Raw genomic sequence first — 143,063 nt, 5'->3', positions numbered from 1 at the left:
TTGTTACAGATTGAATTGTGTTCCCAAAATATATGTGTTGTGAATCCCTATGCCTGTGGAGAGAAATCCCTGGGTGGAGCAAATGGTTAAATGCTCAACTACCAGCTGAAATGTTGGGGATTCACACCCACCCAGACATATCTTGGAAGACGGGCCTGGCGACCGGCTTCCGAAAGGTCACAGCCTAGAAAACCCTATGGAGCAGTTCTCCTCTGTACACATGGGGTTGCCATGAGTCGGAAGCGACTTGATGGCAACAAATAACAACAACAATACCGGTGGATGTAATCCCATTTGGGAGTAGGGTTTTCTTTGTTATGTTAATGAGGCAATTGTCAGTGTAGGATGTGTCTCAAGTCAAACACTATGAGATATAAAAGGCACAGAAGAAGCAAGCACAACGGGGAAAGATAGAGACCATGATTTATGAAGACCTTCAAGGACCCAAGGAACAGAAGCTAAAAAGAGGCAAGGACATCCCCCCAGAGCCAACGAAGAGAGAGCCTTCACCTAGAGCCTATAGCCTGAATTCGGATTTATAGTTTCCTAAACTGTGAGAAAATAAATTTCTTTTGTTTAAAGCTGCCCACTTGTGGTATTTCTGTGATAGCAGCCCTAGATAACTAAGACAGATGCGGAAAGACCACTTGACAGATGAGGAAATCCTCACAGGATTGTGACGGGACTAGTAACAGTGCATCAAATCACTAGCTAACCACTAATTCCTGTGGTGTGAACACTATTGGAGACAATGTGCAACAAGTGGGTGTGGCTGTGTTCTAAGAAACTCTATTTGTAGACAACTGAAATTGGAGTGTCATGCAGTTTCCACAGGTTACGAAATATTATCCTTTTTTATATATTTTTTGCCTCCTCAAATTAAAGAAAGTGAAAACCATTCTTAGCTCATGGGCTGTACAAAAACAGGGGGCTAGCTGGATTCGGCCTGCAGACTGGATGGAGTTTGCTGACACCTGGATTATATAATAGGGAGGGCATAGGGTGGAGAGGAGCCAGGAGCCTGGGTGGCAATGGGAGGGAGCCAGCCACAGGAGGAAAGACTGCACCAGGTGGTGAGCACAGCATGTGCAAAGGCCCTGTGGTGGGAATGAGCTTGGCACACTTACAGGCTTTACAAGAAGATCTGTGTGAGCAGGAGATGGAGGGAGACACTATGGGACATTGTAGGTTTGACGGGGAGTTTAGAGCATATTTACCGTGCTGCAGGAGAGCACCAAAGCAGCCCTGGTGATGCAGTGGTTAAGCCCTCGGCTGTTAACCAGAAGGTCAGTGGTTTGACCACACCAGCTGCTCTGTGGGAGAGAGATGTGGCAGTCTGCTTCTGTAAAGATTACAGCCTTGGAAACCTTCTGGGGCAAATCAACTTGACGGCAACGGGTTTGAGGACGGCACCATTGAATGATGGATTCTGACTAGTGTTTTTGAAATTCCCTTAAATGGCCACGTGGAGAAGGGACCACACAGGGCAGCTATGGTGGCAGGAAGAACAGGGAGGAGGTTTATGCAGGTGTCCAAGCAAGTGGTGATAGTTGCCTGGACTAGGGGGGTGGTGGCCAGGGCCATGAGAGGAAGGAGGTGGATATAGGATAGATTTCAGAGCTTGAGATAAAGGAATTTGCCGATGTGTGTGGGGGGCAGGGCTGAAAGAATGAGGGGTGTCAATTTGTGATCCAGGGGAGCACCCTAGGACCCCCACCCACCAAAGGAATTTCCTCCACTAAAGCCCCAACAAGACACCATGGTTGGTAAAGTAAGAGGGTCAGTGAAAATGAGGAACGCCCTTAATGAGATGAATTGACACAGTAGCTATGACACTTAACCATTGCAGTGGTCATGAAGATGGTTCAGGACTGGGCAACGTTTGGTTCTGTTATACATAAGATCACCATGACTCAGAGCCAACTCAATGGCAACGAACAACAGCAACAAAGCCCAAAGATTCCAGCTTTGGGTGTTCAGCTTATAACACCCCCAAAACGGGCCCCTTCCCCCAAATATCCCTGGCATGGTAACATTATCCTGGCAACTTTTCTCAACCTTTCTTTCTTTCCATGTGACACCCGATATGTCCTGGGGTCTAGCTCTGTCCACAAACTCCAGTTCCAGAACCTTCCATGCCCCGCCGTGCCACGTTCCCACCGTGGGCCTTTGATGTCTGTGCAGCCCACCTGGTGCCCCTTCCCCGCCTCCATCTAGCTGCGTGCTGCCCACAGTGACCTAGCTGGAGGCATGTGGAGTTTTGCGTCTCTCAGCACACGGGCTCCAGTCTCAGCCTCGAGGTTTGGAAAGCTCATGCCTTTGCCAGCTTTAAGTTCAAAGCCTTCATCTGTGGTGTGGGCGACGCCAGAAATGCATCCGAAGCCCTTAGCACAGTTCAAGCTCATGGCAAGAGCTGGATAAAGACCAACTCTCAATTCTGTTGTTTACCCCGTTGGATGAGTCTCCTAAGGCTGCTGTTAACAAAGTACCACCAGCTGGGTGGCTTGTGAGACCAGAGAGGCCTTGGTGGCTAAGTGGCAGAATTCTTGCCTTCCATACAGGAGACCTGGGTTTGATTCCCAGCCAACATACCTCATGCACGGCCACTGCCCATCTGTCCATGGAGCCTTGTGTGTTGCTAACCCTGATGGCTCAATGGTTAAGTGCTGGGCTGCTAACCAGAAGGTTGGTGATTCGAACCCACCCAGCTGCTCTATGAGAGAAAGACCTGGCAATCTGCTTCTGTAAAGATTACAGCCTAGAAGACTGTATGGGGCAGTTATATTATGTCATGTTGGGTTGCTGTGAGTACAAAAGGAACTCAACGGCAGTTAACACCACCACCATGATGCTGAACAGGTTTCGGCAGAGCTTCCAGACTAAGATGGACTAGGAGGAAAGGCCTGGCAATCTACTTTGAAAAATCAGCCAATGAAAACCCTATTACAGATCACAATGTTTGGCTCCACAACCAATCGTGGGGATGGCACAGAACCGGGCAGCGTTTTGTTCGCTGTGCGCGGAGTCACTGTGAGTCAGAGGCCTACTCAACAGCAGCTGATAACAACAGCAACATAAACGCAGAAAACAATCTGCAGCCTCTCTCGGCAATGAGATGTGAATGAAACCCATTACATATTGACAGAAAACAGTACAAGATGACTAAAACCAAAGGCAATTGCAGGTGACTCAGGGATTTCAGGGCGAAAACATGAAACCATGAAATTACAAAAATATGAGAACTACATAAAAATTATGGTATAGCGAAGACTTTTCAAGCATGTTAAAATAAATAAAAAGGCACAAAATAAAGCATTTATATGTCGTGTATGTAAATTGGTACTTTCTCCTTTTAAAAATACCTTCAAGTGAATAAAAAATAGAAAAATAAAAATACTTTCGGGTTAAGAAGGGGAGAGTGTTGACATGTCATGGGGTTGGCAACCAATGTCACAAAACAATACGTGTATTAATTGTTTAATGAGAAACTAATTTACTCTGTAAACCTTTGTCTAAAGTACAATGATATAATAATTAAAACCTTCAAGTTAAAAAAAAAAAAAAAAACCCACACACAAAAGACAAGCAGCAAGCTGGGGAGAAAAAAAAAGATTCGAAAGACTAATGATGTAAAAGAGGCTGATTTTCTTAACATATAAATAGAGTAACTTAGAGGTTAAGTCATTATGAGTAATGCCTATTGGAAAGATGGAAAAAAAAAGAATATGAATAGCTAGTTTATGAAAAGAAATACAAATGCTTATGGAAAGGAGCTATTTCATGACAAGAGAATTAGAAATTAAAACCACAATGAAAAATATTTTTCTTTTTCCCTGACGATTTGGCAGAGGGCAGTGGCGGCTAGGTAAAAGTCTTGCCTTCTTTGCTGGAGACCCGGGTTTGATTCCCGGCCAGTGCACCTCTTGTGCAGCTACCACCCAACCTGTCAGTAAAGGCTTATGTGTTGCTTTGATGTTGAACAGGTTTAAAGGGAGTTTTCAGACTAAGATGGACTAGGAAGAAAGGCCTAGAGATCTACTTCTGAAAACCAGCCAGTGAAAACCCTGTGGGTCACAAAGATCCTATCTGCAACCAATCATGGGGATGGTGCAGGACTGGGCACTTTTTCATTCTCCTGTATGGGGGGTCGCCATGAGTCAGGGGCAGACTTCGCAGCGGTTAACAACAACAATAGCAAAAGACAGAAGCATCTGATGATTCATCGAATGGCAAGTGTGTGTGTGTGTGTGTGTGTGTAAATCGTTCTCATACCTGGCTACCGGGCTTTGAAATGGATGCAACCATGGAAAGAAAAACATCAACAAGCCTACCAGCAATTTTACCTGCTGGGCACCCAGGCCTGGTGGAAAGGTCACAGACTTGAAAACCCTGTGGGGCCGTTCTCCTCTGCACACATGAGGTCGCCATGAGTCGGAATCAACTTGACAGTTAACAACAGCAACATGTCACAAATACCCACATACACGCACCTCAGTTCAGCGTGACATTACTTGTCTCAACAAAGATACAAAAAACACCTCAAGACCCATCCATGATTGAGGCCTTGGGTCATTGTTATTCTTATTTCCACTTTCGATATGAGCAGTTCAGAGAGAGAGAGAAGACCCACTTAGTCCACAAAGCCAGGGGCCTGGGGTGTGGGAGCCTGGGTTTGTATCTGGATTTGAATCACCTTCTTGACCAGGGGCTTCCCCGTCTCACCACCACACAATCGATCCCTCGTGTCCCAGCCTGCATCTCGTTTCTGAAGGTGGGGGCATCTTTTGTGATGTGGAGGGGTTTTCTGCAATCAAGGTTTCTTAGGCTGCAGGAAGGAGGTGTCAAGGCCATCCCTTAGAGCCAAAGTCCCACCTCCCCCTGCTAATTCTGGAAAGTCAGGGGAGCTGGGGACCCAGCACAGGGGTGGGAGTTGAGGCAAGAGGCCCAGGGCCAATTTGGGCACAAGAAGTAAACCCCTTTCCTCCTAAGGGAAACCTCATGCCCACCAAGTAGACTTTTATCTGCCTTCTGCTTTTCCCGTTAGGATTTACGACACACATTTTTGGGGACACAATTCAATCCATAACGACAGCTATAACAAACAGGTCCCTGAGACCGAAGCGCTGGGCTGAGGGCTGTGGGGACCACGGTCTCAGGCAACATCTAGCTCAATTGGGATAACACAGTTTATAAAGAATATGTTCTACATTGTACTTTGGTGAGTAGTGTCTGGGGTCTTAAAAGCCTGTGAGTGGCCATCTAGGATACTCCACTGGCCTCACCTCTTTGGGAGCAAGGAAGACTGAAGAAAACTAAAGATACAAGGGAAAGAGTAGTCCAAAGGACTAATGGACCACATCTACCACAGCCTCCACCAGACTGAGTCCAGTGCAGCTAGGTGGTGCCCGGCTACCACCACTGACTGCCCTGACAGGGATCACAATGGAGAGTCCTGGACAGAGCTGGAGAAAAAGGTAGGGCAAAATTCTAACTCTAAAAGAAAGACCAGACTTGCTAGCCTGACAAAAACTGGAGAAACCCTGAGAGTATGGCCCCTGGACAGTAATGAAGTGCTCCTGAGGTTTACCCTTCAGCCAAAGATTGACAGGCCCATAAAACAAAACGAGACTAAAGGGGCGCAGCAGCCCAGGGGCAAGGTCTAGAAGGCAAGAGGGGAAGGAAAGCTGGTAACAGGGAACCCAAGTTCGAGAAGGGGAGAGTGTTGACATGCCATGGAGTTGTTAACCAAGGTCATAGAACAATGTGTGCACTGACTGTTTAATGAGAAACTAGTTCGTTCTGTAAACCTTCATCTAAAGTACAATAAAAATAAAAAGAGCAGGTCCTGAGTGGCAGAAATGGTTAAGCGCTCTACTACTAGGCAAAAGATTGGTGTTCGAACCTATCTAGCAGTAGTGCAGAAGAAAGGCCTGGCAGTCTGCTTCCGAAAGGCCACAGCCTTGAAAACCCTATGGAGCACAGTTCTACTCTGCACACATGGGGTCACCATGAGTCAAAGTTGACGGCACCCAAAAACAACAAGCTTTTACCAGTGGACCCTTTTCCCACTGAACACTGGCAACTTCAGCATCCCTTTTTTATTCCCCTGGGAGTCCAGGGCAGGCTTCCTCTCTGTCTTGCCAGGGTTTGAGGTCACCAACAAAAAGCACAAACCACACACTGCGATCGTGCAGGGAACAACACTTACGGAGAGAAGACACAGAATGAGAACAGCTTCCCTTATGGGCCCCGGTATCCCCAGGCCAGCAGGTTCCCCCCTTTGTGGCCGCTGTGGGGCACATGTCTCACTTAGCTTGTGCCCTGGCGAAAGGAAAGACCCTGTTCCCTCCTGCCTGGAACAGATACAGAAGTGGGGGTGGCCACGTGCCATATGGTTTCTACGCATGAGCAGCAGACAGGCAGTGACCCTGTGCCTGGAAAGGACAGGGAGGCTTCTCTGATGAGGAGAAGGGGCCGGGAGAGAGAGAGACCCAATTTGCAGCCTCCTTAACAGGGAATGTTCTGGGCCCTTTTTGGGTGGCCCAGATGGGAGCCATTGAGTCAGACCGTCCCCCCAACACTCTGTTCAACTTGACCGCCCTCCACTTTCCCTTTCCTGTGGTTGTCCTGAGCTGCTGAAAGGCTAGGCCCTGGGTGTTGTCTCTGCCAGAGTCCTGGACAGGAAGGGGACCAACACCCCACAGCCACGAGACTTTCCCTAGCTTCCTATCCTGCCTCCCACCTCTAGGATCTCAACCTCCATTTCCCCCAACTCCATCCCTGGTCCTCTTCTCCATCCCACTAGCCACTAGGATTGGGAGAGTTGGGATTTTTTCCCCTTTCCTCCATAGCAAGGTCTTGTAGGATCCAGAGGCTAAAAACTCAGATTCTAAAGCCAGCCTGGGTGAGGCACGTGAGGCGCTTGCCTCAGGTGCAAAATTCATGGAGTCACCAAAAACTCATGTATCAAGGTAAGTAATAGTCTTAGGCAACATTTATTAATTTATTTTTTATTGTAGTGAATATATGTATATATACGGAAACCCCGGTGGTGTAGTGGCTAAGTGCTACGGCTGCTAACCAAGAAGAGGTTGGCAGTTTGAATCCACCAGGTGCTCCTTGGAAACCCTATGGGGAAGTTTTACTCTGTCCTATATAGGGTCGCTATGAGACAGAATCTACTCAACAACAGGTTTACATACGTATGTATGTATATATATATACTGTTGGGGCAATGGTTAAGGGCTTGGCTGGTAAGCTAAAGGTCAGTAGTTTGGTGGTTTGAACCCACCAGCCTGTCCAAGGGAAAAGATGTGCCAGTCTACTTCCTAAAAGATTTACAGCCTTGGAAACCCTATGGGGCAGTTCTACTCTATCCTGTAGGGTCGCTATGAGTCGGAATCAACTCAATGGCAACAGGTTTGGTTTTTGGTTTTGGTATATATATATATATATAAATCAAGTCGATTTAGACTCATGGCAACCCCATGTATAGTAGACTGCCCCATAGGGTATTCTAGGCTGTAATCTTTATGAGAGCCGATTGCCGGGTTTTTCTACCATGGGAGTGCTGAGTGGGTTCCAACTGCCAACCTTTTTTTCAACAGTAAATATCATGAAATCAAAATATAGATCAAGTGTTTCTCATGAAATGTTAGTGTCCGAATTAAGATGTGCTGTAAACATGAAATTCACAGCAAGTTCAGAGACTGGGTAAGAAAGAAAGTAGAATATCTCATCACGATTTTGTGCATTGATTAGATATTGAAATGATACTATTTGGGATATATTGGGTTAAAAAGAAATAGTATTAAAATTAATCTCAGCTGTTTCTTTTTACATTTTTTAAATGCATTTACTAGAAAATTTAAAATTCCATGTGTGGTTTCCATTATATTTCTCTGGTTACTTAACAGTCTGATTAAGACAAACGTCTCACGCTGCCCCACAGCGCCCCCTAATGGGAGCAAGTTGAGCCACAGCCATTCACAAAAACCAGTCGCCTTTGAGTCCATTCCGACTCATGGCCGCCCCCTGGTGTCAGAGTAGAACTGTGCTCAGCAGGGTTTTGAATGGCTGATTTTTTGGAAGTAAATCGCCGTGTCTTTCTTTGAAGTACCTCTGGGTAGACCACAAAGTGACACAAACTGGGTGGCTTAAAACAACAAAAATGTAATATCTCCCATTTCTGGAGGCCAAAAGTCCAAGGTTGTCAGCAAGGCCATGCTCTCTTCGAAGGCTCCAGGGGAGGCTCCTTCCTTGCCTCGTCCAGCTTCTGGTGGTCTCAGGCATTCCTTGGCTTGTGGCCACATCACTCCAATCTCTGCCTCCATCTTCACATGGCTGTCTGCCCTCTGTCTCTGTGTCTCTTCTCTTTTTATAAGGATGCCACTCAGATCAGGACCCACACTACTCCAATATGGGGGGCATTGGTGGGTCAGTGTGTTAAAACAAAAATACCACTAAGTCAATAGTAGAAATGAAGTTTATTTAACATAAACCCGTTGCCGTCGACTCCGACTCATAGGGACCCTCTAGGACAGAGTAGAACTGCCCTATTGAGTTTCCAAGGAGCAGGGGTGGATTCGAACTGCCAACCTTTTTGTTAACAGCTATAGCTCTTAACCACTACACCACCAGGGTTTCCTTATTTAATATATGATTTGCAAATTGGGGTAACATTTCCACTAGGGAGTCCCAAAAAAAGTTCCAAAGAGGAAAGAACTTGCAGAGATTCTTATTTCCCACCTTATCACGTTTGCCATGGAAACTGGGCGAGAGCAGTGTTTACATAATGACAATTTACCCTAGCACACAGCTTCTGGTCTGACCTGGACTCTCTGTTTCTCGAAACTGACTGCACATGCAGAATTCTTCAAAAGAGCCTGTCTTACAGAGACTGGAGAAACCCTGAGAGTATGACCCCTGGAAACCCTTTCGGCTCAGTAATGAGTCACTCCTGAGGTTCACCTTTCAGCTAAAGATCAGACAGGCCCATAAAACAAAATGAGACTAAAGGCACACACCAGCCCTGGGGAAAGGACTAGAAGGCAGGAGGGGACAGGAAAGCTGGTAATAGGAAACCCAAGGTTGAGAAGGGGAGAGTGTTGACATGCCGTGGGGTTGTTAACCAATGTCATAAAACAATACGTGTACTAACTGTTTAATGAGAAACTAGCTTGTTCTTTAAACCTTCATCTAAAGTACAATAAATAAATAAAAATGCCTGTCTTAGTCATCTAGCGCTGCTATACCAGAAATGCTACAAGTGGATGGCTTTAACAAACAGAAATTTATTCTCTCCAAGTCTAGGAGGCTAGAAGTCCGAATTCATGGCTCCAGCTCCAGGGGAAGGCTTTTTCTCTCTGTCAGCTCTGGGGGAAGGTCGTCATCATCAATCTTGCCCTGAGTCTGGGAGCTTCTCAGCACAGGGACCCCAAAATCAAAGGACGTGCTCCGCGCCCAGCTCTTCTTGCTTGGTGGTAATGAGGTCCCTCTCCTCTGTTCACATCTCTCTTTTATATCTCAAAAGAGATTGACTCAAGATACAATCCATTCCTGTAGATTGTGTCCTGCCTCATTAACATAACTGCCTCTAATCCTTAACATCATAGAGGTTAGGATTTACAACACATAAGATAATCACATCAGATCACAGAATGATGGACAACCACACAATACTGGGAATCAAGGCCTAACCAAGTTGGTACACATTTTGGGGGGCATGATTCAATCCATAATAGAGCCCAAGACCTAAATCACAAGTCTGTACTAAAGGTATTTACTAGGCTATTTTTTGCTTAACAGTGAGTTTAGGAAACCAGTAGTCTAAAGACTCAAGGTCCAAAGATCATTTCAGAGCAATAGCTTCAGGGGGTCACCTCAGCCTCCATAAACCAAAACCCACTTTCAGCCTCCCTAGAACCCAGAAGTCTGGATTCCACAAGAATTAGAACTCCGTTTCTCAAGAGGTAGAATTCTTGCTTCCCATATGGAAGACCCAGGTTCAATTCCACACAGTGCCCCTCATGCGCAGCCACCACCCATCTGTCAGGGGAGGCTTGTGTGTTGCCGAACAGGTTTCAGCAGAACTTCCAGGCTAAGAGAGACTAGGAAGAAAGGCCTGGCGGTTGACGTCCAAAAGTCAGCCAGTGAAAACCCTGATGATCACAACCAATCATGGGGATGGTGCAGGACAGGGCAGCATTTAGTTCCATTGTGCATGTGGGCACCATGAGTCGGGGCTGACTAACAACAACTTATCATCATTACAACTAGTGCAGTTGTGATGAAGCTAAGAATCTAACATTCTCAGCTTCATTTCTGTCAAGTGGGCTTTTGTTATTGAAACTGTTCAGATTCTCTTTCTGTTTTGTTTCTTAAACCTCTTTCCTTCTCATCCCTGCCCCCCGCACCACCACCACGTCCATTTCTTTTCTCTTTTTTCCTCTTTCCTTCTTCTTCTCATTTGCAGTCTGTATAAAACATGACACGGCCATTCTATTCCACTCCTCCCTGGTTGCCTAGAAATGGTTAATAATACATTTGGCTGAAAAAATGAGTTTAACAAAAAATGGGTTTAGCCTGTGTTCAGCCCACCCCTTGGAAGGCTGTTCGGGATCACAACAGTTTGCTATGGAAATGGTTTGGCATTGCAGAGAAATGTAGCCGGGAATGGCACAAGGAAGCCAGGAGAAAAATCAAGCTCTTCATGGCACACAGGTGTTTTCCACACAAAATTCACTCTTCGGAAGCGCCGTCATTATGGAAACAGTCCTTTTATCCTGCCTTTGAAAAGATCAGATGTTCACACTCAGGTTTGGGCCAAATGAAAAGTTCTTAAAGTCACTCATCACTGCATAAATGTTCTTGAAGGTTCTAATACCCACCCCCCAAAAAAAAAAATTTTTTTTAAATCTGTTCCCATCGAGTCATAGCAACCATACAGGACAGGGTAGAACTGCTCCACAGGGTTTCCAAGGAACGGCTGGTAGATTCAAACTGCTGACCTTTTGGTTAGCAGCTGAGCCCTTAACCACTGAGCCACCAGGGCACTGGTTAATTAGCAGCCATTAGTCAAATAAAAACAGTCAGTTAAGAAGAGGTTGCCTGGAAGAAAAATCTTTTAACAACCACTGAAGGAAATCCTCAAATAAATTTGGAAGGATTGCAGGGGTGACGTGTTTGTACCCTTCTTGTAGTCAAACTGCTTTTCAACGTTTTGTGTTTAACGAGCCCTGGTGGTGCAGTGGTTAAAGTACTCGGCTGCTAACCAAAAGGTTGGCAGTTTGAACCAGGGCTTCGAGCTGATTCATTCTGGTTTGAACCCTAACTTAGAGTTTGCATTTCCACCCCCAGATGTACTGAACCAATTTGAATGAACTGGTTTGAAAGAACCAGTTTGGAGCCCTGGTTTGAACCCACCAGCTGCTCCATGGGAGAAAGATGGCGGCAGTCTACTTCTGTAAAGACTTCCAGCCATGGAAACCCTGTGGGGCAGTTCCACTCTGTCCTAAAGGGTCGCTATGAGTTGGAATGAACTCAACAGCAATGGTTTTTTTTTTTTTTTTTTTGCTGGTTTTATTAGGAGTCCCTGGGTGGTGCAAACAGTTTGCACTCATTTATTAACCTAAAGGTTGGAAGTTTGTACCCACCTAGCAGCACTGCCAAAGAAAGGCCTGGTGATCTCCTTCTATTAAGACTAGGGCCAAGAAAACCTTATGGAGCTTGGTTCTACTCTGACACAGACACACATGGGGTAACCATGATTTGGAATCAACTCCATGACAACTGAGTGGTTTTTTAAAAAATTTTATTGTGCTGTAAGTGGAAGTTTACAAATCAAGTCAGTCTCTCATATAAAAGTTTATACATGCCTTGCTATATACTCCTAATTGCTCTCCCCCTAATGAAGCAGCACACTCCTTCCCTCCACTCTTTTCTTGTCCATTCAGCCAGCTTCTGACCCCCTCTGCCCTCCCATCTGCCCTCCAGACAGGAGATGCCAGCATAGTCTCATGTGTCTACTTAATCCAAGAAGCTCACACTTCACCAGTATCGTTTTCTATCCCATAGTCCAGTCCAATCCCTGTCTGAAGAGTCAGCTTTGGGAATGGTTCCTGTCTTGGGCTAACAGAAGGTCTGGGGACCATAACCGCCAGGGTCCTTCTAGTCTCAGTCACACCATTAAGTCTGGTCTTTTTATGAGAATTTGGGGTTTGCATCCCACTGCTCTTCTGCTCCCTCAGGGGTTCTCTGTTTTGTTCCCTGTCAGAGCAGTCATCGGTTGTAGCCGGGCACCATCTAGTTCTTCCGGTTTCACAGCTGAATGGTTTTATTGGCTAATCCTTTTCTTGTAAACAGGTGGTTTAACACTTTTTGTTGGATTTTTAGTTTGTATTTTAGCATAAAATAGCCATTGCTTTTATTATGCCTGTGGGATTTTTTCCGGACCCCCCCCCAAAAAGAAATTGATTGAAAAAGTAATGCTTGCATTTGTAGTAACACACACGCAGACATACAGACAGACCAACAGTTCGAAAAGATCTACAATGAAAAGTTAAGCCTCTTGCTTGTGGTTGTTGTTTGGCGCCATAGGGTCAGTTCTGACTCCTAGCGACCCTGTGTACAACAGAACGAAACACTGCCCGGTCCTGCGCCATCCTCACATTCATTGTTGTGCTTGAGCCCCTTGTTGCAGCCATTGCGTCAATCCATCTCATTGAGGGTCTTCCTCTTTTTTGCTGACCCTCTACTTTAGCAAGGATCATGCCCTTTTCCAAGGACTGTTCCCTCCTGATTACATGTCCAAAGTATGTGAGATGAAGTCTTGCCGTCCTCACTTCTAAGGAGTATTCTGGTTGTTCTTCTTCCAAGCCTCCTGCCTACTGTTATGTATATGCTTAGTTTATATTTATTATTTTTGCTGGAATGTTCTCAGAACATACAAACCTGTTGTAAAAGAGCATGGCGGAGACATAGTGTGGGATAGAGGTTACAGCCAGATTGTGGTTGCTGTTGGATGCTGTCTAGTCAATTCCAAATCATAGTGACCCCATGTAACAATGTAGAACTGCCCCATAGGGTTTCTTAGGCTGTAATCTTTACAGAAGCAGAACAGCAGGTCTTTCTCCTGGGGAGCCACTGGGTGGGTTTGAACCTCCAACCTTTCAGTTGAAATCCCAGCTCTTCCGTTTATTCTCTAGCTCTGCGAGGTTAGGCATATTATTGAGCCCTCCTGTACCCCAGTGTAGTGAGGAGGCTCTAAGACGACTCCCAAAGACTCACTGTTCCATATTCATGCCCTGTGTAATTCCCTCCCCTTGAGTGGGGGCTACAGGTCCCCGGGTGGCACAAATGATTTGCACTTGACTACTAACCTAAAGGCTGACAGTTCGAACCCACCCAGCAGTGCCTTAGAAGAAAGGCCTGGACATAATATTGTTTATATAAAGGAAATGTTCTACAGTCTACTTTGGTGAGTAGCATATGGGGCCTTAAAAGCTTGTGAGCGGCTATCTAAGATACTCCACAGTCCTACCCCACCTGGAGCAAAGGGAGAATGAAGAAAACCAAATACAAAAGGGAAAGATTAGTCCAAAGGACTAATGGACAACATCTACCACGGCCTCCACCAGACTGAGTCCAGCACAAGTAGATGGTGCCTGGCTACCACCACTGACTGCTCTGACAGGGATCACAATAGAGGGTCCCAGATGGAGCTGGAGAAAAATGCAGGACAAAATTCTAACTCACAAAAAAAGACCAGACTTACTGGCCTGACAGAGCCTGGAGAAACTCTAAGAGTATGGCCCCCAGACACCCTTTTAGCTCAGTACTGAAGTCACTCCTGAGGTTCACCCTTCAGCCAAAGATTAGACAGGCCCATAAAACAAAATGAGGCTAAAGGGACACACTAACCCAGGAGCAAGGACTAGAAGGCGAAAGGGGACAGGAAAGCTCATGATAGGGGACCCAAGGTCCAGAAGGGAGAGTGTTGACATGTCATGGGTTTGGCAACAAATGTCACAAAACAATATGTGTACTAATTGTTTAATGAGAAGCTAGTTGGTTCTGTAAAACTTCATCTTAAGTACAATAATAAAAAAAAGAAAGTGCAATCAAAGAATGAAATTAAAAATGGGGAAAAAAGAGGATGAAGAAAGAAAGGCCTGGTGATCTACTTCCATAAAGAGTAAAAAAAAAAAAAACAAAAAAAAACCCATAAGGAGTACAATCAATAAAAACCTATGGGCAGTTCTACTCCATAACACATGGTTTGCTATGGGTTGGAATTGGCTTGACGGCAATGAGTTTGGTTTTTTTGAGTGTGGGCTGGACTCATTGACTTGCTTCCAACAATAATAGGATGTTCCTATGAGGTTAGGTTAAAAAAAAAAAAATCTGCATAAGACCAAAGGGTCAACAGCTATTTTAAGCATAGATGAGAAGTTTGGGGGCCAGGGAGTTTAAGTTAGTGGGCGTGAAATGTCTAGAACAGAAATACCAAGAATGTGGACAAAATGTGAAGAATGTAACCAGTATCACTGATCAGCATGTCTAGAAACTGCGGAATAGGAGCAGGGGTTGCTATGCATATTTTTGCCAAAAATAAAATAAAATATTAATTAAAGATAAGATTAGGTAATAAAAAGACTGGCTTGTCTGTAGCGTACAGGGAAAGCCGGCTGCCATGTCCCTGTGGCCGTGTTGTGAGGACACTCCGGCAGCCCGTGGAAAGGCCTATGAAGAGATGGACTGAAGTCTCCAGGCAGCACGCACGTGAACGAGCTTAGACGTGGATCCTGCAGCCCTAGCTGATCACGTGATCATCACCTCATGGGAGGCTGTGAGCTGCACCTGGATCCCTGACCCACAGAAACCATGAGACAATGACTCTCTGTTGCTTTAAGCTGATAAGTTTAAGGAACCTTTGTCACTCAGCAATAGACAGCCTTTGCTGTTGTCAGTTGTCGCCTGTCAGTTCTGACTCATGGCGACCCCATGTGTGCAGAGTTTTCGACGGCTGGTTTTTTAGATCACCAGACCTTTCTTCCAAGGCACCTCTAAACCAAAAAACCTGTTGCCATTGAGTCGATTGCGGCTCATAGTGATGCTATAGGACAGAGTAGAACTGCCTCAGGGTTTCCAAGGAGCAGCTGGTGGGTCCCAAATGCCAACCTTTTGGTTGGCAGCCAAGCTCTTAACCACTGCACGCCCAGGGCCAAGGCACCTCTGGGTGGACTTAAACCTCCAACCTTTTGGTTAGCAGCTGAGCACATTCACTATTTGCAACACCAGGGACTACGTACATATATACGGTCCCTAGTGTTGCATGATCCCCCAAAGCCCACTGGGTGGCATTTATAGAAACAAAAATCCTCACAACTGGGCCACTAAGCAACATCATGATAAATGGAGAAAATATTGAAGTTGTCACAAGATTTCATTTTACTTGGATCACAATCAATTCCCATGGAAGCAGCAGTCAAGAAATCAAACCACGTATTGCACTGGGCAAATCTGCTGCAAAGGATCTCTTTAAAGTGTTGAAAAGCAAAGATGTCACTTTGAAGACTAAAGTGCACCTGGCCCAAGACATGGTATTTTCAGTCGCCTCATATGCATGTGAAAGCTGGACAATGAATAAGGAAGATGGAGAATTGCTGTTGTCAGGTGCCGTCAAGTCGGTTCCGACTCACAACCACGCCACGCACCACAAAATGAAAACTGCCAGGTAGTGTCCGCGTGTGTGTATATATATATACACACACATACACGCAGTGTCTATATATATATATAGTGTCTGTACATATTTATACATATATTGTCTGTGTATATATAGTATATGTGTGTATACAAACCAAATCGAACCTTTTGCTACTGAGTCAATTCTGACCTTTTGGTAAGCAGTCATAGCTTTTAACCACTGAGCCACCAGGGCATGTATATATATATATATATATATATATATATATATACCAAAAAGAAAGCCAAACCCATTGCCATCGAGTCCGTTCCGTCTCATAGAGACCCTATAGGATAGAGTAGAACTGCCCCATAGGGTTTCCAAGGAGCAGCTGATGGATTCAAACTCCTGACCCTTTGGTTAGCAACCTAGCTCTTTACCACAGCACCACCAGGGCTCCATGTATACACAGTGTCTGTATATACGTATATAAACGTAACCCGTTTTAAAACAAGTACAGCCCTCTAATAACACAAATGGGAGCACACTATAAACCCTGCTCTGCCCTGACGTTTTGGTTTTCACTTCATGAGCAGATCGCAGCAATTCTCATCCGTCTGCACAGACGGCCACCTGGGCACCCTCCCACTTCTGTAGCCCCGTGGCCGCCTCCACCGCCCACTTCAGCTCTTCCATGGCCCTCACGATGTGCTGAACACGGTCCCCCAAAGCCTGCCGCGTGGTTTCAGCGGCTTCGTTATGAGGGCAAAACTTTCTCTGCCCAACAGCCGGGAGCCGAGTCCACTAGGGGGAAATGTTAGCCTTCCCTAGATCCCTTCTCGAGGGATCCTCCCTGCCCTGGTGTCCTATGACAGTGAGGAAGCGACGCTTCGGTAATAAGGGGTTACTTGGGCCAGTGTTGGGATCCTGGGGAACTGACAAAGACTGGAGGGAGGGTAAGTGGTCTGGGAGTCAGAAGGGGGTGGGAGTTGCTGGAGGGCACCCACCCGTGTCTCCTCCTGGCCTAAGCAGTGCACCATCACTGCTCGATGGGAGGATTGGGGAGTGAAATGAAGGCAAAGACGAAATTCAGGGCGACTCTTCTGTAGCTTCCCTGGGTTATACTCAGAGGCTAAAATCCTTCCTGTAAACAGAGTGCATTCTTTCCTTCTACATATCCCTGACTGCGGAGTTTCTTCTGAGTTTCTGCCTACTTACTCCTAACAGTGTGAGGCATCGGTTTTTCAGTGATAACATTCTCACCTTCCATGCAAGAGGCTCCGGGTTCGATTTCTGGCCGATGCACCTCACACACACCAGCCACCCATCTGTCTGTGGAGGCTTTCATGGTGCTAGGATGCTAAACAAGTTTCACTGGAGCTCCCAGACTAAGACAGACTAGGAATAAAGGCCTGGCAATCTACTTCTGAAAATCAGTCGATGAAAACATTATGGAGCACCACAGTCCAATTAGCAACTCATCATGGGGGTGGAGCAGGGCCGGGTGGTGCTCCGTTCCATGGAGCATGGGGTCACCGTGAGTCAGGGGCTGTATCAACAGCAATGGCCTCAAGAGATTTGGGCAAGAAGTTTGCACTTGCTGGCCTGCTGTTCCACCATTCATTTACTTGACAGTTATTTACTGAGAGACAGGTCTATGCAGAGCCTGACTCTAGAGTGGGATTTTTCAGCCTCACCACTGTCAGCATTTGGGGTCAAGTCATTCTGTGTTGTAAGGGACTGTCCTGTGCATTGTAGGATGTTTAGCAACATCCCTGGACCCTTCCCATGAGAGGCCTGCAGTACCTGCCCCAAGTCATGACAACCAAAAATATCTCCAGACATTACTAAGTATCCCCTGGCAGGCAAAATTGCCCCTGGTTGAGAACTACTACCTAGATGATAAAAGTACAGGGGAGTGAGACAGAAACGGTCCCTGCTGTTGTGGAATTTACGCTGAGTGGAGTAGGGGGAGTCCCTGGGTGCTGCAAACTGTTAACACGCTTGGCTGCCAACCCAAAGGTTGGAGGTTCAAGTCCACCCAGAGGCACCTCAGAAGAAAGGCCTGGCAATCTGCTTCTGAAAAAATCAGCTACGGAAAACCCCATGGAGCACAGTTCTACTCTGACACCCAGGGGTGCCAGGAGGTGGACCCGACTCAATGGCAACTGGTGGAGGAGGAGGAGGTGGTGAGAGAAAACACAAGTAACGGCGTGTGCTGAAGTTTCAGCTCGCACCCCAAGACACAAGGGTGACGGAATTGAGTTCCACAGTCAGGTGCAGATTTATAGAGGAAATAACTTGGAAAGAGCTTCCCACCTCTAAAGTCTACTCATCCACTGTGAGGGTATAAAAGGGTGAGGGGTGGAAACGGGGAGAAGGCTTTTAAAAGAATTTCTGTGCCGCTGGGAATGGAAGACAGTTTGGGGGTTCCTCAAAAAGTCAAACATATAATATGCTCTGTCGACTTTCACCTAAATCACACACACACACACACACACCCCAAGTTAAACATAGGGTTATGATGTCGTGAGGTGCCATCGAGTCGATTCCAACTCATAGTGACCATATAGGACTGAGTAGAACTTCCCCATAGGGTTTTCTAGGCTGGAGCCTTTATGGGATCAGATTACCTTGTCTTTTCTCCCATGGATCCATTTGATGGTTCGAACGGACGACCTTTGCGTTAGCAGCCGAGCACTCAACCATTGTGCCATACAGCCCAGCAATTCTGCTCCTAGGTAGGTACCCAAAAGACTTGAAAGCAGGAACTCAAACAGATATTTTTACAACGATGTTCTCTGCAGCACTATTCACAATAGCCGAAAGATAGAAATAGCCCAAATGTCCGTCAGCAGATGAATGAATAAACGCACTGTGGTCTATACACACAATGGAATATTATTCAGTCATGAAGAGAAATGAAGTCCTGATGCATGCTACAACCTGGATGAGCCTTGAAGACATTAGGTTCAGTGAAGACAGCCAATCAGAAAAGGACAAATATTGTGTGATCCCACTGGTATGAAATATCTAGAATAGGCAAATGTATAGAGACCAAAGTTTACTCATGGTTACCAGGGGCGGTAGGAGGGGGAAACAGGAAGTCACCGTTCAGGAAGTATTGAGTATCTGTTAATGGTAATGGAAAAGCTGACAGTGGATACTGGTGATAGTTATGCAACAGGATCCATGTAACTGGTTTCACTGAATTGTACGTATAAAAACTACTGAAAGGGCAAATATTGTGTCATACGCATATTTTAAAAAATCAGTTGCCGTCAAATTGACGCTGGTGACCCCAAGTGTGTCAGAGTAGAACTGTGCTCAAAAAGGTTTTCCATGGCTGATTTTTCCGAAGTAGATCCCCAGGCCTTTCTTCCAAGGCACCTCCTCTATGTGGACTCGAACCGCCAACCTTTCAGAGAGCAGCCGAGCGTGTTCACCATTTGTGCCACCCAAAACCAAACCAAACCAGTTGCCGCGGAGCCAGCTCTGACTCTCGGGGACCCCGCGTGTGTCAGAGCAGAACTGCGTTCCATAGGGTTTTCCATGGCTGAGTTTCAGAAGTAGATTGCCAGGCCTTTTTTCTGAGGAGCTCTGGGTGCACTCAAACCCCCAACCTTTTGGTTAGCAGCCAAGCACGTTCATCGTTTGCACTACCCAAGGACTACTATATACATATTTTTATCCCAATTAAAAAATTAATAAAATTTCTGGGCAGAGACCTTCTGGTGTGTTGAGGGATGGGTGTGGAGAGGGGCCTGGTTGCCTCTCAACTGATCTAGGTGAGGGGATCTCCAGGGCCCACCTTCGCTCTAATGGGACCCTGAGTGCAGGATCTGTGATGCTGCCATTGTGGCCTGGCAAGAGGACTGGTGTCTGCCCCTTGCCAAAACATGTAGGATGGGAAAGGAGCTGGCTGGCACTTTTGGCAGCTGAGTAAAGGCGACTTGCTGCTAAATCAGGACCGGCTTTAAAGTGCTGAGTTTGTTTGGGCAGACGTGTTGGTTTCTCAGGAACTAGATGTCCACAGGAACAAGAGGGAGCTGGCGTGGGGGGCATCTTAGATCTTGCCCACTATGGCCTCCCAGAGGAGCAAACAGCCTGGGCAGAAACCAAGCTCCTGAATTCCTAGGGACTAAGGCTATGGCTGCTAACCAAAAGGTTGGCAGTTCAAATCCACCAGGCGCTCCTTGGAAACTATGGGGCAGTTCTACTCTGCCCTATTGGGTCACTATGAGTCAGAATTGACTCCACGGCAATGGGTTTGTTTTTTTTATAAGGAGGGAGGGTAGAGCAGTGGTGGTTCAGTGGTAGGATTCTTGCTTTCTGTGCAGGAGACCTGGGTTTGAGTCCCAGCCCGTGCACTTCATGCCTGGTGGTACAACAGTTATGTCTGGGCTGCTAAGAGAAAGGTTGCCAGTTTGAACCCGCCCAGTGGCTCCAGGGGTGAAAGACCTGGCAATTTGCTTCCACAAAGTTTACATCCTAGCAAGCCCTGTGGGACAGTTCTACTCTGTCACACAGGGTCACTACGAGTTGGAATCCACCCTAGGGGAGAACGACGGGTGCAGCTTTGCTTCAGGGTAGGTTTGAAGGATTGCCCTCACAGTCCCCTCTGAATAAATGTTTTTGGCTGAATTAACAAACGAATGGCAGGGACGAATTGCTGCAGTGCTAAGGCTGAGTTAACAAACGAATGGCAGGGACGAATTGCTGCAGTGCTAAATTGAAGACTCTCTCATGTGAAAATCTGCCAAAAGCAACCGATTAGAAGATCATGGAATCAATTTATGCAGTCACCATCAGCATCTGAATTAAGATGAAATAGTAGCAAATATGGAAGTGTGTTACACAAAGTATCGTCTCATGAATAAATGTTTTTAGTTACACTGTATACATGTTTGTGTGTACTGGGCCTCTGGGTTAACTGTATTTCCTGTTGTGTGTTGTTGTTAAAACAAGTTTGAAAGCCACCCAGCTACTAACTGTTGACGCTGGGCAAATTCACTCATTCTTTCTGGGCCTCAGTTTCCTGATCTGTAAAGTGGGGATAATTGGTAGCACCTTCTCAGGCACCTTCTCAGGATACGACTGTGAAATTTGACTGAGTTGTTGTTGTTGGGTAACATCGAGTCCCTTCTGACTCATAGTAACCCTATGTACAACAGGACGAAACACTCCCCAGTCCTGTGTCATCCTCACAATCTTTGTTATACTTGAGCCCATTGTTGCAGCCACTGTGTCAATCCATCTCGTTGAGGGTCTTCCTCTCTTTCACTGACTCTCTACTTTACCAAGCATGTTGTCCTTCTCCAGGCACTGGTCCCTCCTGATAACATGTCCAAAGTACATGAGAACAAGTCTTGCCAACCTTTCTGGCTTGACTGAGTTAGCACGTGAATGTTAAGGACACTGCCTGGAACATAAGAACAAGTTAATCAATGCTCACTGTTATGATTACTTGTTGAATGAATGAGCTGATGCCTAATCTTTTCTTTAATTGCCCTCCCTGCTTCTTTTCAGAACTAGCTTTTTCTCCTAGAGTTTCTTTCTCCTGATTTTAATTTGTACTGTTAAAGCAAAAATCATATTAAGCCAACAACAGAAATTGATTGAACTTGATTGGATATATGGAGCCCTGGTGGCACTGTGGGTAAGCATTCAGCTGCTAACCAAAAGGTCAGTGGTTTGAACCCACCAGCCGCTCCCTGGAAACCCTTTGGGGCAGTTTTACTCTGCCCTTTGGGGTCTCTATGAGGCAGAATCGACTTGACAGCAAGGAGTTTTTTGTTTTGTTTTGTTTTGATTCACTATAAGATTTGCGCTATGAGTCGGAATTGACTCGAGGGCAATGGGTTTTATATGATTTGCAAATCAGGGTTAACATTTTCATTAGGAAGTAAAAAATGTTCCCAAGAGGAAAGAATTTCCAAAGAGTCTTATACCCCATCTTTTCAACATTGCCATGGAAACGGGGCCAGAACAGTGTTTACATAATGACAATTTATCCTAGCACACAGCTTCTGGTTTGACCTGTACTCTGCTTCTCAAAGCTGACTGTACACAGAGAATTCTTCAAAAGAGCGCAGTACCTAAGTCAAAACGGTCTTTACTAAGGTTTACTAGGCTATATTGTTTGACTTTAAAGGTGACTTTAGGAGACCAGGGAGCCCTGTGGCACAGTGCTTAAGCATTTGGCTGCTAACCAAAATCTACCAGCCACTGCTTGGGAACCTTATAGGGCAGTTCTACTCTGCCCTATATGGTCACTCAGAGTCAGAATCGACTGGATGGCAACAGGTTTGGTTTTTTGGTTTAGAAAACCAGGGCAATGGCCTGGGTGAGTCACCCCAACTCCATGAAACCTCAAAACTGTATTTCACAAATGAAGTAAAACTGTTTCTCAGTACTCACACCCATTCTAACCTCTTTTCCCAAGCAACTATACATATTTTTACTTATTTATTCTGTTTGTTTTCCATGTCCCCCCACTAAAATATAAGCTCTATGAGAGTGGATGAGATGGTCGTCTGTCCTGTTCACAGCTAAGCCCCACCACCTACACACCAGGAGTGGCAAACATTTTCTCTAAAGGGACAGACAGTCTTCTAGGCTTTCCTTATGCATTTATGCTTATAACACATGGTTTTCTCGAAACTACTCAACTGGCAACTACTCAACTCTGTTCATGCTGCCTGAAACCAGCCTTCCTCATTGCTTAACAGAATGAGCATTGGTGTGTTTCAATAAAACTTTATTTACAAAAACAGGCAGGCTGAATTTGGCCCACAGGCCGTAGTTCCTCAACCCTTAAACTACTTGAAAATACTGGCTGCAATAATTTGAACCTGAGTTTCATATAGTTTTTACATGTCACAAGAGACTCTTCTCCTTTTGATTTTTTAACCATTTAAAAATGTTTATTTCAATTCTTAGCCCACGGCAATGTCATGGAATTGTACGTGTAGGAATTGTTGAATTGCTCTATCTTTTGCTGTGTATATTCTCAAAAAAAAAAAAAAAAAAGTACCAAACCAGAAACTATTTTTTTAATTCCTAGCTTGTGGGCCACACACAGATTTGGCCTAAGAGCCCTAGTTTGCTAACCCCTAACCCAGACTGTGCTTGTTGTTTGCCGTGAAGTGACCAAGTAGAACTGCCCCATAGGATTTTCTAGGCTATAAACTTTATAAAAGGAGCCCTAGTGGCACTGTGTTTAAGTGCTGGGCTGCTACCCAAAAGGTTGGTGGTTCAAACCCACCTCTCTGCAGGAGAAAGATGTGGCAGTCTGCTTCCAGAAAGATTACAGTCTTGGAAACCCTATGGGGCAGTTCTCCTTTGTCCTATATGGTCGCTACAAGTCAGAACCCACTCCACAACAACGGGTTAATCTTCATGAGAGCAAATGTTGTTGTTGTTAGGTGCTGTCGAGTCTGTTGCGACTCACAGTGACCCCGCGTACAACAGAATGAGACACTGCCTGGTCCTGCGCATTTCGCACGATCCTTGCTGTGTTTGAGCCCACTGTTGCAGCCACTGTGTCAATCCATCTCCTTGAGGGTTTTCCTCTTTTTCACTGACCCTCTGCTTTACCAAGCATGATGTCCTTCTCCAGGGACTGATCCTTCATGATAACATGTCCAAAGTATGTGAAACATAGTCTCGCCATCCTTGCTTCTAAGGAACACTCTGGCTGCACTTCTTCTAAGACAGATTTGAGAGCAAATAGCCAGGTCTTTCTTCCGCACTTCCACTGCGTGGGTTCAAATCATTTACCTTCCATTAGCAGCAGAGCACATAACCATGGCACCACCAGGGCTCCTCAGATTGTGCCTAGGCGTCCGATGATCGCTTGTGGAACAAATATAGGTGCCTGTGTCCCTGCAACTCTTCCTTTTCCAAGGCAGCCACCGTCCCTGCCCCGCGCGCGCCTCCCTGTCGCCAACCTCCGGTCCGCGCGCGCCGCCGCCAGGCCCCACCCTCCCTCGAGGCAATTGGCTAGCCATCGGTCTCGGCCTGGGGGGGGGGGCGCCCTCTTTGACAGGCATGACGGGCATCCAATAGGCGACCGCAGAGACTCGCGCCCCGCCCCCCGCGCCCGTTGGGGGCGGGCCTGGGCGGGCCGTTGAGGGGTGGGGCGTGGGCCTGGTAACCGTTGCCGGTAACAACGCCCCGCCTCGTCCTGGCGGGAGGGCGGCGCGAGGCGGGCTGGCGGGCGGGCTGCGGGAGCGGGAGGAGGAGCGGCCGCCGCCGCCACCGCCGCCGCCATAGAGACTGTAGCCGTGGAGACTGTTACTTACCAACGGGGACCAACACGCAGCAGCCGCCGCCGCCGCCGCGGGAGCCGCTGCCCGAACTCCCGGCCCGAACTCCAGGTGACCGATGCGACCGCCCCGGGCCCGGCCCGGCCGGGGGCGCGGGGGGCGGCGGGGACCCCGCGGGGGTTGGGGGCGCACCCCCGGTCACCCCAACGTCCGCACGACCCGCCCATGCACCCCGGTCCGGAGTGTGGGGCCCCCTGGCGACGCCCCCTCGCTCCTGCTCCGCAGACTCGGGGGAAGTGGGGACCCATCTTCTCACTTTTCACGAGACTTCCTGGATCAGGGACGCCCGGGGACCCCTCTCTCACCTTTACCTTCAGGCTCCCTGAAATGGGGCACCCCGGAAACTCCTCTCTCACTTTTCTTTAAACTTCCTGAATTTGGGGCGCCGTGGGGACCCTTCTCTCACTCTTACTCTCAGGCTCCCTGAGTTGGGGATGCCTGGGTACCCTCTTTCTACTTTCACCCCCAAATCCCGGAGATTGGGACACCCCTAGGGCCACGCTCTCACTCTTACCCTCAGACTCGTTGAATTGGGGGCTTCCAGGAACCCTCTTTTCACTTTTACCCCCAAGTTCCTGAAATTGGGGCACCCGCAGGACCCCTCTCTCACTCTTGCCCTCAAACTCCCTGAATTGGAGGTGCCCTGAAGACCTCCCGCTCACTTTCACCCCAAAATCCTGGACTTGGGGCATCCTGGGACCCCTTCTCATTTTGATCCCCAAATTCCCTGAATTTGGGGGCTCCGCCTGAGCCGCCTTCTCACTCTTTAACCAAAACTCGGTACGTTTGTCCTAGGGTGAACCCCCTTCTGACTTTTTCTCCGCAAACTCTCCAAAAATCGGGAGTCCGGGGGAACAGTTCCTCCCCTTTTGACCAAAAATCCTCATGTTTCGGGTTCCTGGGACATCTACCCCCTCTCCCTTTTAGCCCTCACATCCCTCAGTTTGGGGGACCCTGGGTCCGCCCTTCCTTCCCCGCCCCTCTAGAAAGCTCCTTCGCACGCCCGCAGCTCCTCTATTTGGATGGCGAGGAAAGTTTCACCCAAGGTTTCGTTTTGTCGTAATTTATTAATTTATTATGTGGTTACAGAGCCGAGCCTGTGGCCCAAACTGCGCGGTGGCATTTTCTGCTGGTGTTGTGCCAGTGCATATGTGTGTGTTTGTGTGCTTAAACCCCACCCCTTGTCCCCCAGCACACACGCGCCCCCCAAATGCGCTTGATTCCTTTCTCTTTCTCTCTTGGAGCAGCCTTCCCGGTCCCCTGCTCTGTCCCGGGTTGGGCTTTGTCGCGGCTACGGTCTCGGAAAGTTGGGTTTCCAGGTCCCAGTGGCTATTTCCAGGGCTCCCAGGCTGGAACTGCCCCTGCTATTCTGGCGGCCGGCAGGGCAGTTCATCTTCTTATTTTAACCTCCCGGTGGCCCCCAGGAATGGGGGCGGGGGACACAGAAGGACAGATGTAGCGCCATTGCAGGGCTGCAGACCTCATTTGTGCCACAAGCACAAAATTCTTTTCTTGCTTTGTGCAATAAACTGTCAGTGCCGGCTTTGGCAAGTCTTTAAATTTTTTTTTTCTCCCCCCCCAGTCAGCGTTATTATCTGCAGATCCAAAATGTCAAACCTGTACGAGTTCATTCTCACTTTCAACTAAGACTTCTCCGCCACACACACACACACACACACACACACGCGCACACACACACACACACACACACATCAACGGCAATAACTTGTTTTTTGCCTGAACATATTGTCAACATGTTTTTATCCTTTCATGCTCTGAAACATTGTTGTTATGTAAACACTTTTACTCTCTGTCCCTCTGGGGGTTACTTGGGGAAGGGGGTTCCTGGTCTTTTTCCCTCTCTGAGTTTAAACACTTGAACTAACTGGAAAATAACCTTACAAATGGCTTCTCACCTCCTCTGACCAGAGAAGTAACAGTTTATGGGAAGCCCTCCTAGGGAAGGAATTTTGTTTCCTTAATTGTCAGGGCTCCTCCACAGGGGAAGACAGACTGCCAAAGCACTGGAGTGTCGGACTGGTCGTTTTTTAGGCTTCTGCTAAAGGCTTCTCATGGTATAGGGTGAGAAAGATAACTGGTTTCTGATTAGGTGATATTTCAACTGCTTTGAATCGGGAATGAGTTCAGAAGTACAGTTGTTTGCAGTCCTGAATTATTTAGCCCTTTGGGTACATTCCTACCTCATCCCAGATGAACCTCCTAGTAAGGTCAAAAAGGGAAGGAGGGGGGGGGACAGATTTCTTAATTACCCCAAGTAATAGGCAAGTCCTTCGAAATTCAGTTGTTATTTGCTTTCTGGGTGAAGGGCACATATTACCTGAAAGTGGTTTGTTGTGGTACTATTCATCTTTTAGCAATATCTATCATGGAAGCACTGCTAGGACCAATCGATTCACCAGAAAGGCAGATGCCAGGAAATTGCTTATCTGGGCCTTATTTCGTAGGTCTAATTTGTAGTGTACGTCAGGGTTGTATCCTTTCTCCATACCTATTCAATCTGTATGCTGAGCAAATAATCCGAGAAACTGGACTGTATGAAGAAGAATGGGGCATCAGGATCAGAAGAAGACTCATTAACAACCTGTGTCATGCAGATGACACAACTGTGCTTTCTGAAAGCAAAGAGGACTTGAAGCACTTACTGATGAAAATCGAAGACCACAGCTTTCAGTATGGATTACACCTCAACATAAAGAAAACAAAAATCCTCACGATGGGACCAATAAACACCATCATGATATATGGAGAAAAGATTGAAATTGTCAAGGATTTTATTTTACTTGGATCCACAGTCAACACCTGTGGAAACAGTAGTCAAGAAATTAAACGGCGTATTGCATTGGGCAAATCTGTTGCAAAGGACCTTTTTAAAGTATTAAAAAGCAAAGATGTCACTTTGAGGACTGAGGTGCACCTGACTCAAGCCGTGGTATTTCAATCATGTGAAAGCTGAACAGTGAATAAGGAAGACCGAAGAAGAATTGATGCCTTTGAACTGTGGTGTTGGTGAAGAATATTGAATATACCAGAAGAATGAACAAAGCTCTCAAGAAAGAAGTACAACCAGAATGCTCCCTACAGGCGAACATGGCAAGACTTTGTCTCACATACTTTGGACATGTTGTCAGGAGGGCCCAGTCCCTGGAGAAGGACATTATGCCTGGTAAAGTAGAGGGTCAGTGAAAAAGAGGAAGACCCTCAACGAGATGGATTGACACAGTGGCTACAACGGTGGGCTCAAGCATAACAACGATTGTGAGGATGGCGCAGGACTGGGTAATAGGGTCGCTATGAGTCGGAACCAACTCGACAGCACCTAACGACAACAACTTTTAGTTTCAGGTTAGAGTTATAACTAATTCATATTAATCAACAGTTAATTTATCTTTAATTAAATTTCTTTAACACTGTAATTGAATCCAAATTTGGAATGTACTTGTGAGATTTTTATAGTAACAAGTGGTTGTTTAGGTCCCTGGGTAGCACAGAGAATTTGCGAACCTCCTGCCGTTGAGTCGGTTCCGACTCATGGTGACCCCACATGTTACAGAGTAGCAGTGCTCCATAGGGTTTTCTTGGCTGTAATTTTTATGGAAACAGATTGCCAGGCTTTTGTTCTGTGGTCCTACTGGGGGGATGCAAACCACCAACTTTTTGGTTAATGGTTGAGTGTGAACCGTTTGGACCACCCCGGCATCTAGATAAGGACCATAGATATGACCTCATGTCAGTTCAGGTCCAGCATTGTCACAAGTGAGTCTGTGCCAAACTTAAGAAAATCTTCCAGTTTTCAGAGGTTTTTGGATTTCAGCATTGTCATAAGGGATCATGGACCTTTGTAGAAAAACAGACTTTTGACTCTCTTTCTATAATTAATGGCCATTAACTCCTTCTCTGCCGGCCGTGTTCTCCTGGGTATGTGTCTGGCGTGTACCATTTGCATCGAGTCAGCTCTGAATCATGGCAGCCCATGTGTGTCAGAGCAGAAGTGGGTCCACAGGGTTTTCAGTGGCTGATTTCCCAGAAGGAGATCACCAGGCCTTTCTTCCAACATGCCTCTGGGTGGACTTGAACCTCCAGCCTTTCAGTTAGCAGCTGAGCACTTGACTGTTTGCACCACCCAGGGACTCTGTTTGGCAACAGTATATACTTAGTTTGTTGAATGAAAGAGTGTATGGGAATTAGAGAACTGAAAACCACCTGTATACCTCTTGGAAATCTCAAGATCAGCAAAAGAATTCTTATAGAAAAAAAAGAGAGTGAGAGAGAACTTTATGAGAGGAAGCCCTAGAATGAGTTGGAATCAACTCCACAGCAGTGGTTTTTGTTTTTGGCAGGAAAGGGGACCCCTGTGTGCAGCAAACAGTTAACACGCTCAACTTCTAACCGAAAGGTTGGAGGCTCAAGTCCACCCGAAGGAGCCTCAGAAGAAAGACCTGGCGATCTGGTTCTGAAAACCCAGTCATTGAAAACCCTGGGGGGCACAATTCTGCCCTGACGCGCACAGGGTCGCCACGAGTCTGCCAGCTCGGCGGCAGCTGGCCTGGCATTCTGGGTTGTGGGGTGAGGAGTGGGTGAAGGACAGTGGGAGGAAGAGCAGGGATTGCCCATGCCAAGTCTGGGGAGAGTTGGTGCCAGGGAAGCGCCATCTGACCGGCAAGGATGGCTCTATTACAATACTAAATGTAATTAAAGTTAAATTAGCTAAATATGGATTAATATTAATGACCAATAAGGCTGATATGAAGCTAAAAATTAGATCCACGAAATAAGAACCAGATACACAGTGCAGGGGACTGGGTTCTAAGATCTTCCCAACAGAAAGAAGCTACCCAGCTGCCTGCAGGACACCCCCAGGTGGCTTCTTAGCAATGGCCTGTCGGGACCGTGAACTTGTATCTCCCTCTCACCAGCTCAGCAGCCAGTCGGAGCCTGGTAACATGGCAGCCACATTAAGTCCCACTGGGTTCTCCTCTCTGCTCACAACCTCCCATAGCTCCCATCTCACTTTGCGCAAAAGCCACAGTCTCTCCTGGCTCCCCCCACCCCATAGCTTTGTGACGCCGATCCCTTGTGCTCACTCAGCTTGGGCCCTCTGGCCTCTCGGAAGTTCCTCAAACCCTCTCTCTGGAAGGCTTCTTACCCAGGTATTGGTGGGGCTGGCTCCTACAAAGACCTCGCTTCCTTCAGCCCTTTTTGAAAATGTCACCACCTCCAGGAGGCCCTCCCAGGCCACCTACTCAAAATGACAGCGCTCTGACCCTTCTTGGCCTCATCTCCTGCTTGCTTTTTCTCCTTCGCACTGATCACCATGAACACACACTGTAAATTAAAACCAGTTGCCGTCGAGTCGATTCTGACTCATGGCCACCCCACGTGTGTCAGGGTAGGACTGTGCTCCAATAAGGTTTTCAATGGCAGTAGATTTTTTGGAAGTAGATCACCAGCCCTTTCTTCCGAGGCAATTCAGGTGGACTCAAACTGCCAGCCTTTCGGTTAGCAGCTGAGTGCTTAATCATTTGCGGCACTCAGGGACTCCCACAGTGTGTCATACATGTTATTCTGTTATCACTATCCCCTCATTAGAATGTCAGCTTGGGCAGGGCAGGGAATTCTGTCTTGTTTTATTAACTTCTTTATCCCTGGGGCCAAGAATAATGCCTAGCACCAAGGAGAGCGTATGATAAATATTTGTTAAATGAATGGGTAAATGGATTTCGTTGACACCTAGGGGGAACGCACGTGCAGAAATTAAGAGTTGCTCGTTACGGGCCATATGTTGCTGCCTATGAGACTGGTGGGCCTCCAAAGGGAAGAGTGAGGGAAAAATTATGGGCTACAACACTGGATGCTGCAGACATGGGCTTTGGGGCCCAGCAGATAAGGGGTTAAATTGCGGTGTCACCATTTATTAGCTCATGGACTGGGTAAGGTTCAGCATCTGGGAACTAGGTAATAACACTTGTATGGTTGCCATGTTAGGAATAATATCTGTGAACTATTTTAGCACAGCTCCAGGCACGTAGTAGGTGTTCAACAGAGAGTTGCTATTATTATAGTTATTGTTATTATTAGAATGACGCAAACAAGCAGTAAGTGGCCTGGGATTATCTATTTTTTCTTTTGGTTTTCTGACCAGTGCCAAATGCTGAGGAGGCATGCGGTAAATCTTCCTCACTTGGTTGAGTGGTTGAGCCTTGCTGTTAATTGCCGGAGAAGGGCTCTGACTCATGACTCCCGTATGCAGAACAGAACGAGAGGTTGCCCAGTCCTGTGTGGCCTTCATGATCGTTGGTGTGCTCGAGTCCATCGTTGCAGCTGTTGAGTCAGTCCATCTCATGGAGGGTTTCCCTTGTTTTCTCTGACGCTCCACCTTACCAAACACAATGTCCCTTTCTAGTGATTGGTCTTTCCTGATGACGTATCCAAAGTAACAGAGCTGAAGACTCTCCTTGCCCGTGTCTAAGGAGCATTCTGGTTGTATTCTTTCCTAAAACTCATTTGTTTGTTCTTCTGGCAGTTCACGGTATAGTCAACATTCTTTGCCAACACCATAATTCAAACACGTCAGCTCATCTTCTGTCTTCCTTTTCCATTGTCCCATTTTCTCCCCACGTTTTACTTGGATCTGCAATTAACGCCCATGGAAGCAGCAGCCAAGAAATCACACGACATGTTGCATCCGGCACATCTGCTGCAAAAGACCTCTTCAAAGTTTTGAAAAGCAAAGAGGTCACTTTGGGGACTAAGGCATGCCTAACCTACGCCATGGTCTTTTCAATCGCCTTATGCGCGCAAAGCTGAACAATGAAAAAGGAACACAGAAGAAAGAACTGATGCATTTGAACTGTGGTTAAGCCTTACACTGTCTGTTTTAGGGTGGGAAAACGCCTTACGTTAGGTTAGAAAGTCACTGATACAAATATGATACTCTACCATGTAAGCGTTCAACATAAACAAAAACAACAACAAAAAAAAGTCGCTTGGAGTCCTACATCTTGGTTGTGCTATATAAGTCCATCTTAAATTAGCCCCCAGACATCACACTTGCTGAGGAGGTTGTGAAATGGCCAGACTCTTCAGGCAGAACTTCTAGATGAGAACATTGTAAAATGAGTTTCCCTCCCCTGTTATCTCTGGCTCTTCGATGCCAACGCGGTCGAAGTTTGGAAAGGAGCCATCTGGAGCCCAGACCCTGCCTGCTCTTCATGCCAGGACTTGAACTGGGTCTGTAGGAGCGTTCCACGTGGCCTCGCTCCTCACTGCTCCTCCGCGCTTTCCTCCTGAAATCACATTCCTGGTGTGTGACACACAGCCCTTCCTCGCAGGCTTTAAAACTCTGTTTTACGCCCTAGCAATTTCTCTCTCTTTTCCAAATTTTATTGCGGCGAACATATACCTAACCAAACATCCGCCACTGCAACAGTTTCTTTGTGTTTAATTTAGTAACGTTGACTGCATTCTTCAGGTTGTACAGCCATCCTTGTTACTCTTTTCCACATCATTCCACCACCATTAACATAGGTTCACAGCCCCCTAAGCAGAAATACCCCCTTTCTCCCTCCCTCCCACCCCCGCTAACCACTTAATAAGCTTTGGTTTCTATGTATCGTTTATTTCTCTTAAGTGAGATCACACACTATTTGCCCTTTGGTGACTGACTGATTTCGCTCAGTGTGATGTTTTCAGGGTCCATCCAGGCTGTGGCATGTGTCGGGACTGCATTCCTCTTCACGGCTCAGTAGTATTCCATTGTGTGTAGAGACCACATTGTGTTTCTCCATCATGTGTTGGTAGACCTCGGGGTTGTTCCCACCTTTTGGCTCTTGTGAAAAGTGCCCCAGTGAATGTTGCTGTACAAGTTTCTGTTTGCGTTTCAGCCTTCAGTTCTTCTGGGTAGGTACCTAGAAGGGGGATTGCTAACCCTGGCAATTTCTTATTCTTATTTTTGTTTGTGAATCCTATGAATTTCCTAAAATTATAGTTGACATCTCATGACCATAGATGATACTACGGTGCTAGGATAGCACCTGCCGTGGTTCATGTTTAAAAATGAATTAAGAATATGTACAGCTTATGTAATGGAGCCCTGGCTGCACAGCGGTTAAGCATTCAGCTGCTAACCAAAAGGTCGGCAGTTTGAATCCACCAGCCGCTCCTTGGAAACCCTGTGGGGCAGTTCTACTCTGTCCTATAGGGTCTCTATGAGTCAGAATCGACTTGACAGCAGTGGGTTTTTTTGTTTTACATGAATGGCCTGGTAGAGTGATTATTTGTTGTTTACTATGTAATGAAGCCTCGATGTGCTACATACAGTAAGCCTTTTTAAGTTATTTTGAGCATGTATGTATGTGAGTGTGTGTGTGTATGAGTGAGAACAGGGGCAGGGCATAATTCACAACAAGAGATTCCCCATATGTGAACTTTAGCCACAAACTGAATGATAGAGGCAATAAAGGAGCCCTGGTGGCACAACGGTTAAGCGCTTGGCTGCAAACCAAAAGGTTGGTAGTTCGAACCCACCAAGCGACTCCACAGGAAAAAGACCTGGGGCAATCTGCTCCTGTAAAGATCACAGCGTAGAAAACCCTGTGGGGCAGAGTAGATAGGAACCTTAGGGGCAGTAAATTTATGCTAATGAGGGAGGAACAATTTGGAAAAGCATGGTGAGAATGGTTGCCCAACTCGAAGGGTGTACTCAGTGTCTCTGAATTGTACATGGAGAAATGGTCGAATTGGTGTATGTCCTCTGTGTATATTCTCAACAACAACAAAAAATAAATTATATATATATTTTTAAAAAACCCTATGGGGCAGTTCTGCTCTATCACGTTGGGTGGCGGAAGTTGAAAATTGACTCCACAGCACCCAACAACAACATCAGAGGCAATAAAACAGGGCGGGGTGGTGCTGACTGGGAGCCTCCCGTGTCCAGGGAAGCTCCTAAAGAGGTAACAGGTGAGCTGAGACCGAAATGGTGAGAAGGAGCCACCTTACGAAGTTCAAGGGAAGAGCCTCGCTGGTAAGCGTGGCAGGGGCAAAGGTCCTGTGGTGGGTGGAGTCTGCTGGGCCTGGTCAGGGCAGAGAAAGGCAGCCAGTGTCGCTGGAGCCCAGTGTGGGAAGGGCGGTGAGACAGCCCGGGAGTGTGTCTAGGCCACAGGGAAGAGTTTGGATGCCGTTGTGAATATGAGCAAGGTTATCCATAGGTTTCACCCCAGCGTGTAGCTGTCAATCTGTGGTGTTGAGCCGGGCACTGGAGGCCCTGCTGTCTTGACCCCTGACATTTGTTCATCATTCATTCATTCACTTATTGCCGTCTTTGAGTCAAACACCATTCTGTGAGGTTACAAAGATTAAAGATCAACAAGGAGGAGGAGACGGTCTCGAAAAGGGGATGTACCGCTGGCAGCTGGGCCATGGTGGGACAGTGGTGGAATCCTCACCTTCTGTGCAGACCTGGGTTCCGTTCCCAGCCGGGACACCCCATGGGCAGCTACCACCTGCCCGTCAGTGGAGGCTCATGTGTTGCTACGATGCTGAACAGATTTCAGTGGCGCTTCCAGACTAAGATGGACTAGGAAGAAAGACCTGGCAATTAACTTCTGAAAATCAACTGATGAAAACCCCATGGATCACGGAATATTGTCGAAGACTTCGACTCTCTTACTTTGAGTGTGTCATCAGGAGGGACCAATGGGCAGATAAGGACGTCATGTTTGGTAAAGTGGAGGGCCGGTGAAGGCACAGGACACCCTCCGTGAGATGGATTGATACAATAGCCATAACAGTGGACTCGGACATACCAGTGTCCGTGAAGATGATGCAGGACCAGGCGGCATTTTGTCCTGTTGTGCTTGGGGTGCCCTGAGTCAGAGCTGACTCGATGGCAACTAACAACAACGACAGCATGGGACCTGGTGACTCGCTGTGGGGTGCAGAGGGCGATACCCAGATGTCTGATTGTAGGGAAAGGGCAGAAGATGATGCGTCAGTGAACTAAGGGCCGTGGGAGAAGCTGGTCTGGGGAGAAGTGATGAGTTCACCGTGCGCTTGTGCAGTTGAAGATGTTTGTGGGCAGTTCTCCATCACCCGTTCCCGTGGAGACCGTTCTCCATCACCCATTCCCGTGGAGACCGTTCTCCATCACCCGTTCCCGTGGAGACCGTTCTCCATCACCCGTTCCCGTGGAGACCGTTCTCCATCACCCGTTCCCGTGGAGACCGTTTTCCATTACCTGTTGCCATCGAGTTGATTTCGACTAATAGCCATCCTGTAGGACAGAGTAGAGCTGCCCCATAGGATTTCCAAGGCTGACATCTTTACGGAAGCAGGCTGCCACGTCTTTCTCCTGCGGACTGGCTGGTGGGCTTGAACTGCTGACCTTTCTATTAGCAGCTGAGTGCTTCATCACAGCACTACTAGGGCTACTTAGTTTTCCATCAGGCAGTTGGATTTCCAGGCCTGGAGCTGCGGGGCAGTCAAGATTTCGGAACTGTCAGCATAGAAGTTGACATGAGAAGTCCCGAGAATGGATGGCATCACCCAAAAAGAGGGTGGAGAACGCGAAGAGGCGCATAAAGACAGCGCCATCAGAACTTACGTCCACCACTGACTGTCGAGGCAGCTCCAACTCGCGGTGAGCCCACGTGTGTCAGAGCAGAACTGTGCTCCACAGGGTGTGTCAGAACAGAACTGTGCTCCACAGGGTGTGTCAGAGCAGAACTGTGCTCCACAGAGTGTGTCAGAGCAGAACTGTGCTCCACAGGGTGTGTCAGAGCAGAACTGTGCTCCACAGGGTGTGTCAGAACAGAACTGTGCTCCACAGGGTGTGCAGTGGCTGATTATTAGGAAGCAGATTGCCAGGACTTTCTTTCCAGGCACCTCTGGGTAGACTCCAGCCTCCAACTTTTTGGTTAGCAGCCGAGCACATTAACCATTTGCACCATCCAGGGACTCCCATCAAAACTTAGGAGGCAGGAAAGCAGTGAGGAGACAGCTGAGGAGGTTTTGGAGGGACCTAGTTGGAAGGAGAAGCTGGAATGAGAGGCTCAGAAGGCAAAGGCAGAGAGAACTTTAAGGACGGAGTGTCCATATCACCATGAAGAGGTCAGGCCCAACAGAGACTGGAAAGGTTAGACTCGGACAGTCGCCCCAAGAAAGGATCCTGACCTACCGAAGCACAGAAGGCCTGGCTCGGGAGCACCTCTCTCCCTGGAAAATTGTTGAATTCATGCCAGTGATATAGAAGTCTGTTCCTAACGTCATACCAGCACTCAATTATGCTGCTTATTTTTTTTTTAATGCAAACTGTTTATCTTTTAGAAACAGCGCCACGTTTCCAAGGATACATTTCTGTCCAAAAGGTGATCTGTGGGGTAAGGCCTTGGAAGCTGCTTCCCCCCAAAATTACCAGCCCACAAAAATGTGTGCCTGCTCCACCCCGGCCAGCGTGAACCCAAAGAAAACACCACTCAGTGCTTTTTCCATGTCTCCCATTCTTCTGAGAATACGTATAAACTGATGAGGCCTGCTTTGAGAAAGAATACACTTGAAGATGCAGGCCTGCAGAACACGTGAAAGTATGCACTTCTAACCTGAAGAAGAATTCTTCATTTTCTAAAAGAATTCGTTGTAGTAGGGACTTCTTTTTATGAAGAACTCTCTGGGGTCTGTATTTATCCAGCAAGTATTTGTGGGTCCAATATATTTAACATCTGAGGAACTTGTAATTAGTCAAGTGTTTAAATGTGTTAATATATCACCATGTGGAAAGTTAAGGAAGGAGATGCTAGAGAAATTTAAAAATGGTTAGCAACTGTTGGCAACTGACATTCAGACGTGAAGTTAAAACATAAACTCGGTACATTTCAGGAGCAAAGCAGCGGTGTAAATCACGGCACGGTTATACCACAGGTTCTTTAAAATGACAGACAGGAATGAGTAGAAAGTATTTCTGGAAGCGCTGCAAGACTCAGTTAATTGCTAGCTTAGCTCCTTAGAAGCGAGGATGACGAGACTTCGGTTCGCTTACTTTGGACATGTCATCAGGAAAGACCAGTCACTACAAAAGGACATCATGGTTGGTAAAGTAGAAGGTTAGTAAACATGAGAGAAACTCTCAACGAGATGGACTGACACAATGGATCAGCTCAAACATACCAACGACCATGAAGATGGCGCCGGGTCAAGCAGTGTTTTGTTCTGCTATATGTAAGGTCACCATGAGTTGGAGCCGACCCGAGGGCAACTAACGACTGTTCACAACTAAGCATGTACTTAGTGGTTACTCAGCTCACCAGGGACACTTGGCACACAGAAGAAAAGGTGCATCAACTGGCAGTTAGTGAATTTAACAAACGTCAGGACGGGGGGAGTTAGCAGCAGCGGCAAAGCATCCAGCATGGCGCCTCCGACTGGGCTTCTGGCTGTGGAAGCTTCTACCTGCCGTCCCGTGTGTGAGCCTGCTTCTCTCCCCATTCTAGCTCCGAAGGTGACTGGAGCCCTTTGTCCTTCTGGGTGCTGAAAGTAGCCCAGCCCTCCTGTCTTGTTCTGGAAGAACACTTCCCCAGCCTTGAACTCACCACCAGTATGGGTTCCATCATTGCTTCCATATCTTCTCCTGTCTCTGTGGCTCCTTGCGGGGACCTGGGGGTCCTTTATCTCATGAGTCCTACTCGTCCCTTGTTCTCCCACCTTCCTTGCCCGTGGCAACTTCTGGGACATGGCAAGAGGAACAAATGGGCACATCCTTTCTGTGTTAGTCATCCAAACTGATGAGCTGGCCCCACCCCTTTGTTGTGACCACATCCTGTTTAGCTCGGCATTCGAGGCTTGGCTCAGTCCAACCCTGTCTCCCTGTTAATTGCCTTTTGCTACTGCTCCGAATGGACTTGCCATACCTTAAACAAGTCTGATGCTTTCCCGTCCCCTACCTCTGGAGTGTCATTTCTACTTAGGAAAATCTTATTCTTCTCTCAAAACCCTTCTCAAATGTTCTCTGACTGTGGAACCTTGACCTTTTAATTGGTGAGCTAAGTGAAAAAGGAAAAAAAAAAAAAAAGCCTAAGACTAAGGCAGAGTTTCTCCTGCTAGGCCCTGTTGACATTTGAAGCGGGATAATTCATGGCTGTGGGGGCCGTCCTGTGCACTGTAGGGTGTTGAGCAGCATCCCTGGTCTCCACCCACCAGATGCCAGTAGCGCCCCTGGCCCCGGTTGTGACAGCCCAAAGTGACTCCACATATTGCCAAGTGTCCTCTGTGGGGCAGAGTTTCAGGGGAAACCGCAGACTTATCATCTGGCCCTGACGACCACTCTGGGATTGCCACAGTACTTAGATTTAGCCCGGCAGGCCACTTGAGCCACAGTAGTGAGCTATGTGTGTGTCTCACTTCCTATTCTCAGCTGTAGGCTCCTGGAAGACAGAGGCAGCTGTTCCTACTGCTTGTCAGGGCAGTAGGGCTTCCTTGAGCCTAGCCTGTTCTTCGAGAGGCCGAGGCCCACATCAAGTAACGGGAACCTTTCGTTTTAACCAAAACCAAGACCGGAAACCCTTGTCTGAGATCTGAGAGCCTTACAAACTCCATGTTTTTTGGTTCAGGCTAAATTAACAATCCTCTTTTGCAATACAGGTAGGCCCTGACTTACGATGGGTTGGTTCCGATGTAAGTCAAATACCTCCTTTGTTTTTTTTTTAGTTTTCATTATTATCAGTATCTTTATGAGTCATTGAACATCTGAGAATGATAACATGAGCAAATTGCCCACTGCAACATTGTATATAGCACATATTACTAACAATATGATGTACCAAAAAAAAAAAAAAACACAGCAGGTGGTAGTAAGTGTGGTTGATTCATAACTCAAATACGTTCTAAATTTGTGACTACCTGCGTATAGCTTTTTCTTTACCAAATCCCCAAAGGAAGTTTAATCAAAGACCCCTGTTAATTGATTGGCTCATGGGTGGTGCAGTTTGCACTTGCCTGCTAACCTGCAGGTTGGCAGTGTGAGCCCACCCAGCAGCACCTTGGAAGAAAGGCCTGGTGACCAGCTTCCAATAAGATTATACCCAACAAAACCCTGTGGAGCAGTTCTACTCTGTAACACATGGGGTCATCCTAAGTCAGGATCGACTTGATGGTAAAGGGTTGGGTTGGTTTTTACTGTAATTGACTTCCCTTTTCACCCAGCCATCAATTGTAGGTGATTTTCCAGAGAGGTATGTGTGCTGGGGGGACTCCTACAAGGGAATGAAGTCTTACATCTAAACCACAGCATGGTCGCATTGTCAGGAGTCGTCTACACAGTAAACCTGTTGCTGTTGAGTCAATTCCAACTCACGGGGACCCCATGTGACAGAGTAGAACTACCCCATAGGGTTTTCTAGGCTGCCATCTTTATGGAAACAGATCACCAGGTCTTCCCCCCAAGGAACTGCTGGGTAGGTTTGAACTGCCAGTCTTCTGGTGAACAGCTGAGCGCTTAACCACTGCACTACCAGGGCTCCTTGTGTACACAGTTGTTGTCAGGTGCCATTGAGTTGGTTCCGACTCATAGTGACCCTACATACAACAGAACGAAACACTGCCTGGTCCTGCGCCATCCTCACAATCGTTTATGCTGAGCCTGCTGTTGCAGCCACTGTGTCAATCCATCTCGTTGAGGGTCTGCCTCTTTTTCGCTGACCCACTACTTTACCAAGCATGATGTCCTTCTCCAGGGACTGGTCCCTCCTGACAACATGTCCAAAGTACATGAGACAAAGTCTCGCCATCCTTGCTTCTAAGGAACATTCTGGCTGTACTTCTTCCAAGTCAGATTCGTTCATTCTTTTGGCAGTCCATGGTATATTCGATACTCTTCACCGACACCATGATTCAGAGGTGTCAATTCTTCCGTCTTCCTTATTCATTGTCCAGCTTTCACATGCATATGATGCAATCGAAAATACCATGGCTTGGGGTCAGGTGCACCTTAGTCCTCAAGGTGACATCTTTGCTTTTCAACACTTTAAAGAGGTCTTTTGCAGCAGATTTGCCCAATGCAACGGGTCTTTTCATTTCTTGACTGCTGCTTCCATGGGTGTGAGTTGTGGATTCAAGTAAAATGAAATCCTTGACAACTTCAATCTTTTCTCCATTTATCATGATGTTGTTTATCTGTCCAGTTGTGAGGATTTTCGTTTTCTTTATGCTGAGGGGTAATCCATACTGAAGGCTGTGGTCTTTGATCTTCATCAGTAAGTGCTTCAAGTCCTCTTCACTTTCAGCAAGCAAGGTTGTGTCATCTGCGTAACGCTGGTTGTTAATGAGTCTTCCTCCAGTCCTGATGCCCTGTTCTTCTCCATGTGATTGTATGTAGAGTGCCTGGTGGATTCGAACTGCCGACCTTTGGGCTAGCAACTGTAGCTGTTGACCACTACACGACCAGGGTTTCCTGTGTACACAGCTGAGACTATTAAATGCTGAATCCAATGTCTAAGCCTATTGTAATGTCTTGACTTATTTCTTGTTTTGCTTTGGAACTTTTCAAAGATTTCAGTCTGTTTAAAAGTTGATTTGTAACAAATATAGAGCTGTGTGCATCTATTAGAATTGTATATTGTGGAAAGAAAAAATGAGTTTGTCAATTTATCAGTGAAACACAGCACTCAAAATTTGTCCAATGAATACATTCTCCTTTTTGTGATGACGAAAAGCAAGGTTATGGGGCAAGTTATCAGTATATTAAACCTGAGGTTTTGATGTGGCTCAAACAATTTGTGAGGGGTCGGAAAGCCCCACACACTGCTGGGCTAGCCGAGAAAATCAGCCCAGTGACAGAGTTAATGGGACCGCATCAAAGTTCCTCACTTTGTGGGTAAATATTGCTAACCTTGGTTTCCTTCCTTTTTGTTGTTGTTGTTGTTAATTGCTGCCCAGTCAATTCTGACTCATAGTGACCCCGTGTGACAGAGTAGAACCGCCCCATAGGGTTTCCTAGGCTGCAATCTTTATGGGAGCAGATCACCAAGTCTTTTCTCCCGTGGAGCCACTGGGTGGTTCGAACTGTCAGTCTTTCAGTTAGAAGCCGAGTGCTTAACTGTTGTGCCACCGGGGCTCCTTGGTTTCCTTCCTACAGATCATATTTCCCCAGAGTGTTGTCTACCTCAGCGTGGTTTTTCCCAAACCAGAACTCTTTCCCTTTCCAGTTCCCTCTCAGGCCCTCTCCCTACATCTGGGAGAAGTCTCATGTGGGTGCTAGGGCATCTTTGTCGTCATTAGTTGCCCTCGAATCAGAGTGGTGACCCCATGTGTGTCAGAGTCAGGCTCATTTTTCAGAAGCAGGTCGCCAGGCTTTTCTTCCAAGGTGCCTCTGGGTTGCCTCAAACCCCCAACCTTTCAGTTAGCACGTCCACCATCTGCACCACCCAGGGACCTCTCTTTTCTCTTTACAAAAACCCATTGCCGTCAAGTCCATTCTGACTTATAGCAGCCCTGTAGGACAGAGTAGAACTGCCCTGTAGGGTTGCCAAAGCAGTAAAAAAAAAAAAAAAATTTAATTGTACTTTAGATGAAGGTTTACAGAGCAAACTAGTTTCTCATAAACAATTAATACACATATTGTTTTGTCACATTGGTTGCCAACTCCACGAAATGTCAACACTCTCCCCTTTTTGACCTCAGCTTCCCATTCCCAGCTTTCCTATCCCCTCCTGCTTTCTCATCCTTGCCCCTGGACTGGCGTACCCCTTTAGTCTCATTTTGTTTTATAGGCCTCTCTAGCCTTTGGCCTTTTCCCAAGAAAGGTGATCCAACCAAATGCGGAAATCATCGAACACTATCATTAATATCACACACAAGCAAAATTTTGCTGAAGATCATTCAAAAACGGCTGCAGCAGTATATCGACAGGGAACTGCCAGAAATTCAGGCCGGTTTCAGAAGAGGACATGGAACTAGGGATATCATTGCTGATGTCAGGTGGATCCTGGCTGAAAGCAGAGAATACCAGAAGGATGTTTACCTGTGTTTTATTGACTATGTTAAGGTATTTGACTGTGTGGATCATAATAAATTATGGATAACATTGCAAAGAATGGGGATTCCAGAACACTTAATTGTGCTCATGAGGAACCTTTACATAGATCAAGAGACAGTTGTTCAGACAGAACAAGGGGATACTGATGGGTTTAAAGTCAGGAAAGGTGTGTGTCAGGGTTGTATCCTTTCACTATACCTATTCAATCTGTGTGCTGAGCAAATAATCCAAGAAGCTGGACTATATGAAGAAGAACGGGGCATCAGGATTGGAGGAACACTTACTAACCACCTCCGATATGCAGACGACACAACCTTGCTTGCTGAAAGTGAAGAGGACTTGAAGCACTTACTAATGAAGATAAAAGACCACAGCCTTCAGTATGGATTACACCTCAACATAAAGAAAACAAAAATCTTCACAGCTGGACCAATGAGTAGCATCATGATAAATGGAGAAAAGATTGATGTTGTCAAGGATTTTATTTTACTTGGATCCACAGTCAACACCCTTGGAAGCAGCAGTCAAGAAATCAAAAGACCCATTGCATTGGACAAATCTGCTACAGAGGACCTCTTTAAAGTGTTAAAAAGCAAAGCTGTTACCTTGAAGACTAAGGTGCGCCTGACCCAAGCCGTGGCGTTTTCAGTCGCCTTATATGCATACGAAAGCTGGACAATGAATAAGGAAGACTGAAGAAGAATTGATGCCTTTGAATTGTGGTGTTGGCAAAGAATATTGAATATACCATGGACTGCCAAAAGAAACGAACAAATCTGTCTTGGAAGAAGTACAACCAGAATCCTCCTTAGAAGCATGGATGGGGAGATTACATCTTACATTCTTTGGACATGTTATCAGGGGGGATCAGTCTCTCGAGAAGGACATCAGGCTTGGTAAACTAGTGAGTCAGTAAAAAAGGGGAAGACCCTCAAGGTGATGGGTTGTCACAGTGGCTGCAGCAGTGGGCTCAAGCATAACGACGACCGTGAGCATGGCTCAGAACAGGGCAGTGTTTTATTCTGTGGTGCTTAGGGTCACTATGAGGCAGAGCCAACTCAACAGCACCTAACAACAACAACAACAAATCTTTGGCTGAAGGGCGAACCTCATGAGTGACTTCATTACTGAGCTATAAGGGTGTCTGGGGCCATACCCTCAGGGTTTCTCCAGTCTCTGTAAAAGCCGTAAATCTTTACGGAAGCAGAGTGCCACATCTTTCTCCCATGGAGTGCCTGGTGGATTTAAACTGCCAGCCTTCTGGTTAGCAGCTGAACGCTTAACCACTGTGCCACCAGGGCTCTTTCCATTTCTTTTCAGAGGTGTTAATATCAGCCATTTACCCCTGCACCCAAGGAGAGAGCCGCCATGTCTGAAGCTTCCACCCAGGAGCCCCGAATTTCTAGTTAGACCGTTACGATATTTATCAGGAAGAGAGGTACTTTTTAATGCCGGTCAAAATATAAACCAATTAGACAGGCCGAGGTAAACCTCATGGATAGCAAAGTTCTCTTACTGTTTTGAAATAATCGTTATGTTCAGTTGCCTGGCACAGATCTCTTGGATAAAATATGCTGCCGTTTCACTAACCATCCGCCTCCACCGGTCTACATAAGATCTTTCAAAGCTATGGTGATGACCTTTCCAATTCTTGCTTAAGAGAACTGGGGACATTTGGACACAGGAAAATAATTTTAATCAGCCATCATTCATATGACCCTATAAAAACTCCCTAACTGAGCCCTGAGAGCGCCCTCACCTTCCACGTGAGAGACCCAGGGTTAATTCCTGGACAGTGGGCCTCATGCGCAGCCACCACCCACCTGTCAGTAGAGGCTTGCATTTGAGAGGTTGCTGAACAGGTTCCAGCAGAGCCTGCAGACTAAGACAGACTAGGAAGAAAGGCCTGGTGATCGATTACTGAAGAGCAACCAGTGAAAACCCTATGGGTCACAATGGTCTGATCTGCAGTCGATTATGGGGATGGCGCTGGACCAGACAGCGTTTCATTCTGTTGTGCTCAGGGTCGGCGTGAGTCGGGGGCCGATTCGACGGCAGCTAACGATACGAGTTTCAAGGGTGGAGACTGTCTTTGGCTCCTTTTATTGGCACAAGCAGCTACCCTTCGTGTAGGGCGGAGCGGTCCGTACATCCTGACAAATGCCTGTTAATGAGTAAATCCTTCCTCTCAGGCGTCAAACCAAACAAGGAGGATTTGCAAGAAAGGCAGAGAGCAGTATACTGGGCGTAGAATGAAGGATGGGACCAAAAGCAGCTCACAGTCGGGAGTAGCTAGACTTTAAAGGGAGCGACTGTTAGATCGCTAAGGCTAGGATTTTAAAATAAAGGGTTGCCAGGGTATCAGCTGCCAGACCCCTACTGTGTGCTTGGCATTTTGCACATGTTACTTCTGTTGTAGTGGTTAGCTGCTGTCGAGTGAGGTGGCCCTGACTCACGGCGACCCCGTGCACGGTGGAACAAAACGCTGCCCGGTGCTGCCCATCCCCGTGATTAGGTGCGGATCAGACTGTTGTGATCCACAGGATTTTCACTGGTCGAACATTGGTCGCCAGGCCTTTCTTCTTAGTCCGTCTTAGCCTGGAAGTGTCTCTGAAACCTGCTCAGCCTCCTAGCAACACATAAGGCTGAGGGGATCCTTCCCGCTACCAAACCCAGTTGACCCGATTTTTGCCCACAGTGCTGTCTCAGTCTAGGGTCTTCTTTATAGCCTCAGAGAGGGTTAGGCCCAGGCCCCAGGTTGAAGAACAAGGCTTCAGTGAAGCAGAAATGCATAATTGTCAGGTCCCAGGGCCCCTGGGTGGTACAAACAGTGAACATGCTCCATTTCTGACCAAAAGATTGGAGGTTTGAGTTCACCCAGAGGCGCCTCAGAAGAAAGGCCTGGCGATCTTCCAAAACGTCAGCCATTGAAAACCCTGTGGAACACAGCTCTGCTCTGACACACATGGGTCGACAGAGTCAGAGTCAACTCCGTGGCGACCGGTTTGCTGGTTGGCCTGCAAGCTGGACACTCTGCCCTGCGCCAAAGCCCAAGTCATGCAGGACTCAGCTCCTTGCTCCTCCCCCCGAGGGTTCCGTCCTCCTTTATCGGAGGTGCCATCCCCTCACTTGCCTAAGCTGGGGCTGGGGTCGCCTTCTCTCCCCCTCTCCTTCATCCGCTAGCCCCCATCCCCTATTCTAGCATGGTTCCTAGAGGTCCCACTACTCAGATGCCTCTGGACTTGATCCTTTCCTTTCCATGTTTCTTCATGCTGTCCCAACTCAGACTCTCTAATTCAGGACTGTTCAAGTAACCTTCAAGGAGCCCCAGTGGCACAACTGTCAAGTGATCAGCTAACTGAAAGATTGATGGTTCTAACCCACACAGAAGTACCTCAGAAAAAAAGCCTGGCAATCCGCTTCTGAAAGTTCACAGCCTTGAGAACCCTATGGAGCAGCTCTTCTCTGCACACATGGGGTTGCCACGAGTCAGAACGGACTCAATGGCGGCTAACAACAGCACCCCAGGATGGAGTCCAGGGGCTCTGCCAGCATTCACAGCCTTCCTCCTCCTGTGGCCCAGCCCTGCCCTTGAAGTGGACCATCCTCTGCCGCCTGCCCCCTGCCTCCCGCTGCGGTATGACCCTGCCTGTCCTGCAGGGCCCAGGACACGGCACCTCCCTGTCCCTCTGCCTGTGAGTTGTTGGCACTAGTCCTCTACCCGGCAGCCTTCACGTGTTGCCACGCGAGGAGTCATTTGCATGTATGTCCCTTTCTCGGTCACAGCATAAACCCCTTGAGGACAGAGACCACATCTAACTGTTGTAGGATGCGCAGGGTAATTATTTGTTGAATTGACTCCAGGTCTTAGAAGGCATGATTATTTAGATCTAAAAATCACTTTGCCCTGAGGTTCACCCTTCAGCCAAAGATCAGACGGACCTGTAAAACAAAACGAGACGAAAGGGGCACACCAGCCCAGGGGCAAGGACCAGAAGGCAGGAGGGGACAGGAAAGCCGGTAATGGGGAGCCCAAGGTCGAGAAGGGAGAGTGTGGACATGTCGTGGGTAAGCAACCAATGTCACCAAACAGTATGTATATTAATTGCTTAATGAGAAGTTACTTGCTCTGTAAACCTTCATCTAATGCACAATTAAATGAATAAATAAAATTCACTTTGCTTCCTTTCTCCGTAAAATAGGGTCTCTTAAGATATCTGTGAAGCCCCGGTTTGGTGGTTTTAGCTTCAAAGTCTTCTCAACCATTGCTGTGTGATAGAAACATAATGCAAGCCACGTGGGTGGTTTTCAAATATTCCTTCTAACAAGTAAAAAGAAATATGTGAAATTACCTTAATAATAGCTTTTATTCAGTCCAATATATCCAAAGGAGCCCTGGTGCTGCGGCGGTTAAACGCTTGGCTGCGCCGCGGGAGAAAGATGTGGCAGTCTGCTTCCATGAAGATTACAGCCTCGGAACCCCCCGGGCCAGTTCCACTCTGTCCTACAGGGTCGCTAGGAGTTGGAATCCACTTGACAGCACCTAACGACAACACCCAGTATATCCAAATATTGTCATTTCCACATGTAATTTAGATGAGAAAATCATTATTGAGATCTTTCACATTCTTTTTTTATAAGAATGCCTTTTTGAAAGCATTCGACATTCACAGCACATCTCGGTTCTGACCGACCACGTTGCAAGTGCCTGGCAGCCACGTGTGGCCAGTGGCTCCTGTGTCAGACAGCCCAGGTCAAGGTGTTAAGTAAGGACAGGCTACAATGCTTAGGCAGCCTCTTTTCCTTTTAAGGCAATGGCTGTATTATCTAAGGGGCCCGGTGGTGCAGAGGTTAAGTGCTTGGCTGCTAAATGAAAGGTCAGCAGCTCGAACCCACCCAGCAGCTCGGCTGAAGAAAGACCTGGCGATCTGCTCTTGTAAAGATTGCAGCCCGGGAAACCCTATGGGCAGTTCTACTCTGTCACATGGGGTCACCATGCATCGGAATCAGCTCCATGGCACCCACCACCACCAACATTATTAGCTACTTAGCAGTGCTCAGATACTTAATGGCCACTAAGGTTAAGGTCACTGACAGGGTCTGAGTCACACGGGTCCACTGGACTTGAATGTTTTCCATTTTCTTAAGTGATCACAGTTGGACTTGGCAGCCCAGGTCGTCCACTTTGAGCCATTGGAGCCATTTAATCCCAGAATTCCATAGGGACCATTTTAGGACTTTGGGATCATGCTTACGGATATTCCCAACAAGTCTGTTTACTTACTCTTTTAAACTGTGAAAGTCATACTGTTTTATTGTATATAAACTTCAAACAGTACAGGAAAATTTGTTGTTGTTAGGTGCTGTCAAGTTGATTTCGACTCGTAGTGACCCCGTGTGACAGAGCACAGTTGCTCTAGAGGGTTTTCTTCACTGTGATCTTTACGGGACTAGACTGCCAGGTCTTTCTCCCTTAGAGCCACTGGGTGGGTTTGAACCGCCAACCTTTTGGTTAACAGCTGAGGGCTTAACCATTGCGCTACCAGGCTTCCTTCACAGAAAAATATGGAGAGAATAAAAGAGCCTCTGGCTTCATCCTACCCTCTCCCCCAGCCCTCCCACCACTACTAAAAGTTTGGTCTGGATTCTTGCGGGTATGTTTTATGCATATAAAACATACACACTGATGCCTTTTTGTTCATTATGTTTTAATTGAGATATAATTCTAATACCATAAAATCCACCATTTAAAAGTGCCTGACTCAGTGGTTTTTAGTATATTCCTAGACTTGTGCAAACATCACCACTGCCTAACCTAGAACATGTTCATCACCCCAGAAAGAACCCCTGTGCCCGTTAGCAGTCGCACCCCGTTCCCCGACTCCCCAGCCCCTAGCGACCGCTCGTCTACCGTCTGTCTTTATAAATCTAAATAGACTTGTATGACACGTGGTCTTTTGTGTCTGGCTTCTTTCATTTAGCGTGACGTTTTCAAGGTTCAGCCATGCTGTAGCGTGGCTCAGTTGCTGTCAAGTCAGCTCTGACTTATGGCGCCCCCAGGTGTGTCAGAGCAGAACTGTGCTTCACAGGGTTTTCCATGGCTGAGTTTTCAGAAGTAGATCACCAGGCCTTTCCTCTGAGGTGCCTCTGGGTAGACTCGAACCACCCATCTTTGTGTTAGCAGCTGAGTACATTAACCATTTATACCACCCAGGGACAAAAAGCCAGTTGGCATGGAGTTGACTCCAGCTCACGAAGACCACATCTGTGTCAGAGCAGAACTGTGCTTCACAGGGTTTTCAGTGGCTGGTGTTTTTGGTAGTGGACCACCAGGTCTTTGTTCCGAGGTGCCTCTAGATGGCTCAGACCTCCAGCCTTTGGAGCAGCAGTGAGCGTGTTCACTGTTTGCACTGCCCGGGGACTCCTAGGAGAAGCCCTGGAAGTCCCTCCGTGGACCAGCCCCTCCATCTAGAGCTTGCCCCCGTCGGTCCTGCTCTGCCCATATCACAACCACATGTGACTCACCACAGCCGTCCCCAGGAGCTACACCCGTTCCTGTGGGTGCCTCTGGGGGAAGCCCAGCTGCTGGGCCGGTTGGAGCCGCCGCAAGTTTGTGCTTGTCTTGAAATCTGCACTGAGGCTAACAACGGTGTTTTTCCACCCTTCTGAGTTCTCGTTGATGTTGTTCGTTGCCACCGAGTCCATCTCTACTCATGGCAACCCCCTGTGTGCAGAGTAGGACTGTGCTCCATAGGGTTTGCAATGGCTGTGTTTTTGGATGTAGATCTCCAGGCCTTTCTTCCAAGGTACCTCTGAGTGGGTTCAGACCTACAACCTTTCAGCTAGTAGTCAAGGACTTAACCTTTTGTGCCACCCAGGGGCTCCTCCCTATTAATAAAAAAAGCAAAAAAACCCAAACCCATTGCCTTTGAGTCGATTCTGACTCATAGCAGCTGAGTAGAACTGCCTCATAGGGTTTCCAAGGAACCCATGGTAGATTTGAACTGCCCATCTTTGGTTAGCAGCCGTAGCTCTTAACCACAGCACCACCAGCGTTTCCTTACTAATAGGTGGTTGAAAACTCTTTGCTACCTTTGTACACCACCGGAAGCGTTTCTTCCTCTGCACTCCCAACAGAAGGCCCTTCCATGGGCCACCGCCCTCTAGAAACAGCCTCAGTGGGTCACTGCCCTCCATGATGGCGCTGAGTGACTTGTGTCCTGTTGCCTGGACCTGCCCTTTCCAGCTCGCGTGGGTAGCTAGAACCTCTTTCTTTCTCTTCTTGACAACATGGCATAGGTTCTCTCCCTTAACTCTACCGGAACAGTTTTAAACCAGAATTCCTTTGACTTAATCCTGGAATAAAATTATTAGCTTTTCTTTAATCTTAGTTTTTCTCCTGTTTTAAATTCAGTGGGTCATATTTTTCTTTTTAATACCCTTTAAAACGTCTGAGACACTAACCTACACTGGTGTTCCTTTTTCGGTTGGTCACACACGTGGAATCTTCCAGAAACTACCTGCTCCTCTATTCTCCAGTGGTAGCGGTCATTTGCTTAGGGCTTGGCCCAGAAAGTCTGCAGTTCTCTTGACTCCCGAACTGGGGCATATTGTCATTTCAAATTTCTGATTGTGAGATGCCTCCTCTAGCTGTCCGTTCTTTATTCATTCCCCTAGGCTTATTCGCTTTATGGGACACACCCAACCAAATGTTTTGGTACTTTATACTCAGCACTACTAAAACAGACTTTCTTACACTTTTTTCCCTCCCTGTCACAGGAGGTTTTTAAAGACAAAGCCTCTTAGGGATAATATAACTAACAAAAATAATAACAACAACAGTTGCCATCGAGTCAATTCCAACTCATAGTGCCCCTAGAGGGCAGAGTAGAACTGCCCCATAGGGTTTCCAAGGCTGTAATCTTTATGGAAGCAGACCACCACATCTTATCTCCCCCAGAGTGGCTGGTGGGTTTGAACCACCAACCTGTCAGCCGCCGAGCACTTAACCACTGTGCTACCAAGGCTCCTTATGATTAGTATTCCAGGTTTTTTTTTTTATTGTGCTTTAGATGAAAGTTTATAGAACAAGCTAGTTTCTCATTAAACAGTTAGTACACATATTGTATTATGAGATTGGTTAACAACCCCATGACATGTCAATGCTCTCCCTTCTCAACCTCGGGTTCCTTTTTACCGGCTTTCTTGTTCTCTCCTGTCTTCTAGTACTTGCCCCTGGACTGGTGTGCCCCTTTAGTCTCGTTTTGTTTTCTGAGCCTGTCTAATCTTTGGCTGAAGGGTAAACCTCAGGAGTAACTTCATTACTGAGCTAAAAGAGTGTCTGGGGGGCATACTCTTGGGGTTTCTCCAGTCTCTGTCAGACCAGTAAGTCTGGTCTTTTTTTGTGAGTTAGAATTTTGTTCTGTATTTTTCTCCAGCTCTGTCCAGGACCCTGTTATTGTGATCCCTGTCAGAGCAGTCAGGGGTGGTAGCCGGGCACCATCTAGTTGTCTGGACTCAGTCTGGTGGAGGCTGTGGTAGATGTGGCCCATTAGTCCTTTGGATTAATCTTTCCCTTGTGTCTTTAGTTTTCTTCATTCTCCCTTGCTCCTGATGGGGTGAGACCGGTGTTGTATCTCAGATGGCCACTCACAGGCTTTTAAGACCCTAGACACTACTCACCAAAGTAGAATGTAGAACGTTTTCTTTATAAACTCTGCCAGTTGAGCTAGATGTTCCCTGATACCAAGGGTGTTTTTGTTAACAAAGTTTATTTCTGAAAATATTGAAAAGCACTTTGACCTTGTATGCCCTCACGGCTGACTTTCTCAGTGTTGTGAGTAACATCTCATTGCTCAGAAGGCCAAGAGTGCAGGAGCAGTCTCAGTCTCTGGACCATCTTCTTCCTGTCTGGCATGTGCCAAAACTTGCAGTGTCATCTTTAAAAATATTATTGCTGCAATAAAATTCTCCTGACATAAAATATACTGTTTCAGGGGGCGATGAGTCCATGTTCACGGGGAGGAACAATTGGGAAAAGGGGGCTGAGAACATTTGCACAACCTGAAGCACGTCATCAATGTCACCGAGCTGTACACGTAGAAACAATTGAATCGATGTATGTCCTACCGAGTATGCTTTCCACAGCAATAAAAAAATGACTGTTTTCATCATTTAAAATGTACAATTCAGGGTTTTTTTTTTTTTTAATATGTATATTCAAGATGTTGTATAACCCTCGCTAACGTCTAATTCCGGAACATTTCCGTCACCCCAAAAAGAAACCCTGAACCCATTAGCAGTCGCTTCCCAGGGCCAGAGGCAACCGCTCACCCGCTTTCTGTCTCCATGAATTTGCCTGTCCTGGACCGTTGGTGTAGACAGAGCTGTAACGTGGTGTTTTGATCTGGCTTCTTTCACTGAGCAATGCATCCAAGGTCATCAGTGCTTCATCCCTTTTTATGACTGAGTAACACTCCATCGTATGGACGGACCACGTTGTGTTTACCCATTCAGTTGATGGGCCCTAGAGTTGTTTCTGCTTTTTGAATAATGCCGCTGTGAACACTCATGTGCACATTTTTGTACGGACATATATGTTTTCGTTTCTCTTGGGTATATACCTAGGAGGAGTATGTGGTTCAGATGGTAGCTCTGTGTTCAGCTGTTCGAGGAACTGCCAGACTTCTTCCATGGCAGCTGCACCATTTGACATTCCCACCAGCGATAGATGAGGGTTGCCATTTTCCACATTCTCACCAACACCTGTTGTTTTCCTTTTTTAAACGATTGTTATAGCCAACCACTATAGTAGATAGGACTATGGAGCCGTTCTACTCTGCACAGATGGGGTTGTCATGAGTCGGCATTGAAGCCACGTCAACTAACAACAACGACAAAGCGGGTGTGAAGTGGTATCTCGTTGTGGTTTTGATTTGCATTTCCCTGTTGTTGTTGTTGGGTGAGGTAGGGTCCATTTAAGATTCATAATGGCCTCATGGGACAGAGTAGAACTGCCCCGGAGGGTTTTCTAGGCTGTCATCTTTACGGGAGCAGATTGCCAGGTCTTTGTCCTGCTGAGCCACTGGGTAGGTTCAAACCGCCAACCTTTCCGTTAGCAGCCGAGTGCTTAACCACTGTGCCACCAGGGGTCCTTTGCATTTCCCTAGCGACTAAAAAATGTTGAGCATCTTTTCACATGTGTTTTGGCCATTTGTACATCTTCTTTGGAAGACGTCCAGACTCCAGTGTGTCATCTTTGAAAACGTTCTTCATCCATACGTGAGCTACCTCCGTGAAATGCCGGAAACCCTGAGTCCTGAAGGTGCGCGCGTGTGGCAGAGCTGTGCGGAGGGCAAGGCCCCAGGATCGCGGTGACGCAGACGCTGTCCTCCCCCTGCCTCCTTGGGACATCACTCCATCTCTGGGCTGTCAGTCCCCCCCCGCCCCCGTGTGTGCCCTTGACCATTTGAACACCAGGACTTCTAGAATGTTCTTTGTAATGACATGAGCTGTTTGATACCTGTCCGCTTATTTATCCAGACTTATTTTAGGCTCTTTTTTAGAGACAAGCGTTTGGGTCTAATACAGGGTTGACAAACCAGCCCAAGGACTGCATCTGACCCACCACCTGTTTTTATACGGCCTGCGTGCTAAGAATGGTTTTTTTACGCTTATAAATGGTTGAAAAAGTCAAAAGGAGAATATTTCATGACTCATGAAATTACATGAAATTCAGTTTTCAGGGTCCATAAATAAAGTTTTATTGGCACACAGCCACACACATCCATTTACATATTGTCAGTGACTATTTTGATGTCCCTACGTGGTGCAATTGGTTGACACACTGGCTGCTAGCAAAAGGTTAGCAGTTCAAGTCCATCTGGAGGTGCCTCAGAAGAAAGGCCTGGTGACCTGCTTTCAAAACAACAGCCATTGAAAACCCTGTGGAGCACAGCTCTGCTCTGACATACTTGGGCTCGCCAGGGGTCAGAGTTGACTTAACGGCAACTGGTTTGGTTTTGTGGCTTTTTTTCTTTCCTTAACAACAGCCATAAGCAAACTGTAGATTCAACATCCTTTTCTTTTCTTCCGTGTACTTTGACTGCGCCTTTTTTGAAACACGAGGGTACACTTGTAAATTACACAGTGGTTGGGCCTCTGCAGGAGAAAGATGTGGCGGTCTGCTTCCGTAAAGGAGCAGCCGAAGCAGTTCTGCTCTGGCCCGTAGGGTTGCTATGAGTCAGAGCTGACTCAACGGCAGCGGGTTTCAGGTTTCGGTTTGGCGTTTATAAGGAGCACTTAACGCTGAATTAATAAACATGCGGTATCTGTGTGCTGTGATGACTTAAACAAAGAGTGTAATCACCTACATTAAAAATTTGTAGAAGCCATCATTTACTTTCAATTAACTAAATGCTTAATTAGTTAACCTTACATTTTATGAGCTGAATATTACTTGCCTTTGTTATAAAATAATATCATTCCAGCCCGGCTTCCATATATAGGTCTTGGAAGCATTACGGAAGATGTTGAAGTCATAAATAATGCGGTAGCTTCCTCTCCGGTTTTCTTGCTTCCATTCTTTCTTCCTGTAGTCAAAAAAGTGTGGTGTTGTTGTTGGGTGCCATTGAGTCAATGTTCAACTCATAGTGACCCCATGGGACAGAAAAGAACTGCCCCATAGGGTTTCTTAGGCTGTGATCGTTATGAACAGGAGCCCTGGCGATGCAGTGGTTACAGCGCTCTGCTGCTAACTGAAAGGTCGGTGGTTCGAACCTGCCAGCCGCTCTGTGGAAGAAGGTTGTGGGAGCTTGCGCCCATAAATATTTATAGCCCTGGGAACTCAATGGAGCAGTTCTGCTCTGTCCTGTAGGGGTGCTATGAGTCGGAATCGACTCGACAGTAATGGGTTCGGTTTGGAGTCTTTACAGGAGCAGATTGCCAGGTCTTTCTTCCACAGAGCTCCTGGGTAGGTTTAAACTACTGCTAACCTTTCAGTTAGCAGCTGAGTGCTTAACCCTTGTGTCACCAGGGCTCCTTTAAAAAGTTATGCATTACTCTTGAAAACATAACTCAGATCATATTAAACCCTCCTGGGCTTTCCTCAGCGATTAGAATAAAACCCAGACTTCTGACCGTGCCCTCAAGGCCTCTGCGGACCTCTCCAGCCCCTGCCCTCCCCTACCACAGGGCCTTTGCACCTGCTTTTTTCTGTGCCAGAGTGCTTTCTACCCCATGTCCCCATGGCTGGTCACTCCTTGGCAGCTGTGAGGTCTCAGTTCAACGCCACCCTCAGAGACGGTCCCTAACTGGTCCATCGAGAGGCCGGGAGCCCCTTCCCGCCACCACCCCAGCTCTGTCCCTCTGCTGCCACGGTCACAGCACCAATCTCTGGGGAGTCACCCTGTGTACCTGGTTGCTGGGGTGTTCTCTGACTGCCACCCGAGGATGCACGCGCTCCAGGAGCAGACCTTTCCGCATACGCCTTCACCCATGCATCCTCAGTCTGGAACAGTGCCCGGTACTTAGGAGATTAACTTTTTTCTGTCTGTCTGTCTGTCTATCTGTCATCTATCTCTCTATCTATTTCTATCAGCCCATCCTCCCACCCACCCATTCATTCATACATTTATTTGCCCATTCATTCATTCAGGTGAAATTGGCATACCATCGACGTCACATTCACATTTTGGGTATAGAGCTCTGCAAGGTCCTGTAACCATCACCACAAACGGGACACAGAGTGGTCCTAGCCCTCCACAGAGTTCCCTCACGCTGCTCTTCCATAAGCCGACCTGCCCACCCTGACCCCTGGCACCCACCAATCTGCCCTTGGTACCTGTAGTTGTACCTGTTCTGAAACGTCGTATAACTGAAAGCGTACTGTGTGTGGCTTTTGAGGTGGATGTTTTTCATTCAGCAAAACACATATGAGCTTCATCCCCGATGTGTGTGTATCAGTCGTTTGTTCCTGAGTTTTTCTGAGTAGTATCCCGTTGTGTGGTGGCACCACAGTTTGTTTATCCGGTAAATTTTCTTCTAATGTGTAACGTTGAATTAATGTCAGAGCCTCTGGTTATATGTATGTCATCTGTACTCTGTTGTCGGGGGCTGTTGAGCTGGTTTTAACTCATGGCAACCCCACGTGACAGAGTAGAACCGCCCCATAGGGTTTCCTACGCTGTAATCTTTACGGGAACAGATCGCCAGGTCTTTCTCCTGCAGAATCATTGAGTGGGTTCAAACTGCCAACCTTTTGGTTAACAGCCAAGTGCTTAACCTTTTGCGCCACCCAGGCTCCTTATCCATACTCTAGACAAATTGAATTGAATGGTATTGGTGTTCTGTGCCCAAACAGCATTCTGTCAATATGGTTTGCTAATTTACAGGAACCAACGTGCCTTAGAATGCTTACAAATTTATCACAATTTTTAGAATGATATGTAGGTATCATAAGAAACATATTCCTATAAAGGACCCCACAGACAGAAGGAAATTAAGAAATGAAAGTTTCTCTCTCATCTGTCTCTGTTACCTCCTGTGAGGTAAGCAGTGGTAACCATTCTGGTTGTTCCCTTCTAGACCTTTTACATGTATTGCCCTGTTGCATAGCACATATACCGTTGCTGCTGTTGTTAGGCACTGTCAAGTTGGGCCCGACACCTAGCGACCCTGCGGACAACGGAACGAAACACGGCCCGGTCCTGCGCCATCCTCACAATCGTCGTTATGCTTGAGCCCATCGTCGCAGCCACTGTCAGTCCATCTCGTCGAGGGTCTTCCTCTTTTTCGCTGACTGCCTACTTCGCCAAGCATGATGCCCTTCTCAGGGACTGGTCCCTCCTGATAACATGTCCGAAGTCTGTGAGACGTAACCTCGCCATCCTCACTTCTGAGTAGCACCCTGGCTGTACTTCTTCCAAAGCAGATTGGTTCGTTCTTCTGGCAGTCTGTGGTTTATTCAGTATTCTTCGCCAACACCACAATTCAAAGGCATCGATTCTTCTTCATAGCATATATAGCTGCCACCTTCTTTCTTTTCTTTTTTATATATGTGTTAATTCTACAAATTCTACAAATATTTGACAGCCTGCTATGTGCCGGGCACTGCCTCCTTGATATCTTTCCATATCAGTTCACAAAATACGCCTCGTTCTTTTTTAAAAAAACTTTAACCTGTTTGTGTGTGTGTGTGGTGAAAATATACACAACAAAACATGTGCCAATTCAACAATTTCTGCCTGTACAGCTCAGTGACATTGATTACATTCTTCACGTGGTGCAACCATTCTTGCTCTCCTTTTCCAGGTTTTTCCACCACCGTTAACATAACCTCAGTGCTCCCTAAGCAAAACCTTTCCTCCTCATTCTTTTTGATGATGGCACAGGGTGACAGCCATGGCGTACGGTAATTCCTTTAACCGTTTCCCTCTTGATGGACGTCTATTTCCAGTTTTTGTGACATCAGATCATGTCGCCAGGGACATGCTTGTACATTACTCTATTTACTTCCTTATTTTTGTAGCTTTATTGAGATGTATTCCACATACTGTAGAGTACCTCCATTTGAAGTGTAAAATTCAGAGATTTTTAGTCTATTCACAGAGTGACGCAACCATCACCACTATCTAACTTTAAAACATTTTCATCACCCCGAAAAGAACCCTGTACCCATTAGTGGTCACTTCCCATCCACCAGCCCCTGAAACCAAAACAAAACCCACTGCCATCGAGTCGGTTCCGACTCATAGCGACCCTGTAGCCCCTAGGCAACCACTAACGTACTTTCTGTCTTTATGGATTTGCCTGTTCTGGACATGCCGTGTGATTGGAATTGGACAATGAGTGACCTTTCGTGACCGACTTCCTTCACTTAGCACAAAGTTTGCAAGGGTGACCGGTGTCGTGAGTAGCCTGTATCAGCACTTCATTTCTTTTTATGGCTGAATAATATTCTGTTGTATGGACAGACCACGTTTTTCCCCCAAACTTTTTTTTTTTTAATTGTGCTTTAGGTGCAAGTTTACAACTCAAATTAGTTTGTCATACAAAAATTTGTACACACATTGTTATGTGACCCTAGTTGCTCTGCCTATGATGTGACGGCACACTCCTTTCTACCCGGGATTTCCCGTGTCCGTTCAGCTCCTGTCCCTTCCTCCCCTCTCATCTCCCCTCCAGACGGGAGCTGCCCACACAGTCTCATGTGTCTACTTGAGCTAAGAAGCTCACTCCTCACCAGTATCATTTTATCTCTTAGAGTCCAGTCCCATCGCTGTCTGAAGAGTTGGCTTTGAGAATGGTTTTAGTTCTGGGTTAACAGAGAGTTGGGGGCCATGTCTCCTGGGGGTTCTTCCAGTCTTAATCAGATCCTTAAGTCTGGTGTTTTTACTAGGATTTCAGTTCTGCGCCCCACTGTTCTGCGGCCCCGATGGACGGGCCACATTTTGCCCCGGGTTGCTCGCACTTTGTTGGCTGTCGTGAACAGTGCCGCCGTGAACGTGCGCGGACAAGTGTTTGCGCGGCCGTGTAAGGTTGCATTGTTAGGTGCCATGGAGTCGATTCCAACCCACAGCAACCCCATGTGACAGAGTAGAACTGCCCCATAGGGTTTTCCAGGCTGTAATCTTACCCAAGCAGATCGCCAGGTCTTTCTCCCACTGGATGGTTTGAACCGCCGACCTTTGTGCCAAGTGCTTAACCCTTGTGCCCCCAGTGCTCCTTATGCCTTTTGCACGTGTACTTCCACAAGATAAATTCTGAGAGAGGAAGAAGACACCACTTCCGGCCTGCTCTCGGTCCCCTGACCACGTAGGTTTGGACACACCCTGAGTCTTGAGGGATGCCAGGAACATAAGCCACACATGGTGGCACCCGTCCATCCTAGCTACTGTTTGCATGTGGGTATTCAGAGTACAAGCAAAGAAGGCCCTGCCGTGGCTGGCCGCTCGTTCCCTTAACGCTGCAGTGTTTCCACAAGCAGTAAAGACTCCTTTTGGTGACTAGGAGCAAAACTAACCAGTTGCCCAACCCACCTGGAGCAAAGGAGACTGAAGAACACCAAACACACAAGGAAAATATTAGCCCAAGAGACAGAAAGGGCGACATAAACCAGAGACTGTGTCAGCCTAAGACAAGAACTAGATGGTGCCGGGCTATCACCGATGACTGCCCTGACAGGGAACGCGACAGAGAATCCCTGATGGAGCAGGAGAAAAGTGGGTTGCAGAACTCAAAGTCTAGTAAAAACACCAGACTAAATAGTCTGAGTGAGACTGGAGGGACCCTAGAAGACATGGCCTCCGGACTCTGTTAGCCCAAAACTGAAACTATTCCTGAAGCCCACTCTTCGGACAAAGATTAGACTGGACTATAAGACATAAAATGATACTCGTGAGGAGAGTGCTTCTTAGCTCAAGTAGGTACATGAGACTAAATGGGCAGCTCCTGTCTGGAGGCGAGATAAGAAGGCAAAAAGGGTCAAGAGCTCATTGAGTGGACATGGGAAATCCGGGGTGGAAAGGAGGAGTGTGCTGTCACATTATAGGGAGAGCAACTAGGGTCACATAACAATGTGTGTGTAAATTTTCGTATGAGAAATTAACTTGAACTGTAAGCTTTTACTTAAAGCCCAATTAAAAAAAAAAGACTAACCAGTTACTGTCTAGTTAAGTTAGTTCCTTCCAGTTCACGGTGACCCCGTGTGTGCCCGAGTAGAACTGTGATCCATAGAATTTTCAGTGGCTGATTTTTCGGAATTGACTCGATGGCAACTGGTTTGGTTTGGTTTTTGAATTTTTCAGAAGGAGATCACCAGGCCTTTCGTCCGAGGTGCCTCTGGGTAGACTCGAACTGCCAAACTTTCAGTTAGTAGTTAAGCATGTTAACTGTTTGCACTACCCGGGAACTCCAAGGAGCAGTATTAAAATGAGCCATTAGCTATGTGCTTTCCTGCCGTACCCACTTCTGGTTTTTCTCCTCCTTCTCTATCTCGCTAGGGGGCTATTTCCAGCAGAGGCTGTCCCTGCTGTTGGGTGGGGTTGGTTGATGTCAAGACAAAGAGTCCCACCACCTCTTCCCTTCCCAGCCACCATTGCTGCTTGGCCTTGTACACGCCTCCCTCGGCACATGCCCAGCTCATGGGGAAAGCGACAGGCGCCTTTGCCTTTCTTTGAATTAGCGCTAGTGAAGGAGTAGACGAGCCACCACTTTATAGATCCAAAGCCGGAAACTTGTAGTACAGAAGAGAAAGTAAAAAGTCCTCTCCTTATGGAGAATTGGAGGCCACGGGTGGTGTAACAGTGAATGTTCTCGGCTGCTAACAGAAAGGTTGGAGGTTCGAGTCCATGCAGAGGCACCTCGGAAGAAAGGCCTGGCAGTCTACTTCAGAAAACTCAGCCACTGAGAGCCCTGTAGAACACAGTTCTACTCTGACACACATGGGGTCGCCATGAGTTGGAATCAACTCAGCGGCACCTGGTTTTGTGGAGGATTGAAGAAACTCATGGCTCTCTCTGTTACTGGGAAGGAAGGCCCTAAACGGTCTGTACCGACTCTCAGGTGCCAGGTGATTATGGAATGTTCACCGCGGGTGAAGCTGGACATGGTGGGAGAATTTTGCATGCTCGGAGGTATCATGGGGAGGACAGGTATTTTTTCTTCTCGTAACTTTATCTTTGGTGGAAATATGCATAACAGAAACACCCGTTCACAGTTTTCTACACGTTCAGTGACATTGGTTACATTCTTTGCAGTGTGTCCCATTCCCGCTGTCTCCCCATGTTGTTCCCCACCATCGACTCAGACTGTGTTCCCTGACCTCCTCCTCTGTGGTTTAGCATTGCTGTTGTCACTGTGCTGTTGTATAGATAATTCTTTAAAAGAGCGTGCTGCTTCAGGGGAGTATTCTTTATTAGTTGAGCTAAACTGGTTTAGTTTAAAGATGACTTCATGGGATAGCTTCAGTTCAAGGCTTAAAGATTATCTCAGGGCAATAGATGCGGAGATTCCCAGTGGGTCTCCCGAATGGGTCCAGTAAGTCTGGTTTCTGTAAAATCGAAATTCTGTTCCACAGCTTTCCTCTTTTTGATCAGGATCCATCTAGTGGTCCTTGATCAAAACATGCAGTAATGGTAGCTGGGTACTGCTGCTCTTCTGATCTCCTGTCAAAGGAGGCAGTTGTTCATGGAGGCAATGAGACCTGCAGTCCAGTTTCTTCTCCATTTCCTGCCTCTCCTTCTTCCTCTCCCGTTAGGTGAATAGCGATCAATTGTTATATCTTAGATGCCTGCTCGCCAGTTTTAAGACTGAGGATGGGGCTTTTTAAGAAGGGGCAAAGCTGGGGGCAGCCTGGCCTGGCCTGTAGCTACTCTCTGAGGCCAGGGAGACCCTGAACGAACCCACAACAGTCCCGTGGACTCAGGAACCGTGTGAGAGGAGCCTTGTGGGTGCAAGGGCCAGAACCAGGTTGACATCACCCATGGCCACCTCTCAGCCTCACTGAAGCCGCCCACCTGTGGCTGCAGCCAGGCCCTGCCACGCCGCCCCCTCTGAGCCAGAAGGAAGGAGGATTTAATGAGAATGTGCACCCTAAAGAGTGATGTCGGGGGTGGGGCTGGCAGCCCCCTGCTGCCCCCAGCCTCTGGGAAACCTGTAGGGACCCCTGTTACTCAGCAAGTCCAACGTCCCCTAGACAACCCAGGAAAAGGGAAGCTGTCAGACCCCAGGCTCTGCCAGGGGGGATGCTCCTGCCCCTCGGGCTGTGGGCGCACAGGTGGCCTGCCCCACCACCTCGTTAGCAGCCCAGACTGCATCCCTCAAGGCCCCTCTCAGGCCATGGTCTCCTCATGACCCAGCCCATGCCAGTGCTCCTCTTTCTCTGGCCAAGACCCAGGACTCTGCAATGGCAGCCAACTCAAAGGTGCTAGTGCCCCTGGCACGTGTCCCCTCATAGCCGGAGCAGCTCGTCTCTGGGACCTTGGTGCTTGGGAGGCTCTGGGCTGGTCCCGCCGGGTCCCAACTGCCCCTCCCCGAGGCAGGCCTGCCCTTGGCTGTTCTTTCTCCACAGGGGCCGTCACAGGCAGGTACCGCTCTGACAATAAACGTGCTTTCCCCACACACAAAAAAAGAGAGAAGGGGCAAAGGGACTGATGATAAAATCTCATTTTTATACTAGTAACGCTTGAGGCAGTGGTGGTTCGGTGGTAGAATTCTCACCTTCCACGCTGGAGACCTGGTTTCGATTCCTGGCCGAGGCACCTTATGGGCAGCCAGCACCTGCCCATCGGAGGAGGCCAGCATGTTGCCAGGATGCCGAACAGGTTTCAGCAGAGCTTCTAAGACTAGGAAGAAAGGCCTGGTGATTGACTTCTGAAAATCAGCCAATGACAACCCTGTGGATCTCAGTGGACTGGTCGATCTGCAGCCGCTCACGGGGATGGCACAGGACCGGGCAGCGTTTCTCTCCGTGGGCACGGGGCGGCCGTGAGTCGGGGCCGAGTCCGCGGCAGCCGACGACACCGCAGGCTCATCTGGAAGGAGAGCTGCTGCACTTGGCGTCGTGCTGGGAGAGAGACAAACATGGAGTGTTCCACTGAAGTGACAAACCCCACAAGTATGCCCTGGAATGAATATAGCGCACAGCACAAGGCACTCCCTGAAGGCTTTCTCAAGATTACTTGTTTTGGAAATCACAAATAGCAGAGAGCATTACTACTTGTAGAGTCGTGGATGTTTAAAAAGGCAAAAGTCAGCCGACGACTGGGTTACGTGACAACAGGGCAGATTCTGACAATGACAACAATGACCGTTTGTTGTTAGTTGCCATCGAGTCAGCTCCGACTCGTGGCGACCCCACGTACAGCGAACAAAATATTGCCAGTCCTGTACCGTCTACACGGTCGTTGGTGGTCACGTCCGTCGTTATGACCGCTGTGTATTTTGAGCACCTTCCAGACTGGGGGCTCATCTTCCAGCACTGTATGGGACAGTTTTCAGTTGTGATCCATAGGGTTTTCATTGGCCAGTGTTCAGGAGTTGATTGCCAGTCCTTTCTTCCTCGTCTGTCTTAGTCTGGACGCTCCACTGAAACCATGGGTGACCCTGCTGGTAATTGAAATATCAGTGTCGTAACTTCCAGCACCACAGCAACACGCAGGCTATCACAGCACAACAAACAGACAGATGGTGGGTAGTAACCTTTAGAAGGCTTCTATTGGTTCAGCCTTACTTTTTTCCTCATTCAGACACTTTGAAGTTTTGTTTGAATGGAACAATCTCAAGTATTTTTTAAAATTTCTGCCGAAGTCATAATAACTGCTTTTGCAATGATGGTTGAGATTACCCAACAGCCAGTAGATACGTTAGCCGCCAAGACTTCTGGAAACAAGGTGAAACGGAAGAGTGTGGAACGTGGGTAGGGAATGGGCTCGCTCGTCCAAGTCGGCATTTCTTTTTGCGAGTCTACACGTTGAACGGGAGAGAAGAGGTGAGTGAGGAGGGAAGATGGAACAGGCGGGTGATGGCTGTTTGAGTTACACCTCATGGCAATCATCTTTCTCTCTCCTTCCACCTTTCAAGTACACTGAGAACATTTTATTCCATTTTCATCCAAAATTATCTTTTGCTCTGGTTTGGGAGCTGACTTAATACAGAGCTGAGAATGGAGAAACCAAAAACAGAACTAGACAAAACTGGGCGTTTGTCCCTTCCTGCTGTGGAGGGTGTGAGTTGCCTGCCGGGTTCGCCGTCCGTCTGCTGTCATACCCAAACCCGCACTGGAAGAAAGCGTTTGCTGAGAGAGAGGAAAATGCATTTCGAACCTTGGTGTAATAGAAGAGTCATTTAATTTGTGCTGTGGTGCCTTTTAGAAGCCCTGGTGGTTCAATGGTTAAACGCTTGCCTGCTAACCGAAAGGTCAAACCTAGCAGCTGCTCCATGGGAGAAAGATGTGGCGGTCTGCCTCTGGAAAGGTTCTAGCCTTAGAAACCCTGCGGGGCCGTTCCACTCTGTCCTGTAGGGTCACTATGAGTCAGAATGGACCCAATAGCAATGGGTTTTTACGGTGCCTCTTTAAGTCGTCCCTCCCAAGCTTTCGATTAGATTGACTTTCTAAAGCAGAAGGGGTTTCAGTGTATCTTCTTAGAGTTTGTTAGGATTAATTAGTTTAAAAACTTAAAATCCTTCCAAGATGTCCCTCTTTGGGCTTCATTAGAGTAATGAGTTTAACAAAAAGACTGTTTTTCTCCATTTTGTCAGGGCTCACTGAGACTTTGCTTTGGGGTTGCAACTTGCATGGGGACAGAAGTAGAATGTCCTTTTGTTCTTGTTGGATTGGACAGCAGTGCTTGTGATGAGGAAGGAAGATGACGGATGGAGTAAATACCTCTAATTTGGCCTTTGGTGGCTTCGTTTTCATTCCTTCAGAGATCCCCGGGTCTTGCTGGAGGGATCTTTGCCTCGATGTCCTGTCAGGGGCCAATCGAGATCCATCTGTCCCCAGAAGATGGATGACCACATCAAGACGTGCAAGATCCTAGCTCTCCCTGAGACGGCCGGGAGCCCTCTGGACAGGCCATCCACCTGCTGTCCTGAGGATGCGAGCTCAGCATTACAAACTCTTACAGCAAGATCCCTGGCCTCGCACGTTTCTCTTGTATTAAACTTCTCCGTAATCTTGCAGAGTTCAAGCATGACGTAACAAGAAGTTGCTTTTATTCTTCCACGTGACTCTAGAAGGTTTTCTACCTAACGTTTCGTATTCGTACACTGACGTGGAAAAAAAAATAGTTAGGTGTCTTAAAACTTATTGTTAGGTGCCATCGAGTCGGCTCCAACTCACGGCAACCTTTCACATAACAGAACGAAACTTGGTGCTGTCCTGTGCCATCTTCGTGGTGATGGGTTATGTTTGAGTCCATTGCTGTGGCTATTGTCTCAGTCCATCTGGTGGAGGGTTTCCCTCATTGTTGCTGACCCCCTACTTGACCAAGCATGATGCTCTTTTCTAGCAGCCGATAACGTGTCCAAAGTAAGCGTGTCGGAGTCTTGCCATCCTCGCTCCTGAGGAGCATTCTGGTTGTATTTCCTCTGACAGTGATTTGTTCATTCCCTTGGCAGTCCACGGTGTGGTCAGTATCCTTCCCCAATACCACAGTTCACACGAGTCTGCGGCGTACTAAAATTGCTGTTGGCCTTGTTAGTCAAGCCGATTTCAACTCACGGCGACCCCATGCGTGCAGAGTGAAACTTCTCCATGGGCTTTTCAAGGCTGTGACCTTTCAGAAGCAGATCGCCAGGCCTTTCTTCTGCGTCACCTCTGGGTGGGTTCAAACCACCACCCTTATAGCTAGTAGTCATGCGCTTAACCATCTGCACCACCCGGGGCCTCCACGTATTAAAACTAATCTCTGGTAATACTCAAACACGGAAAGTGAACGTTTGGGTGGGTTTGAAAAGAGATGTGTGGTAACTATAAAGAAAATGGCAAAAGAGCAGCTTTTGGGGGGGAGGAGGCTAGGGGGTTGCACACGAAGGAGGGTCTTCTGTCTGCCAGCCGCGGTGGGACCGTTGTGGGGGGGTGGTCACGTGGCCCACTCCCAGCCTCAGCTTGCCCACCTAAGCCCAGGCCTGCTGTAGACTCTGCTGTGAGGTCTGTAGACGTGGAACGCCCAGGCCCTGCCTGGTGGCTTCCCACCCCTGCACCCTACTGAGGTTAGGGGCTGGCAGGAATAGACTCGGGAAGGCCCTAGAATCCTAACGCGGGCCTCCATGCTCACAGAATAGGAGTGGGGACTCGGCCCTCTGAGGGACCCCTCTCTGACACGGTGTCACCTCAGCTGCATGCACGTTCCTGCTTTGCCTTCTCGTCAGTTCTCAGTGCAGCCACCACAGGGAGCTGTCAGATGCAGGTCCCATCCGGTCAGTCCTGGCACAAACCCTTCCATCACTTCCTGTTCACTCTCAGCAAAAGCCACGCCCCTCGCGGTGACCTGCGTGGGCCTCTCACCTCCCTGCCTGCTGGTTCACTTGGCCCCAGTCTCACACCAGGCGTGGCCCCAGCTCAGACTCTTTACATTGGCCGTTCCCTCCACAAGGAACACTCTTCCCCAGCTACCTCATGGCTCCGCCCCCCCCATCTCTTTACATCAGTGACCCTTCTCAGAGAGGCCTTAAAATTGCAAGCCACTCCCATCCCGACACTCCTGATCTCTGCTTCCTTTTTCTCTTTGGCACTTATTACCCCCTGACATGCTACGGCAAAACCTGCGAAAGCTGCTACCTGTGTAAGGTGGAAACCTGACAGAGAAGAAAAACTCAAATATTTCCCACTAACACGAGCAGTAGAAAAGTGGTGAGACTGTACCCTGTCAAAGGCGGAAGACTTGAGACCTGGAAAAACAAGGCAGTCCCGTTGAGTTCTGGCTCTCACAGGTTTCAGTGTATGTTTTTCTTATCTATTTTGTTTATTGTCTGTATTCTGCCCCCACAAATACTAGAATATAAGCTCCTTGAGGGAAGGGAATTGTGCCTGTTTTGATTACTGGGAAATGTCTGGTACACGGTAAAACTAAAACCAAGCCTGATGCCGTCGAGTTGATTCTGACTCATGGCGGCCCACGTGTTAGAGTAGAACTGCCTCATAGGGTTTTTTGGCCATAAACTTTATAGCAGATCACCAGGCCCATCTTCTGTGGAGCTGCCGGATTGGTTCGAGGCACCAACCTTTAGGTTAGTGTTGTTGCTAGGTGCCGTTGAGTTGGTTCCAACTCATAGCGACCCTAGGTACAATAGAACAAAAGGTTAGTAAAGCAAAAAAAAAAAAAAAAAAAAACCAAACCTGTTGCCATTGAGTCGATTCCGACTCATAGCAATCCTATAGGTCAGAGTAGAACTGCCCCATAGTTTCCAAGGAGTGCCTGGTGGATTCGAACTGCCAGCCTTTTGGTTAGCAGCCGTAGCTCTTTAACCACTGTGCCACCAGGGTTTCCAACAGGTTAGTAGTTGAGTGCAAATCATTTACACCATCATTCAAAACTATTTTTGATTGAAATGAATAGATACTGCAAGTAGAGTTCCCTCTTCATTCTTTCTCTGGGTATGGGACCTGGGGTCTTCACAGCTGTGCATGGGAGCCTCTCTTTGCATGGAGGGAGTCCAGGCAAGATACAGTGACGCGCCCCCGGGCAGTACCCAATCAGAGACCCTCCCGCCACTTCTGCTTTTGTTCCTGGTTGTCTTCCCTCCAGGACTAGAGAGCAACGTGGTCACCCCTCCTCATTACCACTTAGCCACGGCTGGACGGCCCAGGAGTCTACCTTCAAATTCCCCACCTCCCTGGAGCCCAGGTTCAAATTCTGACAGCGTGGACTCAGCCTTTCCCTCTCAGGGAGACATGGCCCAGTCCGTCCTGTTTATCCAGGGAGCAACCTCGGAATGATACCTTAAGAAAACAAGGCTTCTGTGCACCCATGGTATCTGTCTCAAAGGGCATGTCTCATCAAAGGAACAAGCCTCAGCTAAGAGCTGAAGGGTATGCCTTAACAACACACACATCTATGAGTGCGGTGTGTTTTTATCATTGAAAACGGTGAGCTATTTATGCTGCATGCTTCCCATTCCATCAAAATGTTTTAAGATCCTTGGCACGCTCTCCAAAAATAAAACCATCATTTAGAACGCTACGTTCCCCTAGTGGTGCTGTCCTCTCCTGGCCCAGAGCAGGTGTAAAAGCCACAGGGAGCCCATACGTAGGAGGCCCTGGGTGTATAAGCAGTGAACGTGCTTGGCTGCTAACCAAAAAGTTGGTGGTTCAAGTCTACCCAGAGGTGCCTCGGAAGAAAGGCCTGGCAATCTCCTTCTGAAAACAGCCATTGAAAACTCAATGGGGCACAGTTCTACTCTGACACACATGGGGTCCCCATGAGTCAGAGTCAACTTGACAGCAACTGGCTAGTCCATACCTAGACAGTGCTGTTGCTGAGGAGGGGTGGCTGTGATGGTTTGCCGGTCAGCCGAACTGGTTTCTCTGTATGTCAAGGACCCTCTCTGGAGCTGAGTGCCCCATGTGCAGCAGAAGAGCTGCTTCCCTCTGTCTGGGGGCATGTGGTGTCACCTGGTTTGCTCTTGGAAGGTTCTCGCGCTCCTCAAGTACGTAGGGGTGGCAGGTGGGGTGCACTGATCCCCGACACTAGAAGTTCCTTCCGGAAAAGTCATCTAAGGCATTTCAAATGCTGAGTCAGTGGTTCCGCTTGCACCTATCTCATAGGCTCCTGTGCTTTAAAAAGGCTTTTTCACTTTTACCCCCCCTCTTTGGACATTTTTTTCCAATCACTTAATCCCCGATTAGTTTTAGCTTATGTGATCACTGCCTGGAAAACACTCGTGCAGTTCTGAGCTCGCCCACACTGTTCGTTTGACGAGAAGTCAGTTCTTTGCTCTGAGAGGAAAAGGCACTTTCTCCTCCCCACATGAGGAAGGCTTACACAAGTCCCTCCCCCACGCCTCCCTCACCCAGAGCTGGTCCTGCTCGGGTTTTGTTATTTGAGAACAAATATGGTAAACTGTTTTCCCCTCGGTTACTATAGAGAAGAGATTATTTGCCTTTCTCTTAGGGCTTCTGAAAATAATAGATTACATATTTGGGAGGGTTTTTTTTAGATCTGGTTAATGTGAGGTAGAGGGGATTGCTCCGCGGATGACATTGTTTAGTTTGGGAAGTATTCTCTCCGTTGCCGGGCAACAGGCTCTTGGAGACGGGAGTGGACGGCGTTGTCCCTGGCAACCGTTGTTACTCAGCAAACAATGAGAGCCAGGCAGACAGCGCCAAGCCTGTGGACTCCAGGTTTTAATTGAACATCTGCATGTATTTTTGTTTCCCCTCTGATTAAATTATGTTGCGTTGCTTCGCCGGGACAGGTAGCCTGGGTCCATCCATTTGGGGTCTATTTACAGGCACGCGTGTTGTTATGTTGAGGTCTCATCCTCTAGAAACAGAGACGGGCTTTGGAAAAAAAGCAAACTTCTAGCCATCTGAATATGTCCTAGACTTATTTTCGTCTCAAGCGGAATTTCTTTTTTTGATCTAATTCCTCGTGTTTATAAAATCATTACTTGGCTTAACCGATGACCCTATAACACTGATAAATCCGCAAAGCTTCAAGCTCTGTTCCTGTGCTCAGTAATGACAGAAATACCAGGAGTTGAACCCTGCTGGCTCGCTTGGAAAGACATTTACGCGGAGCGCTGGCTGGTGATGGAAACCAAGCCGGACCCTTCTGGTTCAGGTGGTTCGATGCTGCTGCTAAGGAGTTGGGTCCCCAGGCAGCGCCCCCCCACCCCACCCCGGAACGCGTATATGGTGCTTAATTAGGGGAAGCAAGTGGGTTTTCCCTAACGGGGAGGGGAAAGCTTTACCCGAGTGATGGGCACTTTGCAGCCACATGATGAATTTTAATCAAAACACTTGCGCCTCCCCCACCTCCTCGTTGGCCAGCTGGGAGAGCGATTGTTTACAAGGGTTTGTTGCTTCTGTAAACGGTGCCACTGAACTTCATTCAGAGCCCAGGACCCATTTTTTTCCCTCCTCTCTGCCCCGCCCCCCACACCCACCCCACCTCCCAGCCAGGACTATAAATTGAGAAAGGTTCCCCAAGACAGGTTTCTGATGGGGACGGGGACCTTTTTCTTTACTCCTCTTGAGTGAAATCTGTCTGACTGACGCAGCAACAACTGCCAAAGGGCTGCCTGTAACTGAACCCACCAGGCGGCCTGTCTGTAACAGCTTGCTCGGTGAGCCTTGCTTTCGTTGTATGGATTTTTCAAATTAAAGGGCAGCTGACTTTGTAGCTGAGTGCCCCAAGAAATGTTCACCGCCCTCTTAGACCAGCAGTACAGCTAACGTCTGGAGACCCTTCGAAAGTATCTGAACAAGCTTCCCAACTTTCTTTTGCAGCCGAAACTTCTAATGGAGTGTCATTGGTGTTGTATAACAAACGAAAGTGAACCGGTTAGTCGTCAGCCCTGTTAGGTGCCATAATTAAGATCCAATTACAGCAAGGGTTGCTGGACTCGAAATGAGTAAGCTCTGACTTACACGAAGACTCCCCCAAAGGTTAATGAAAATGCACGACTTCCTGCAACCTGTTGCTGGGGGGATTGTTGCAAAAATTCATTAACCAAAACCCATTGCTGTCCAGTCAATTTCAACTCGTGGTGACCCCATGTGTTTCAGAGTAGAACTGTGCTCCATAGGGTTTTCTTGGCTGTAAATCTTTATGGAAACAGACCACCAGGTCTTTCTTCCACGGTGTAGCTGGTGGGTTCAAACTGCCAACCTATAAGTTAGTAGTCAAGTGCAAGCTGTGCCCCCCAGGGACCTGAAGGTCATTGTCGTTGTTAGTGCTGTGGAGTGGATTCTGACTTATAGCGACCCCATGTGACAGAGTAGAACTGGCCCATAGGGAGCAGGTCGCCAGGTCTTTTCTCCCGGAGAGCAGCTGGTGGATTCGAATTGCTGACCTTATGGTTAGCACCTGAACCAGCGGCATTTAAAAAAAGAAATTCTTGAAAAAGAAATGCTATTCTGCATCCCAGAACGTTCTGGAATGCAGCTTTGTACCAGGTCCCAGTTTAGGCGAGTCATTCTTCAGGCATTATAATCTTTTTTAAAATCTTTCTTTTCAATCGATCATTTTTTAAATTTCCCACAGAAATACTTTCCTCCACTTAACATCTTTGGGTAAATGTTATGGGCTGAATTGTGTCTCCCCCAAAATACATGTTGTAAATCCTAAACTCTGTGCCTGTGGTTATAATCCCATTTGGAAATGGGTTGTCTGTGTGATATTAATGAGGCAGGATTAGTGTAGGGTATGTTTTAAGTCAATCTCTTTTGAAATATAAAAGAGATTAAATCAGCAAGGGAAGGAAGGAGAGATGGGGACCTAGAAATACCAAGTCACATGCAGATCACCTAGGAGCAGAAGCTCAGAAGAGACAAGGACCTTCCCCCAGAGCCGACAGAGAAGGAAAGCCTTCCCCTAGAGCCAGCGCCCTGAATTTGGGCTTGTAGCCTCCTAAACTGTGAGAAAATAAACTTCTGTTTATTAAAGCCACCCGCTTGTGGTCTTTCTGTTATAGCAGCACCAGGTAACCAAGACAGTAAGGTTTTATGTCTCTAAGGTAGGAGAGCAAAGGCTAGGTGATTTCGAAGCCCCGCCCCCATCCCCCCACTTCCCCAGTGCTGTGGCTAAGTGGGGGATCTTGAGTTTGAGTGAGGAGGTCTCTCTGATTTTTTAATTCCACAGTAAAGTTCTGACAAGGGGGGAGGTGACAGTAGATTGGGGGTAAATTGGAAAGGGCCCCTGTGCTGCTATTGTTGTCAGCTGCCATCGGGTCAGCCCCTGGCTCACGGCAACCACATGTGCGATGGAAGGAGACGCTGCCCGATCCTGAGCCATCCCCGTGATCCGTTGCAGATCAGAGCATTGCAATACATAGGTTTTCATTGGCTGATTTTCGGGAGCGGATCTCTGGGCCTTTCTTCCTAGTCTCTCTTAGTCTGGAAGTTCCACTGAAACCTCTTCAGCGCCCAAGCAACACGCAAGCCCCTGCTGACAGCCGGGTGGTGGCTGCGCAGAGGTGCACTGGCAGAAGGATAGAGTGGACAAAAAGTACAACTCCAACTGGAATTTATTTTAGTCATTAAGAGCTCATTAACATAAGCTAAATTCTAGAAGCTTCCAAAGCAGAAAACTAAGCCCGTGTAATTCTGAGTTCTCTTCAGCATGGAGGGAAAAGCAGTTTCTGTGAGGTTGAAATGGGGAAATGGTGTGGAACTTGGGCGACTCAGGGGTGTTTAAGAGCAAGCCCTTTCTTCTGTTAAAGGGGTGACAAGAGCCGAAAGACCTGGTGCAAATCCAGATTCTGCCACTTCTTGCTTTGTGGCCTCGGGCTAGTCACGTGGCCTTTCTGAGCTGAAGATTATTGTTTCTAGACTGGGGAGAGGAATAGCAAAACCTACCTCAGCGTCACAGGGAAGCTCACACGGGTAAGGAGTATTGCATGGAGGGAGGCGGGGCCCAATCAGCAGCCGGTCTGGGCGCTGGCTGTCGCGTGGCTGTTGTCTTGTCCCTGTGGCCCCCAGCCCTCTTCCTGTTCGCTAGATCATGTTTCACTCAGCCAGCACCCGCTGGGATCGGGCTTGCAGTGAGGCACATCAGGTACGCCTGTCCGCTTCCTCCTCCCAACCCCTTTCTCAGATGAAGAAGGCAAGGCCCGCGGTCATGGTCAACACATGACGGAACTAGGATTTGACCTTGGCCGCGTCTGGTTCCAAAGCTCATCCTCTTTCCTCAGCTCTGTGTTGCTACTCTGTGGACAGAGTCTGGCTTGGTGTTCACCTCAGCATTTATTCAGAGGTGTTGTAGTTGCCATTGCCGACTCATGGCGACCCTGTGAACAACAGAATGAAACACTGCTCAGTCCTGCACCATCTTCACCATCATTGGTCTGCTCAAGTCCGTGGTTGCGGCCACTGTGTATTTTGAGAACCTTCCGACCTAGGGGACTCATCTCCGGCACTGTATCAGGTAACATTCTGTTGCAATCCACAGGGTTTCCATTGGCTGATTTTCAGAAGTAGATTGCCAGGCCCTTCTTCCTAGCCCATCGTAGTCTGGAAGCTCCACTGAAACCTGTTCAGCATCATCACAACACAAGCCTCCACAGACAGATGGGTGGTGGCTGCATATGACATGCCTTGGGAATCCAGACCAGGTCTCACCGTAAGCGATGAGAATCCATGGGAGGGCTTTTCGGTGCCGAGAGAGTGGCAGGACATTGTTATCTTTGGAATCAGCCTGATGTCACAGAAAAATGCTGAGAGAAGGTTGAGGCTGGAAGCAGGGAGGCTAGTTAGAAGGCAAATACAATAGGCCAAGGTATGAGGTGACGAGGCAGGGATCACACTGAAATAGCAGCAACAAGGCTGGAAGGAAAGGGAGACTGGCGAGATCAGGTCAGGTGGGACAGCAGACTGAGTCACCCTAAGGTGTCGGCACAAGGCAGAGGGGGATGCTGATGACTAGAACATTGAGTGGCTTAGGAAACGCAGAAGACACGGCAAGCCTGGAGGGAAGAGGTTCCATTTGTAGAGTCACCGGAGGGGCAGCCAGGTAGAGGGGTCTGGGCAGCAACAGGAAATGTGAGTCTAGAGTTCGGCAATTGGGACTAAGGTGGAAGTCATGGTGGGATGGGGCCTCTGCCCCGAGTGTGATGAGGCAGGTGGGGGTGCAGAGGATGGGGCTTGAGGACACTTAAAACTGGTGGGGCAAATGGGCATGGGCAGAGAACCAGAAGATGCTCTCAGAGGGAGGATGAGAACAGACAACAGCGATGCACAGAAACAAAGAGGACAGAAATCTGAGGAACAACACCAAACCACACGGAGAAGTCAAGTTCAGACTAACCCTGAACATGGCCCTTGAAGACCTCAGGGAGACCAGTGAGCAGAAGTGAGAATGCAGAGGGAAGGGAAATGGGTGGGAGGCGAAGAAGGCACGACACAGACTCCTTTCCAAGAACCTGGACCGTCAAAGAAAGAAGAATCAGAATCTTGAGAGAAGATGAAGGTCTAATGAGTGGGGGCCATGGTGGTGGGACGTTGTTCTAACACAGTGTGATGTGAACTTGTCTAGAAGCTAAACAGATGGAGCCTGTGCAGAGGGCAGATTATGGGCCTGATTGACAAGTCCTCTCAGGGAGATGGAAGGTTCTAGAACAGGTGTTGGCAGCCTCTCTTATACAGGGTGAGGGAGTATTTTCAGATTTGGGGCCATACAACCTCTTTGGAGACCACTCCATTCTGCTGTAGTTTTGTGAAAGCTGCCATAGATTATATGTAAATAAATGAGTGTGGCTGTGTACCAATAAAACTTTACTGACAAAACCAGAGTGTGGGCCTGTATTTGGCCTGCGGGCTATAGTTTGCCGATCCCTGGTCTAGAGCACACGTGAAAGGATCAGTCTTCCTCAAGAAGAAAGGGGGCTTCTTCCTCTGAGGATGGAGGTAAAGAGGAGGATAACTGTAAGTGGGGGGAGAGACAGCTCACCCTTTTTCCCGTCAAAGAATAAGGACACACTGGAAATAGGCAAGGGTGAAATGGGGTCTTAAAGAAAGTGTAAAGGATTTGAAATAATCTCAGGAAGAAAGAAGTGGCTGACCAGGTCACAAGTCAGTGTTTTAGTTTTCGCTGGGTTCTGTCGTAGCTGCTCAACTCTGGCGTTGTAGTGCAAAAGCCACTGTACCCAAACCAGATGCCGTGGAGTTGACTCCAACTCCTGTAAGCTCCAAGTGTGTCAGAGTAGAATTGTGCTCCATAGGGTTGTCAAGGGCTGATTTTTCAGAAGTAGATGGCCAGGCCTTTCTTCCGAGGCACGTCTGGTGGATTTGAAATGCCAAGCTTTCATTTAACATCACTGGTAGTAGGCAAAGAGAGGAGTTGAGATGTCGGGACCCGGGATCTGGACTGGATAGAGGAGGAAGTGAGGCAAGGAGGGGTCAGATGAAAGAGAAGAGGCGAAGCAGGAAGGGCCTGGAGGATGTAGGGGATGGAAGCCAGCGCGTAGTCAGGATGTGTGACTGAGGGCTGGAAGATGAGGAGGTTGTGTCAGAAAGCGGGATGATGGGGGTTACAATTCCAGAGCAGAATCACGGGGTGAGAGAAGTGTCTATAGAGAAAGAACTGTATTTTGAGGTTTACTTCCATCTGTGTGTGTGTATGAATATGTAAATGTAGAGTTCCCCCCTCTTTTACTACACGAATCATTGATTTTTTTTTTTCTCTTTTGAGAGTCATTAACATTCCATTTAATAGGAAAATACCTGGAGCGATGAAAATGACAGAATTTTAGGAGTGGTTTTGGCCATTTTTCTTGCGTTAGCCTGTGGAGGACAGAGGCTGAGAGTCAGGATTGTGTGTGTGCGTTGTGTGTGAGAGAGAGAGTGTGTGTGCGTGTATGATCATGCATGCGTGAGTGTGAATGTACGTGTATAATCGTGAGTGCAGTAAGTGGGCATGTGTAATTATATGACTGAGAATATTGTGACTGTGTGTACGTGAGTGTGTGAGAGAAGGTGAGAGTGCGTTCACTGGGTGTGAGTTGTGTGAGCGTGTTTGTGGTGTGTATGTGTGTGTGAGCGTTGTGTGGTGTGTATGAATGTGCGTGAGCGTGTGTGTGGTGTGTATGTGTGTGTGGTGTGTGTGTGTGAGCGTGTGTGTGGTGTGTATGAATGTGTGTGAGCGTGTGTGTGGTGTGTGTATGTGTGTGAGCGTGTGTGTGGTGTGTATATGTGTGTGAGCGTGTATATGTGTGTGTGAGCGTGTGTGGTGTGTATGAATGTGTGTGAGCGTGTGTGGTGTGTATATGTGTGTGTGAGTGTGTGTGTTGTGTGAGCGTGTGTGTATGAATATGCGTGTGTGTGGTGTGTATGTATGTGTGTGAGCGTGTGTGTGGTATGTATGTGTGTGTGAGAGTGTGTGTGGTGTGTATGTGTGTGCGAGCGTGTGTGTGGTGTGTATGAACGTGTGTGAGTGTGTGTGTGGTGTATATGTGTGTGAGTGTGTGTGTGGTGTGTGTGTGTGAGAGCGTGTGTGTGGTGTGTATGAATGTGTGAGTGTGTGAGCATGTGTGAGTGTGTGAGCATGTGTGTGGTGTGTGTGTGTGTATGCGTGCCTGTGACCCCCTCACGCCCCCTGTCCGAGCATAGATCAGCTGTTCCGTGCGTCCTCATGCGTCCTCATGCACGTCTCCTTTCTCCTCACTCCCAAGTGTGGGGCCCCAACACCCCCTAATCTAGGGAGAATTTCCGTTTCCTAGAAACCGAGTCCTGTGGTGTTTTCAGTTATTTCTAACGAGCGATGGGTCGGATCGCATGCCAGGAGAACATTTGCTGGTTAAAGTGTGGGTGAGGGCCCAGTGGTCTCTAAGTCAGGTTTTCCTTGAATTCGTTACGTGGTAGGTGGCAGTTCAAATCAGACCACACCGGAGATGATATGACCATGGCTGAGTTGGACATTTTAAAAAATTAATAGTCAAATCCTTTGTTTTTAAGAGGGAAGCAGCTGGGTGTTTCACCCATGGCGACCGGGTAAGGCCGATGTCCATTCTGTTCGAGGACACCCATTGGAAGCGGCCCGCCTGAGGAACTGAGAAACGGAGCCTGCCACCTTAAAGGCCGACAGGGGCCTTGCTGCCTCCCAGCTCCCCCTGCGGCCCGTCTGGAGCCCTTCTGGAGCCAGTTTTCAAGGGCTGGGGTCTGACCCTCTGCTAGAGAAAGAAGGGCAAGCTTGGCTACTGAGAAGAAAACAGGCACAGAAGCCCAATTCTTACCCAAAGAAAAAGGAATTTGCATTCTGAAATTACTTGATTTCAGAGAAACTCAGAGTCGACACTGGTCCTTGAAAGCACATTGCTACCAAAGGAAAAAAAAAAAAAACAAGTGCCAGAAGGATGACCGCACTCCCGCGTGGTCAGGTGGAGAAGGCATAGCATTGCCCTTGATACAAGCTGAAGCCTAATATTCTCCAAGAGAGCGGGTAGCCTTCAAAGGGTCCAGTCGTCGGTTTTTTTCCCCCTTCTAATTCCACACCCCTTGTTTGGCTCCGAGTCCCTGGGGGGTACACGTGGTTAAACACTCGTCTACTAATTGAGAGGTTGGTGGTTTGAACCTACCTAGAGGCACCTCGGAAGAAAGGCCTGGCAACCTGCTTCTGAAAGGTCACAGCCATTGAAAACCCTATGGACCAGCTCTACTTCGCACACATGGGGTCACTATGAATTGGAGTCGACTCAGTGGCAACTGGTTTTTGTTTTGTGATTTTGGGTCTGGCTAAATTGTAATAATTCCGTGTTCAGACCCCTGTGGTACCCTTCTTCTTATTCTTCCTGTCCTTAGCAGGTCTATGATTGCTTTTTCCTCAAGGGCTATTTGTCCAGCTCGCTTCTGGGGCATTGCACATTCACTGAGCGAGGTGGTCCTCACCCAGGGTAATTCTGCCCCCCAGGGGACACTCGGCGATGTCTGGGACATTTGTGGTTGTTATGACTTGGAGGTGGGTGCTACTGACATCAAGTGGGTGGAGGCCAGGGATGCTGCTAAACACCCTCCAGTGCAGCGGGTGGCCCCACCCAAGAGAAGAATCCGGGCCTCACCTCGGCAGTGCCAAGGGGGAGGGACCCTGCTTGAGCACCTACTGAGTGCTGAGCACCTCAGTGGGTGCGGTGGGAGTGACCCAACAGCCATAAAGGATGTGTTTTCTACCACTGAACATAAGAGTCTAGTTTCCGGCAAGAAGAAATGGGCCTTTAAGCTCCTCAAACATCTGAGCACCTGGAGCCGAGCAGAGCCACAGGGAAGGTGGACAGTTGAGACAGAGCCTAAAATGCGTGAGGGGCAGTGGTGACTCAGTGGTAGGATTCTCGCCTTCCATGCAGGAGACCCGGGTTCGATTCCTGGCCAATGCGCTTCAGGTGCAGCCACCACCTGTCAGTGGAGGGTTGTGTGTTCCGCGATGCTGGCCAGCTTTCAGCAGAGCTTCCAGACTAAGACAGACTAGGAAGAGAGGCCTGGTGATCTGCTTCCAAAAATCAGCCAGCCAAAACCCTATGGGTCACAACGGTCTGATCTGTAGCCGGTCGTGGGGATGGCACATGACAAGGCAGTGTTTCATCCAGTGGAGCATGGGGTGGCCGTGAGTTGGGCCTGACTGGACGGCAGCCAAGGACGACAACGTCATAGATCAGATGTTACTCAGCCAAATGTGCTCGGCTCGTTCCTCACACCGTCCCCCGTACTGAGGGGGCCCAAGAGTAGGAAACGGGCTGATTTTCCGAGCCCCCATGTAACATCAGGGATGTGAACATTAGCAGCACAGCAGAACCTGGCACTGGAAACCCTCCTGAGAGTTCTGGGCTTGTTCCTGCTTGTTAATAGGGAAGAAATTAATTGCTTTCTTGGGGCAAATGAACTCTTGTGCCATCTGGAAGCCTCTGGGTACCAGGCGGGAGCTGGATGGTTTCTGAGCCAGTGGTCTGCAGGCCGGAAGAGGTGTCTGTCTCCCCAAAGCCTATAGCCAACCAGAACGAAGGCACCCACAAACGCGTCGGTCTGCTCTTCCCCAACATCCCCTCCAAAGATGGCAAAATGTTTTCTAAATATTGATCAGGCTTGTGTGAGGCAGGTGATGTCTCTGTTTGGCAGATGGGGCCCAGGAACAGAAGTGCGATTGCTCAAGGTCATGGTGAGTCAGCGCAAAGCTAGGAACCAGGCCCAGAAATTGCTCGCAGCGCTCTCTGCACTTCCCTTCCTGTCATTGCTGGTTACTAGGTGACCGGGGTATTTTCCTGTCAACAGAAGCCTCTTCCCTTTGTGCCCGGGCACATTTATTCCTCGTGGCCTGAATCCGGGGCCGCTGGCAGTCGCGGCCCCCTTTTTGCCCCGTCACGTAAACCCAGGAGACGGAGGCGGAGGTTCCTCCCGGGGAGTTCTCCTCGGCAGCTTCTCCTTCCAGAGGTCAGCTGCGCCTTTTGTTCGCGTGGATTCCAAACACCGGGCCTGCTGAGGCACTGATGATTCTCAGCGTCCCCACTTGGTTTCTTGAGTCAGCCCTTATCTTGGACTCGTTGGCAAAGGAAACGCGCTCAGCGTGTTTTTGTGCCACGAGGGAGCTGTGGGCCAGCCAGCCTGCTGGTTGGGCCGAGTTAGGCTGGGCGCTGGGGCGTGCTCCCAGCCGCTCTCCTTTTTACTGGTTATACTGGTTGACGCAATGGCCAAGCAATGGACTCAGACGTAGCAGCAATCGTGAAAGTAGCGCGAGACTGGGCAACATTTCATTCTGTTGTGCGCGGGGTCGCCGTGAGCGGAGCCGCCTCAAAGGCGACTGACAAGAAAGCAACGCCCAATGCCTTTGAGCTGTTGTTGGCAGAGGATATGGAGTACACCGGGAGCTACCAAAAGACGGGCACATCAGTCTCAGGAGAAGTACAATCAGAACGTTGCTTAGAAGCGAGCATGGCGAGACTTCGGCTGGCTCACTTGGAACACGTCATCAAGAAAGTCCAATTGCTGGCAAAGGACGTCATGGTGGCTAAAGTGGAGGGTCAGCAAAAACAATGGAAACCCTCCTTGAGATGGGTTGACACGGTGGCCGCAACAATGACTCAAGCGTACCACCATCACGAAGGTGGTGCAGGACCGGATGACGTTTTGTTCTGTTGTACATAAGGTCACCGTGAGTCGGAGCCAACTCGAAGGCAGCTAAAGACAACAGAGGCACCTGGGTACCAGTCTCCTTCTGGGTCTTCCTCTAGAGGGGCCAAGAAAGAGCGTCCAGGTCCCCATCATGGGGAAGAGAAATAAAAGAGAGGACAGGTGCACGTGATAGAGCAAGGACAGAATGATTCCCAGTTCTGATCACAAATTCAAGTTCAAAGCCGAAGCACAGACTTTCACTCACACCTGCAAGACCTTGTCCAGCGTGACTGATCACCGAGGAGCCTGACCTGGCTGAGCAGCAAAGAGAGAGTACAGCGGGAAGCGTGCTCGACTTTGTTGTTGTTGTCGTTCGGTGCCATCGAGTCGCCCCCGACCCATGGTGGCCCCAATGCACAACAGAATGAAATGCCTCCTGGTCCTGCACCGTCCCCCTGATCTGTTGTGGATCAGACTGCTGTGATCCACAGGGTTTTCATTGCCTGAATTGTGGAAGTACATCGCCAGGCCTTTCTTCCTAGTCCATCTTAGTCTGGAAGCTCTGCTAAAACCTGTCAGCATCCCAGCGACACACAAGCCTCCACCCACAGACGGGTGATATCTGCACGTGAGGTGGACTGGCCGAGAATCAAACCCTGGTCTCCAGTATGGAAGGCGGGAATTCTGCCACTGAGGCACCGCTGCCTCACGTGACTCCGGAATTTCCTAAGTGGAGGCCCAGTACACACTGAATGTGACTCATTGGTGCCTGTGTCCGTGGACCCTGCCCCCTCCCTTCTTACCTGCCCCACCACTGTGCCAGATGGACGAGCATATTCTGAGATTCATCCGTGTGTGTGGCAGTAGCCATTCCTTCCTACTAATGAATAGTATTTGGCGCAAAGGTTAAGCACTTGGCTGCTAGCCAAAAGGTTGGCGGTTTGAACCCACCCAGCAGCTCCTCGGGAGGAAGACCTGGCTAGCTGTGTCCGTAAAGATTGAAACAAAAAACAAAAAACCCACTACTGCCGAGCCAATTTCAACTCGTAATGACCCTCTAGGACAGAGTAGAACTGCCCCATAGGGTTTGCAAGGAGCGGGTGCTGGATTCGAACTGCCAACCTTTTGGTTAACAGCCAAGCTCTTCACCACTGCACTACCAAGGCTCTGTAAAGGTTGTTGTTGTTGTTGTTGTTAGGTGCTGTCGAGTCGGTTCCAACTCATAGCGACCCTACGCACAACAGATCGAAACACTGCCCGGTCCTGAGCCATCCTTAGAATCATTGTTATGCTTGAGCTCATTGTTGAAGCCACTGTGTCAAAGATTACAGCCTAGAAAACCCTATGGGGCAGTTCTACTCTGCCACACGGCCTTGACAGGAGTCAGAATCGACTGGACAGCACCCAGCAACAACATTCCATTGTATGAGTACACCACAATTTCTTCTCCCTTCTCTGATGGTTAGTAACACTTTTTGGCTATTGTGAATAAAGCTGATATGACTATGCTTCTAGAAGTTTTTTTGAGGACATGTTTTTCTTTCTCTTGGATAATATCTAGGAGTCGTCCCTTGGTGGTGTAAACACTTAAGTGGCTGACTAGCTAAAAGTTCGGCAGTTTGAACCCGCTCAGCGGCGCCTCAGGAGACAAACCTGGAAAACCCTGTGGAGGTCAGCTCTACTCTGCACATTTGGGGTCGCCATGAGTTGGGATTGACACAAGGGCAACTAACAACAACGGACATCTAGGAGAGGAACTCTGGGTTAAAGGGTATTTGTTAGTGGCCGTTGAGTTGGCTCCGACTCATGGCGACCCCGTGTACAACACGATAAACTGTTGCCTGGTCCTGCGCCATCCTCACGACTGTCGGTATGCTCAAGTCCATTGTTGCGGCCACTGTGTGTTTTGAGTGTCTTTCAATCTAGGGAGCTCATCTTCCAGCACTGTGTTGGACAATACTCCGTCACATGGGGTTGCTGTGAGTTGGAATCAACTAGATGGCACACAACAACAGCGGTGAGAGTTTAGAGGTATCTCATGTGGTTTTAATTTTCATTGGAGCCCTGGGGTGCCACAGTGTTTAAGAGCTATGGCTGCAAACCAAAACGATGGCAGTTCAAGTCCACCATCTGCTCCTTGGAAACTCTATGGAACAGTTCTCCGTCCTGTACGGTCGCTATGAGTCAGAATTGACTCAACAGGAACAGGTTTGGTTTTGGTTTTCTGGTTCCTTCATGATTAATGATGTTGAGCATTTTTCATGTGCTTTTTTTCCGGCATCTATGTATCTTCCTGGAAACCCTGGTGGCGTAGTGGTTAAGTGCTACGGCTGCTAACCAAGAGGCCAGCAGTTCCAATCCTTCAGGCACACTTTCTTTGGAAATTCTGTGGGGCAGCTCTACTCTGTCCCATAGGGTCACTATGAGTCCGAATCGACTCGATGGCAGTGGATTTTTTTTGGGGGGGGGAGGGAGGGGCTTGTGAAATGCCTGTTCAAGTTTTTTTTGCTCATTTTCACTGTTAGGTTGTTTGTCTTTTGTTATTGAGTAGTAGGAGCTCTTTACATATTCTGGATAAAAGTCCTTCATCAGATATTTGTTTTGCAGTCTTCCAGTCAGTGGCTTGCCTATTCATTTTCTTAATAAAATCTTTTGATAAGCAGAAGTTTTTCATCTTGATGAAATCTAATTTATCAAGTTTTTCTTTTATGCTTATTGCTTTCTGCATATTGTCAGAGAAACCTTTCCCTGCCCTTGTTTTCTTTTAGAAGTTTTATAATTTCAGCTTTTGTGTGTAGGTTTATGATCTAACTGAAGTAATTTCTGTGTATGGTGTGGGGTCATGTTCGTTTTCCATATAGATCTCCTCTTGACCGAGCACCATCTGTTGAAAAGACTTCCTTTTGTGGCACCTTTGTCAAAAATCACTTGACAATGTAATTGTGAGTTATATTGATTATATATTGCTGGATTTGGTTTATTAATTTATTAATATTTTATAGAGTATTTTTGAATGAATATTCATGAGGGACATTGATTTAAATACTTCTCTAGTAATATCTTTACCAAGTTTTAGTATCAGGGTTTTGCTGACCTCATAAAATCAGTGAAGAGCTCCTTCCTCCTCTCTTTTCTGATGGGATTTCTGTAATATTGTTGTTACTTTGTTTCTCAGTATTTGATGAAACTGACCAGGGAAACTCTGTGCCTGGAGTTTTCTGTGTAGGGAAGTTTTTGATAACATGTTCAGTTTCTTTCTTTGCTATATGGCAACTCACCTTTTCTATTTCATCTTGTGTGAGTTTTAATATGTTATTTTTCAAAAAAGTGTTCCTTTGATCTAAGTTGGCAAATTTATTGGCTAAAGTTGTTCATAATAGTTCCTTATTATCCTTTTGATGTCTGCAGGGTCTGTAGTGGTATATCTCATTTCATTTGTGATATTGGCAATTTGTGTTTTTTCTGTTTCTTTCTTGTTCAGTCTTGCTAGGGAGTTGTCAGTCTTTTCAAAGAGCTGACTTTTGGCATTTTCTCATTCATTTTGTTCTTTATTATTTCCTTCTACTTAATTTAAATTTAACTTGCTTGTCTTTTTATAGCTTCTTAAGGTAGAAAACTTAGATGATTAATCTTTACACCTTTCTTTGTGATATAAGGCTATACAGTCACACGTTTCCATCTAAGCACTGCTTTAGTGCCATCCCATAATTTTTATATGTGATGTGTTTATTATCAGTTCAGGATATTTTCTGATTTCCCTTGTGGTTTATCCTTTGACCTATGGGTTATTTTAGAAGTGTGTTTTTAAATTTCTGAACATCCCAGTTTTTTCTAGATACCTTATTGATCCCCAATTTTATTTCACTGTGATCAAAATACACACATGCTGTGTAAAAGTTCAGTCTTTTGAAATGTATTGAGACTTGTTTTATGGCCTAGAATATGGCCCATCTTAGTGAATAGTCCATATGCATTTGGAAAAAAAGAATATGCAAATTTTGGTTGTAGTGTTCTATAAATATCAGATCAGTGTGGCTGATAGTGTCATTCAGTTCTATGTCCTTGTTGATATTTTTGTTCTTCTATCAGAATTACTGAGAGAAGGGTGTTTAAAGCTCCAGTTATGATTGTTTGTTTTTCCCTTTAATTCTGTTAGTGTTTGACCCATGTATTTTGAATGTATTATTAGGTGCGTACGTATCTATAATGATTATGCCTTCCTGATAATTGATTGATCATTTTGTCGTTAAATTTCCCTCTTTATCTCTGCTGGTACTCCTTGTCTGGAAGTCTGTTTTGTCTGTCGTAGCCACTGCAGCTTTCTTATGGTTGTGCGATATGTCTTTTTCCATCCTATTGTATTTTCCACAAGAAACCCTGGTGGTGCAGTGGTTAAACGCTTGACTGCTAACTGAAGGGCCAGTGATAATGAACCACCAGCGGCTTCGCTGGAGAAAGATGTGCCAGCCTGCTTCAACAGAGATTACAGCCTTGGACGCTGTGTGGGCGGTTCTACTCTGTCCTGTAGGGCTGCTGTGAGTCCGAATCTACTAACAGCAACACTTTTTTGTTTTGTTTTGTTTTTATTTTATCGTATTTTCCAACTCAACTGCTTTTTGAAATACAAATTCCATGTGTCACTATCAGTTTTATAAAGTACTCTATCAGTTTTTATAAAGTACTCAGTGTCCGAAATGCTATAGATACAATTTTTATATAATATGCTATCAGATATCATACTAAGGAGTTAGTAAAGTAGTCATTCATTTGATGAATATGTATCAGCTGCCCAAGTTCATGGCACTTAAACATTACACCAGAACCATCTCACGGGACTCTCTTATTCCTAACATGCTTTTCGTCCTATGTTATTGTTGGGTGCCATTGAGTCATTTTAGACTCACAGTGGCCCCATGTGACAGAGTAAAACTGCCTCACAGGGCTTCCTAGGCTGTAATCTTTACAGAAGGGGAACGCCAGGTCTTTCTGCCACGAAGCCACTGGAAAAGTGGCTTTTCGGTTAGACAGACCTAGCGCTTAATCATTGTAGCACCAGGGCTCCTTCTTCATCATATGAACCCCCAAAAATGACCTGTCCGTTGTGCTCAAAAGCCTGCGGTAAGTTATAAGGACTCTTTATAACTTATACCTGGCTCTGGGGCTTCTAGGATTTTTTGACTCGATATTCATGACTTCATGAGCTTCAATGGCAGCACCTTGGTCACTTCAGACCACAGAGTTGAGATCATCTTAGTTTGTCTTTAAATGTTAGCAGATCCATGCTCCAAATAATTTTAGTTGCCCCTTCTGGCCTTTCCCTATCCTGTCATGTTTATGAGACGGGGCCACAAGGACTACATCCTGCATCAGAAACCCGTGTACCTCATGGTTTTGAATTCAAACAGTAATTTTTCTAACCATCTTCCAAAACCATGCCACTTTATCAAACCCAAATTATATAGACCAGGGGTCAGCAACTATGGCCCATGGGCCTAATCTGACCCACCACTTATTTTGTAAATAAAGTTTTATTGGGACACACCCAAGGCCATTTGTTGATGTATTAGCAGTGGCTTCTTTTGCGCCACGACAGCAAAGTCCAGTCGTTTTAATGGAGACTACGTGGACCTGTTGTTGTTAGATGCCATCAAGTCCATTCCAACTCAGGGAGACCCAAGTGTGCAGAGAAAAATGCGCTTCCTGTGGTTTTCAAGGCTGTGACCTTTTGGAAGCAGATCGCCAGGCTTTACTTCCAAGGCACCTCTGGATGGGCTTGAACCACTAATCTTTCAATAGTAATCCAGCGCTTAACATTTGTGCCATCCAGGAAGTCCGTCCATATGGACCATAAACCTAAAATATTTATTCTCTGAGCCTTCACCGAAAACGTTTGCTGACCCCTGGTCTACACAATGGAAGCTAAACAATGCGATACATGTAGACGACGCATGGTAAACAGTGCGTTGGACTAGGGAGCACATTAACGTGAAAGCTCTGTGTGATATTCAGTAACTTGCATTCTGGATGGTGCCATCTGGCCATAGTGAGCAGAACAAGGTCCGTCTATCCCCAACACTTCCCTGGACCCTCCTGATTTGAATAAGACTGAGACTTTGGACAAAATTATTTCTGTGTGTAGAACAAGGAACTGATCTCAGCCAAGTAGCTTTCTCGCCTTATCATTCATGGATTCTTTTCACAAAGCGTTCTAGTCACATTATTTCCTCGCAAGATCATTGACGTTATCCTCTTTATGACTTCAGATGGGAACAAAGTGGTGTACGGTGTGCAAATGGCCAATTTAAACCTTTAGAGAAAACTCTTTAAAAGAGATTTTGATTAAGAAACTTCCAACAGAATAATTCCAGCGGTCGGTTCTGTCAAGATGAGAGAGTAGGTCAGTGAGCTAGGAAATAGATGATTGGAAATTCACAATCTCTCCCTTCTGAAAGAGGAAAAGAATGTAGGAGCTCTCTGGCTAAGGATTTATTTAGTGCCCAGCCGACCACTGCGTGGCTCTGGGGACATCTAGTGGTTGACAAGGGCTGAGTCATGCTCACAGGGGACAAGCATGGGCTGGTGGACCTCGGGGGTACCAGAAGCGTTGAGGAGGAGGAGGAGAAGGGGGGGGGGGCTATGGGAATATCCCCCTTTAATAAAGATGGGATTAAACCAGCATACTCAGGTTCAAACACACACACACACACACACATACACACACACACACACAGCTCTTTCTGCTTTCCTTGGGCAAATTATTTTAATCTGTTATCAATTTTTTTTTTTTACATTAAAAAAAGGCCTTTTCTCCCTCTTCATTTATTCTTGGAGGTGGGAGCTTTTGGGGTGATAGATGACATATAAAAAGTCTAGCTACTGTCTATAGACTTCTGACTCTGTGCCGGGCACTGTGCTAACCACATGTGTGATGTGTGCTGAATGCTTCAGTCCTCACCGCGCCCCCTAGAGGCAAGAGCTGGGGCGATTCTGTACATGAAGAAGTCACCTCCCTTCTCAAGTCTATTTAACTGCTGCTTTTAGATGCCCAAGGTCACCAGCTGCTTATTTAAAAGTGAAGACAGTTTGATCCACAGCTTTCAACTAATTGGTTCTGGTCCCTGCTGAGAATTTGGATTTCTAACAAGTTCCTGGGTGACACTAATACTGCTGGTTAGGGACTAATTCTGAGAACCACTAGTAAAGTCCTATGAAACCAAACCACTTGCTGTCGAGTCAGTTCTGACTCATAGCGACCCTACAGGATAGAGTAGAGCTAACCCATAGGGCTTCCAAGGCTGTAAATCTTTACGGAAGTAGACTGCCACATCTTCCTCCTGCAGCGTGGCTGGTGGCTTCGAACCGCTGACCTTTTGGTTGGCAGCCAAGCGCTTTAACCACTGTACTACTAGGGCTCCGCTAGTAGAGCAGTGGCTCGCAAAACTGATTATACATAAGAATCACCTGGTGATCGCTTTAAGATTATATAGACTCTGCTTCAGTATATGTGGAGTAGAAATGCAAATTCTCAGCAGGGGTTTGAGCCAGAACAAACCGGTTCAAAGCCCTGCTTTGATCTTTACTATTTTCATAGCATGAGTTTGTGTCGCCTACCACTTGTGCTGATGCTGACTCTTTTTGTATAGAATTTTTTTTAACTACCTGCTTCAAAGAATTACGTATCTGACAGCAAAGAAATCGATTTTGCTGCTCTTATAGGTGACCTCTCTTTGAAGAGGCACACTTATTTCCTGCTAAAATTCCTGAGGACTTCTGGGGAGCCAGGGATAGGATGTGTGGTGTCCCCACGGAAGATCTTTTTCTCCCTAGGGCAGTGGTTTTCAGCCGGGGTCAAGTCTGCCCCCTGGGAGACATTTGACAGCATCTAAAAACATTTTTGATTGTCACAGCTGGGGGTAAGGGACGCTATGGGCATCGAGTGGGTGGAGAGCAGGGACACGCTCAGCACCCTGCAGCGCACAGGACAGCCCCACCCCAGAGAAGGATGCGGCCCCGAATGTCATCAATGCCGAGGGGGAGAAGGCCTCCCCTAGAGAATGCACTTGTAGTTTGGGGTCGCACAGCTCCCCTAATGGCACACACTCATCAGGAGTTTTCAGTTTGCTGGATAAACAAGGAAATGATTAAGCAAGCCCTTCAAAAGGTTTTAACCTGGTCAGACTGGAAAAGGGGCAGGCTGGTGACCCCAGCCTTCTTTTGAGGAAGGACTGAGTTTGTGTGATGATGGTCATGGCCAGAGCCTTTTGTTGTTGTTGTTGTATATTTGGAAACCCATTCTCTGCACCCCCTCCCCTCTCTTTTTCTATGGAATAATCGTGCAACTCTTTCGCCCCCTCTGACTTACCTAGTATCACTAGGGTTTCCGCAAGTAAACTTTGAAGATTGTTGGTAATTTGTACTTGTCTGGGTGGTACAGATGGTGAATTACTCAGCTGCTAACTGAAAGGTTGGAGGTTCAAATCCACCCAGAGATGAGTCGGAAGGAAGGCCTGGTGATCTGCTTCCCAAAAACCAGCCATTGCAAACGCTGCGGAGCACAGTTTCACTCTGCCACACGTGGGGTCTCCAGGAGTCAGAATCAGCCCGGCAGCAACTGGCGTAGCACTTGCACGTCTTTGTACTTGTTTGAATTTTCCCCTTTGGGCCTCGTGACTTCCACCCGCCCCACTCAATCTCTCTCCGCCTTCCTCTAGAGCTGAGCATGCAGAATTCCGAGGGTGGATCGGAGTCGCCAGCTTCCGTGGCCCTGCGTCCGTCTCCGTCGGCAGCAGCCCCAGCACCCGGGGCCCAGCCCGTGCCCGCCTCGCCGCAGGTAACAGAACAGCCCAGCCCTGCTGCCGGGTGCCTCCAGGGGAAAACCCAGGCCGCCCACATGCCGACTCACTCATTCCCGGGTTAAAAAACACTGGAATCGGTAGAGAGAGGACTCTGCATTTTTCCGAATTGACTTATCGCCCCAAGAGAGCTGCTATCAAAATAGCCAGGCCTTTGTTATTTCGGTTTCTCGTTATTTGTTAAATAAGCCACACCCAGGAAAAGATGACAGGAGCTGGAAAAGAAATGGCTCTCCTAAATCCAGCATAGTTTCTGCTTCTCTTGTGTGTGTACATGTGTGTGTCTGTGTGTGAGAGAGAGAGAGGAATATATATAACAAACCTTTTGCCATTCCAGTATTTTTTACATGTCCAGTTCAGTGACATTAACTGCATTCTTCACCTGCCACCATCACCGATATCCGTTTCCATCTGTTCTTACCTCTTCATGGAAGTTTTCTCATACCTCAGAAGTTACCCTGTCATCCTGGAATACATTATGGATAAGACAAGAAATAAGGTAGAATTCTTAGTGTTTGGTACAAAATTAGTATCTGGTTGCGCAGTGGTTAAAGCGCTCAGCTGCCAGTCAAAAGGTTGGAGGTTCGAACCCACCAGCCGTTCCGTGGAAGAAAGATGTGGCAGTCTGCTTCCGTAAAGATCACAGCCTTGGAGACCTTATGGGGCAGTTCTACTCTGTCCTACAGGGTCACTATGAGTCGGAATTGACTTGACAGCAACGGGTCTGGCTTTTGAGGTTCATTCTCTGCTTCTGACTATGTTTTGTTGTGACTCATGGCAGAAACCCGGAAGGAGAGAGAGCCCGAATATGAAGATTCTCTATCTGCAAATTTTAAAGAACATACTCGTCCTAATGCCAGATTCAGTTTTGCACCCCAAATCACCCACTGCCATCGTTTCCAAGGACCAGCTAGTGGATTCGAACTGCCGACCTTTGGGTTAGCAGCTGAACTCTTAACCACTGCGCTACCAGCAACAATCTGAAAATTAGGAGCACGGCGAAAAGAAATCATGAAGGAGAAAAATATAGTTCAGCAAAAGCAAAAAGGCAGACATAGAAACAGTTTAGGTTTAGGTCTCTGGGTGGACAAAAGGTTTGCACTTGACTGCTAACCTAAAGAAGGAGCCCTGGAGGTGCAGTGGTTACAGCACTCAGCTAGGAAGCCCTTTGCAGTTCCAGTCTCTCCTATAGGGTTGGTACGAGTCAGAATCAACTCGAGGGTACACAACAACACCTAACCTAAAGGTTGGTGGTTCAAACCCCCCCAGCGGCACTGTGGAAGAAAGGCCTGGCGATCTGCTTCTGTAAAGTCTACAGCCAAGAAAACCCTGTGGAGCAGTTTTACTCTGTAACACGTGGGGTCACCATGAGGCCAAATTGACTTGATGGCAACAGGTTAGAAACAGTTTACTCAATTTAGAATGTGCAGTTCTACAACTTCAGCTTTTATTTCTGTCAGATATGGCAGTGGAGGCGGGGGGAGTCTTGGAGGATCATCTGGGGGCGCCAAGAATGAATGACCAGACCCCATCTTCCTGCCGCAAGTCCTGGCCTTCCTGAACTTGTCTGAGCCAGCCCTCCTGCCTGCTGCTCCCTGGGTCCTTCTCCCAAGCCCCTCTCGCAGGCAGCTCCTGGGTAGGGTCCATGTCCCTCTCCAGCAGCCACAGCAGGACAGGTCCCAATGTCTCTGCCGAGGCCATCGCATCCACCCAGGATCTCACTTGGCAGTCCCTCGCAGGGCCCTTCCAGGCTTCCATCCCCGCTACAGATGCTTCCAGCTCCCACCCTCCCTGGCAGCCTCCTCGGCGGCCCTTCCTCTCCTTCCAGTGAGTGTGAAGAACTGGATTTTAGAAATTATTTGAATCTAATTAAATGTAAACACCCCCGTGGCTACACACCTAGTAGCCCCCGTATTGGAAACAAATACAAATATTGTATACAGATACCTCATAAAGTACCACGTACAAATGTGAACCCTTTGTCTTCCTGTTTGTCTATCTACCTATTATGTATGTATTGATCTATTTAGTTTTAACTGAGGCAAAACTCATGCCAAATTCACCCTTTTAAAGTGAACAGTTCAGCGACATTCAGTACGTTCGCCAAGCTGTACAATCATCACCACTGTCTAGCTCCAGAACATTCTCTTCACCTCGAAAGGAAAAGCCCGTTAAGTAATGACTCCCCGCCCTCCTCTCCCCCAGCCCCTGGCAACCACTAATCTGCTTTCTGCCTCCGTGGATTTGCCTAGCGTAGTATTTCTTATAAGTGAGATCATACAATATTAGTCCTTGTGTGTCTGGCTTCTCTCGCTCAGCAGAATGTTTTCAAGGTCCATCTGTGTCATAGCAGGTATCCCAACTTCATTCCTTTTTATGGCTGAGTAATATTCCATTGTGTTGATGGGCCCCATATTGTTATTCATTCATCCTATTTCTTTTTGTACCGTTTGTGTCCTTTTTATCTCTGGTTGTGGCTCACGGAGGGCTGGACCCCGTTGGAGTCTCTTAGTGCCCAGTGCCCCCCTCAGCTAGTGGGTAGATGCCGGTTTGCTGATGTCATTAATACTGTCTTTGAGTTTTAATTAATCACATTTCTTGAATGCTAGAGGGCAGTGTGGGGGTGCGGTGGGAGTGGGGGTTTGAGAACTCCGAGTTGTTTAGAAAACGAAGCATTGCAGAGTCACCACTGTTGTGTGCTGTCGAGTTGACTCCGAGTAGAGCTGCCTCATAGGTTTTTCTAGGCTGTAATCTTTTACGGGAACAGATTGCCAGGTCTTTCCTCCCACAGAGCCACTGCTGAACTTTCAGTTAGCAGCTGAGCACTTAACCACTGTGCCACCAGGGCTCCTTAGAGCCACCACTACCAAGGACATTTAAGGACCACATTGGAAAATCATAGTCAATGGCTTCCAAAGCCCTGGCTTTCAGTAAACAAACAGCCCTTCTGCTCCCCTCTTGATTTTGGGGTACATTTTGATCCTTCACATTTTCATAGCTTTTACGGGCAATTAGTAGCCCAAGAAAAGTAACCAAGCCACCCTGTAAGGACTGACCTGTGAGACCAGAGAGCGGGGTGGGGCCAAAGAACAAGGGACTTGGACACAGAAAACCTGGATAGACTCTGGGTGCTGGGAGTCCGTATTCTGAGGCTGTCAGGTGGTGCTTAGCCACTCTGGACACATTTTCGCTCGTGTGAAAATGGGGACATGTCCTGTGTGGACTGGAAAATCTGGGGGTGCCACAGAACACTCGTTCAGGGGAAGGTGGTATGGACGACTTTCCAGATGGTTCTCACGAACCTTTCCCCCTCATGCCAGGGATACCTCGCAGACTAGAGTATCGAGAAAAAGCTACCTGGGGGTGGGCAGGGGCACACGTGCTTCTGTGTGTGTGTGTGTGTATCTGTGTGAGTCTGTGTGTATATGTGTGTGACTGTGTGTGAGTTTGTGTGTGTGAGTCTGTGTGTATGTGTGTATGAGAATCTGTGTGGGTGTGTCTGTGTGTGGTCTGTGTGTGTGTGGGTCCGTGTGTGTCTGTGTGTGGGTCCATGTGTGTGCATGAGTGTGTCTTTGTGTGAGTCCATGTATGTGTGAGTCTGTGTGTCTGTATGTGTGAGTCTGTGTATATGTTTGAGGCTGTGTGTGAGTGTGTCTTTGTGTGGGTCCATGTATGTGTGAGTCTATGAGTGTGCGCGTTAGCCTGTGTGCGTACTGTACATGAGGTGAGTGTATGTGTGCACCCTTGTGTACATCGCGTGTTGCGCATGTGTGCAGCAAGTTGCGAATGTGCGTGGGCCTGTTTGTCAGCCCCTTGACAGAACAGCAGTGGAGGAGGCAGGCAGTAGCTCTGTGTGTTTGCTGCGCGAGCTCTGACACGTGTAAACGGCCTTCTCGCCCCTTCCCTTCCAGCGGGTGTTGGTCCAGGCAGCGGGCTCGGCTCCCAAAGGGGCCCAGATGCAGCCGATTTCCCTCCCCAGGGTGCAGCAGGTGCCGCAGCAGGTAAGGACAGCTCCGCTGGCTTGGAGCTCGGAGCGCGGCTCTTGTCAGGTGCAGGCAGTGGATTCTGGCTCATAGCTACCCCCGTGATAGAGCAGAACTGCCCTGTAGGGTTGTTGTTTTTTTTTAATAATTTTTTTTTGCTGTTGTTGAGAATATACACAGCAGAACATATACCAGTCTGACAATTTCTGCGTGTACACTTCAGTGACATGGGTGTGTTCTTCAAGCCATGCAACCATTCTCACTCCCCTTTTCCGAATTGTTCTTGCCCCATTAACATAAACTCATTAAGTTTCCTCTCTCCTCTTTCCCATGGGTTTTCTTGGCTGCAGTCTTTATGGGAGCAGGTCGCCAAGTCGTTCTCCCGTGGAGCCTCTGGGTGGGTTTGAACTGCCAACCTTTCAGTTAGCAGCCAAGCACTTAACCATCATACTACCTGGTCTCCCTATGGGAAGGCAGCTAGCATTTAGCAATCCAGAATTGTTGCTTCACAGCAAATCCTTCTTTGTCCTTGCTGCTCCTTTTTGTTTGGTATCTTCAGTTTCTTGCCCTGAAGGTTCTTCCGGCAGCTAAGCAAAAAAAAAAAAATTTTATATATATATACACATATATAGTTTGCTGCAGGTAGCTTTGCCATAAGCCCAGGTCTTCCATTCATTCATAATTCGGCAAGCATTTGGTGAGAGAGCGAACGCCTAGCGGCACTAGGCGGAAGCACAGAGAGATAGGAAGGGTTTCCAGATCAGAGGAATGAGGAGCCTCCCAGAGAGACAATCCTACATGCAAGGAAGTACTCGCCCTTGGATTAGTGCTTCCCCTGAAATTAAATTACTGGAGAATAAAGCTTGAACTAACCTGCCGTGCAATAACACCGATCATGTATTTAAATATAATCGGCAGGCTCTGTCACAACCACTCCGCTCTGCCACTGGACTCTGAAAGCAGCCATGGATGATGAGTAATGAGTGGGTGTGGCCATGTGACAATAAAGCTTTATTTATAAAAATGGTGGGCCAGATTTGGCCCGAGGGCCAGAGTTTGCGGACCCCTGCTGTGTCAGATGCTGTTAAAATTAATCCAGGCTCCTGCCCCAAAGGAACCAAGAGTGAGATACAGACATGTTCAAGACCAGAGAATGGGTCTCTCTTTAAAGGGCTCCTGCCTAGATTGGTAGCGAGTTTAGAGGCGCTTCTCTGGCGACTTTATCAATGAGAACTGGGAAAATTTGTAGGGTTATGGAAAGCAAAGGCTCAGGCAATCCCAGCAGGAACCCAGGCCTTCAGGCCAGGCCCCAAGTGTTACTTCCTCACTCATCTGTCCATATGACATCATTGAGAGAGAAGAGAAGTAAGCCAATGTGTGACTCCAGAAGCTTCCCCACCCTCAGTGCCTGGGCCTGCTCTCCATCTCTCTCTCTTTACCTCGGTGTCTCTGACCTGCTGGGTGACTCTGCATGTCACCTGGCCCCCTGGGCTTTGATTTCCTCTCCTAGGAACACCACCCAACATTTCTAGAACTGTCTCTCGGCATGCTTGTTGTTCCAGGGACTTGTGCATTTTGCAAGTGTAAACCATGGCTGGGTATCCTAGCAGGTGGGCATCAGCCCTGTCCTGCATCTCCAAGTAATGGCTTTTAGGGATGGCCATGGTGAAACCTGGGCATAGTCGACACTTTGGCCCTCAAATTCCTCACTGTAAAATTAGGCTTAGAGTGCTGAGTTGAGCATCCATTAAGATTCCCTCAGCTAGGAGGACTGAGAGTCAGAAATTGGAGGAGGAAATGGAATGTGTGGCTAATTGCTTCCATGTACAACTGCCTCTTTTGCCATGAAACCAGAACTGACTGGTGTCTGGCCGCCATTACTAAAAATTTCGATCAAAGATTCTATAGAAGAATCCTGATCAAAAGGGAAGAAAATGTAGAGAACAGAATTTCAAATACTCATAGAACCCAGACTTTCTGGAGCCATTGAGGTGGATGAACCCCCAAAACTATTGATTGGAGATAATCTTTAAACTTTAAACCAAAATTATCCCCTGAGCTCTTCTTCAAACCAAATAATAATAATAATAAACCAAACCCATTGCCACTGAATTGATTCCAACTCCTAGCGACCCCATAGAACAGAGTAGAACTGACCCATACGATTTCCAAGGAGCGCCTGGTGGATTTGAACTGCCGACCTTTTGCTTAGCAGCTGTAGCGCTTAACCATTAGGCCACCAGGATTTTCAACCAAGTAATAGTTTAGCTTAATTGGTAAAGAATGTCTGCCTTGAGCATTGTGCTCTTTGAAGGAACTATCTATGTGAGATCAAATGGACAACAGCAACTCGAAGGTCAGATAGGAAGTTTGGGGGCAGTGAGTTTATGTTAATGGGGGAGGAACAATTTGGGAAAGGAGGGTGAGAATGGCTGCACAACTCAAAGAATATAATCAATGTCACTGAATTATACTTGTAGAAAGTATTGAATTGTATGTTTTGCTGTGTAAACTCTCAACAACAAAAATAAATGTGAGATTTTGAGGTTTTGTACATAGAGTGCTGGGTTTCCGCCACTAGGGCCGGCGTCCCCACGGTCATTTACTGGGGCGTTGAACTGACTTTCCCATGGTGTTGGGTGGGAGGGGGTGGGATTCTTCCCTTGCCCTCCTCTGTCCATCTCCCTACTGCCTTCACCTCTGCTCAGGCCTTCATCCCAAGTATGACTCCAGGACCCCTGTCTCTACCCGGGACGGGCTACCAGGGCCCCCCAAAGAAAGCATCGGGGGACCACATGATCCCTCTGCCCTGGCAGGGGCGGTTTGCACTCCAAGGGCCGAGTTCTATCTTTGACTCGGGCTTCCTGCCCAGCAGCATCGCCCCTTCTGCCCCCGGGGGCTGCAGGCCTTTCGCCCTGTGCGGTGTGGCCGTCAGGAGTCCATGCGGAGTGGGCAGGCCATGGGGAGCTTGTGAGCTTCAGCACCGTGAGCTGTCAGCCGGCTCTTCCTCCCCACTCCCTGGACCCACTTAGGACAGGACTGGAGCTGTCATTGTTTCTTGCCCCCAGGAAACAGATGGCAACAGGAACTCTGGCTCATTGGAAATTCTGTTAACGTTTGGGCTCCTGTGGAATGTGTAGTCTTTACTGTCTCAGCTGCTAACGGAAAAGTCAGCGGTTCAACCCCAGCAGCTCCAAGGGAGAAAGCCCTGGCCATCAGCTTCCGTAAAGATCACAGCCTAGAAAACCCTATGGGGCAGCTCACCTCCGCCCCATGGGGTCGCTGTGAGTCAGAATCGACTCAGCGACACACAACAACAGCAACACTGCCTCTCCCAGTTTCTTTCTAGAAGGGCCGACTGTGGGTGGGAAAACTATAATTTAGTGCTTATTAAACGCAGATAAAGGGCCGTAAAAGGTATTTTCAGCTTAAATGATCTGGAAGGACGCCACGAGGAACTGGCTGTCCGTGACGCAGCATGTGGTGTTGTTGCAGGTCCAGCCGGTGCACCACGTCTACCCGGCCCAGGTGCAGTACGTGGAGGGGGGCGACACCGTCTACACCAATGGAGCCATGTATGTGTTCTTGCTCCCTCTCCCCTTCCTTTACGACTCCTCCACCTCTTTCTGTTTGGGGCTGTGTTTCAGCAAATTTTTTCACCCTTATCATTTTGATGGCATCGCTGGTCATGCAAATGGGTAAAACACTCAGCTCCCAACCACAAGGTTGGAGGTTCGAGTCTGCTCAGAGGTGCCTCAGAAGAAAGGCCTGGTGATCTACTTCCAAAAAATGAGCCATTGGAAACCCTATGGAGCACAGTTCTACTCTGACACATGTGGGGTCGCCATGAGTTGGGTTCGACTGAACAGCCACTGGTACTGGTTTAGTTCTACGCAGTTTTATACCTGGGTATAGATTCGTGTAACCTGCCCCATGGTAACGATACAGAAGGGCCTGTGTCTGCAAAGGAGCTCCCACATGCGACCCCTTTTCACTTGTAGAATTTTGAGAGGATGAGTTTTTGGTTAGCCAGCCCGCGAGCCTGAGTGCTTCCAGTGAAACGTTTCGGTTGTGTTGCCTGGGAATTTCACATGCCATGATGCCATATGTCACGGGGCTCCAGTTTTCCCAGGCAGTGTGGCGGGATTCCTTTAAGACTGAGAGAAGGCACTTAAAGCGGATAGGGTTCCACAGTGCCCTCTCTTTCTGACAGACGGACAGCCTACACCTACAATCCCGAGCCCCAGATGTACGCCCCGAGCAGCGCCGCGTCCTACTTCGAGGCCCCGGGTGGTGCCCAGGTGACTGTGGCGGCCTCGTCCCCGCCGGCAGTCGCGTCCCACAGCATGGTGGGCATCGCCATGGACGTCGCAGGGACCCCCATCGTCTCCAGTGCAGGCGCCTATCTCATCCACGGGGGGCTGGAGAGCACGAGGCACTCGCTGGCCCACACGTCCAGGTCGTCGCCAGCCACGGTACGTAGGAGGCCCCGCCCAGGGGCCAGCAGGTGGCCCATGACAGACTCGCAGCAGCAGCTGGACGGCGAGTAAGAGGCAGCGGAGGAGAGAGAGGGCTGTCTGCTGTGGGTCCAGGCGGCTGTGAGCAGGAGTCCCCCCGCCTCAGACAGGCCATGTGACCCACAGCACGTCTCTCAATCTCCTTGAAACTCAGTTTCCCCCTCGGTAAGAAGAGGAGGGTAAATCACTCTTCAGAGGCTGCTGTCAATTTTGAATGTGAGTGAAGCACTCCCATTAGTGGGAGCCGCTGCTGTGGCTCTGCTGTTACCACCGTGATTGTTAACCTCTTAGAGGCGCACACTGGTCCATCTGTATATAAAAAGCTGGTCTGAGTTAAACAAGAGGAAATTCCCCTTAAGAACTATACTGACTTTTTCTCACCATGCTCCTATCCAAAGTAATGACTTACCTGCTTTAAAAAAATTCACCTGCTTTGAAAACTCTATTTTCCATGTTTGCTTTTATTTTTAAAAACAATGTAGAGTAAAATGAATTCTTTTTGGTGCACAGTCCTATGAGTTTTAGCACGTATAGATTCGTGTGACCACCACCACAATCAAGAATGAGAATTCCATCACCCAAGATTCCCTCATGGTGTTCCTTTGTAGTCATAATCTTCTCCCACCCACGACCCCTGGCAACCACCCATCTCTTCTCCATCACGATAATTTTGTCTTCTCAGAAAAGCTGTACAGTGGAATTGCACAGCATGTGACCTTTTGATATTGGCTGCTTTCACTCAGTATAGTGCCTTCACCAAGGTATTGGACGAAGCTGTAGTTCATTCGTTTTTGTTGCCAAGTAGTATTCCGTATTGCTAGTTTGTTGATCCTTTTACCAGTTGAGGGGTGTTTGGGTTGTTTCCAGTTTGGAGTTATGAATCAAACTGCTATAACCATTCACACAGAGGTTTTTGTATGGGTGTATGTTTTCCCTTCTTGGGTGAATACCTACAAGTGGGACTTCTGGCTCACACGGTAAGTGTATGTTTAACTTCATCAGAAATCACCAGTTTTCCCGCGTGGTTGTACCATCTTGCATTCCCTCCACCAATGTAGGAGAGTTCTCGCTGCTCCATTTCGTTGTTGTCAACACTTGGTATTGTCAGTGTTTTTTATTTTAGTCATTCCAATAGGTGTGTAGAGCTTCCTCCCAGTGGTTTCAAGTTGCATTTCCTTTGTAGCTAATGATGCTGAGGAGCTTTTTGTTTACTTTTTTGCCTCCCGTATATGTTCTTTGATGACGTTCAAGTCATTTGTCTGTTTCTTACCTGGGTTTTTTGTTTCTTACTGTTGAGTTTTGAGAATTCTTTATATATTCTGGATACATGTCCTCTGTCAGATATGTGATTTGCAAATATTTCCTCCAAGTGTTTAGTGTGTCTTTTTATTCTTCAGTGTCTTTTGCTGAGAAAAAAAAAAATTTATTTTCGTTGAATTCAATGTCTCACATTTCTGCTTTGGGTGGTGCTTCTGCTGTCGTGTTAAGAACTCTTTGCCTTTCCACGGGTTACGAAGATTTTATCCTGTGTTTTCTTTTCAGTGTTTTTTATTTTTATAGTTTACATTTAGATGTGTTTTACTTTGAGTTAATTTTGGCAGAAGGTATAAGGTTTAGGTCAAAGTTGATTTTTTTGCACTTGAAACAGCCCGTTGCTCCGGTATCATTTGTTGAAGACTGTCCTTTCTCCATTGGATTGCTTTTGCACTTTGGTCAAAAATCACCTGGCCCCGTGTGTGGGCCGTTTCAGGCTTTCCTCCTCCGTGTTTGGTCTCTGTGTCTCTCCTTCTGCCAGTACCGCACTGCCTTCATTACCACAGCTTCACGTTGGTGGTGGCGTTGTTGTTCGTTGCCATCGAGTCGGCTCTGAGTCATGGCACCCTTATGTAGAACAGAATGAAACGTTGCCTGTCCTGTGTCACCTTCGTGATCACTGGTGTGCCTGAGACCATTGTTGCAGTTTTTGTGTCAATCTGTCTCATCGAGGGTTTCCCTCATTTTCACTGACCCTGTGCTTTACCAAACATATGTCCTTTTCTAGCAACTGGTCTTTCCTAGTGACGTGTCCAAAGTAAGCCAGCCAAAGTCTTGCTTCTAAGGAGCATTCTGATTCTATTTCTTCTAAGACTGATTTGTTCATTCCTTTGGCAGTCCACGGTATATTCAGTATTCTGTGCCAACACCACAGTTCGAATGTATCAATTCTTCTCCTTGCCTCCTTTTTCGTTTCATTTCATATATGCACGTGAAAGCTGGATAATGAAAAAGGGAGGGAAAAAAAAACCCTAAAAATTAGAACCTTGGAAAACTTACATCTGCCACCAAAAGCTTTACCAGCTTCCCAATAGTTAATGACTTCTCTGGTGAGGTTGGTGGTGATATTAACAAATGTGATTTTTCAATGCCATTTCACGAAATATGTCAACATTTGAAAGAGCTGCAAACTCAATGAACCAATGTTTTCCAAGTGACAAATGCATGATGTTACAAAACTATCCATATAGGTAAAAGATCCATTTAAATTTCAAAAGATGGGTTTTTAAAATTTGTTATATATTTTTATGTAAAATTTTATTATAAAGAGCCCTGGTTGCTCAATGGTTAAGCACTCAACCACCAACCAAAAGTTTGGCAGTTTGAACCTACTTGCAGCTCTGTGGAAGAAAGACCTGGCAATCTGCTCCTGTTAGGATTAAAAAAAAAACTATAAAACCTTATGGGGCAGTTCTTCTTTGTCACACAGGGTCACTATGAGTTGAAATTAACTCAGCGGCACCTAATGACAACAACAAAATTCATATAACATAAAATTCACCATTTTTACCTTTTCAAAGTATGTAATTAAGTGGCTTCCAGTACATTCACGGTGTCACGCAACCATCACCACTGCCTGAGTCCAGAACGTTTCCATCATCCCCAAAAGAAAGCCCCTACCCACTAGCAGTTCCTGTCCTTTCCCCCTAGGCAACCACCAGTCTGCTTTCTGTATGTGTGGGTTTGCCACTTCTGGATATTTCATATACATGGAATCATACAACGTGTGGTCTTTTGTGACTGCTTTTTTCACTTAGCACAATGTTTTCAAAGAGGAAGACTCATTAACAACCTTACATACGCAGATGATACAACCTTGCTTGGGAAAAGTGAAGACTTGAAGCACTCACTGAGGAAGATCAAAGACCACAGCCTTCAGTATGGATTACACCTCAGCATAAAACGAAAATCCTCACAGCTGGACCAATAAGCAACATCATGATAAATGGAGAAAAGACTGAAGCTGTCAAGGATTTTATTGTACTTGGATCCACAATCAACACCCATGGAAGCAGCAGTCAAGAAATTGAAGGACGTATTGCATTGGGCAAATCTGCTGCAAAAGACCTCCTTTAAAGTATTAAAAGATGTCACTTTGAGGACTCAGGTACAACTGGCCCAAGCCATGGTATTTTCAGTCATCTCATATGTGTGCAAAAGCTGGACAATAAGTAAGGAAAACTGAAGAAGAATTGATGCCTTTGAATTATAGTGTTGGTGAAGAATGCCGAATATATCATGGACTGCCAGAACAATGAACAAATCTGTTTGGGAAGAAGTACAGCCAGAATGCTCCTTAGAAACAAGGACAGAGAGACTTCCTCTCATGTACCCCGGACATATTATCAGGAGGGACCAGTCCCTGGAGAAGGACAGCATGCTTGGTAAAGTAGAGGGTCAGTGAAAAAGAGGAAGACCCTCAGCAAGATGGATTGACACAGTGGCTGCAGTGATGGGCTAAGGCACAGCAATCATTGTGAGGATGGTGCAGGACAGGGCAGTGTTTCATTCTATTGCACACAGAGTTGCTATGAGTCAGAACCGACTCGACGGCACCTAACAACATGCGTGTTGTAGCACGTCCCAGTACTTTGTTCTTGTTTATGACCAAACAATATTGTATGCTTATCCATTCACCAGTTGATGGATACTTGCCCTCTTAACAATATTAAATCTTCCAGTCCATGAACATGGGATGCCTTTCCGTTTATTTAGTTCTTTAATTTCTTTCAACAGTGTTTTGTAGTTTCAGTGTACACATCTTGCACCTTCTTGTTAAATTTATTCCTAAGTATTTTATTCTTTTGGACGCTATTGTAAATGGAATTTTTTTCTTAGTTTCATTTTCAGATTGTTCATTGCTAGTGCATATAAATGCAACAGGCTTTTGTGTGTTGATTCTGTATCCTGCTGAATTTATTTATCACCTCTACTAGTTTTCTGTGGATTCTTTGGGATTTTCTAGATATGGGAATATGCTACCTGCAAATGTAAATAGCTTTACTTCTTCCTTTCCAAGTCAGATACCTATTACTTCTTTTTCGTGCCTAACGCCTTGGTTTGAACCTCCAGAGCAATGTTAAATAGAAGTGGCAAGAACAGAGGTTCTTGTCTGCTTCCTGACCTTAAGTAGAAAGCTTTCGGCCTTTTACCATTAAAATGTTAGCTGTGGGTTTTTCATAAATGCCCATTACCAGGTTGAGTAAGTTCCCTTATATTCCTGGTTTGTCAAAGGTTTTTTGTCATGAAAGGGTGTGGGATTTTCTCAAATGCTTTTTCTACATCAACTGCAATGACTGGGGTTTTCTCCTTAATTCTATTAACATGTTGTATTTTTTTGGAAGTGCTAAGGAGAATTGGTGTTAATTTTTCTTTAAACATTTGATAGAATTTACCATTGAAGCCATGTGGTCCTGCACTTGGAGGGAAGTTTTGGGGTTACTGATTCAATCTCCTTATTTGTTATAGATGTATTCAAATTTTCTATACTTGTTGAGTTTGGGTATAGTATCAAAGAAGATAGTCCCAAATTATCTGAAAAGGCTATTAAAATACTGATCCTTTTCCAACTACATACAGATTTTTTTTTCATATACTTCAACTAAAACGACATATTGCAAGAGATTGAAATGCGGAAGCAGATGTGAGGAGCCAGCTGTCTTTTTCATAAGCCAAACATTAAAGAGATTTGTAAAAAATGTAAAACCATTTCCCTCTTCTAAATTTTCTTTTCTTTTGGAAAATATAGCTATTTCTCATTTAAAAATTGTAATTTATGTCAACCAGTAATGATTTTATTATTTTTTTAAATGAATATATAAATGTTTTTACTTTTTCTATTTTAATTTCTAATCTGAAATATTGATAGATTTAACTCCCGAAAGCAAGCACTTTTTGGGGAGTTCAAAAATAATTTGTAATAAAGGGCTCATTTGACCAAAAAGGTTGAGGCCCACTGTGCTGGAGAAAATGGTATTTTCTTCCCTTCCTAGTCAGCTGCGCATTAGACAAGACCACCCACAGAGTCACAGGACGGCACAAATTGTTGTTAAACGCTGGACTATTAGCGAAAAGTTTGGCAGTTCAAACCCACCTAGAGGTGCCTCGGAACACAGGCCTGGCAATCTGCTTCCGAAAGGTCACAGCCTTGAAAACCCTATACGGAGCAGTTCTACTCTGCACGCCTGGGGTCACCATGAGTCGGCATTAACTCAACAGCAACTAACGACAACGACAACCCAAGGGTAGGGTAGGCTCCAGGAAGTCCACTCACAGCTGGGCAGTCATGTTCCAGGTGGAAGGGAGTGCTTCTGAGTACCTGCCCAGACTCCTCCCTGCTTGGTGGGGACGGCCAGAGAAGTATACCTGTGGGCACTAACCTGACTGATGGCCAGGCTTCAGGTCAAAGGCCCACGACGGGTGGGGAAGGGATGCATGTATTTCTTCTCTTCAGCGTAGGGGTGGCTACTGCCCTCCCCAGCTGGCCTGTGCCCTGGGCTGACAGGTGGGGAAGGTCCCCTGACCCCTGACCCTTCCCGGCACCTGTCTGCACTTCCTCCACTTGAAGGGACAGTGAGGCTCATCTTCCAGGTTCCCCTCAGTGTTTCTTAGGCCGGCCCTAGCAGTCTTAGTTATCTCCACCCACCCACTACCATCGAGTTGATTCTGACTCACCACGACCCCATAGGGTTTCCAGGGCTGTAAATCTCCACGGAAGCAGGTTGTCACCTCTGTCTCCTGTGGAGCTGCTGGTGGTTTCGACCGCTGACCTTTCACTTAGCAGCCAATTGCTTTAACCACTGCACCACCAGGGCTCCTTGCTCAGTTACTTAAAAAACCCACCACTACATAAAAGTGCTGCTGAAATACAAACACCACTAGCTGGTTGCCTTAAAGAATACAAATTTATATCCTCTCAGTTCCGGAGGCTAGGAGTCTAAATTCAGGGCGTGGCTCTGGGGGGAGGTCCTTCCTTGTCAACTTAGGCTTCCAGTTGCTGCGGCAACCCTTGGCGTTTCTGGGCCTGTAAAGTCGCCTGCCTCCCTTGTTGTCAGATAGAGTCTGTCTTCCGCCTTGTGTATCTTTGTGTCTGCGCTGCTCTTTATATGAAACTCAGAAGTTTCATTGGGTGACACAAATAGTTAAGTGCTCAACTACTAGCCAAAAGGTTGGCAGCTCCAACCCACCCGGAGGCGCCTCTGCTTCCTAAAAGTAACAACTTTATAAACCTTATGCAGCAGTTCCACACTGCACACCTGGGGTCACCATGAGTCAGAATTGACTTGACGGCCACTAACAACAACGGCCATACTGGCGTGGTCCCAACTGATTGATCATATTACCTTAGATTGACTTATGGAAGGCCATTACATTGCATCGCGTTACATCACGTTACATCCACAGGCACCGGGGCTGGGACTCCAACACAATTCCGTCCCTAAAACCAGGCTTCCAGTAGATCTGTCATAAAAGTGACACCCACATCCCCTTTAGCTTCTGGCAGGTTTAGCTAATGAGAAAAAGCAGAACAATGGTGGTACAAGAGACGACAGGAGAGCTGTAACTCACGCTTGACCTCAGCTCCAGGGAACCAGTTCAGCTGCCCGCTCTCAAATACACACTCTACCCGCTTTTCACAGAAGCAGCACTGAAGTCGTTGCCTGCCCTGGATGTTTCCGGATGTGTACTTGGCATTGGTTTCCTTCGCTGTCATGGTGCAGACGCAGCAGATTGCAAGTGTCCGTTCTTGACAGACAGTCCAGGTCACACCTGAGATGTGCGCACGTGGCGTAGAGAGACTCAGTTTAAGGAGCTGCTCACATGGTTGGGGGCTGGCGAGGACGAACCGCGGGGCCAGGGCTTTGCCGACACCATGGGTTGCCCAGGAAGTAAATGTTGGCCAACTGCCCTCGGAGGAGTCCCTGGTGGTGCAAATGGTTGGGCATTCAGCTGCTAGCTGCAAGGTCGGCTGTTCAAATCCCCACAGGGGTGTCTCGATCTACTTCCAAAAACCCTATGGAGCACACACAGTTCTACTTTGACATGCATTGGAACTGACTAGACAGCAAAGGGTTTGTTTTTTGGTTTGGACTGTACTTGGTGCCAGCCATCTGATTCTCTCTAGCAGCTGATAACCGGGTCTGGGGGTATATCTTGGAGCCCTGGTGGCGCAGTGGTTAAGACCTCGGCTGCTAACCAGGAGGTCGGCGGTCTGAATCCACCAGCCGCTCCTTGGAAGCCCTGTGGGGCAGCTCTACTCTGTCCTGCAGGGTTGCTGTGAGTCAGAATCGACTCCACAGCAACGAGTTTGGCTTGGGTTTTTGGGGGGGTATATATTTTTTTTATATCTTAGTTTCCTAGGGCTGCTGTAATGAAATACCACAAAGCGGGTGGCTTTAAAGAACAAATGTATTGTCTGAAGTCTAGAAGTCCGAACTGAGGGCGCCAGCAGGCCATGCTCTCTCCCTGCCAGCTCCGGGGTGAGATCTTTCCTCGACTCTCAGCTTCTGTAGCCCCAGGCGTTTCTTGACATTCCTTGGCTTATAGACAAATCCTGACATGCTGTTTTCCCGTGTGTGTGACCATCTCCATGTCTGTTCTGCCTTTTGTAAGACCGGACTCAGGAGGGCCCAGGACTAGGACCCACCCTTGTTAACTGACAACATCTTCAAAGAAAGACCCTACTTCCAAACAAGGTCACATTCACAGGTGCAGGGGCCAGGACTTCAACACGTGTCCTTAGGAGTCACAAGTTAACCCATACCAGGAGTAGCGGCTGACTTTGCTTACACCTGAGTTTACGAAGCGACTCGGTATTGACGCGGTACGCGTGTGCACACGCATGCATGCTGTTACGATTGAATTACGAGCTCTCCCCAGATAGCTGCGTTCTGCTGCTGCTGCGTGGTGGACCCTGGGAGAGCTTGCGTGTGGTGAAGTGACATTCCTGCCACAGCTTTCACGCACGGTGACTGTGGCACATGCCCCCCCCCCCCGCCCCGCCCCGTGTCCAGCCTTGTTTGCATCTTGTAGGCGCTTTTATCAAGATTTGGATATTAATAAAAACAAATCTTGGCTGACGCTAACCATCTGATTTCCTTTTTTTCTTCTTCTTCTTCCATTTTATTTTGTTTTTTGTTCTGCACACATTTTCTGTAGCTTGAAATGGCGATTGAAAACCTCCAAAAAAATGAAGGGATTACATCACACAAAAGCAGTTTACTCAACAGCCATGTAAGTGCGTGTCTGTCTTTACGGTCTGCCCTGCGCTGCGCGTAACCCTTGTAGACGTTTCACGAACCGGTGACGCGGGGCTGGGGATGCCCCAGAGGCTCCTGTAGCTAGTGTTCCTGTGATCAGCTCTTGGGAAGAAATGGGGATTTGAGAAAAGCGTAGAGCGGCTCGTTCCTGCTAGTCTGAGCTGCGTCAGGTTTTTCTCCTTCACTTGCCTCGTGGGAGAATTGGAGGCCATTTGTCCTGAGACAGTCGGTTGTCAAATCCCTTGTCTCTGGGCAGCGTTGGAGCAGGATGGCATCGGAGGTGACTGTCGATGAGTCTTTATTCCAGGGACAGCTGAGAAGAGAAGCTGTGTCTCCCGAAGCTCCTCCCCTCTCACCTTGCCTCTCTCCCAAATGTTGGAAATTTGGCTTTGCACGTGACCGGAAACTTGTTCGGCTTTTTGAAAACAGGAGAGACCGTTGAAGTCAGAATGTTCTGCTAGCAGCTGCTTTCTGGCCTTGACACTGGAATTTGACACTCTCCTGAGAACTGAGCATCAAGGAAAAAGAAATCCCCTCTAGTCAGGCACAAGCCTAACTGAGAACCAGTCAGCCCATCGTACCAGCCCACTTTCAAAGTCAGGGGCTACTAGAGAGACAGTGATTCCAGAGGCGGAAGCCCAGCTGGAGAAAGGTCTGGAAGCCCTCCCGGTTTGAGGCTGGCCCTGGGCATGGTCGGCTGCACAGGAAACGCTGGCTTGGTTTGTCATCCTGATGTCACCCTGCTGGCCTGCCACAGAGACACCGCAGCCTCTGGCTGCTTGTCTTGAAGCAGGAAAAAAGAAGTACGTTCCAGCCCCTGCTCAGTGCCCACCCCGCAGGCTAGAGGGGACATGGCCCCCTGTTGTGCACCACTGCCAGGGCGATGTCGTCTGTGGGATGCCCTTGGGGAGAGGCCCCCGAGTCGTAAACTCAGAGTATGCGCTGTAGAAATAAGGAGCAGACATTCTGCAGCTCTCAAGCCAGGACATGTGGCCACTGTGGCAGCCTGTGGGGTCGCCCGCGTTGGGTCAGCACTGGGGAGACCCCACGAGGAAGGCAGAGGCAGGCGCGGACCACAGGTGGCCCTGCCCCCACGGGAGATTGACAGTGTCTGCGGGAAATGCCTGAGCTGCTTGTCTCCAGGGGTGCAATGCTTCCAGCCTTCTAACGCCATTCAGCAGAGGACAGGCCCTCTCTGATCTTCTGCCGATCTATGCTCCATGTTCGGTTTCCACCAGGTACCACCTCCCGTCCCCGTTCTCTCCCAGGAGTCCCTGTTGAGAGGTCTTCTCCCCTCAGGAACTGCAATAAGTAGGATTCGGTGTCTGATGATTTAGCAAGGGCCTTGGGTGGCACAGATCATCTGCATTCAGCTGCTAACTCACTCAGTGGTGACACGGAAGAAAGGCCTGGTGACCTCCTTCTGAAAACATCAGCCGTCGAAAGCCCTGTGGAGCACAGTTCTGCTCCGACACACGGGGGCGCCATGACTTGGGATGGACAGCAACAGGCTTTTTTTTTTTTTTTGAAGCAAAGGAAATAGACAAGAGATCTTTCCAAAACGTCAGTCTCACACACTGGAGTGAAATAGACCTTGGTGTTGTCTTGGCAAATGTGAGAGCAGGAGAGGAGACGCACAGAGTGTGATCCAGCTGATGGACGTGGCACTCCGTACAGCCGGTGCCTGTCGCGGTTTCTCTGGCCAGGCCTGCCCTCTGGCCTGCAGTGCTCCCCTGTGAGCCTGTCACCTGGCTGCCCGTGGCTGAGATCTCTAGTGCTGGGCAATAGAAATCTGGAAGTCTGTGAGGGAGGGGGGCGGCCACAGCCACATACCAATTCTTTCCCCAGCCCAACCCAGGGCTCGCCCCCAAGAGAGGAAAGGGCAGCGGACGGAGGTGGTCATACCTGCCTCCCTGAGGGCGTGTCCAGAACCCTCTGCCAGGCACAGGCACGTGGGGGGAGGGGGGCAGTGCTGCAGTGACCCAGCTTCCCCAGTGTCCCCAGAACTTCCTGCCACGGACCGTGCCTCCCCGCAGCCAGCTGGTGAGCGGGGTCCGCGTGCCAGGCCCAGGCTCCAGCTGATCAGCACCAAAACAGGAGGGAAAGAAGGAGGCACAGAAACTGCCCCCAGGGGCTCAGAATCTGAGGGCAGGAAATCACACCCAGGTTAAACCTCAGCGTTCACAGCAGCAGACCGCTTGTGGAGGGTGTTGGCAGGGACAGGGTGTCTGTGTCCTGCCGTCGGTGGGTGTTTCCTTTTGGATGCACTCTCAGGGCGGGAGGGGTCCCCTGGGGCCCGGAGCTGGGAGGACTTTCCAGGCCCAGCGGACAGACATCGGGGTCAGCTGGAGGCTTCCGACTCCTGCTTCCTCTGGTGCTCTCCCCGAAGCTGGGAGGTCTGTAAGCCTGGGGGGTCTGCCTGTTGAAAGAACTTCCCCTGCCTGCCCTGGTCGGCAGGTGTGGGAATCCCCGGAGGAGGGGGCCTTGAGGGGTTTCTAAGATGCGTCTTGGGAGAATGAAAATGGGCATAGTCTTCTAGGGGAAGGAGGTGAAGAAGCTTGGGGTAGGGGCAAAGCATATCTTCACCTATCTGGAGGTCACTCTAACCTCTCTTGGGGTGTAGCCGCCATCCTGGGAAAGCCTTGGTCAAGGTCCCACCAAGAGCAGAGGGGGCCGTGAGCACCTGGGAAGTGTTGGATGCTTCTCACCAGGACTCCTTGCAGCTGCCACCCTGCGGACAGGGTCGTCACTGCCCCCCAGATCCTCTCCCTAGAGCCCTTGCCCCTCAATGACTCAGGGACCCACACAGCAGGTTCCTGAGCCCCAGTCACCGGGAGGAACCACCGTTTGCTAAAATAAACTGACATCTTCTCCAGCCCCTGGGCAACGGAGCCGTTGAGATGGATTGTATGCCGATTACATGACTTTTTTTTTTAAACCAAGAAACAAATTCTTGAAGCTCACGTAGCCCTCAGTTAGTTGCCAACCGTAGACAGACATCACAGCCAGGTGCGTCACCTGCAGACCAAGGCAGGGTCAGTGAGAGCTGGCAGCCTCATGGGAGGGGCCTCCTGTGCAAAGGTTGCTCCAAGCAGGAATCTTGGGTGTATTGCCGTTTTCTTTCCATAGCCCCCGCCTCATGCGCTGCCCAGCTGGCCTCATCTGCCTCCTGGTGGGAAATGCTATTTCCACACCGGCGGCTGCCATTGGCTCCCAGCCCAGATCTCCCTCCCCTCCGAAGGTGTTTATCCACCTGCAGCTTGAAGGAGCATCTCCGCGCTGCACATGTCCACCATGTCCAATGCTGAGCTCTTGACCTTCACCCCCTCCCAAGAGGACCCTCCTCCCACCATCTTCCCCATGCCGGTCCCAGCAGCTCAAACCTCATCTAGTGCTGCTATAACAGAAATACCATAAGCGGATGGCTTTAACAAAGAGAAATTTATTCTCTCACAGCCTAGCAGGCTACAAGTCCAAATTCAGGGCATCAGCTCCAGGGGAAGGCTTTCTCTCTCTGTCGGCCTTCTCATCACTCTTCCCCCAGACTAGAAGTTTCTCCATGCAGGGACCCCGGGTCTAAAGGATGTGCTGTACTCCCAGCACTGCTTTCTTGATGGTATGAGGTCCCCCCTCTCTCTGCTCGCTTCTGTCTTTTATATCTCAAGAGAGATTGCCCCAAGACACAATCCAATCTTGTAGATTGAGTCCTGCCTCACTAACACAACTGCCACTCATCCTCCCTCATTAACATCATAGAGGCAGGATTTATAACATACAGGAAAATCACACAATACCAGGAATCATGGCCCAGCCAAATGGATCCACACATTTTTGGGGGTACATAATTCAATCCATGACACCCCTTTTGCTCCCACGGGTCCCCTCTAGTCCCTCCGCCCATGCTTTCTGACTTGACCTTGAAGATTTGTCCAGAATCAGGCCCCTTCTGGCCACCTCCACAGTCCCGCACCACCACGTCACCTGCTGCCCTCTGCCTCCATCCAGCCAGCTATCGCCTCTTCTCAAAGCACCCGCCAGAGGGCACCCTGCGACAACAAGTCAGACCACCTCCCTTCCCCCCCCCCCCCCCCCCCCCCCAGAATCCACCAGGGTACCACTAGCTCCAAGTAGAAGCCAGGTCATCAGAACAGCCCATGAGGGGCTGCAAGCCCTGCCCTGCCCCCTCCTATCCTCCCCTCCTCCTCTCCCCCCTCCCCCACTTCAGCCACACAGGCCTCCTCACTGTTCCTCCAATTAGCCAGGCATGGTCCTGCCTCAGGGCCTTGGCATAGGCTGTTCCCTCCACCAGAAATACTCTTCCTCAGATATCCACATGGCCAGCTCCTCCTCAGCCTCCAAGTCTCTGTTCAAATGTCACCTCCTCCAAGAATCCCTCCCAAGTTCCCTTGCATAGTCATTTCCATTTCATCCCTGCCCTTCCCTCCTTCTCCAGGCACAGACCTGCCCCAGGGTCTTTGCATAGGCTGTGCCTTCTGCCTAGATTGCTCTTCCCCAGATACCCATGCCCCCTCCACCTCCTCCCACCTTCTTCAGGTCTTTTGCCACTCAGCACTCTCAGTGAGTCTTCTGTGACCCACGAATTTAAAATCACAGCTCTCCCTTCAGCCACCTCCATGCTGGAATCCTGTCTCCTTTCCTGGGTTAGTTTTTCTCAGCACTTAACACCATCTCGCATTCTGCACATTTTCCTTATTTATGGTAGGTCTCATCCCCCATGAGAACAGAAGCTTCACAAGGGCAGGGATTCTGGTTTGTCTTCCTCACTGTTGTGTCTCTGGCACCTAGAACAGGGCCCAGCATAAAGCTGGCTCTCGATAAATGTGTGATGAATGGATGGAGAGCTAGGTGTTTAAAGTAGGATTGTATCAACAAAAAACAAACTCTGGAGCTCTGCTGAGCTACAAAGTTGCTAGTATGTGGCACCTCAAGAGTCAATGTCAAGTGTACCCCCCGTGGGGGCAGGGTAGGGCGGGGCACAAGTCTGGACTTGAAGGCGCCTCCTACTGATCTGCTCCCACAAGCTCAGCTGCTGAACCCCTGCGGAGCACGGCTCTACGCTGACACGTGGGGCCGCTGTGAGTCGGAGCTGACTTAATGGCAACTGACTTGGAGGCCTGGGGTGGTGCCCAGTGGTTACCACACTTGGCTGCTGGTCAAAAGGTTGGAGGTTCAAGTCTGCCCGGAAGGTGCCTCAGAAGAAAGGCCTGGCAATCTGCTGCTGAAAAGTCAGCCGTGGAAAACCCTATGGAACACAGCTCTGCTCTGACACACATGGGGTAGTGGTGATGTGGTGTCCGTTTTCTGTGTAGTTACTTTCGACTGAGCGGGAAGAACTTCTTGCCAAGATAGCCACATTGCCTTTTGCCATCACCATAGTTACTCGGAGAACTGGACTTTCAGTTTAAATAGTACAGGGGGCTGGTGCGAAAGAGGTCCTCTTTTTCAAACCTTTCTTTTACCTTGTGAGCCCGCTTATCCTGTGCCCGAGGCCCCTGGTAAGTGGGTGGAGGAAGAGGTAGGTCTTAGAAGCCATCCCTCAGGACTCCTAGTCCAGAGCTTCTCCCAGCCCGCCTCCCGAAAAATTAGGACTCAGGCTCTCTCTTTGTTTCCTAGGGCAGCTGTAACAAAAATACCACATGTAGGTAACTTCAGAGAACAGACACATATTGTCTCACATTTGGGGGAATCAGAGCATTAGCTGTAGTGAAGGGACCCTCCTCATCCGTAGCCCTGGGCGTTCCTGGGTGTTCTTTGGCTATGTAGCTTGTAGATCTGTCCTCACATGGTCTCTTCCCACGCATGTGTCTCCCCCCATGTCTGTTTCCCCTTTTTATAAGGCACCACTCAGAAGAGTTTAGATTTAGGACCCACCTTACTCCAGTCTGACCTCATTAACCATGTTCTCCTCCCAGACGTCCCAGCTACATGGGCCCTCAGCCTCCCAGGCCAAGGGAGGGAAGGGATGAGCCCAGGTGTGTTCACAGTGACCAGGTAGGGGGTGAAGAGGAGGCATATGCTCCAAAGATCCAAGGGGTAAGAGGGCAGAGCTACCAATGACTGAACTGTTTACTAACTTCAAAATTAAGGATTTAGTTCATGGTACAAACGGTTAACACACTCGACTGCTAACCAAAAGGTTGGAAGTTGAAGTCTGCTTAGAGGTACCTCAGAGGAAAGGCTTGGTGAACTGCTTCCGAAAAATCAGCCATTGAAAACCCTGTAGAGCACAGCTCTACTCTGATACACATGGGACACCATGAATTGGAGTCGACTTGATGGGAACTGTTATTTTTTATTTTTTTTAATGCAGAGATGCAGAGAGTGGGGCTGATGGGTCCCGTTAATTTTCTTTAATCCTCTTTCTTGTGGCCTAAGAACTTATTTCCATTCCTCTAGGTTGAGGTAGGTCCCTGGGTAGCACAAACAGTTAAGCGTCCAACTACTAGCCGAAAGGTTGGCAGTTTGAACCCACCCAGACGCACGCTGGAGGACAGGCCTGGCAATCTGCTTCTGAAAGGTCGCAGCCTTGAACTACACACGGAGCGTGGTTCTCTCCACACGTGGGGTCGCCGTGAGTCGAAATCAACTCGACGGCAACTAACAAGAACAACAGCAGGGTTTAGGAGCTACGTGGTACAGTGTTTGGCATTCAAGCTGTGTGTGGCCTGTGGGGGTGTTTGATTAGGAAGACAGAATCTAACAGGTTGCAGTCCTATGCAGATTTTTATCAAATAAGCCAAAGAACCCAAAAACAGGCTGAAAAATGAAGGAATATATGAATGAACTAAAGTAGACTATTAATTCAAGTGCTTAGAATCTCTTGAACGCAAGTCTATGATAGTAAAAATGAATTTCCTAGTCCTGTTTGGTAGCGGAGCACCCCGTAATGCTCTTCAGATCCAAGGTGCCCACTGTAGCATTTTTCGGGGCTCTGACAATGTGAACGTGTCTCCCTCTGTCCAGCTCCAGTGGCTGTTGGATAATTACGAAACGGCCGAAGGCGTGAGCCTGCCCAGGAGCTCCCTCTACAACCACTACCTTCGACACTGCCAGGAACACAAGCTAGACCCTGTGAACGCTGCCTCCTTTGGGAAACTGATCCGCTCCGTGTTCATGGGCCTGAGGACACGACGCCTGGGAACCAGGTGGGTGATGGGTGAGTCCATGGGTCTGATGCCCCGACTCCCCAATTCCTTTAAGCAGAAATTGAGTTTCCGGGGCAATGTGGGGTTTCTTCCTTCTGGGGAGGTGTCCTAACCCTGAACCTGACTCAGTGAGCCTGGAGACACCTTGAGTTAACCATGTCCTGGGCGCAGACACCTTAAGCTTGATGACTAGCCAAAAGGTTGGCAGTTCAAACCCACCCTGAGGTGCCTCGGGAGAAAGACCTAGTAACCTACTTCCAAAAACCCTACAGAGCAGTTCTAGCCTGCACACATGGGGTCTCCAGGAGTTGGGGCTGACTCGACAGCAACTAAGACCAACGCTGACCTGAAGGTTTGAAGCCAGCCAGTGGTGCTGCAGGAGAGAGACCTGGTGACCTGTTTCTGTAAAGGTGACAGCCAAGAAGGCGTACGGAGCCCAGTTCTAGTCTGGAACACAGCGGGTTGCTATGAGTCAGAGCTGACTCCAGGGCAGTGGGTTTGGGTCTTTGGTTTTGGACCCTGGCGGTAGCCGCAGTCTGCTCTCTCCTTTAGAAGCCGGTGATGGGACATGGGGGTGCGATTCAGTTCTTTCTCTTCATTTGAAATTTTCCATAATAGCGAGTTTTTTTTTAAAGCACTTTCTTGATTATCTGAGTCCCGGGTGGTTCACGCACTCGGCTGCTTACTGAAAGGCTGGAAGTTTGAGTCTACCCAGAGGCACCTCGGAAGTGAGCCCTGGTGATCTACTTCCAAAAACCCAGCCATTGAAAACCCTGTGGAGCACAGTTCTTCTCTGACACACATGGGGTCGCCATGAGTTGGAATCAACTTGATTGCAGTTGGGTTTTTGGGGTTAGACAAAATTGGATGGGTTTCCTCGCTGCAGGACTTCTCAGAGCCTTTATGGTACTAAAATGCCAGAGGGGACTCCACGAGAGGCATGTTGGGTGCAGAACTTCCTCAGCTTGTTTGCTGAGGAACAGCTCACGGACATCACACCGAGAGCCCCCAATGAAAGGCAAGCGAGTGCCCTGGCTTGTAAAGGGCGTCTGCCGAGAGCTGACCCGTGGCGTTGGTTTCCAGGGGCAACTCCAAGTACCACTACTATGGGATCCGCCTGAAGCCAGAGTCCCCGCTGAACCGGCTGCAGGAGGACACGCAGTACATGGCCATGCGGCAGCAGCCCATGCACCAAAAGCCCAGGTGGGTGTGGGGGCCCTCAGACGCTACCCCCCTTTGGAGGAGGGACCGCCCACCCGCTATGGGGAAAACACTCACATCCACACTGGTCTCCAGGGTCTGGGGGGAGCGAGACACCATGCCCACACGGCAGGACTTGCAGAGAGCAAGAAATGAGGGAGGCTGTGTGTCCTAGCCAGGGCTCTCTAGAGAGAGAACCAGCGAGAGAGAGGAAAGAGCGAGAGCGTGTGTGTGTGTGTGGGTGGGTGGGTGCATATTTGTTGTTGTTGATGCCGACTCACAGAGACTCCGTGACAGAGTAGGACTGTCCCACAGGATTTTCTAGGTTGTGATAGAGAGCAAGAGATAGTGTGTGTGTGTGTACACACGTACATACATACATAATACGTGTGTATGTGTGTGTGTAAAAAAAAAAAATTTTTTTTTTTAAAAAAACAAGCCCATTGCCATCAAGTCCTTTCCGACTCATAGCAACCCTATAGGAGAGAGTAGAACTGCCATATAGAGTCTCCAAAGAGCAGCTGGAGCTGGTAGATTCAAACTGCCAACGTTTTGGTTAAGCTGTATCACTTAACCATGGGCCACCAGGGCTCTCTCTCTCTCTATATATATACACACGCACACACGTGTATAGATCTTTGGGTGGCACAAATGAATAAGTGCTCGCCTGGAAACTGAAAGGTTGGCGGTTTGAGTCCACCCAGGGACACCTCAAAAGAAAGGCCTGGCAATCTGAGCTACTTTTGAAAAATCAGCCATTGAAAACCCTATGGTATAGAACTACCATACGATCCAGCAATCCCACTCCTCAGAATATACCCTAGAGAAATAAGAGCCTTTACACGAACAGATACATGCACACCCATGTTCATTGCAGCACTGTTTACAATAGCAAAGAGATGGAAGCAACCAAGGTGCCCATCAACGGATGAAAGGATAAATAAATTATGGTATATTCGCCCGATGGGATACTACGCATCGATAAAGAACAGTGAGGAATCTGTGAAACATTTCATAACATGGAGGAACCTGGAAGGCAGTATGCTGAGTGAAATTAGTCAGATGCAGAAGGACAAATACTGTATGGGACCACTATTATAAGATCTTGAGAAACAGTATAAACTGAGAAAACCCTATGGAGCACAGTTCTACTCTGACACACATGAGGTCGCCGTGAGTCAGGATCAACTTGACAGCAGGTGGTTTGGTGTGTGTGTGTGTGTGTGTGTGTGTGTACTTACATATATATGTCAAGAGTAGGGTACCCCTGGTGGCAGAGTGGTTAAGAGCTCAGCTGCTAACCAAAAGGCTGGCAGTTCGAATCACCAGCCACTCCTTGGAAACCCTATGGGGCAGTTCTTCTCTGTCCTGTAGGGTCACTATGAGTTAGAATTGACTCATGGGCAATGAGTTTTCAAGAGGGGGAGGGCTTACTTTAAGGAATTGGCTCACATGATTAGGGTGGGAGTGGGGCAAGTCCCAAATCCATAGGTAAGGCGACAGGCTGGAGACTCCTACAGGTTTGTGTCCCCAAATCCATAGAGCAGGGGACAGAAGAGTACAGAGTAAGGGTGTTCTGACAAGATGTCTGTTTATAGCCTGGAGGCTGAAAACACCCCAGGGAAACTCCCTTTGTGCTCCTAAGTCCTTCAACCAATTGGATGAGGCCCACTCACATTTTGGAAGCTAACCGGCTTTACTTGAGGCCAATTGATTTAATTACACAGAACTACTTCATAACAGCAGCTAGACTAGTGTCTGGTCAAACAGCTCAGCACCAGAGCTGAGCCACGTTAACATAAAATTCACCTCCACACAGTGGATACAGCCTCATCTAGAGAGAGAACTATGAAAATAAGCAAAGTGTAATAACCCCAGAAAATTACTCACAATAGCCCAATCCAAGAAAAGGGCCTTATATATTTAAGTCACTGCTACTTCCTGACATTTTGATCCAATGGCTGGCAAGGCTGGGTCATTTTCTGGAATGTTCTTCTCCATCCATCACAAAGCTCTTCATCTTTTTAGGCAAGGGTCAGCAGACTATTCCTGTGAAGCACCACTCAGTCAATATTTTCAGTTTTGCAGACCTGACAGTCTCTGTTGCTGCTACTCAGTGCTGCTGCGGTGGCACAAAAGAAGACACGAATGATACATAAATGAAAGAGCATGGCTGTGTGCCAATAAAACTTTATTTACAAACACAGTTGGCAGGCCAGATTTGGCCTGCAGGCTATAGTTTGCCAACCTGTGGTTTAAGACCCCCAGTCAAGTGTCAGCTCCCTGGGGCACCTGTCTCCCCACCGGCCACCCTCTCTCCCCAGCTTCTGCCCCAGAGTCTAGACTGCTCTGGTCATGAGCACTTTGAGCACGCTCACCTCTGTGTGACTCCTTCATGCCTGGTGCCCAGCCTGTTGCATGGAGAGGCCACTTGGCGAGGCTGTGACTCTAAAACCCAGTGTAGCTGTTATAAAGTACCCCAGTGACTCCTAACCAGATGGCCAGTCGTGGGAGTTGGAGGTCACAGAAAAAAGTCTCCGGAACATTCTCCAGGAGCCAACAGATAAGAATGGAACCAGTAGTCCACTTTGTACCTTGGTTTCCACAGACATGGACCACATAGCTTCTTGTTGTTGCTATTGAGTCCGGCCCTTGCAGATACCTCTAGAAGCCAGGCAGGGTGCTGTTTTAGGAGAAGCTCCTTCAGGCTGGGATTCTCTCCCTCTGTGTGGGAGGCTTGGGTTTGATTCTCAGCCAGTGCACTCGTGTGCAGCCACCACCCGTCTGTCCGTGGAGGCTTTCCTGTTGCTGGGATGCTGAACAGGTTTGAGCGGAGGTTCCCAGCTAAAACAGACTAGGAAGAAAGGCCTGGTGATCTACTTCCAAAAATCAGCCAGTGAGAGCCCTATGGAGCAGAACAGTCTGATCCACAACCGATCACGGAGATGGCGCAGGACCGGGCCGCATCTTGTTTGTTGTGCATCGGGTCACCGTGAGTCAGGACCGACCCCACAGCAGCCAACAACAGCACAGTTGTCGGGACAGGTTTCTGTCGCTCACATTTGAAAATCCATGCCTGAGGTGGTCTTGCTTGGATGCTCCTGGCTCCACCCCCGAGCCCTCTGATGTGGCCTTCCTCCCACCCTCAGTACCCCTGGCTCCGCCTTCCATATGAGGGGAGCCAACGGCTTCTGGCTCTGGCTGGCCCTGCCTTGCCCCCCATGCAGCCCCCTGCCACCTCCCCACTCTGGAGGTCCCTCCTGGGTTGAGGTTTCCCCCAGACTCTGTCGGCTTTGTGGCTTAGGGCAAGATGGACTTCTCGGGGTTCCCCTGGAGACCACACAACGGAGAGATGTTTGTGATTCTACATGAAGAAGTTCGCTGGTCTTCTAAGAAAAAACAAAATTTTTTTTTTAATCCCCAGTGCTTATAGCAGCACTATTCACAGTTGCCAAAAGATGAATGGATAAACAAAACGTGATGTATACACACAATGGGATGGTGTTGTTGTTGTTGTTGTTGTCAAGTGCCGTGGCGTCGTTTCTGACTCACAGCAACCCCATGTCCAACAGAAGAGAACACTGCCCGGTCCCGTGCCATCCCCACAACCATCGCTATGCCTGAGCCCAGTGTCGTAGCCACTGTGTCAATCCATCTCGCTGAGGGTCTTCCACTTTTTTACTGAATATTACTCAGCCACAAAGAGAAATGATACACGCTACAACATGTCTGAGCCTTGAAAACACCATGCCGCATGAAAGAAGCCAGACACAAGAGGACAAATAGTGTGATCCCACTTCTGTGAAATGTCTGGGCTAGGCAAATGCGAGCCTCGAAAACACCACGCTGAGTGAAAGAAGCCAGGCACGAGAGGACAAATAGTGGGATCCCACTTCTGTGAAATGTCTGGGCTAGGCAAATGTATAGAGACAGAAAACAGGTTAGTGGCTGCTGGGGAGGGGGAGATGGGGACGTGGGGAGTTATTGGTTAAGGGGGTACAGAGTTTCTGTTTGGGGCGATGACTAACATGGAGGTAGATCGTGGTGACGATCGCACAGCGTGGGGAACATAGTGTTACTAAGTCGTACACTGAAAAATGGCTAAAACAGCAGAGGTTTGTTATACCAGTAACCCCCCCATTTACGACATGTTCGAATTAGGACGAACCACACTTACGGCTGCCCCTCTGTTTATAAATATATATACGTAGAATCGTTGGTAATATGTACTACATACAACGTTGCAGCCCATACTTTGCCGCATTCGTATGCCAACCCCCAAAGACAAATAAAAGTCGAATTTATAAAGATACTGATAATAAAAGGCAATAATAATGAAAACTACAAAAAAAAAAATTATTCAACTTACGTCACAACCAACATACGACAGAATCATTGGAACGGGACCCTGTCCTAAGTCAGGCACTTCCCGCGTATATTTTTACCACACGCACAAAAAGAAACCCAAAGGGAATCCTGCTCAGGCTGCAATCCTGGGGCCCATCCCAGGCCATGCTGCTGGAGCTCACAGTGACATCTGACCAGGTACCGGCCGACCCAGAAGACAGACAGCCTCGGGGACAGCAGCTCCAACAGCAGTCTGCACAGCACACCGGAACAGGCCATGGCCGCCCAGAGCCAGCACCACCAGCAGTACATAGGTGAGAGCCTGCGCCCCAGTGTCCCCGGTAGGTCCCAGGGGGCGGGGCCTGCTCTACAACCTCGCCGTCCAGTCGGCTTTTCTAGAGGCTCCTGGGTCTCAGCATCAGCAGCATCTGAAGGGATGTGACTTCAACAATCTTTTTCGTATAAGACTCTTAGTTCCCTAGTGCTGCTGTAACAGAAATACAACAAGAGGGTGGCTTTCACAAACACATTTATTTCCTCACAGTTTAGGAGGCTAGGAAGGAGCACTTGGCTGGTAACTGAAAGGTCGGGGGTTGGAACCCACCCAGCGGCTCCTCGGAATAAAGACCTGGCAATCTTTCTGTAAAGATTACAGCCTAGGAAACCCTATGGGACAGTTCTGCTCTGTCACATGGGGTCCCTGTGAGTCAGAACTGACTTGACGGCACACAACAACAACAACAGGAGGCTAACAGTCTGCATTTAGGGGGCCGCCTCTTTGGGAAAGCTTTCTCTCTGTGTTGGCTGTGGGGGAAGGTCCTTGTCGCTTTTCAGCTTCTGTTCCTCGGCTCCTTGGTGATCGTCATGTGGCATCAGGCTTCCCTCTGTTCGTGCTTCCTTCTCTGTGTCTAATCCGCCCCTCGCGCACGTCTCAAAAGTGAGTGGTTTAAGGCACACCTACACTGATATGGCCTCATTAACAGAACAAAGCCCTATTCCCAGATGGGATTATGTCCTCAGGTATAAAATCCAAAACCTAACCCGTTGTGGTCAAGTCAGTTCCAACTCATAACGACCCACTAGGACAGATCAGAGCTGCCCCATAGGGTTTCTAAGGATTGGCTGGTGGATTCGAACTGCCAGCCTTTCAGTTAGGACCCAAACTCTTAACCACCGCACCACCAGGGCTCTCCTCCACAGGTATAGAGTTTAGGATTTACAACACATATTTTGCGGGCGGACACAATTCCATCCATAACAGAGAACTTTTAAGTTAGAAGAAAGTTCTGGAAAACCTGCTTTCTGTTAATCCCTGAGATTCTAAGAATAATCAGCATATGCCCCAAAAATGAATGTATAAAATGACTGTCAGAAAAAGAAGTAAAACGAAATTGCCCCCAGAAAGCCTACCAGACATTGTGTTTAAAAACCTGTCAGCCAGCCCCGAGGCAGCAGGAGAAATGGGCCTCGATGCCTGGGCTTTCCTCCTGGCCTCCCTGGGGCATCGAAGGGTGCTCCACTAGAGCAGGTGCCATCGAGTTGACCCTGGCTCGTGGCAACCCCCTGCGTGTCGGAGTAGAACTGGACTCCGTAAGGTTTTCGATGGCTGACTTTCCGGAAGTAGGTCACCAGGCCTTTCTTCCGAAGCGTCTCTGAGTGGACTCAAATGTCCAGCCTTTTGGTTAGGAGCCGAGTGCACCGACCATTACACCACCTAGGGACTCCCTAAGGGTGCACAGGACTCCCTAAACGTGAGTCTCCTGTCCCAGTTGGCCTGACACGAGGCAGCCTCGTCCTGTCCCTGGGGGCCACGCAGCTGGCTGAGCGGCGGCAGCAGCCCCATCTCTCCCACAGGGAGAGCACTGTAACACAGAGTCTGCGCCACAGGGCCCCCAGTGAAGGCACTCTGTGTCAGGGCTCAGACGAACGCTGAGAAACTCAGCAGCCTCTGTGGTTTTAGTGCTGGGCAGAGTGCACGTACCAGGCCTTCCGAGAGGTCAAGGCGGTGTCATTGCATCTCCCGGGAAGTCACCAGGGCACCAGGGCCCTTGACCAGCAGCCAGAGCAGTTCCCACTGCTGGTGACCATAAGCCTCGTGGCCTCGGAGTGCACACTGTGCCAAGCCCTGGGCTCATCTTTATCTGTGTCAGCATGTTTAACATCCCTGGGAGGTGGCCAGCTTGGCCCCTGTTCATACCCAAGGTTATAAAGTCGAGTGACTCGTGTGGGGAGCCAGGACTTCCCCGGGGCTGCCCGCCAGCCACCAGCATCCCCAGCGGATGGGCGTCCCAGCCCAGCTTCTGCATGCGGCCTGGCGGCGTGCTCTGTGGACTGGCGGCGCGCTCTGCTAATGGGCCGTCGTGCTCAGGGCTCCGGCCTGACGCTTCGTTCTCTCTGCCTAGATGTCTCCCATGTCTTCCCGGAGTTCCCGGCCCCAGACCTGGACGGTGTGCTACTGCAGGGGGACCTCACGCTGCGCGACGTCAAGGCCCTGCAGCTGGCCTACAGGCGGCACTGCGAGGTGACCGCTGCCCATCCAGGGCCCTTGTGTGTAGGGCCTCATGCTTCCCCGGGGTGGGGGGGACGCTTTCCGTGGCCGCCTGGACTATCTTCACTCAGTGCCCCCAGCCCCAAGCTGCAGGTGCTCCAGGAGATGGGAAAGGAGAGGCGTGGCCGCCCCTCAGGCCTCCTCCCTCTGGCAAGGAAGCAGTCACAACGCCCTCTCTGAGCTGGGCTCCTTCCCCTCATTCTAGTCCCTGAGCTGCTTTCCGTGGGTTTCCAAGCACCCGCCGGGCCTGCGTGGCACTGCGGCACGTCCTGAGGACAGGCCAGGTGAGCCGCATGGGGCACGCAAGGATGCTGCTGACCCATCGTGTCTCCCCCAGGCCACGTTAGATGTCGTGATGAACCTCCAGTTCCACTATGTGGAGAAGCTCTGGCTTGCTTTCTGGAGCTCCAAAGCCACCGCCAGCGACGGCCCCACCTCCATAGCTACCAGGTAACCTGCCTCCCGTGGCTCCACCCTGGCCAGCCTGCCACCGCCTTGTTTCACAGGTCCCCCGGATTCGGGCCTCCAGGCTGTCACCTGCTGACACCTGCTGGTAACCCACAAACCAGTGTGTTAACTTTGTAAAAACTTGTGCTCTCATCCCCTTTATGTGATGCATTGTTTCATACTTTTTATAATTAATATGTATGTAATATTATATGTTAGTATGCTATGTTTATGTGTAATATGAGGAACCCTGGTGGTGCAGTGATTAAAGCGCTTGGCTGCCAACCTAAAGGTTGGTCAGTGGTTCAAACCCACCAGCTGCTCCGCAGAAGAATACGTGGCGGTCCGATTACAGCCTTGGAAACTCTACAGGTCAGGTCTGCTCTATCCTATAGGGTCGCTATGAGTCGGAATTAACTTGACAGCAACAGGTTTGGATTTTTGGTGGTTTTTTGTGTGTGTGGGGGGGTATACGTAATATAAGGCACACCTTAGAGATATTGCAGGTTCGGTTCTAGGCCACTGCGATAAAGCGAGTCACGCAAATTTTTTTTTGTTTCCCAATGCATATAAAAGTTCTGTTTACACTATGTTGTGGTCTATTAAGTATGCAATAATATTATGTCTCCAAAGACAATGTACATACCTTGATTAAAAAGTACTTGATTGCTAAAAAAATGCTAACCATCATCTGAGCCTTCATAATCCGTTGCCGGTGGAGGGCCCTGCCTTGACGCTGATGGCTGCTGACTGATCAGGGTGGTGGCTGCTGGAGACTGGGGTGGCTGCTGAAGACTGGGGTGGCTGTGGCAATTTCTTAAAATAAGACACCAGTGAAGTTTGCGGCACTGACTGACTCTTCCTTTCACAAAAGATTTCTCTGTAGCACGTGAGGCTGTTTGATAGCATTTTACCCAGGGTAGAACCTTTTTCAGAATTGGAGTCAATCCTCTTAACCCCTGCTGCTGCTTTGCCAACGCAGTTTATGTCATACTCTAAATCGTTTGTTGTCGTCGGAACAGTGTTCACAGCATCTTTACCAGGAGGAGATTCCATCTTAGGAGGCCACTTTCTTTGCTCCTCCAGGAGAAGCAGCTCCTCGTCCGTTAAAGCTTTACCACGAGACGCAGCCAGTCGGTCACGTCTTCAGGCTCCCCTGCTAATTCCAGTTCTCTTGCTGTTTCCACCACGTCTGCAGTGACTTCCTCCACCGAAGTCTTGAACCCCTTAAAGTCACCCGTGAGGGTTGGAATCAGCTTCTTCCAAACTCTTGTTAATGTTAACATTTTGACCATCTCCCATGAATCATGAATGTTCTTAAATGGCATTTAGAGTAGTGAATCCTTTCCTGAAGGTTTTCAATTTACTTTGCTCAGATCTGTCAGTGGAATTAGCCCTATGGAGCAGTTCTACCCTGTCCTCTAGGGTCACTATGAGTCGTAATAAACTTGACAGCAATGGGTTTGGTTTGGTTTTATCGGAGGAATCAATATTTATGGCAGCTATAACCTTATTATTATTTCTTAAATAATAAGACTTGAAAGTCGGAATGACTCCTTGACCCATGGGCTGCAGACTGGATGTCGTGTTAGCAGGCATGAAAACAACATTAATCTCCTTGTACATCTCCATCAGAGCTCTTGGGTGACCAGGTGCATTGTCAAGGAGCAGTAATATTTTGAAAGGAATCTTTTTCTGAGCACTAGGTCTCAACAGTGGGCTTAAAATAGTCAGTAAACCATGTTGTAAACAGATGTGTCGTCATCCAGGCTTTGTTGTTCTATTTATAGAGCACAGGCAGAGGAGAGTTAGCGTAATTCCTAAGGGCCCTAGGATTTTCAGAATGGTAAATGAGCACTGGCTTCAACTTAAAGTCTCCAGCTGCGTTAGCTCTTAACAAAAGAGCCCCTAACTGTCCTTTGAAGCTTTGAAACCAGGTATTGACTTCTCTCTAGCTAAGAAAATCCTAGATGGCATCTTTTTCCAATATAAGGCTGTTTTACATGCACCGGAAGTATGTTATTTAGTGTAGCTGCTTCATCAGTTACCTTAGCTAGACCTTCTGGATAACTTGCTGCAGCTTCTACATCAGCCCTTGCTGCTCCACCTTGCACTTTTATGTTACAGAGACTGTTTCTTTCCTCAAGCCTCATGAACCAACTTCTGCTAGCTTCACGCTTTTCTTCTGCAGCTTCTCACCTCTCTCAGCCCTTGTAGACTTGAAGAGAATTAGGGCCTTGGTCTGGACCAGGCTTTGGCTTAAGGGAATGTTGTGGCTGGTTAGATCTTTTATCCAGACCACTAAAACTCTCCATACGAGCAATAAGGCTGCTTCGTTTTCTTATCATTCACGTGTTCTCTGGAGTAGCACTTAATTTCTTGCAGGAACTTTCCCTTTGCATTCACAGCTTGGCTAACTCTTTGGCACAAGAGGCCTAGCTTTTGGCCTGTCTTGGCTTTCGACATGCCTTCCTTACTAAGCTTAATCATTTCTAGCTTTTGATTGAAAGTGAGAGACATACAACTCTTCCTTTCACTTGGACGCTTAGAGGCCATTGTAGGGTTACTAACTGGCCGAATTTAAACATTGTTGTGTCTCAGGGAATAGAGAGGCTCACGGACAGGAAGAAAGGCTGGGGAATGGTGGTGGGTGGAGCGGTCAGAACACACATAGCATTTATCCATTAAGTGTATGTGGGCGTGGTTCGTGGCCCCCCAAAACAATTACAACAGTAACATCAAAGATCACTGATCGCGGATCACCATAGCAGATACAATAATAATGAAAAGGTTGAAATATCGTGAGAACTACCAAAATGTGACACAGAGACAAGAAGTGAGCACACGCTGTTGGGAAAATAGCACTGATAGACTCGCTCGATGCAGGGTTGCCACAAACCTTCAATTTGTCAAAAATGCAGTATCTGCGAGGTACAATAAAACAAGGTATGCCTGTAAAAACTATATGTTAGTACACAGTTATAAATTATAATATAAAGTTACAGATATGTAAATTACAAGAAGCATAAAACTGTATATGCCCACGTTGTTTTGTCGTTAGGTGCCATCAAGTAGATTTTCAACTCCTAGTGACCCCGTAGGACAGAGCAGCACTGCCCCATAGGGTTTTCTCGGCCCTGATCTTTACAGGAGCAGGTTGCCAGGTCTTTCTCCCGTGAAGCCGCTGGGTGGGTTCAAGCTGTGACCTTTCTGTTAGCAGCTGAGCACTTCACTGTTGCGCCACTCGGGCTCCTTGTATGTCCGTATGAGGGAGGATTAACTATCGTTCAGGACAGTGATACCCGCCTTCCCCCACTTACTGACTGCCGCGGTATTGGCATTTCCCATTTACAACAACACTAAAAAATCCGCTCTCCGACTATTTTGCACATTAACGACCTACGTGTGGCTGTCGTGAAGGCAGAGGTGGGAGCCTGTAATTAAATGTAATCGTATAATTACAATTCACTCATATTGCCCCTTCAGCCCTTTTCAAATCAGACTTTGTTTTCGCATGGAGGGGTTTAACGGTGACCCTGGTGCACTCCCAGACAGAGGCGACCTGCTTGGTGATGCAGCTTGTAGCGCCGTGAATGCATCGCGGCGGCCACAGGCCGGGCAGGGGCGGCCCTGCGGGAGGGACACAGGCCCCCAGACTGCAGCCTCCGAGCAGCGGGACGGGCCGGAGCCGGGACGCGGGGACAGGGCGCGACACCCGCCACGGTGCGGAGGGCGGCCGCCCAGGGCTCCGCTGACATCGTCCTCCCGGTTTCCCTCCAGTGAAGAAGAGCCAGAAGGTGCCATCATCCCGAAGGACAAGCTGATTTCCCTGTGCAAACAGGACCCCATCCTGAGGTGGATGCGGAGCTGCGACCACATCCTGTACCAGGCGCTGGTGGAGACGCTCATCCCCGACGTGCTGCGGCCCGTGCCCAGTAAGAGCGCCGCCCGCGCGCGTCCCGGGGTCCCCCCACCCCTCCTCTCGGCTTGTAAACCTGCGTGTCTACAGCTACCTCATGGCAAGTTGCCGTCGAGCTGATTCCGACTCACGATGGCCCCACGCGTGGCAGAGCAGAACTGCGCTCCGCAGGGGTTCGGTGGCCGAGTTCTGGAAAGTAGCTCACCAGGCCTTTCTTTGGAGGTACCTCCGGAGGGGCTTGAACCGCCAACCTTTCGGTTAGCAGCCAAGCGAGTTAACCTTTTGTGCACCCCCAGGGATTCCACAGCTACTTTATCCCCACCGATTTTTCAGGGTCGGCGTGTAGAGGATCCACACGGGACAGCAGCCATTCTGTCAGGCCCTGGAATAGGTTTGCTCGTGCCTCTGCGCTTTTCCTTATTACTGGCCGCTCTGAGTATCGACTCGAGAATCGACTCGACGGCACTGGGTTTGGTTTTTGGCCCCAGCAAAGAGCTGGAGTTAGAGGAGTTACGAGCTGGTGGCTCCTCCCTGTGCCGAGAGCACCCGCCACCAGGGGGCACTCGCAGTGCCCGGCTGGCAGGCTCCTAACTCACTGTCTCCCCACAGGATCACAGTGACTCTCCGGCACAGTGTCGTCCCAAATGGAAGACGGGGGTGCTCAGGCACAGCTGCCCCTTAACCAATTAATAAATTACTGCATGCGGCACGAGTGGTAATACCCAGCAGTAAAAAGCCAAAACCAAACTCACTGCCGTCAAGTCGATTCTGACTCATAGTGACCCTACAGAACAGAGTAGAACTGCCCCACAGAGTTTCCAAGGAACCGGCTGGTGGATTCAAACTGCTGACCTTTTGGTTAGCAGCCGAGCTCTTAAGCACTGTGCCAACACGGCTCCTAGCAAGTGATCTCTAAAAATGTGTGCTTTTTAGTACTAGGCAAATTTCTGTCCTTCTTAATGAGCTGGCATACTTCTTTTTGCCAGGAAATGGGAAATAGCAAACTATGGCATTTCTCCTTTGGCCTTGTTGCTAGCAACGGCTCCTTCTAAAATACTGCTCAGTTAGTCTCTGTATTAAGGTTTCAGTTTGGGGTATATTTCCTTTCACATTTCTATGATTTTTTTCCCTCTTTTTTAACAGTCTGATTATTTGTTTCTTATGATAAACCTTCTCCAGATAAACTTAGAAGTTGGTAGAATATATATATGTGTGTGTGCATCAGGGATTCTCCACGTTGGTACTGCTGACATGGGGCCTGGATCGCTCTCTGGGATGGGGCCGTCCTGTGCACTGTAGGGTGTTGTGCAGCATCCCTGGCCTCCACGCACTCGATGTCAGCAGCACCCCTACCCAGTCGTGATACCCACAAATGTCCTCAGACATCTCCAAGTGCCTCCTGGGGGGGAGAACCATGCCAGTTGGGAACCACCACCTTAGATAGATGGGTGGGTGGGTGGGTGGGTGGATGGATGCATGGATGCATGAATGGATGGATGCGTGGATGGATGGACAGACGGATGGGTAGATGGCTGGGTGGGTGGGTGGGTGGATACATGGATGATTGGATGAACACACAGATGGATAGATAGAGATAGGTGGCACTGAAAAACCCCTAATTCTTACTCAACACCAGGTTTCCTCCATGTCCTAAATTCTCAGTCATCCCTGGGCCTGAGCAGCCCTTCTTTTTCCCTCTGTGTTGCATATTCCTCACGGGTGGGAACTTTCACTGCATTTGCCTCTGTTACGCTTCATCCTGATTTGGGTGGGCAGGGCACTGCCTTGCCCACTGTTGATCTCATGGTTTGCATCTTCCAGGCACCTTGACACAGGCCATCCGTAATTTTGCCAAGAGCTTAGAAGGCTGGTTGACAAACGCCATGAGCGACTTTCCCCAGCAGGTCATCCAGACCAAGGTAACTGGCCGGGGGTGGCATCTGAGCTCCCAGACCACGGCTGGTCACAGAGAGCTGGGGAGCTGCTGCCTGGGAGCTGGGCCCACGCCACTTACTACTCAGGCTCTGCTGGGTTCACTGGGAGGGAGCAGGGAGCAGCTCAGACGAGGCAGCGGACATGAGGAACACTCTGCCCAGAGAGGCGGGCCTCTTCTCACATGTCCTGTGGGTCATTGCTCCTTCCGGGAAGCCCCGGGATGCTGCTGACATGGGGTAGGTGCTCACAGGGAGAGGTGACAGGTTTGATACGTCTGGGTGGAGGCAGACAAGACTGAATGTTCACGTCCACGCTCATCATAGAGAGGGACATTTAATCTCTTAGCTGTTAATATCACTACAGTCTTGGTGACAACAGAGTATTCGAAATGTGGAGATTTGGCCTCCACGTGGAAAAGAGAACGACCATCTGTCATTCTCATCAGCATTTCTGGAAAAGCTGCCGTGTGCAGTCGAGGGCCAGATCTGGCGCGCCTGGTCTCCCCGCCTGCAATTGGGAATTGATCTGTCAGGCTGGTGGTTCTCAGACTTCCGTGGGTGTCAGCATTGTCTAAAACCAGCTGCTGTCAAGTCAGCCCCGACTCATGGCGACCCCATGTGTGCCAGGGTAGGGCTGTTGCCATAGGGTGTTTGGTGGCTGATGTTTGGAAGTAGTTTGCCAGGCTTTTCTTCCAAGGCAGCTTTGGGTGGACTTGAACCTCCAACCTGTTGTTTAGCTGCTGAGCTTGTTAACCATTCACACCACCCAGGGACTCCGAGTGCCTGATCTACCCACTATTATTTGGAATTGATCTGTTAGGCCAGCAATTCTCATACATCCGTATGCATAAGAATCACCTAAACCCAAAAAACCCATTGCTAACAAATCTATTCCAACACGTAACGACCCTGTAGGACAGAACAGAACTGCCCCATAGGGTTTCCAATCTTTATGGAAAGACTTCCACGTCTTTCTCCTGCAGAGCAGCTGGTGGGTTCAAACCACCAGCCTTTGGTTAGCAGCCAAGCACTTTAACGACTGCACCACCAGGGCTCCTAAGAATCACTTAGGTAGTTTTTAAAACTACAGATTCCCAGGCCACACCCCAAAAAGTCTGATCTTGTAGGTTCCGGGCACAGCCCAGGACTCTGGATTTTCATGGCCACCTAAGAAAGGCTAGCAGCAGGACGTAACCACTCTGTCCTGAACTCTGGTCCCTGGGGCCGGGGTGTCTTTCGCAGGAGCCACCTTTTGCATTGGTCGCTCTATATCATTCACGCCTCCTTAAGCTTCGGTCCTTAAGAATGTGGGAAAGGTGGGATTGCTCTTTCCTGCTCTCTCCTGCCTGCAATCTCTCTGAGCCCACGGCGCAGCTCCCAAGGAGAGGGGAGAGCAGGCCCTGCCCACGGGCTGCGGGCCTCCCGCTGACCCCCCAAGTCCTCCGCCGCAGGTCGGCGTGGTCGGTGCCTTTGCCCAGACTCTGCGGAGATACACGTCGCTCAACCACCTGGCACAGGCGGCCCGGGCGGTGCTGCAGAACACATCCCAGATAAACCAGATGCTTACCGACCTCAACCGCGTGGACTTCGCCAACGTGCAGGTGACCTCCTCAGACACAGGTCCCCGCGGCCGGCCGAGGGTAGGACAAGGCACGGGGCCCCGAGCTGCAGAGCAGACACAGCCGCTTGTGCCCACAGCCTGCGCTCCAGGGGTCTGAGGCTCCCACCCTCTAGAGAGCTGCCCACACCCGCGGCACCTAGCACGGGGCAAGGCCCACGTGCCTGTTGAACGAATGCAGGTTCAAGGTCATGTATGTGTACACATGCACGCGTACTTAGGAGAATGACCACTTTTTAAAAAGACGTATATATAAATATATATATGTTGTTGTTGTTATTAGCTGTGGTTGAGTTGGCTCTGACTCATGGCGACCCCACGCACAATGCTGCCTGGTTCTGCGCCATTGCCACGGTCGGTTGTGGATTGGACCATTGTGATCCATAGGGTTTTCATTGGCTGATTTTCAGAAGTTGATTGCCAGGCCTTTCTTCCTAGTCAGTCTTAGTCTGAAAGTTCCACTGCAACCTGTTCAGCATCCTAGGAACACAGGTCTCCACTGGCAGATGGGTGGTGGCTGTGCCTGAGGTGCCTTGGGCGGGAATCAAACCCGGGCCTCCTGCACGGACAGAAGAATCCCACCCCTGAACCACCACTGCCCCCGTGATAGAAATAAAACACACACACATATTCACAAAGGTGACCACTTAAAAAAAAAACAGGACATGGTATGATAAGAATGTTGGCTCAGCAAGGCCTGGACCCTTATGTCCTCAGAAGCCGGGCAGGTGCCGGGTCTGGACCTCTGTGTCTGCCCCGGTGAATCAGGTCATAACAGCACTCAGCTCATGGGTGTCCAGGACCAAGTGTGAGAGCGCGTGTGAGCTCAGCGTGGTGTGCGCTGGGCACTGGTGCTCGGGAGGCAGCCGCGGTGGGGGTGAGTGAGGGCTGCCCCGTGCGGGTCCCTAGCCCCGTCCTGACCTGCCACCCTGTGCCATAGGAGCAAGCGTCGTGGGTATGCCAGTGCGAGGAGAGCGTGGTGCAGCGGCTGGAGCAGGACTTCAAGCTGACCTTGCAGCAGCAGAGCTCCCTGGACCAGTGGGCCAGCTGGCTGGACAACGTGGTCACCCAGGTCCTGAAGCAGCACGCCGGCAGCCCCAGCTTTCCCAAGGCCGCGAGGCAGTTTCTGCTGAAGTGGTCCTTCTATAGGTAAGGCCCCCTTGCATCTCCCAGAGAGACTTCCCAGGAGGGCAGCGGCTGGGGGCTCTCTGAGCTTGGAGAAAACGGGGCCCAGGTGGGCTGGGGCACTGGCTGGTGTTGTTATGTTGTTAGCCGCCATCGAGTGGCCCCGACTCATGGCGAACCCAGGCATAACAGAACAAAACGCTGCCCAGTCCTGTGCCATCCCCACGATGCGTTGTGGATTTGACCATTGTGATTCATAAGGTCTTCACTGGCTGGTTTTTTGGAAGTCCATCTTGGTCTAGGCACTCTGCTGAAACCCATTCAGGATCCTACCCCGATGGCAGGCAGTGGTGGTTGTGCTTGAGGTACCTTGGCCGGGAATCAAACGGAGGGCCCCTGCATGGAAGGCCAGAATTCTACCCCGGAGAGCTCTTCCCAGCCCAGCAGGAAGGGCGACAGTTCTCCACAGAAAGGAAACCAGAACGCATACAGTAGAATGTCACTCAGCCTCAGAGAGAAATGAAGGCCTGACACATGCCACAACATGGATGAACCTCGAAAACATTATGTCAAGCGAAAGAAGTCAGACGCAAAAGGACAGATACTGTTTGAGCTCCCTCCTGGTGACCCCTGTGTGCAGAGTAGAACTGCCCCATAGGGTTTTCAAGGCTGTGACCTTTCAGAAACAAATCGCCAGGGCTGTCTTCTGGGGGCCTCTGGCTGGGTTCGAACCACCAGCCTTTCAGCTGATAGTCAAGTGCTTAACCATTGGCATCACCCAGGATTGCCTTTGAAATATCTAGAATAGGCAAGTGTACAGAGATCAGTTTGTTTGTGGTTACCAGGACAGGAGGGAGAGGGAAAGGGGGGACTCATTGCTTAGGGGACACTGAGCTTCTATTCAGGGTGATGGAGGAATCCGGGGACAGATAATGGATGGCTGACCCACATGATGAACATAATTCATGTCACTGACTTGTCCATGTGAAGACTGTTGAAATGTCACATACTTTGTTACGTATATAGTCACCACGTATGTTACATATACATCCTGGATGTCAGAAGTCATGGGGTTAAAACGGGGCACTGCAGAGACCTCCACGGACTGACTGGAGAGATGGTCCCGCCTGCTCAGCACCCGGAATGCTGGCGGCCGGGCCGTGCCCACCCCTGCTGGTGGGCAGAGCTTGGAGATCCTGTCTGGTCTGGAGAAAAGGCCTGTAGATACTAGGAGTGGAAATCCTGCGGAGAAACGCCAGGTTCCTGCCTCACACATTTTCGGAAGCTCAGCCCCTCTGCAAACGGACACCTGTCTGAATTCCTCAAGCTTTCTAGTGCGTGTTACAGGTTGCCTTGTGTCCCTCAAAAGAGCTGTTGAAGTCCTAACCACCGGGACCTGTAAATGTGACCTTGTTTGGAAACAGGGTCTTTGAAGATGTTACTAGTTCAGTTAACAGGAGGTCATACTGGAGGAGGGTGGTTTCTACTCTAACATTACTGATTGCGATGGTCAGTTTTCTGTGTCAGCTTGGCTAGGCTCTGGCTCCCGGTTGTTTGGCCAAATGCTAGTCTAGATGCTGTTATGAAGTAGTAGTTAAGTGTGATTAAATCAGTTGGCCTTAAGTAAAGCAGATGACCTTCCATAACGTGGGTGGGCCTCACCCCATCAGTTGAAGGCCTGAGGAACAAAAAGGGAGTTTTCCCAAGGTCGTGTTATTATCCAGACTACAAACAGACATCCACCAGGACTCCTCAACTCTTCACTCTTGTCATCGTCTTACCTGTAGAATCTCCAGCCTATTGCCGGAACTACAGATTCTAGGCTTGCCAGCACCCACACTCTTGTGAGCCAGTTCTTTAAAACAGATAGACGAATGGACAGACGGACAGGTAAATCCTGGTTCTGTTTCTCTAGAGGGCCCTGACTGAGCATTTTGGAACTGAGAGTGAGTGGCGGTGTGCAGAAAGAGCAGATGAGACACAGACACATACTGGTGGAGGAAACCTCGTGAGGAGCCGTCTACAAGCCAAGGAATGCCTGGGGTTACCAACAGAGAGGGATCTCCCCCTAGAGATGATGCCCTGATTTGGACTTGTAGCTTCCAGAACTGTGAGAATGAGCAATTTCTGTTTTTAAAAGCCACCCACTTGTGGTATTTATGTTATGGCAGCACTAGATTCCAGAGTCCACGCACAGCCTGGCCCTGGGACATTTCAAATAATTCAATAAACTGGTTTGTTATCTGCCGTCCTTCCTGACTCATCTGCACCCAATTGCTGAAACATAAGCTGTTTGGGCAGTGCTTATATTGTGTCTCTCATCTTTCCGTGTCTCTTTCTGCTCTTTTTATTGCTTCAAGATTGATTAGACGTAGATAACCAGGATAATGTAAGTTTTGAGATAGGACATGCGGAGTTTGGGGCTATGTGGCACAGGTGTTTGTGGGCCAGAGGTTTTGATCAAGTGCCGTGTTATGTAATTCCTTTGGATCGAGAGTTGGTAGAATTTTTCCGTAAAGAGCTGGATAATAAATATCTTTGGCTTTGCAGGCAGTGTGGTCAGTCGCCACTACTCATCTCTGTGGCTGAATCAGGAGAGTAGCCGGAGATGATCTGTCAATGAATGTTCGTGCCCGTGTGCCAATAAAATTTTATTTATGGACACAGAAAATGAATCTCATATCATGTGCGCATCTCACGAAATAGTCTTTTTTTTTTTTTTTTTAACAAAGTTTGTTAAAAATGTACAAACTGCAAGCTTTCAGGCTGTACAAAAACAGGCACAGGACTGAATTTGGCCCCTGGATTGTAGTTTGCCAATCCCTGCTGTAGATGAGAGAGACTTAAACATCCTGAAAGTCTGTCTTGTGTTCAAACCACAGACTCTGAGGAGTGAAAGGAGGAGGGCTAAGGAACTGGGGCCTTACTGACTGGGGGGAGCCAGCTTCTAGTCTCTGCTCTGACCTGGAGTATTTATCCAAGAACGCAGCTCTTAAGGCTGTACTGGAGACACGCACACTGAGGTTTTCAAGTGGCCTCTTGTAAGGGCAAGTGCTCCTGTCGCCCGTGTTCCCTCTGGCGGAGAGGCCCATCCCCACCCATCAGTCCCACCTGAGGTCACAGCTGTGACGTTGGCGATGGGGAGGCCCCTCGTAAGCCAGGAGGGTCTAAGGAGCACCCGAGGAGCACGGAGCCCGAGGGTAGCTGGGTCAGGTTGCCCGTGGCCCCATCTCAGGCCCCATGTGCCTCCAGCTCCATGGTGATCCGGGACCTGACCCTGCGCAGTGCCGCCAGCTTCGGCTCCTTCCACCTGATCCGCCTGCTCTATGACGAGTACATGTTCTACCTGGTGGAGCACCGTGTCGCTGAGGCGACGGGAGAGACGCCCATCGCCGTGATGGCAGAGGTGAGCCCTTCCCGGCCCACGGGCCCCTGGGGGGGCAGACAAGGCCAGGCCTGTGCGGGGAGGGTGGCCTCCGAGACGTGGACGCTGGAGCACGAACAGAGGGGAGGCCCATGAGACCCAGCTTCCACTCCCGGCTCCTCATCCACCTACTTGCTATGACCTCGGCCAGGATCTCCCGCCTCTAAGCGAGGCCTCAAACACCAGCCCCCTCGTGGCTTTGTGTGTGTGATAAAACATATTCCATCTGAGCCATTGTACAGTGGACAACTCAGTGGTATCAAGTGCATTGATAACGTAGTGCAACCGGCGGCACTGTCTAGCTCCAGGGCGTTCTCCTCGTTCCAAGGAGAAGCCCCGTACCCGTCAGTAGTCACTCCCTGCTCTCTTCTGCCCCAAGCCCTGGGCAATCACTAAGCTACTCTCTCCATGGACCTGCCTCTTCTGGACTCTGCATACACATGGAATCCTACAATATGTGGCCTTCTGTGACTGACTTTTTTCACTCAGCATAATGTTTTCAAGGTCCATCCATGTTGTAGCATGTATCAGAACTTCCTTCCTCTTTACAGCTGGATAACAGTCCCTTGTATGGATAGGTCACCTTTTGTTAATCCATTCGTCTGTTCACCACTTTGGCTGTCTCCACCCTTTGCTATTGCGAACAGTGCCGCTAGGAACCCGGATGTACAAGTATCTGTTCGAGAACCAGTTTTCATTTCTTCCGGGTGTGCACCCGGGAGCGGAATTGCTGGGTCGTGTGGGGAAGAAATGAGGTGATCTTGTCCAGCTTTTAGGACGTCTAGGCCCATGATAAATGGCAGCTTTCCTCAGTGGCCGTGGCACTCCAGGGGGGCAGTGACTGGGGACCCACAACCGGCCCTGACCCTGTGAGGAGATGTCTTGTGCCCAGCACATTGGCATGGGCACTGGGCCCTAGAGGGAGACCCTGGGTAACAGAGGTGGCTCTCCCCACCTCTCCCACTATAAGCCAGACTCAGCCATACCCAGGGGGTTCTTGTCACCAGCTCCCTGTCCCCGTGGCTGCCCTGAGTAGTTGGCAACCCTGGAAAGGAGAATCAGAGGGGACCCCCAGACACCCAACAGCGTCCAAACCATTTCTCAGTAGCAGAACGCAAATCACCTCCCAAATGGTAAAAGCCCTGCTCACTGTGATTGCCTAAGGGGCAGTTCTGCTGACGTTCTCGAACCCCCCTGAAAAATAAACGGCCAGCCCTAAGTGGCGGTCCCTGAACTTGGGCTTCTCTCTTTCAGTTCAATGACCTTGCCTCACTGTCGCTGACGCTGCTCGACAAAGGTGGGTGCATCCCAGCTCCATTGGGGCTTATTCCTCATGGTTGGGGCTGGCTCTCCCGCCCTGTAACGAGCAGGTGGAGTCACTGGGTGGTGCAGATGGTTAACGCACTCAGCTGCTAATTGAAAGGCTAGAAGTTTGGATCCACCCGGAGGGTACTGGAAGAAAGGCCTAGCCATCTAATTCCAAAAATCAACCATTGAAAACCCGCCGGAGCGCAGTTCTACTGTGACACACATGGGGTCGTCATGAGTCAGAGCTGACTGGACGGCAGCTGGTTCAAGAAGCCAGTAGAATCCAGCACAGCCCTGAGGCCAGGTTGAGGGTGCTGGGGAGCTAGCACCTGGATCAGCAGGGGACTCTGCAAGAAGGAGGCTCTGTCCTCCTTCCCCAGCAGCCTGCTCGCGTGCAGAGCTTTGGGGACACATTTAATCCCACTTCCCAGCACCCTCCACGCTGGGAAAGGACCCTCCCGCCGCATGGGGGGTGGGCCTGGGCAGCAGCCCCTTCCTTGCCCCGTGTGGTCAAAGGACCAGCCCCCAGCCCTGCCATGGAGGGCGGAACCCCAGCAGCCACAGCCCTGCAGGGACAGAGATCTGCCTCGCGCAGGAAGCCTAGTATTCAGGGTTGAAAGGGTAGGCAAGGCAAGCCAGGGCCACTTGGCCCAGAGGCCCAGGCAGGTCTCCCAGGGCTGCAGGCCCCTTCTGCCGCCCACCTCAGTGCCCCCACAGCATCCTGCCCGAGGCTCTGCAGCTCTGAACTGTGCTTCTCTCTCTCCCCCTCCGCTGCCCCCCAACGTGGACCCTGCAGATGACATCAGTGATGACCGCGTGAGCGAGGAGGCTGAGGCAGAGGCCCGCAGCCTGGGCGAGCCCCTGGTGAAGCGTGAGCGCAGCGACCCCAACCACGCCCTGCAGAGCATCTAGCACCGGGGCCTCGGGCTTCCAGAAGGTCCCGGCGGCCACCCGGGAGCTGGACGGCCCAGCGCTGACCGCACAGGGCCTCTTAGACAGCGCAGGGTGCACTGACCCCAGGGCCCGGGGTCAGCGCGGCCACAGGCTCGAAATTCTCAAAGAAGGAAGTGGTGTCATCTCAGCGAAGCTCATTCGTACAGCCCCTGCATGCATGGGGCTGCGTCCGTGGTGTCTCTGAGAAGGGAAGTGGGACCTGCCTAGCAGCCCTCCTGTACCCACACCAGGTGCTCTCTCACGCTCCGAATGTACCTGCTGGAACCGCAAACTCTTGGTCCGAGTCCCAGACATCCAGCCTTCAGGAGCTGAGCGAGTTGGTGTCTTCCAGGTTTTCTTCTCCATGTTAACTGATACCAATTTTCACCATGATTAAAAAGAGAAAAACCTCAGGCAGAGCGTGGGAGGAAAGCGACAGCCTCTTCCCCTTCTCGTCCACCGCCGCAGGTCCAGGCTTCCACGGAGTTCTCCCTCAGGGACGGAGCAGGGGCCGTCACCGCCTGTGGCCTTCCTTAGACAGACAGTCTGTGGCTCCTGACCTCCCTCCCGGGCTAGGCTGAGGCAGGGAGCAGGCTGCTCACGGCCTGCAGACGCACGTGGGAGACACACAACAGATGCCAAAGGACTTGAGATGCAGCTGCCAGTGTCTCCATGTCCCTGGACAGATCCACAGCCATGGCCCCACGTGGCTCTCAGAACAAGCCACAGGAACAGAGCCCAGCGTGCCAAGACACAGTGTTGCCTTTACAAAATCAAAACCAGAAGTTTATCAGCAACAGGAACAATTTGGAATTTTGCCCAAGTTCAGCCAACGGCTGGGTCTGGAATGCCTTTGTTTCTCGTGGGTTCCAAGTGGGCCGGGGGCGTCTGGCGGTCAGAGGTACCACCCCGCCCTGTCTGCACAAGCCCCAGGGCCCCTGTGCCATTCCACAGAATCTTCCAGAATGCCTGCCTTTAACTCCGCAACCCTGAAGCCGCCTGACCCGGTCAAGTCCCACCTGGAACTGTTCAAACGGATACCGAGGGCTCACGCAGCCCGGAACTCTACATGGTGGGTTTTTATCCGATTGTAACATGTAGCTGCTGCGCTGGGTTAGCTCTGTGCAATAGTTCTGTCCCGAAAACAGCTGCAGCGCAGAAAGACACACCTCTGGTCTTGCAAGCGCCGACTTATGAGATAATAGTTTTTGTTTTTGGAAATATGTTTATACGGATAGTTTTGTGCCGTGGTTGTTACTAGAATGTTTCCTGTGAACATGTATACTGCAGTATATTCGGTCCCAAATATTTTTTCTCATTCACAAAGAAGGTACTAATATAAACTCACGTGGCCTTTTAGAACCTTCCAGAACAACAAGGGACGCACTGTGCTTTTCCAGGCCTGCGCCTGGGGTTTGGGGAGGGGAGGGGGGAAGGAAGAGAGAGATCCATGTTTATTTTAGAAGCAAAAAACTCCGTAATAATCTCAGTGTTGGGTCTTAGAGTTCAAGACTTAGATGAAGTCAGACAGAAAGAATGTTTTTAAAACCTGTCTCTCCTTTCCTGGGAGACTTTTCCGCTCACTGGTAGTGGATTGTAATGACCTGGCTTTCCTTCCCACATGTGGTAACCAGAACAAACTGGGTTTCTGCCTTAAGCGCCTTCTGTTCCTTTGCAGGGATTCCACAAGGAGGAATATAAATGACAGTAAAGCACACAAGCCTTCCATTCTTGTTTCTTGTAGCAATAAACGCATCGACCATGCCCATTTTGGGAGTCACAGTTCACACCCCAGCCCCAGCCCACCCCTACGAAGCCCCAGGAGGGGGCAGCCCTCCCCTGGCCAGCCCCACCTTCCCTGGGCAGTCAGCCCCGCCAGCTTGGGCCCGAGAGAGGTAGCAGCCACTAAGCCACTTTCCCCTCCTCTCGGCCACCTTGGCTGCTGTTCTAGAACCTTCCAAAATAAATGGAGCACCCCCATTAGCAAACCCGCCCTTGAGCCCATAATGGCAGGAAAGCATTTCCTTGCCCAGGGTGGTTGGTGTCTCCTCTGGAAACAGACTAGACCTGTTCAGGGCCAGCAAAGTAAGTAGATGCTTTGTGGCTGGTAGAGCCCACCGCATTGTTCTGAGGGTGTGTTCGGTGGAGAGATGGGGCCGCGCCTCAGACTCCCTTAAGGACCAGTGTGCGTGCCTGTTGGAAACCAGGTGGTTCCTGGGCCCCATCCCCTATGAACCTGCCTAGGTGGATTGGGGTGGGGCCGGCGATCCCAGTGTTGCAACCTCCCCCGCTCAGGGACTCTGACACGGGGCAGGGGCGGGGGGTACTTTGGAGAAACCCCACAGAGGAGAGTCCCCGGCTGTCTTAGGCTGGGTTCTCTAGAGAAGCAAATCCAGTAAAGCATAAAAATATATATATTAAAAAAAAAACCTGTTGCCGTCAAGTCGATTCCAACTCATAGCAACCCTACAGGACAGAGTAGAACTGCCCCGCAGTGTTTCCAAGGAGCGCCTGGTGGGTTCGAACTGCCGACCTTTTGGTTAGCAGCCGTAGCTCACGTAGAGATTTCTATCAAGGAAACGGCTCACGCGGTGAGAGAGGCTGGAACATCCCCAGGATAGAGGCTTCTGATTCACGCAGCCGCAGGGGCTAGCGAACCCAAGATGAGCAGATCAGAGAGCAGGGCTCTTGCTCACAGGCTGTGACGACCTACAAGTGTGAAGATCGGCAGGTAAGCTGCTAGCTCAAGCCCCAAGAACCAGAGGTCAGACGAACAGGAGGCAGCTGCAGGCAAAAAACCAAAACGTCCACTCCCATTCGGATGCAGGCCACACGCCCAAGGAAACTCCCTTTCAACAGACCGGCCCCTCCCAGCAGATCCCATCGTGGGGGTGATGACATATAAATACTGAGAATCATGGCCCAGCCAAGCTGACACACAATCTTAGCCATCGCAGAAGGACCCATAGGGAAGACAATGTTCCGAAGAGGGGGGATACCATTTACAGGCAGCTGCCCCTAAAAGCTGCTTCTCGGGTGCCAGGCCAGCATCCCAAAGCACCCCACAGATACTCTGCCTTGGCCCCGCCCAGTCCCCTCTGTCCCAGAAAGAGGGCCCTGCACTTTCATTTTGTACTGGGCCCCCCAAACTACGTGGCCACTCCTGGGGGAGCTCCCAGGACCCCACTGCCAGGCCTCTGAGCAGGGCTGCCAGGGCTCTGGGGTCCACCGCACTCCCCTCACCACTTGCCTTGTCAGACCTCCCTGCTCTGAGCGCCCCTGAGGTGAATGGAGCCCTGAGCATTAGCTCCCCCCAGCCCTCACCCTCTAAGTCTCAGGCCCAGTCCTGGGGCCTCACAGCCTTTAGCGCCCCCTCTGGACTTGCTGACCGTTGCAGCTGGGGCTCCAAGGCAGAAGGAGACCCAGAACCTGCGCTTGGGGCTCAAGTGGTGGGTGTGTGAGGGGAGACTCAAGAGGACGTGAATCCCCCAGAGTTGGAGCTACATCAAGGGAGGAGGCCCGCTGAGAGCCACAGCCTCAAGTCCCTTGGAGCCCACCAGGTGGGGCCCCAGGGCGCAGGTGCCTTAAAAACAAGGGGAACTCCAGCCCCCCAGGAGCCTCAGGGAGGTACCGACAAGTCATAGTGGGTTCCTTACTGGAGCCTTCTCCTGTCCTATCACCCCATCTTTTTTTTTTTTTGTAATTGAAAGTATACACAGCAGAACATACACCAATTCAACCATTTCTCCACGTACGATTCAGTGCCACTGAGTACACTCTTCAAGCTGGGCAGCCATTCTCACCCTCCTTTTCTGAACTGTTCCTCCCCCACTAACATGAACTCACTGCCCCCTAAGCTTTTTGTCTGACCTTTCAGGTTGCTGTTGTCAATTTGACCCTTTTTGTTGTTAGGTGCTGTCGAGTTGGTTCCGACTCATAGCAACCCTAGGTACAACCAAATGAAACACTATGTGGTCCTGCGCCGTCCTCACAGTCGTCGCTATGTTTGAGCCCATTGTCCCGGCCACTGTGTCAATCCATCTCAGCGAGGGTCTTCCTCTTTTCTGCTGACCCTCTACTTTACCAAGCATGATGTCCTTCTCCAGGGACTGGTCCCTCCTGATGACATGTCCAAAGTGCGTGAGATGAAGTCTTGCCACCCTCACTTTTAAGGAGCATTCTGGCTGTACTTCTTCCAAGACAGATCTGTTCTTCCTTCTGGCAGTCCATGGGATATTCAGTATTCTTCATCGACACCATAATCCAAGGGCATCAGTTCTTCTTCAGTCTTCCTCATTCATTGTCCAGCTAGTGCACCCATAATGAGGTGACTGAAAATACGGTGTCATTAAGGTCGAGTCCACTTTGAAGAGGCAGCTCTTCCCCAGTTGTCTTTTGAGTGCCTTCCAAACGGAGGGGCTCGTCTTCTGGCACTGTATTAGACAGCGTTCTGCTGCTATTCACAAGGTTTGCGCTGGGTCATTGCTTCCGAAGTAGGCCACCTGGTCCTTCTTCCTAGACGCTGGTGGTCTGGAGGCTCCACTGAAACTTGTTCGCCATGGATGACCCTGCTGGTATGTGAAATACCAGTGGCACAGCTCCCAGCGTCACAGCAACGGGCAAGCCACCCCAGTACAACAAACTGACAGTTCTTAAAAGAACATAACCCTAACCCTAGTGCTCAAGGATGAGATTCTTTACTAAATAAGCTCGCTATTGTTTAGTTTAAAGAAGACTTCAGGATATATCTTTGGCTTAAGCTTTAAAGATTATCTCGGGGCAACGGTTTCATTCAGCCACCATGGCTCCAGAAAGCCTGGGTTCCATGATAATTTGGAATTATGTTCTGCATTCCCTCCCCCTTTTGATCAGGATTCTTCTATAGAACTTTTGACCAAAATGGTCCGTAATGGTACTGGGCACCATTCTTCTGTCCTCATTCACCCCACCTTTTTGACAATCGAAGGTAGGTGCCGTTCCCATTGTACATATAGGAAAACAGAGGCCAGAGAAGGGGGCCCGGGGTCCCTCAGCTTGTGAGAACCACAGTTCAGGCCCAACCCCAGGCTGTCTGTTTCCAGAGCCTCCACTGCACCCCGCTCTCTGCCTGTGCGACTTGGCTGAGGGCTGAGGGGGAAGAGTCAGAGCGAGGGCCGTGACTAACAGAACTCAAAAGATGGACAGAAGGCAGCAGCCTCAGGAGGAAGAGCGTGTCCCCAGACAGGTGTAGGTGGGGCCCGAGGACAACCAAACGTCTTAGGCCGGGGGGGTCACCTTGGGAACAGGCCCTTCCCCAGCCAGTCGTTAATCCAGTTATTACAAGAGCGGCATCTGGACAGAGTTGGAGTCGGGCACATCTGGGTGCAAGTTCAGTATCAGCCTCCGGGTCTACAGAATGGCCATCAGATCTACTCTGGAGGAGCAGGTAAGGGTTCTTTTTACCAGTAAAACTTGTTGAGTGTTTAGCTAAAGCATCTTGGAGGCATTAACTCGTTTATAATATGTTGTGGTTGTTTGCTGCTGTCAAGTAGGCCCCCCAATTCGTGGCAATGATGCCCGGTCCTGCACCATCCCCACGATTGGTTGCAGATCAGACTCCTGGGAACCATAGGGTTTCCATTGGCTAGTTTTCAGAAGTCCTTCTAATCCATCTTAGTCTGGAAGCCCTGCTGAAACCCGCTGAGCATCGTAGCAACACGCAAGTCCCCGCTGACAGACAGGTGGTAGCTGCACATGAGGTGCGTTGGCCTGGAATCGAACCCAGGTCTCCCACATGGAAGGATTGTACCACTGAGCCTCCGCTGCCCTTGCGATACTTTCAGGGGCTCACAAAGGTGTCTTAATTTATTTTAAAATCAGGTAACAAGTGAATATAATAGTGAATATATAATTATGAACCCAGCCTGGACTGTATTTGTCTTTATGCCAATGCATTGTAAAATCTAATTTTTTATATTTTTTATTAAAAGTTTCTGCTAGTGGCATCCCAAGAGTGGGGTGGAGAGAGCTGTCCACTCCATGTACAGGTGCTAAAGAAATAAAGGGGTGCATTAGTAGTAGAGAATTTTTTTTTAGATTTTAGTTTTATTTTTTATTATTGTACTTTAGATGAAGGTTTACAGAACAAACTAGCTTCTCATTAAACAATTAGTACACATATTGTTTTGTGACATTAGTTGCCAACCCCACAACACGTTAACACTCTCCCTTCCTGACCTTGGCTTCCCTCTTACCAGCTTTCCTGTCTCGTGCTGCCTTTTTGTCCTTGCCCGAGGGCTGGTGTGCCCCTTTACTCTCGTTTTGTTTTATGGGCCTGTCTAATCTTTGGCTGAAGGGTGAACCTCAGGAGTGACTTCATTACTGAACTGAAAGGGTGTCCGGGGGCCGTACTCTCAGGGTTTCTCCAGTCTCTGTCAGGCCAGTAAGTCTGGTCTTTTTTTGTGAGTTGGAATTTTGTTCTATATTTTTCCCCAGCCCTGTCTGGGACCCTCTATTGTGATCCCTGTCAGAGCAGTCAGCAGTGGTAGTTGGGCACCATCTAGTTGTCTGGACTCAGTCTGGTGGAGACTGTGGTAAATGTGGTCCATTAGTCCTTTGGGCTAATCTTTCCCTTGTGTCTTTAGTTTTCTTCATTCTCCCTTGCTCCTGACAGGGTGAGACCAGTGGAGTATCTTATCTTAGATAGCTGCTCGCAGGCGTTTAAGACCCCAGACGCTAGTGGTAGAGAATTTTAAAACAATAATAAAAATGACAATTCTGAGCAACGTCAGTGGTAAAATACCCCTACCTCCAAGGGCAAATGGCTACACACGCATACTCCTTTGGTGGTCCACTGTCTCAGACCTGACGTGGCCAACTTATAACTATTGGGTTTTCCCACACATTTGTCCCATCCCAGTGTTCTCCAGTTCCGTGAATGAGCACACCATCTGAGCCGGCGGGGCAGCCAGGGCCGGCCTTGAATTCTGTCTTTTTCTCTACCTCCCAGTCTGTAAACCAAAAAAACCAGTTGCCATGAAGTCAACTCTGACTCGTGGGGACCCCATGCATGTCCGGGTAGAACTGTGCTCCACAGGGTTTTCAATGGCTGACTTTTTGAAAGTAGATCACCAGGCCTTTCTTCCAAGGCATCTCTGGGTGGACTTGAACCTCCAACCTTCTGGTTTGCAGCTGAGAATGTTAGCCACTCGCACCTCCCAGGGACTCCAGTCTATGAATAGATCCTGTCGAGTTCTGCCTCCTTATACATGCTTACCCTTCTGCTCCCCTCTCCTCTGAGGTCACCGCCTCTGCCAGCTCTCTGCAACCGCTCACCTGGGCGATTATGCCAGCCCCCACCCCGCAGCCAGAGGGGTCTCCTCAAAGCTTAAGCAGGTCAGCCGCTCCTCAGCTCAGAGCCCTCTCGGGTTCCTGTCACACTTGGAGTGAAACCCCAGTTCCTCCTCTAGCCTCACCCTACCTTCCACTTGCTCACTCACTCTTCCGCTAGCCGCGGGCCTCTTCATGTTCCCCAACCCAGTCAAGCTCATTCCCTCTCTGTTCCTTCTGCCAGGAACAGTTACCCTCTCATCTCTGCATGGCCGGCTCCTCTCACCCTTCAGTTCTCCATTCAAATGCCACCTCGTCCAAGAAGCCCTCCCTGACCACTTCGGCTAAAGTAGCTGCCCCCATCCCCAATTCTCTCACCCCATTTTACTGTTTTCACAGCATTAGTGTTGCAAAATGACTGTTGCCATTGTTGCTAATTGTTCCTGCATTGGTTTTCTATCCCGCTACCCTTACCTCCTCCAAAATGGGGGCCGAGGCTGGGGGATTGGCTTACGCTGGCCTCCAGTATCCCCAGCCCTAGGACAGAGCCAGGCACACAGAGGCATGCGTTCAGTAACTACTTGACGGCGGAGTCGGTCAATGAACTGACAGAGTCCGGGGAGAGGGCGGAGACGGAGTTAATAATGTGCTCTGCCAAGCCAGTCCCATCCCACACTGTCCCCCTGGCATCTGAATTTTGAGCCAAAGGACTGAACACGTTGATTCTCGGGAAAGTGCCCGGCTGTGTCTGCTAAGTGGTCCCGCTCCCAAGACCCTCTGGAGCTGGCTGGTTTCTTCTTTGGTCCTTTGGTCCTATGAGCATTCCCCTACGTTTCCAGCAAGTTCCCTCTTTGCTTACATTTGCCAGATGTGGTTTTGGACGTTTGCATCCAGTCTCCAAACGGATATCAGTACTCATGAAATTTTCCAATTGGCTGCAGCTGGGATTCTCAAACTTCCTGAAGTCCACTTACAACTGAGAGGCTGTAGCTCAGAGGCAGAAGTTCCTGGGTGGTTAAACGGTTACTGCACTTGGCTGCTAACCAAAAGGTTGGAGGCTTGAGCCTACCCAGAAGTGCCTCAGAGGAAAGGCCTGGCAATCTACTTCCAAAAGCCCAGCCATGGAAAACGCTATGGAGCACAGTTCAACTCTGACAGACACGGGGCCGCCATGACTCGGAGTCGACTCCAGAGGTGGTGCTTGCCAACAGCGGTATCAGGTTGCAGGAGTACTCCTCAGAGCGGGCCAGCATGGTGCGGCCAAGGCACCCTACACCTCATGTTCCCCACTTCTCTCACGTGGCCAACGCCACCTGACCTGAGTCCTGAAAGACGCTTAGTTACCCAGAAGGAACGGTACTGCTTTTTACCTGGAGCCGTTTCCTATGCCTCTCGATCCTCGGCTGCCCCCCAGAGGTCACTGTGTGACACAGCCTCTTCCTTTTCACCTGCAGACTCTGCAAGCTCAGATTTTGCCTAGACCTCCAGTTAGTTACTTTGCGACAAGGAGGCCCTTTTGTTTACCAAATTGCAACGATGCAGAGATACCACAAGCAGCAAGCAATGGAGTGGATGACCCAGGCTCCTTCCTTCCCTCCTCCCCCCTTCTCTTCCTCAAACATCCTTATTTATTTACATAGTCTCAAAGTATCCCCCCACAAGAGACCCAGTAATTACAAAGGGAAAAGGAGGAACCAGGCAAAACCAAACCAGTGGCCTTCTCTTCAGGGCAGCCCCACGTGTGTCCGACTAGAACCATGCTCCACAGATTCTGAATGGCTGGTTTTTTGGAAGGAGCTCGCCAGGCCTCTCTTCTGAGGCACCGCTGGGCACACCTGAACAGCCAGCCTTTCAGTGGGCAGCTGAGCCCGTTAGCCGCTTGCACCTCGCAGGCATCATGTAAACCAAGTGATTCATCAGCAAGGGCACACATCAATGCCATGTGCCTCCTGGTGCTGCATACTGAGAAGGACGTCACTTCTCGGTTAGTCCTGCCAAAACTGAGCGACTTGAATTATGAGGAAACATCAAACAAACTGAAAATTTAGGGACATTCTAAAAAAATAACTAGCCAGTGCTCTTTAGAAATGTCAAAGTCAAGAAGGAATCATATCATTGAACTGTACATGTAAAAATTGTTGAATTGACAACAGTTTTGCTCTATTTTTACCATAGTAAAAAAAATTTTTAAAAAGGAAGACTAGAAAGGCTGAGGAATGGTTCCAGATTAAAGGAGACTGCGGTATAGCAGTTAAATGCGCTGTGGGACCCCAGGCTGGGTTCTAGAAGGGAAAAAGAACGTTAATGGTAAAGGAAACTCGAATGAGGTCTGTAGGTTAGTGCATAGTACGGGACCAGTGTTCACGTCCTGGTTTTTGTCACTGTGTTTTGGTTATGTGAAAAGTGAACATTTGGAGGAGTGATCTGCTTCCCCAAATCAGCCACTGAAAACCCGATGGCGCACAGTTCTACTCTGACACGCGTGGGGTCGCCAGGGGTCAGACCAAAAGCAGCTAGTGCTGCTAACCACACCGCTACGTCCTAGCAAA

At 48.8% G+C, this 143,063-nt stretch overlaps 1 protein-coding gene across 4 annotated transcripts; it reads left to right on the top strand.

The window, feature by feature from the left end:
- Nucleotides 1–23,910: 23,910 nt before the first annotated feature.
- RFX2 (regulatory factor X2) lies at nucleotides 23,911–136,383 on the top strand. Of its 4 annotated transcripts, none has more exons than XM_049876524.1 (17): nucleotides 23,911–24,069; nucleotides 86,024–86,142; nucleotides 90,076–90,165; nucleotides 93,643–93,722; nucleotides 94,361–94,622; nucleotides 110,222–110,403; nucleotides 111,487–111,606; nucleotides 116,149–116,264; nucleotides 118,353–118,471; nucleotides 118,836–118,948; nucleotides 122,726–122,880; nucleotides 124,686–124,783; nucleotides 126,250–126,399; nucleotides 127,357–127,565; nucleotides 130,794–130,947; nucleotides 132,220–132,262; nucleotides 133,070–136,383. In XM_049876524.1, exons 2-17 carry the CDS (start codon nucleotides 86,032–86,034, stop codon nucleotides 133,183–133,185), a joined length of 2,118 nt encoding a protein of 705 aa, XP_049732481.1. In that variant the 5' UTR covers nucleotides 23,911–24,069; nucleotides 86,024–86,031; the 3' UTR covers nucleotides 133,186–136,383. The 4 variants fall into 4 exon arrangements, with proteins under 4 accessions (XP_049732481.1, XP_049732484.1, XP_049732485.1 ...); XM_049876525.1 differs by lacking the exon at nucleotides 23,911–24,069 and adding an exon at nucleotides 68,054–70,109; XM_049876527.1 differs by lacking the exon at nucleotides 90,076–90,165.
- Nucleotides 136,384–143,063: the final 6,680 nt, after the last annotated feature.

Source organism: Elephas maximus, chromosome 3, assembly GCF_024166365.1.
Source record: "Elephas maximus indicus isolate mEleMax1 chromosome 3, mEleMax1 primary haplotype, whole genome shotgun sequence".
Taxonomy (NCBI): domain Eukaryota; kingdom Metazoa; phylum Chordata; class Mammalia; order Proboscidea; family Elephantidae; genus Elephas; species Elephas maximus.
The sequence above is the reverse complement of the archived record's forward strand: the minus strand, read 5'-3'. Positions and strand labels throughout refer to the sequence as shown.

Bases quoted from the DNA above. Each gene is read 5' to 3' on its own strand.
- RFX2 (XM_049876524.1), top strand. From the start codon at position 86,032: ATGCAGAATTCCGAGGGTGGATCGGAGTCGCCAGCTTCCGTGGCCCTG. The intron at 110,404-111,486 runs GTGGGTGATGGG...GTTGGTTTCCAG, and splicing joins ACACGACGCCTGGGAACCAG to GGGCAACTCCAAGTACCACT. The intron at 118,949-122,725 runs GTAACCTGCCTC...GTTTCCCTCCAG, and splicing joins CCCACCTCCATAGCTACCAG to TGAAGAAGAGCCAGAAGGTG.